Source organism: Lissotriton helveticus, chromosome 6 (genome assembly GCF_964261635.1).
Source record: "Lissotriton helveticus chromosome 6, aLisHel1.1, whole genome shotgun sequence".
Lineage (NCBI taxonomy): Eukaryota > Metazoa > Chordata > Amphibia > Caudata > Salamandridae > Lissotriton > Lissotriton helveticus.
The window spans coordinates 871,403,744-871,547,922 of record NC_136067.1 but is presented as its reverse complement, the minus strand read 5'-3'; positions in this window follow the sequence as shown (position 1 = coordinate 871,547,922).

Genomic DNA, 144,179 nt, shown 5'->3' with positions numbered 1-144,179 from the left:
CCTCAGCGCATTACGGACCTGTATGTAGCGGCGTGGTTTAGTGGGTGCTAGTTGATAGCCGCATTGTAGGTCAGCAGGGGGGATAACATCTCCCTGATTCCATAAGTCGCCCACCAGGGAGAGACCAATCAGGTCCCATTTATCAAAACCTGACAAACTTTCCACTGTACCCAGTGCTGCTGTGTTCTACCCATGTGGCTGTATGCCAGAGGTTTACCACTGTTGCAGTGGGGCCATGAAGCTAAAGGTGCCAAGGAGTACCATTAGAGAGCCCTAAGATGTCTCCCCGGTTTCATCACCAGTCCATCCATCTGGAAGTCTGGTTCGTCTGTGCTGCGAAAAGCCCATCCAATAATATTTCTGGATGTCTGGTAGTGCCACTCCCCAGTCATACCATCCCCTCATCAATTTGTGTTGCACTGTCTGCAAGGGGCCTCTGTCCCATAGTAATTCCGGACCTCGCTCTTGAGTTTCTTAAAATATGAATTATGGACAGGGTATGGTGAGTATTGCAGGACATAAGGATTATGGGATATGGACATCATTTTATACAGTGTCAGTCTACCCATGAGTGATAGTGGGAGCGACCTCCAGTGTTGGACATTGTCTTCAGCCTCTCTAAGGGAGGAGCCAGAATGAATCAGGGTCAGTGGTCACATAATGCCCAAAATTCCTCTGTAACTATTTCTGCTGCACAATCGCAGCACAGTGTCGGCAGTCGGCACTGTAGGTTATATATTTGGGATTTATTCCAGTTTATAGTATATACTGAATAGCAGCCACAGATTGTAAAGATTTGCATGATTCTGTCCAAGGTGTTCTTAGGATCCCTCACATAAAGTAGGACATCATTCACGTATACGGATATCTTACCTTCCTAGTGGTTGGTCTGTTGCATACTCTGGGCCAGTGAATCCTGTCTGATCCAAGCAGTCAAAAGTTCCAGCGATAGTGGGTCTGCAGATAAGGTTTGCACCCAGCAGAGGAAGCGTGGACCAAAGCCTATTTTAGCCAGCACCTCAAACATATACACCCAATAAATTGAGTCAAAAGCCAATCTGGCATGCAATGTGAACACCAGTGCATGCTCCTGCATGTTGGGAGCGTGACTGAGCGCCTCAGGTTGAGGGTGGTACTATGATACGGCATAGAACCCAACTTGTCCGGGTTGACCAAATTCACGATTTCTTTGGTGAGTCTGGAGTTCAGGACCATGGCCAGGATCTTAGAGGTTGACTTGGGGAGGTCGACTTGTAGGAGGCACAGCCATTTGGGTGTTTCCCGTCTTTTGGGATGACCACTATCACGGTGAATCTCTGATCGCTGGGCAATGAGTCCCTTTGGCATCTCCCCTTGAAAATGAGGAACAAATGAGCGGCCAAGTTTTGACCTGACAGTTTATACATCTCAATAGGTATCTCATTAGGGCCCACCTTCTTGCTTGAATAAATATCCCTTTTGGCCGTTGCAATTTCGTCTTCCGTTATCTCCTCCTCAAAGGGACTGCAATCAGAAGTGGGGAGATTCAGCATTTGGATGTCAGTTAGTAGCTCTCAGTCTACCTCTGCTGTGGTAAACACCGCAGGGGAGTATACCATGATGCAATAGGCAACAAGAACCTCTGCCAAAGGGCTAAGAATTACATATCCAATCAGATAAGTGGAAGTCTGAGTCCCGAAAGTCTGACGTTAGATGCCAATGCCAATGGCGATGCGTGGGTGAGTGAAGCTTCCTCCGGTCCCTCTGCAGACCCACTGCCCTGCTGGTGACCGCTTGTGCCCAGCTTGTGCCCCCCTCCTCCTAAAGCGATACAAAAGGGGATGATGGACGGAGCGTTTGAGCAAATCAAAAACTCGCCCCCAGCCAACTGATCTGGGTTTAATCCATCACCATTCTTTAGCTCACTCAGCCACCCCATTTCATACATGGCCATATGCAAATCAGTCTGACCCTGTGCCTCATGGGAACAGTCCAGCCCGAACTGCCAAGCCATGTCTTCCCTGGACCGGAAACAAGCATCCTGGGACCGTTTTCAGATACATAATTCTCATCAGCCAGGCTATCTTGAATCCAGTGGCCTAGTGAGCAAGGGACTCACGTCTGAGCATACCCTGCCAACTTAGGGCGAACAAAGCGATACAAAAGGCAGCAGCTGGTAGTCTGGCGAGCAAAAAAGCCCGGGAAAGGCCTGCGAGTCCCGCCTTGTTGCACCCCCTGTGGATCTGCAGCCCCACCCTGCCTCAAGACGCGGGAGAGTCGTCAGCCCTCTGGATTGTGTTTACCCCCGCAGAGGCAGCCCAGCATGGAGAGGACTGTGTGCTGCTTGTGGGTTGCTAGGCTGGGCTGAGCAGCCCAGCATTGAGAGGACTGTGTGATGCTTGTGGGTTGCTAGGCTGGGCTAAGCTCTGCCTTCCCTTGCCACTGGGATAGTTAGCCAGCAGCAGCACCTCCAGTGAGGCAGTCGAACGGTATGCGAGGACAAAGCTGGCCCAGCCCCAGCCCACTCTGCAGCAGTGTTGGTCCAACGGTTGTACTACAGGATTTTATGACTCTCTGCACATTCCATCGGAGGAGGCCCAGAAAGACAGGACTGTGGGGGCCCGAGGCCTGAGAACTGTGAGAGACTTTAGGCTCTATCGGTGAGGAGAGGAGTGAGGGAGAGGGATCCACAAGCGGAAAGACCCTCTCAGGGCCCCTGGTGAGAACCAGAGTCTGAAAGTCATTGCCGCAGTCTGAGGCCACATCCCTCATTAGAGTTCTGAGCACCTCCTAAGTGCAGAGTAAGTCCTCGGAGGTAGGAGACTCACGCTGCAGTTTCTGCCAACCAGCAATTTCAGTCACCTTCAGCCCTCCGCCATAATAAGTGGAAAGCTTCCCAAAACCCAGAACCCCAAGACCCCTCAGGGAGTCACACAAAAAAAAGAGATGCTCTCTGGAGGCCAGGGTACCGTCCCCAATGCAGGATGACCAAAATAAGCTCCCCACACTGTCAGAATCTGCCTTTGGGGAGAAACCCTCCTTGATTTCAGAGACATCCTGAAATCTCTGAAGCACACGGAACACAGCTCAGGCAACCTCCGCTCTAAAGTCACCTCACAAAGGTTCCAAAAGCAGGACTTTAAAAAAAAGAAATGCATGAGAGAGAGTGGTTCTGGAGACTTAAGGGGCACTATAAAAGGGTGTTAGTGAGGGAATTGTTGGAGAAGGAGGTAATTGGGGGCTTTCAACAAATATTGTTGCAGTAGACGCCGCAAGCGTTAAAGCTGACCCTGCTTGGAGGATGAACTCAGAGACCCTATACATATCAGTGATGGATGGAGATAGAATAAGAATTAAGAATTCAAACAAATAATCAAAGACCAAAAGCTGAGCCAAAGGTTACTTGATTTTTTAAACCCGTTAACCAAAAGCTGATTCCAGACAACCAGCTTTATATACATTAAAAAAATGAGCCCACTGAGCAAAACAGGGGCCAAAGTAACAGGCACTAGCAATACACATCATCGAAAGTGATTGGTAACAAATATTGCTAATGTTATGTACCTCAAGCAACAGCCAGGGGCCAGGTAACAATATGGTCTATAAAACTATTTGCTCAGGTCACACATTTACAAAAAAGGCTCACAACCAGTAGAGGGTTTAATTTTAGAATAATTCTATTGAATAGATTTTCCTTTAATCATATTCCACGTGGCAATTAAAAGAATTCTCTCCAATACCCTTCCACCACTTATACTTTGCCAACGAGTTTCAGTCTCTTAACGTTTTTTTACTTCTTCAGGGCTGAAATAAAATATACATATTTCGGCACAAATAATATATGTAGCCTTCTGTACAAAACTTCACACTCCATATCTGAAATTTAAGTGTCCCATATCAACAATAATATATTAACGTTCTTCTTATCAATGGAAAAATTCACTATACGCAGAATAAAATTATCAGGCTTTTCATTTTAATTTGTTTCTGTTCACACTAAGGGCCTGATTTATAGTTCGGTGGATGTGTTACTTAATCACAAGCATGATGGATAACCCGTCCGTCGTATTACAATTACATTATATCCAATGGCACTTGTAACAAGGCGAATGGGATATCCTCACGTTTGGGACAGAGTCACCCATTCGCCCAACTCTAAATCAGGCCCTAAGTCATCAGAGGAGAAACAGATATTACATTATGTCAACTCAGTTGACATTAATATAAACAAGGAGCAATTCACATGTATGTTTTGGCATGATATATAAACTGCACATCGATTACCTTCAAATTCTGAACCACATCATAAAACAAGCATAGATAAAATATACCTTTTGTATTTTCTTAACCATTGTAATGTGCATTCTTTCTGTCAAAAGGCATGGTTACTGTCTACCCAAAGTTTCTCATATTATGTATTTTCAGTTATTTCACTTGTTACCTAGCATAAATTAAACAGCCACGGTTAGATATTAAGGGGCCTTTTTATGAGCTGGTTTGTGTCACTCTTGCACCATGCAACATGGTGCAAGAGCGACACAAACCTTGTCAGATTTATGAAGCCACACAAGGCCATGCTGCATGGCCCTGGGTGGATCCATAAATCTGGAGTAAAGCAATTGCTTTGTTGCCCTGGGAAGGTGTTCCATGGGATTTGCGTGGGTGTTCCCATTCAACTCCCATGGTTTTTGATGCATTACCAGAACTGGTAAACCTGGGAATGCACCAAAAAGATATGCCTTCCCAAGAGAGGCGAAATGAGGAAAACTTTCTATTTGTGCTACATTCTGCAGCACACAGATAGAGGAACATGCCTCCTAGGATTGTTTGTGTGCAGGAAGGTGCCCCTTCCTGCACAAACCCATCCTGCATGCAACACAGGCACCCTTGCAGATGCCTGCGCTGGCGCTAGGCTGACAAAAGGGAGCCAGCGCAGAAGAAAAGGCAGGAATGCGCATATTGCCTTAAATACAGTGCATTCTTGCCCTTTCCCTGTCATGCAGTGCAGGCCAGCAAGCTGACTGCATCACCATTTCATAAATAGACCCATCATTGAGCAAATAATTGCCACAAACCAAGAATAAGTTTAGGATATTTGTGAGAAATAACCCTGGATTCCACATATACATATCCATTAAGGTGCCTCCTCGTAAAACACCTAAACGTCAACCAAAGACTATTCTTTTTTGCTGTAATTGACTAAAATAATTTATTGGCATGTATGTGGTGGATGTAAACTAACCACCGGGGGCCTCATTTATGAGGCCTTGCGTGAGTTTTGCGCTTCCGATGCGTCACTTTTTGTGACGCATCGGCGGCGTAAAACATGCCTCCTGATGCGCACTATTTACAAAGTGAGCGTCACTTTGTAAACCCCTGCGCTATATTATACCTGCGTCAGGTATAATGTATGCAGAGGGGGCGTTCACCCGCAAAAAGCCTCGTAATAGTGACGCAGTGAAATCTATGAGATTTCACTGCGTCACTTTTAGGACGCTGTTGCGTCAAAATCTTGCGCCTGCCTCACAGCAGGCGTAAGACTGACGCAAGCCCTTTCACATGGGGCTTTCCCCATGTGAAAGGAAGCATTGCTGGAGTTGCGTCACTTTTGTGACACACTCCAGCAATGCGTCACTTTTGCGCCTACAGATACGTATCTGTAACTCCTTGCGACATGATGCGTCATATTATAAATATGACGCATCAATCATGTCGCAGGGAGAGCGCAGTGAAAAGTGACGCATCGCTGTTTTCACGCAGCGATGCATCACTTTTCATAATGAGGCCCCTGGTCCTTAATGACATGTCTATTATAAATTCACTTTTGATATAGCAGTTGCGGTTCCTTCGTAATGTGGCCGTGAGTAGCCTAAATAAAATCTTTTATCTCTTATATTGCTACTTTTGTCATATCCAAGACGGCAACTTTTTGGACGTATTTAGTTACTGAGGTGGAAGAATATGTGTAGGGCAGCAGACATACATATGGAAATCAACAGCATGTATATATTTGTATGTACACTCCTGGGGATTTTTGTGAAGCACTTAAAATTCAAAATAACACTATAAATTATCAAAGTTTGGAGGGGTGAGCAAAGGTGGTCTATGTGAAAGAAATTCTGCAAATTAAATATAGGTGCTAAATGCAGTAAAGATCCACTTTTAAGGGATTCACAAAACTCCACACTTCAAGAACTCCCTAAGACCAGCACCCATTCATGCTCAGGAAAAAGAGCCCAAGGACCCAGGAACATAGGTTTATTCTTGTCCCACACAACTCTTACTACTAAATGAGATTGAGGGAAGATGTCTGAGTGAATTTCAAAACTAACCACACTGTAAGGGCAGCAGGACATTATCGAGCAAGGTGAGAGGGGTAATGGGAAGTGTTGCAGCATCATGCACCAGAATAAATGAGAAGAGTAATCCTTGCCTAAGTTAACATATGGAAAGCCTCTACATAGACACCACCAAATAATTAGAGGCACAGGAGAACACCATGCAAATGAGCAGAACCTATAAAAGTGATACAAAAAGATCCTGCAGAATCACAAGGTCCATGAATATAGCACCATATAAAACATATCTTTGAAGATTGATGTAGTTGAATATGTCATTAACTATGGACAGGAAAAATCTGCTCCAGAGCATGTGTTTGGGAAAAGCTGCAGTGCTGCCTCCTAATTTATGTTTTCTGTAAGTATGGACAATCTTTTATCCTTGAAGTACAAGTAGTTCGATGATACATTAGGAAAGTACATTAAGGTAAGACTCTTGTGCAGATCACAGTGAAAATTACATCAAAGTTTTCAGGATAATGAGAATTGACTGACCCGGCATTTAGTAGTATTGCAGATCCAATCAAAAAGCAGAAATAGACTAAATTAATTTTGTCTATTATGGCAATAGTGATTAGCCTTTTATTTTGAATTATTTCATAAAAAGGAGATCATTTTTCAAGGCTGAATTGGGAGACACATTATCAACCAAACAGATGACCACATTGACATTTTGACAAATACACAAAAATCAATTAGTACCACTTGTGCGTAAATTTCCACATAATTTGACAATACATTCAAAGCAAAACACAAAATCGTGAAGAATTAAGTACATGAACACATTCAAAATTTTTGTCAAAAAAGAGCTGGTTTGCTTTGCACTATTTACATATATATACAATTTTGCAGCTTTACGCTTTAAGTCATGCAAAATGTAAAAAAGTTCCTGATTTATGGCAAATAATGAATCCTCATATTGCACAAAGGTGAAGCAAAAAAATCTTCACAAAGCCGACGCGTTTCGAGTTCCGGCCTTATGATTTACCGAACTCTCATCAGGGCAGCATTAATCCTGTCTTTGACAGCTAGTTCTGACAAGAAAGAAAGAAAATAAAATAAAACGTTTTTTTAGAATAGCTTCTGAAGCCCCCTACACTCTCACATGGCTGCGACTGTTTTACAAAATCACATACCTGTTTTGTTAACAATGGGGAATTTTCTGTCATTAATTTCTTGCGGGCAGCTTTTCAGTCTGCAACAAAGTATCGTTCTCTATTTTAGAGTCAAGTCCGAAAACATTTTGTCGAGCTTCTTTTTAACAAGTCAACGTGTGCTGATAAAAAATGAATAAGTGGATAATGTCTTACATGAATTTCAATGGTTCGACACTGGCTGGGAGCATGTGCGGTCACCGGTGCAGAGTTCTGTAAAGGTAAAGACTATTTTAACTAACAGTTCCATTCTCGTGAAGGGGAACAAAAACCAAAAGGTGGGGCCATTACTCACTAGGTGATCGGCGATCGTGTGCCGTTTATTTTCATGTTCACAGGCTTCATTCTTTTCTCAGGAAACTGTGAAAGGGAAACGGGTTGAACTTAGACCCCTTGTAAAAAGTGCATCACGGAACAAATTTTCTGTGAGAAAGCAGAACTCACGTGAAGCGCTTACCTAATTCCGCTTTATGCGCACAGCATAAATGGGGGTCTGTTACTTGCAAGAGCAGTCTCTACTGAACGAGGCGGGCCTCACTGCGATTGAAGTTCCAGGTCGAAAGCAATCACATGACCTCCGCACACCTTCATCGAGGGAGGAGCCACATCACAATGGAATGCTGGGACTTGTGGTTCTTTGAATGCAAGTTCAATGAGTTCAAAGTACCAGTCTCCAAACATTGAAAATGCACTACTGCGCAAGGAAGCCTATTTAATTATGAAATTTGACAGCATCAGTAATGGGCTCAACTGCATGAGCGAAGTGAATAGAATCTAATAGGGAGTGCCATACATGTATCTTGAAATGCACACATTAATGAATTACTTGCATTCAAAGAACCACAAGTCCCAGCATTCCATTGTGATGTGGCTCCTCCCTCGATGAAGGTGTGCGGAGGTCATGTGATTGCTTTCGACCTGGAACTTCAATCGCAGTGAGGCCCGCCTCGTTCAGTAGAGACTGCTCTTGCAAGTAACAGACCCCCATTTATGCTGTGCGCATAAAGCAGAATTAGGTAAGCGCTTCACGTGAGTTCTGCTTTCTCACAGAAAATTTGTTCCGTGATGCACTTTTTACAAGGGGTCTAAGTTCAACCCGTTTCCCTTTCACAGTTTCCTGAGAAAAGAATGAAGCCTGTGAACATGAAAATAAATGGCACACGATCGCCGATCACCTAGTGAGTAATGGCCCCGCCTTTTGGTTTTTGTTCCCCTTCACGAGAATGGAACTGTTAGTTAAAATAGTCTTTACCTTTACAGAACTCTGCACCGGTGACCGCACATGCTCCCAGCCAGTGTCGAACCATTGAAATTCATGTAAGACATTATCCACTTATTCATTTTTTATCAGCACACGTTGACTTGTTAAAAAGAAGCTCGACAAAATGTTTTCGGACTTGACTCTAAAATAGAGAACGATACTTTGTTGCAGACTGAAAAGCTGCCCGCAAGAAATTAATGACAGAAAATTCCCCACTGTTAACAAAACAGGTATGTGATTTTGTAAAACAGTCGCAGCCATGTGAGAGTGTAGGGGGCTTCAGAAGCTATTCTAAAAAAACGTTTTATTTTATTTTCTTTCTTTCTTGTCAGAACTAGCTGTCAAAGACAGGATTAATGCTGCCCTGATGAGAGTTCGGTAAATCATAAGGCCGGAACTCGAAACGCGTCGGCTTTGTGAAGATTTTTTTGCTTCACCTTTGTGCAATATGAGGATTCATTATTTGCCATAAATCAGGAACTTTTTTACATTTTGCATGACTTAAAGCGTAAAGCTGCAAAATTGTATATATATGTAAATAGTGCAAAGCAAACCAGCTCTTGTTTGACAAAAATTTTGAATGTGTTCATGTACTTAATTCTTCACGATTTTGTGTTTTGTTTTGAATGTATTGTCAAATTATGTGGAAATTTACGCACAAGTGGTACTAATTGATTTTTGTATATTTGTCAAAATGTCAATGTGGTCATCTGTTTGGTTGATAATGTGTCTCCCAATTCAGCCTTGAAAAATGATCTCCTTTTTATGAAATAATTCAAAATAAAAGGCTAATCACTATTGCCATAATAGACAAAATTAATTTAGTCTATTTCTGCTTTTTGATTGGATCTGCAATCCTAAAATGAATGGAGGTATGGGTATATTGTTCGTTGTTCAAATTTAGTGGTCCTACCCCCCTCCTGCCCAAGTGGACCAAACCCCTAATTTTTTCCTGGCATTTAGTAGTAGGCACATTAGATAAGAGTTGATGCTTGGATGAGAAGGTGTACAGGTCTGAGTCCATTTTATGCTGATGAGTTTATGTCTTTTGCTGTCAGTGGAGTGAGAGCCTTTGGTGCAAAAGTAGAAGTGTAGGATGGTAGAGATAAAGTGTGATGAATGTAGCCTCATTGTTATATTTGTTGTGCGAGTTAAACAGGGAACAGTAGGTTGACTTTAGAGAAATGAAGACTTGATCAGCTATGGTGAGGACCACATAGTTACGTGGGATTAACTGCAGTGATGAGAAAGCACAGGACAGATGACTACAGAAGGAAGGAGTCAGATAGTAGGAAGGCAGGGGAATGGAATTATGAGTTGAGGTGGGAGAGCATACAGTATTTGAATACATGAGGCAAAACCAGTAAGTATAATTATTAGACAAACTAAAAGACGGCAAAAAGGAGTATGAGTTCTGCATAGGGTTAGAGAAAGTAGGAACACATGAGAGTAAGAGTAGGAGTAGGAGAAGGAGTAAAAATAGATCTTAGAGGAAAATAGGTAGGGATACAGCTAGTAGTGACTAGAAGAAAATGTTGGCAAGTAAAAGTATGATAAGGTAGTATAGCCGTAAGAGTAGAAGTTAAAATAAGTGAAAGAGAGAAAGAGTAACCTAAGGAAGAAGAGTGTGAGTTGGCAAAAATAAGAGGAGAATTGAGAGTCAGACTAAGTGAGCATAAACAAAATTAAGTATAAATGAAAGAAAGATTAAGTCGAGTGGTAGGAGTTCGAGTAAGAGTATCTTATCATAAGGATAACAGTTATTCGAATTGAAGTTTCCAGTAAGGAGGGTCAGATTACAGGTGAAAACCAATGTATAAGGTACTCCACAGTTTCAGCCCATCCTCATGGATTTGCTCAATACTGCATCTAGGAATATTGGGTTTTGGTTATAATGCAGGGCCCCTGGAATATAGGAGCCCGGATGTATCCAATGATGTGTCTGGGAGGGCAAAATATGAGGCAAACATAAAAGAAAATTTGCATTATACAGCACATTTTATGGTAATTTGATCTTGCTATTTTATAATTGAAACACCCATGGATAAAAAGAAATGTATTCCGGTGAACTACATAACACAATTAACTAAAAGGTATTCACATTAAGGAGATCCTTTTGAAAATGCTATTTACCATCAAATAAGATTTTCCTTTGCATGGAAGCACATGAACAGCATTTTAATAATTCAAAAGTAAAATAGTTCATGTAAACATAGTGTCACACTCTAAAAAAAAAACAAGCCTTCATGTGCACACTACTTCAAATACAAGTTGCACCTCTTTTATTCTTTTATTCTCCAATTAGTTTTAGAACTGATCTCGGGTATGCTCTGCATGCGACTATCAGCTTCTAGGAGCACCTGTCCAATTAAAAAATAGCTCAAAAGAACACTATTACACATTGCATATATGTAATCTAATGATCTCACGAGGAGGCAATGTAAGATTTAAAATACAAGAAATTAAAAATGAAATTAAAATATTTAGGAATGTTCGCCTAAATTTTGATGAAAAATGAAACAATAGATGTCAAAAATTACAACCCATTTTTAATTACTTTAAAATATGTTCAGATTGTGTCCTGCCAGTGACCAAAGCTCTCCCCAAGCCCATCAAAAGGGAACATTATTACTCTGTAAGTAAACGTTTCTCCTTCTTTGCACTGGTTTAATATATTAATACAGTAATCAACGACTGACAGGTGACCTGATAAAGTTAACGAAATGTATGATGCCTCATTGCACTACGTATATCATATTTGTGTTCAATAATTTATGATCCATTTGACCCAGAAATTATATATTTGTTGAAATCTACAAACCATGTTGCAGATGGTGGAATATGTAGCAGGTGGAACCAACCTATAAGTAGGCAGAAGATGCAGCAGCTTGGTAATTAAATAATTTCGGTTGACATGAATATGGGTATCTGCTCTATCCGTTGGTTGTACTGTTGCTGAACGCACGTCTTTTCCTAGCTCACTGTCCTCTCCCCTACTCCTCTCAGGTCCCTTGAACTTTGTTTAACAGACAATCCATACTTTAGGTTACAGATCATCCCTTTTTTAATGCAGTCAGTGGACAATTTCGGCACATATCCTGAATGCCTATTCCCAATCACCTTTTGAAAGGTGTAAGGTGCTTTGAACTTTGACCTGGCTGCCACCTTTAACAAATGTGGGGGGATATTAATAAGGACGGCGTTAAAATTATCGCTGGTTTAGCGGCAGAAAACGTCAGCTAAAGCTGCGATAATGGGCCCGATAATATGCCCTGGAGAATTTCAATAGAAGCCCATGTTCACACCAGAACATGGACTTCTATTGGAAGTCTCAAGGGCATATTATCAAGCCCATTATCGCCGCTTTAGCAGCAGTTTTCTACCACTAAACCACCGATAATTTTTAACGCCGTTCTTGATAATATGCCCCGTAGTGCTTTCAATTTATGCTTGATACATATACTTTTTCCAATTGAGGGCCAGCCTCAGTGTTTGAGTTGTGCCTTTTGAAGACTTCCAATGATCCTGTAAAGGAACATTTGTGGAAATGTAGCGGGCCCGTGACTTGTGATCAAGTTTGTTTTGCCCGAAGATCTCTTGTAAGGGCTGTTAGAATGTTGTGCAGTAGAGGTTATTGAAGGCTAATATCATTTGTTATTGTCCTTTTTGGATGGTAACTAATATAGAACCAAGTGGAATATTACTCTTAGGTTTCTACCAATTTTTCCGGCAGTGGTAATGGTTCTAGAGTTGGAGATAATGTGCGTGGAATTCTTCCAAGTCGACCTAGTAGCTGTAGTTACTATTTTCTGCCTTTGAGGAAGAGAAAAGTGCCGTCTTCCAGTAGTATAAGTTATTTAAACAATATTTTAAATGATTCCATTTCAGTCCTTTCAGTTACAGTAAGGTAATTGTTCCTGACAAACTATGCATGTGTACTATTACTTCCATTTTACTATTGTTCCAGAGGCTCCCTTGCATTTTTGCCTTTTCGTTCGATTTAAGGAACCCCTGTTCCTAAGGGAGCCAACCCCAAAATGCCGCCTATAGATCTCCCAAGGCACACACTTATAGTGCCCCATATTAAGGGAGACCTCAATTTAAAGACTCTTCTCTCCTTTGCTCAGGTTGTGACTAGTGGTAGAGTTTTATATTTTCAGGGTTGGAGTAACTGTGCCAATGATTAATACCTACTGGTTAGCCTGTGTAAACTTAGTCAGATGACCTTTAGCAAATGGTGTGCCATTGTATGTATTGTTTGTTTAATGAATGCGAATGACCACAACTATTATGTGCATTGTTTTCACAATACTAATCACAAACATTATGGCATGTGCAACTAGTATACTAATTGTAATCACCTTCAGTACAGTTAGTGTCTCTCCTCAACTGCCTTTCCCTCCTTGTTCTGTCTGAGGAAAATACATTAGGTTTCCTGACCGAAAAGGCTCCTCCTGCAGAGCGTACCTGCTTATTGCTTCAGAGGTACCAACCCCAGTGGGCATTCAAATCCTGCTTGACGCAGAAGTATACCCGAGAAGGGAAACTGTGCTCTAACCTTGTTGAATTTTATAGCTACCCTGGCACTGCTTTGAAAGTGCCAGAGGGTAACTACCAAGAGAGGTTGACTTCCACTTTACTTATACCAGATTTATTTCAGCACAAGCCTGCTTGGAAACTCCTTTGTGTTCTGTACTGCCAGTTTCTCAATGGCAATGATTAAGATGGATGCCCTACTGAAGATCTTCACGCTAGCTTTGCTACCGAACTTTCCTGTGTGGAAGCCCCGAGTCACCCTATGGAATCCAGAAAAGTGGGATGTCTAAGGGTCATGTAGAGGTGAGGCGAGTGGTGACTCTGTCTCTTAAGACACACCCTCCCAGTGCCAAGATTTTGTTTGCTGCTTTCCCTCTCCATTGTGGGACACTCAACTTTAACCTTTCCAAGGAATAGCTGCTCACGACATAGAGTGAGAGGGGGATTGTCCCATTTTTATCCTCAGTAGCACAGCTGCCTAAAGACGTGTTAATGAGCCACACTTGAAGTTCTCCTGATCCTGCCTCCTTGTCTCGCAGAAGTTTAGTACCTGGTTGGACTAAATGGTTAGCCTACATGCTAGTCATATCCTGATTGTTCAAAAGTGGTCACATCCTGATTAATCACACTGATCAGATTCTGTCCCCTTCGATACTTATATGTACCCTCCTGTAGCTGTTAACGAAGAGTTGCTGGTACACTCCAGTTATGAGTTTTCACTTTTCAAGTTATTGGACAACAATAACTTTAAAATAGTATGTAAGCAGATTTCAGTTTATCTTCTAAATCTAATCTAGTGACATTAAGATACCTGCCTCCATTACATTTGAATCTTGTGTTGCTCCCCTTTAAATTGCACCATTTAATTTCTGAGCAGTGATACATTTTCTGTTTTCCACAGTTAGAGTATATAAACAGTTTGTAAATAGTTACCACGTTTTGAGGGGAATCTTGATCCTTTGTATTCACTTTGGTTTAGGGACTGGACAAGGTTAATAATCAGTTTCTGGTCACAAACTCTATACATTGACTGTTACTAGGGTGCCCAGTGCATTTCATTGTGTTAGTCTTCTCTTATATATTTGTGTTTTTAGGGGTGTTTTATATAGCACAAACTTGACTCGAAGGTATCAGATGCTTTACATGAGCACCAGTTGCCTTTCCTCTGCAACCTACCCACACCATACCTCGCATTTACCTCTGTCACAGCACACTCATTGTGGATATAGGCTGTTGCCCAGATACAATGAATGTCGTAGACGTGCTGATGAGCCTACATGACTGTTTGCAGAAAATGGGAAAATCTATGGACCTGCTTAATACTCGTGCTCGATGATATATTACGCCTATATACTCTACTTAACCTACGCCGCCGGACCCCTGGGTTGTCGGCTGAATGGCTGTGTCATCTTACCCAATACTCCATGATTGCCAACTAACGCAGCCGGCCCCTGTGGGTTGTAGGCTACATGCTGTGTGAATGTAACACGGATTGTCTGGAACAATAAAGGTCTTATAAAAAAAAAAATGAGCACCAGTTGCCTTACAGACGGACACGTTAATTTCTTGTTAGACATGGGGAGATTTAGTGATTTGCCAGAATCACAGGATGTTGAGCATCCCTACCCAGACTCAAACACACTTTCCCAGCTTCGAGGTCGACCGCTCTAGCAGTTTGGTATTTTTAAGTACTATTTTACACTACCTTTATTTATATATTTGAAGTTATATTAAAGTGGTGGTCTTTTACACAAAATAGAAACTTTGGTTGGACTTTTATTGCAGCTGTAATGTTTATATTGTCCTGTATATTTATTAAACCCAACGTTATCTCTTTTGAGCACTGTGAGCACTAAGGTTAAATTCAATCTAGGGTACTGTTTTGGACTGAGAGTGTCTTACGTAGCAGGAGCAGCGCTATTTTATCACATTAGACTGTGGCAAATGGTTGTTTGCCATCAGACCTATAAAATAATTTGCTGTTGTCATCTGAAAATGTAGACGCTTTTGTTCATATATCTAGATTAAACAACAGGACATACCACAATAACATACACAAAGCAGCATTACCCATTTAAGATGTTACAAGGTATATCACAAAAAACTGTCAAAAGAACACAGCACAATTATCACAGTACAATACAACAAAATCACATTTCACTGAAGCGGAACAAACATAGAGTATAAAAAACAATAAAACACATCACCATTACAACAAAACACCACTCAATAAATATGTACAAACATTCTTATCATGCATTACCACCTCCATAATTCTGTTTCCAAGATAAAGTGCTAAAAGGTGTTTAGATCAAGCACTCCTTTAGGATATAGAACCTTCTCTGATTTTCATAAATGTATCATGGCTGGGGTAGGGTATGCATTAAGCTGTTCCAGGATATGAAATGATAACACAAAATCCCATAGGCAAAAAGAAGGGGACTTAGCCTTCATATTTAAAGAAACAACAAGTCTCACAAAAGCTTAGGATATTTATTTAAAAGATTGTGAGACCCTCCTTGTCAGATCCAACCCTTCCCCAACTTTTTCATGCTACTTTCTCCATCCCTACGATCCCTAACCTATTTAAACTATACTCAAACATTTGCATCCTTGGTGACTTCAACATATGGTTTTATAAACCAAATATTCCACACCCCAGAACTATCCTCACTGGCCTAGGCATATGCAAGCTACAACAGCTCATTCCTAATACCACAAACATCGCTGAACACTCACTAGATATAATTTTCGCCAACCCCGACCTAACCATGCTCAAACCAATTCCTCCAGTCACTTGGTCAGGCCACTACCTTGTTGCCTTCCAACACAAGACACCAAAACTCACTGAACTAAAATCATCTTGCCCTCAACTATATATCGACCTTGGAACTAGCTAAATTAGGAGGAATTAGTAAACTTGCTATTATCAAACAGAGATCTGGTCACAATTAATTAGGTTTAAACACTCTATAAATGGCTAAAAAAGCTTTTGATCTGCTAATTCCGCTGAACACATCTACACATAACAAAAGACAACATCCCCCTTAGATGAATGCAATGTTAAAACTGATTAAAAAAACAAATAGCTAAACTACAGCGAAACTGGATTAACACAAAGAACCCGCTAGATAAGATATGTTTACACAGACACATCAGAATATACACGTCTATAATCAAATAGGAAAAAAATATATACTATTCGAACCAAATTCACAATGTAAAATGAGCTAATAAAGAATTCTATAAAATAGTCATAGAATTCCATTAGCCAAAATGCACAGAAGCACGTGTTTTTTTCTCAAGATGTTTGTAACAAACTGGCAAATCATTACACACCTAAAGCAAACCTGTTGGATACTTATTTAAACAACAAAAAAACAAAATCCATACAAAGTCCACCAGGGAAATTCAAGTACAGACTCTACACTTCTTCAAGGAACTATCAACAATGAATTTCAGAATCCTTTCAAAGCAAGCAAGCCTGCAGGCTGCCCCTCTGGCCCATGTTGGGTGGGTACAAGGATAGCGCTCCAGTCTGGCGACGCCTCCCACCCTCCTCCACCAGTATATGAATAGTAACAGATCCCGTCCGCGCAGCGGGCGGGCACAGCGGGAGCGACGATGGCGCGCCGAAGGCGCGCCAAAGGAAAGCCCGTCTGCGCCCGTCCGCGCCAAGTTCGCGACAGGCGCAGGAGGGGCTGTTCAATCGCAATCTGCTTGTTCCTATCAGGTAAGCGAGCTTATGAACCTCGCTATGCCCATGGTTTGTCCTTGTAGATTTGACATGGCTAAAATCAGAGGACCTTTTTCGTGTAGATCCTGTCTGTGGTCCTCTCCCTGGGCTCCAGTTAGGATACAATCCCCCCATATAATAATACTGTGACTATGTCGCATTTTAAAGGGGGGCTAATAAATTCCCGCTCCATGGGCTGCCATAGTCAAGCTCTAAACGATCTTATTGTTGACTCAAACTTAGACTGTCTCTTCATAACTGAGACTTGGCTGACAGAGTCCAGCAACCCTGATATAGCAGCTGCCCTTCCACCTGGTTATACGATCTTCCGACAGGATAAAGTGAAAGGAAAAGGAGGAGGAGTAGCGGTAGTGCTTAAAAGCCATATAAAATGCCATACCTTTTCTCTAGCTCCCCTAAAAGGGGCTGAAGGTCTGGGCTTTTCTATCAAGCTAAATGATTCATCTTCCTTTTCAGGTGGCTTGATTTACCGCCCTCCAGGCAGTGCCCTGTCATTTTTAGACTCACTAAGTGACTCTTTAGGACAACTTTTAGTTTGTTATCCTCATTTCACATTTTTGGGTGATTTTAATTTACATTTGGAATCCACATCTGACACACAGGCACTGAATTTTCTCCAAACTTTGGAGATTTTCGACCTTCAACAAATAGTCACACAGCCCACTCATCAAGCCGGCCATACCTTGGACGGAATTTGCACTAATTTTCCCCTCTTAGAGACTCAGCCCCCAGTCCCGCAGATTTGGTCAGACCATTCCTTGGTCCCCTTTCATATTAAGCTCTCACAGCCCCAACCTCTAGTCAAACTGACTCATAATTTAGGGACCACGGAAGCCACTGACGGTATGAGGAAGCACCGAGGTGCTGGGGGTTTATTGGACCCTTATTTACCCTCCGCCCAGCCTTGGCTCATGGGGTATTGTTTCCCTAATACAAAAGCTTATTACATCAGAATTCCTGATATAGCTAGAACTCGTATATCTATAAAATATATTTATACACATTGATATTGAATCACACCCTCTTATTGTGGTAGAACATTAGTGAGTGACAGGGGGATCTGTACCCGGTCCTGACGAAGGGGCATGTCGCCCCGAAACATGTTGACCCACACAGGAGAGTAAGCCCAGTAACTTGCTTTATCTCTCTGCATCACCCTTTTTAACAATACCAGCCAGTGTCTATTAAATAGTTTTTTCTACCACTAGGCCAGGTATTTTTTAACCTCACTCTCACATCACTCCTGACCCCACTGACACTCACCTCATGTCACTCACATAGTACTCACAAATTAAAGGTGCTCCGGCGTAGTCGCTTGTCGCAGCACTGCCCCGTCCCGCAGCGGGGGCGGAAAGACCCCGATGATGAAGCATGACACCAAGGGCCCTTTTGGTGTGTGAGGGGTATTTTAACACACTGAATATATTCCACCAACACCGGAATATATACTGATTTCGTATCAGGTGGTCTCTATTGATTATTCGTACTTTCATATGAGGAGGATTAGCCCACCGCGGTGCAGAGTGGCACCACCTCTTCACTCCCTTTTTTGATATCCCTTACTCATAATTTAGGGAACCATGTCAACTGGACACGAGTAGAGGCTAATTTGAAGCTGAACCCTATCACTGCTGCACTTATTCCCAACATGACTGGTGATGCTGTTCAAGGCTCCAAATGTTTTCATATGTGGATGCGACAGGAGATTAAGGACAGAGTCCCACAGATTCGCCCTCAAGGCAAAGAGAAAATAGGGAAGATTAATGCCCCTTGGTTTACATCTGAACTAGCAAAAATTCATCTATTGTGCAGAAAAAAAGAACGTAACTGGCGAAAAACTTATGACCTGACAGAAAGAAGCCGGTGTATCCAGCAGAGGAAAATTTACCTAACGGCGAACAAAACAGCTAAGAAGAACTTTTATATTAAGGCTATTAATACAGCTAAACAAAAGCAAAAAAAGTTATTCTCCATTGTCAAGTCTTTCACCCATCCTAGGGCCATACAACCAGAAATTCCACCTTCTTTAGAACTCTGCAATTAGATTGCGGACTTCTTTGAAGAAAAAATTTCACTAATTCAAAAGGGCTTCCAAGCTCCTTGTCAAGTCTTGCCTGCCATTCCACTAGATTGTGGAAAGAACCTGAAGGGCTGTCTCAGAACTTTCACTTCGGTCACGCTTCTCCAGACCCGTGAGGCAATCATGTCATGTAAATCGGTTTCTCCTTCGGATTCATGTCCACCTAGAATCCTCCACCAAGCAATTGAGGTTGTTAATCCCATCATAAATGAGATTGTTAATGCCTCCCTGAGCACAGGTGTTGTGCCTAGTGAGTGGAAGCATGCAATCGTGAGACCTCTCATGAAAAAAGCAAATAAATCCCCTACAGATCTTGCTAACTTGCGCCCGATTTCACTCCTCCCCGTTCTGGGAAAGATCACTGAACAAATGGTCCATAAAGAATTAAAAAATTATGTAGGTATACACCACATCCTTCATCCTCAGCAATCGGGTTTCCGTTCACACCATTCTAGGGAATCTGCCCTTATTGAACTCACTGATTCAATAAAGCTACTACAAGATCAGGGGAAGAACGCCGTCCTGATCTTATTAGATCTTACGGCGGCGTTCGATACCATCTCCCACTCCCTATTGATTAACAGACTTAGGGATATAGGAATTACGGATGTTGCATTGGATTGGATAATCTCTTTCCTGGCTGACAGGTCTCAGACCATCTCTTTGGGCACTTTTTTCTCTAAAGAGAAGAAGGTACATTCGGGAGTCCCCCAGGGCTCAATATTGAGCCCTTTATTGTTCAATATATATATGGTCCCTCTTATCTCTTTAATTGAGTCATACGGCATATTAGTAACATCATATGCCGATGACACTCAGCTGATTGTCCCCTTGGAGAAAAATTCTACAGACGCTGAGTTGAATTTTAAGAAATGTTTAAGAGATGTCTTCTGCTGGATGGATGAAAACCATCTTCAATGTAACACCAGTAAGACGGAAATTTTGCCCTTGGGTAAAAACCCCCAATTCTGTCCCAGCAAATGGTGGCCTGAGGACATCCCTGCGCCACCGCAAGTAGTTACATCAGCAAGGAATCTAGGTGTTTTATTTGACGCCGAACTGTCCTTCGACCAACATGTCAGGAATGTTGCAGGAAGCTGCTTTAATATCATTAGGTCACTAAAAAAGTTTTTTGACTTTCTTCCCATAGACTCATGAAAGGCAGTGGCAGTGGCCTTAATTCTCGCACGTCTTGACTATTGCAACGGTCTGATGGCAGGCGTTAAAAAGACAAACACTCTCAGAAAACTCCAAGGCGTGCAGCACTCAGCGGCTAGACTTGTTCTCAAGTTACCTAGGAGATCATCTGCCTCGGCCGCACTTAAAACCCTTCATTGGTTACGACTCCCTAAAAGAATACTGTTTAAAATTTTAATTATAGCATTTCGTGCATTCAATGGCACTGGCCCGATCTATCTCATCAAACGGTTTCTCCATTACAGTCCCGCAAGGACCTTAAGATCCTCAGGTCTGAATCTAATCAAGCCTGTTAAAATTCAAACTTAAGACTAAAGGAGGCAAGTCTCTGTCTTTCTTATCTGGCAAAGCGTGGAATTCTATTCCCAACCATCTTAGAACCCTAACCCAGGAAAACCAATTTAGAAAACAACTCAAAACGTGGCTTTATTCTCTTTCTGACGATTATGTAATGTCCTTCATATAGTCTCTTTTCTGTTTCCGATTCTTTTTGCACACTGTTTGTTCAGCGCCAGGATGCTCCTTTCGGAGCGATTGTTTGCGCTTTAGAAATATACAAAAATATACAAAAATAAATATGTTCACCTCAAATCTTCAAAAACATTCTACTATCAACATCTGCAGCCATCCCAGTCAAGACAATTATCAAAAACTATTTAAAATCAGGGATTTTCCCAGAAGACTTAAAAAAGGCATACATAACCCTTTATTTAAAACAAAAAAGCTTACCCTGGACAATCAACACCCTGACAACTACAGACCAATACCAAACAGACCATGAGCAACTTTATGGAAAGAGCAGCTTTAACCCATATGTCACTATTCATTGTAAAGAAATCCATACCTTCTGACTTCCAAACCAGATTTCACCCAGGAAGAGGCACTGAATTGACCCTTATCTCTATCTGTGATGACCTTAACAGTACAACAACAGTAAAATTTTATTTGATCCAGACCTCAACTGAGATCAACAAATACAGAATTAAAATAATTTTAGATACTCATAAAAATGCTTAGCTGAAACACTTTTGCTTTTTAGATTCACTACAAGATGGTACAGTAGCAAAGTTCAACCACCTACTCAAACAACATTAGATAGGATTAGATAAAGTAAAATCTTCGGATCATCCTTATAATTTAAAACAGCTTCAAAAAGCTTTAAGAAAGTAAACAAATTATGGGAAACATATTCATTAAACGGTGAGTTACACATTGTAATTAAATCTTGATCAGAGAATGTGTTATACTATCATTGAATTGGGATTACACAATGTTGGAGGGCCGTAACTATGCTCACACTAGGACAGATTAATAAAACGGGGAGCAAATCTTGTTGGCCACCTTTGCAAAGTTCACATAAACCTTTAGGGTTATCAGTACCATCCCAACTAGCTCAAAAAGTGGCTAAAGGGAGTATACCCAAGCGTAAGAGTAAAATACAACGCCTTACGCCGTGCTTTCATTTAAAACGCAAATAAGGAGTGCTTGGTATAGACTTCAACTTCCAAGTAGTGCCTGATCGCTTTCATGAGAATGTCTAGTAGAGAGCGATTGAACCTTTGAGAATAAGTCTAAACTGCAGATGAAATAGTCTATAATTGAAGACTTAGTTAGGCCCAATCTGGTAAATGCCGCTGGAATATCACCGTCTTTTCTCCCATTTATTATTACGCCATTAATTGCTTTGATGGATGACAAAAGCATTTTCCCCCTTTTATCTGCTTTTAATTCGTCGGGGAGGACAGGAGTTGGAATTTGGCAGGCTTCTTCATGTGGAGATTTTCCCCTATTATAGATTAGTGAATTTGAGATCTTTCCATTGAAGTCCCCAGCCATTATCATCATAGGGTATCCGCTTACTTCTAGAATTGATTCAATTTCCTTGAATACTTTGGTCAGGATTTGATCTTTTGATGTTCTTGGTGAAAAATATATATTATAAAGTAGGTGTTCAGATGAAGTCTCCATTCTTTCTTTCTGCCACTTAATGCTGATGCATTGAACGTTTGGGAGTGATAGCTCAATTTCCTCCGGGTCCCAATCTATCTCTTCTCTCAATAGGATTGCCAGGTCTCCTTTTGCGTGACTTCTTCTGGAAGCCTCTGCTGCTTTAGCGAACACCAAGTAATCTTTTTGTGCAAAAGTTGTCATTGACCATGTTTCTGGAGTAACATGATTGACGGTGGATGTTCCAGAATAAAAAGCAATTTGCCAGTTGCCTTTTTCGCGATGTTCCATGACACAATAACATGCCTATCGCAAAAAAGACAGTTTCAAATCTTTGCCCAACTTATTCCTGTTTAGAGAACCTGCTATCCAAGCCCAGGGATTTTCATCCGGATACAGCTTTTGCCATGGGTCCGATCCGTCCTAAAATTGCTGAACTCCATCTTTTATAGAGATCTGCAAAGGAAAGTCTTGCGCATATTTCCTTTCTTTTTCTTCCATTCTCTGTTGTTTAAAGTTATTGATAGAGATGCCTTTTATTCCTTTGACTTCCCTTATCTGTTTACAAACGGAGCTGGCCTTTTTAACCATAGCGATATCGAAACCATTTTTATGAAGAGTACCATGTTCTTTGATTATGATAGCTTGGACGACATTTGACCAAAACTCAATGAGGGCCACCGAGCAGGTTGTTTTGTCTGGAAAAGAGACTCATTTTATTTCACCTAACGTTAACGAATGAAGCAGTCCAATCTTATGTAACAATTCAACTATTCTTCCTTGAGTTATTGGACATTTACCACTAGGGAATATATCTGTAAAATCTAGTACGTTTGAGAGTGAGATTTCGGGATCATCCTTAGAATCGTGAATGTTACCTTTACCCTCTGTTATTTGTTCTTTTGGTTTTGAGCGATTTGAAGAAAAATTCAAAGCTAGCAGATTTAAATCTTTACTGCCTTTAGTTTCCGTTTGAGGGATTTTTGGAGGGGTCCGCTGACAAGTATTATATGATCCATTACTCTTGGGGAGGTTGGTTTCTTCCTCGTCTTGTTCTGCTTGACTTACTTAGAGAAATGTTATTTTTCGCGAACCTCTTTTCGATATTTTCCGTTTTGCTCTTTTCTTTGACAGCTTCGGCTTATTCTTTTTCCCTGACTTATGTTTCTCCTTTTTATGGATCATTCTTACAGGTTCAAGAGGAATTGATTTGTTCCGAGGAGATGCTTCCCCTAATCCTCTCCTTTTAGTTGGTCGAGAAGGGGAGAGACCAGTTATTTTGTTTTTTTGCTAACAAGATTGGAAAGAAAGATATGGACTTTTGAATAGCATTCCCCTTATCTCTTCCTGGACCAGGTTCTCTGAATAATTTTCGAAGAGAGTAAATTTCATCACCATTGATGAATTTTGTTTTTCGTTTTTTTGGTATTTGGTACTTTTCCATCTGATTTTCCTTCTGCTTTTCCCCCTTTTCTTGTGGTGACGAAATACAGGGGACCAAGGCATTTACATGACTCTTCTCTTTTCTGCCTACATCATGCTCTGGGCTAAGAACTATAATTAAATCTAACTGCCAGTACTGCTACTGTTTTTAATATTTACAGATGAGAACTCGAATTAAACAAGTCTCTCTAAACTACTTTTTCAGTTTAGAATTGATCTATTTTATTTTCCAATTTTAACCATTATTTGAAAAACGCTCTTTACAAAATTTCAAAAGTCATCACAAACAATATACTTCTCCCCACGAAAGAACTTCTCATATATAGACATTGTTCATAGATAATTAACAACAACCTTTCTTCAGCACTCACCCTCTCAAGCTCACGTGTAGTGTTGCATTTAAACTTGTGTTAAACTCATTCTCACATTCATACACACATGCTTTCATCTTTCAAACAAAACCCACCCTTGGACAAAACTTTTTAAACCAAATATGTACAATACTCAGAGAATGGAAGTATAAACAAAAAACAATCAATTTCAAAATTTCAAAAGTTACAAAAATCACACAAGGCCATCCATAATTCAAAAGATAATGTAAATCTAGCACAGAAAATTTGACTTCTTTGGCCTAAAGTGTCAAGTCGACGCGTTTCGAATCCCTTTCTCTGAGGGATTCTCCTCAGGACGGAGTATCTGAAAGACATGACAAACAGATTCTCACTGTAAGACTATTAAGCCTTTTCTCTTCAATAACTGTAAAGGACTGCAGCTAATAGCTTCTTACCTTATCAAAAAATCCAAACACACTCACATATGATTTTTCACAACTCAGATCTGCAAACAGAAATTAAATGAAGTCTTCACTGTCTCTGTCTTAAATTAAAAGTGTTATGATTACACAATCTATCAATAGATTGTTACTTACTTGGAAAAATATATGTCCAGGCGCCAAACGCCTTGAAGTAAACCTTTTTCCGATTTTTTACTTGTACGGTGATATGCTGAAAACAAAAAGTTGGACTTTTGTCAATGCCACAATTTGTCTGTTGAAGCTCACTGTGAAACTGTGAAAATAAAAGGTCAATGACAACACTGAAATAAACAATTCGCTCTCAGCACATTTGTTTGCAACATTTATTGGGAACCCAACCAGAATGCAAAATATACGTGCACACGGAGACCTCAGCAAAGCTTACTGAGTGCCCAATTGGCATGACAGTGCAGAGACATTTTATAAGTAAAAGCCCTACCGGATCGTCATCATAGCATACGTAACCTAGATCAGACTATGTCCTGCTGGACCAATCAATGAAGGGCAACTGTGGCATGATACCCTTGTAAGGCTCGAAGTATGTCTATACCCTGGTTGCTGCCCACGTGCCATCTACAAGAGCAGATTTGGGCTTTCCCCCAAAGGTGAAATCTGTGCCTCTGGTATACGTGGACTTGGCACGTGCGTGACCGGCCAGGTCATGTCGACATGATTTACTGAAATGTGAGGTTTTGCAATAGCTAGCTGGAAGCTGGCGAGTTTGTTCTCGGAAAGCCTTGCGTTGCTTGCACGTTGCAGCTGACTGACACACAAAATGGAGCGTGCGACCATTTTGTGGATTTCTGCTGGTGTCATTTCTTTAGTAGCTCAAAGAAGACTATAGGCCTGGCAACATATGCATTTGGTAACATAAATAATATCTGCTTCATCATTCCCAAATCTTGATACCGAATCATATGCTATTCAGAACCCATCTGTGCTCATCATTTCCTGTCCCTCATCCTCATTCTTATGGGTGTGGTGTGGTGAATCACCTTTCCTGGATATGCAGCGGGCACAGGAGCTGGAAATTACTGTACAACAAGTTGGGCATATTTTTATCAGGAGGCACAGTGTCAAAAAGGCTGCTACCACTATTATAATCGCATTTAGTATCCAGGAACCCCAGTCTGTGAACCAGTTCATCAGGTCTTCCCATAAGCCTCCTGTGTGTATCCCGTGGGCCTCATCTCTAATATTTTTGATCTTTTTTATTGCTTTATTTATATTCCCACTGTTATCCGGAATGAATACACAGGATTGGCTCTGGGCCAGGGAAAATGCCGGGGAAGATGCCTCGTGAAGGACGGAACAGACTCCTCCTTCCTTGGCCAGAATGATACGAGAGCAATCCTGTCTGGATCATGACTGCCCTCATGGAGGTGAGTTCCTCTGTTATATTTCCTAAGGCATCAGTGGTAGAGTCCGCTAGATCCTCAATCATCCTGGATAACTGATGTATCCTTTCTGAGGTATAGATATTGCCTACTACTGGGATCATTGCCCCAAAACCTGTCAACATGTGGGCTACCCATGCTGCTGTTCTCTTGGCCCTAACTAGTGTCAACTCTTTCCTTTCCGCTGGCACTAATTTTGTGAAGTGGGTCATCTGCGGGATGATGGATGCTAGGTAGCAACTTCCATACCATCCTTGGGGCAGGTAGAAGTATGCCCATGGACCGCAGACAAAGAAAAGGCCCCTGTAACCTACCAGACCTGGTGACGGCTCGTCACGACTCCTAACTCGAGTTAGTCTGGTTGTGTGGTTACAGCTGCTTGTCCCTATGTAAATCTGGGAAACTGCCTTGGTGGGTAGTATGCCTTTTATCCTGTTTATCCTGTCCTCACAGTCAAACCATCCCTGCTCCCCTTTAGCCACTTCTTCGAAGGTGCATCCAAATGAAATGCATTCTTTCCAGTTGTCTTTGGACAGCAGTTCCGAAAAAGTGCATGTTCTGGTAGCTCCTTTTGGCAAAACTGGTATTCTTTTTGGTGTTATCAATTCATCCTTGAGGATGCAGGAGGGGGCTGAAACTTCCCCTACCCTGAACCTTGGTACTTTCAGGTTGCCTGTCTGCCCTTCCACTATGTCATCTCAGCCTGCTCGGCCCTTCCACTCCTCGTTCCTAGAAGTTTTGACAAATCCTTTTAGCATCTCTAGGTCTCCCTTAGTTGGCTGTATATTCATGCAAGGGATCCTCTTAGGTCTGAGAGGAGGGCCTGTTGTCTGTCTGCTATAGCTATAGCCATTGCTACCGCCTGGATTAGCAGCCAGTACTTCAGATGAAGTCACACCTATTGATACTGACACAGACATACTGTGTTGACTTAGTAACATGTCACGCAATAGAACACAGCCTACATATTTGGGTACCGGCAGCACGCACATGGTACTTCAAACTATGTGTGGCGTCTGTGGGCAGGTGTGTGCAAACATAGCAAGCTGATATATTCAAAATTGTCACATATAGTTTCAGCATTTCAATATATTGGTTTCCTTCATATGTATCCCACAATCTTTCTTGGTCCCCTTTATTCACATCCACCCCCATATCAGTAATGTTCGTTGTTATATTCTGTTCATAGTCTTTTGGGGATTTTGTTGGCTCAGTTCCATCATTACCATCCCCCACTCTTCCATTAAGATGTGGTATTTCAAGTTCAGCAGAATACATTATTATAATTGCTGTTACCATTATTGCTGGCACAGGTAACAATATTGCAAGGAACACTGCTTTCCAGTTACATGTGTGTCTTCCAGTGGACTGCATGACTCTGTACAAACCTGGCCCTTCCCTATGCTATGCAATCTTCTTGTGAATAGACCCTAAGTTTATTCTTGGTCCACTCGGGCTTGTGAATAGGCCCTAATTTTGTTCTTCTTCCTCTTGGCGCTCTGCTAACTGTCCCTTAGAGCCAAGTATTTAACCACTGTTTTTTCTCTTGTATTTAATGTCTCGAATAAGTCTAGGACCAGTGACCTCTGTTGCAAAAACGGCACAATGGAGAATGTTCAAGGTTTTGAATAATGCTAGAACCCGTACTTTCTATCGCACAAATGGCACCATTGAGAATGTCAAAACGTAGATCTGTTAACTCTTGCTCAGGGACTTGCTCTGGGCCCGTGGGAAAGGCTATCTCATTTAAAATTAATCTTATTAGCTCACTGAGCAATAATGGCCTTGGGATAAATAATGTTAAACTTGCACTTATGTCTCTTCCTGGGCAAAAAATGGTTAATTGTATCCTGGACCGTTGTCCGCAGGCTTGTATTGACACAGATCGAAGTCTGTCAGTCCTGAGCACTTGCATTTAGGCAGCAGTTCATTAATGATTAATGTGTATCTGCAGCTTTCTGTTTGCTGGAGCGAAGGTTATATTCTCGGCGAGGCCATGCTGTTGGTATCTTTGTCGGTGGGATCCGTTCTTTGTTCTCGGGGGTCACTTTTTTCGTGTGTGACGCGTGGATCCACGAAGTTAGACCATCACATTTCACTGCTGTAGCCGTTGTAAGAATGACCTGCATTGGCCCCCTCCATCTGGGCTGCAAGCAATTCCTCCGTGTGTGGGCTTTCACCCAAATCCAGTCCCCGGGTTGCAGATCGTGGGCTGGTGGAGTTGCGGCCTCTGGAAGGGACTTCAGCACCTGACAATGGAGGTAACGTAAAATGTCCGTTAACTTCTTACAGTAACACAATAATAAGTCGTCACTTACTGACAGTGGGGCTGTGGACATATGTCCTGGTATGTACATGGGTCTGCCAAATACAGTGTCATGTGGACTCAGCTTCGTTACTCTGTCTGGTGTACATCTCATTGCTAGTAATGCTAAGGGCAACGCATCTACCCAGGAGAGATCTGTTGACGCACAAATTTTAGCTATCTTGTTTTTCGACACCCCATTTTTCCTCTCAACAGCGCCTGCTGCTAGTGGATGGTAAGCACAATGTAACTTCTGTGTTATTGCGAGCCCCTTACATAGTCCCTTTATGAAATTGGAAATAAATGCAGGCCCATTGTCGGACGCAAGAAGGGAGGGTACCCCAAACCTTGGCAGTAGTTCCTTCAATAGGCACTTGGCCACACTCTCTGCATCATAATGTTTGGTGGGGTAGGCCTGTGTCCATTTGCTAAACATACAGACAACGACCAAAACATATCTGTATGTCTGGGTGGGTGGCATGTCTATAAAATCAAGCTGAAGGCTTTTAAATGGCCCGTGAGGAGGTGGGAAGTGTCCAGGTGCAGTTGGTGTACCTTTTCCGGTGTTGTATTGGGCACAGACAGAACACAGCTTGCAAAGCCTTTCTGCTGTCTGGCAAAATTTTGAGTTATACCAACACTGGGAAAATAATCTGATCATACCATCACGTCCCACATGTGAGGGGCCATGGAACAGTCTGCTCATTGAAGGGAGCATGGTGGAAGGCAAACATATCCTGCCGTTAGGCCCTACCCATAGCCCCTCCTTTGTTTGTGTGCAACCCTGTTGTGCCCACTCCTCTTATTCCTGGTTGGCTGTATTCATCTGAATATGTATTGGGTCAAAATGTAGTGAACCACTATCCTCTTTTGTGTCTGTCCTGTTGTCTACTAATTGTACCATTGTTATCTGGCAGCCTGTAAGCGCTATTCTCTTCGCTTCTTGGTCAATGAAAGCATTGCCTCTGGAAGTGGGGTCTTTTGATGAAGTGTGGGCAGAGCATTTTATGATAGCCACTTTGAAAGGTAGTAGCAGAGCTTGGAGAAGGTCACAAATCAATTGTGCATGCTGTATCTGCTGACCTGCTGATGTAAGGAACCCCCTCATTGCCCATAACTGGCCAAAGTCATGGACCACCCCAAAAGCATATTGGCTGTCCGTGTATATGTTCACTTTCTTTCCTTCAGCCCATGCACATGCTCTGGTAAGTGCCACGAGTTCAGCTGCCTGTGCACTTTTTGCTGCTGTCAGTCTCCCTCCTTCCAATAATTTAGTAGCTGTGCCCACCGCATAGGATGCTTGCAGTACTCCTGTGTCATCCCTTAAGCATGATCCATCTACAAACAAATCTCCTTGAGCATCTGGGAGTGGTGTATCTCTAAGGTCTGGGTGTATTTTAGTATGCCTATCTATGGCCAAGGCACAATCATGAAAGGAATCATCTGAATCAAAATCCTCCAGCTCATGTTCAGTTGGTAGCAAGCACGCAGGGTTCAGGGTGGTACACCTCTTGATGATAATATGTGGTGTCAAGAGTACCAACTCATATCTGGTGAGGCGTGCATTGGTGAGATGCTGTGTCTTGGTGGATGTGAGAAGTGTGTCCACTGCATGTGGAACGTGTAGGACTAGTGTGTGTCCTAACACTAAGTTATCTGACTGTTCCACTGCAAGTGCAGTGGCTGCCACTGCTTTCAGACACAGCGGGAGCCCTGAAACCACTGGGTCTAGCGTGGCAGAGTAATATGCCACGGGGCGGTAGAAAGCTCTATGTTTCTGAGCAAAGACCCCCATTGAACAACATCCCTTCTCGTGACAAAACATGTGAAAATCCTTGCTATAGTCCGGTATGCCTAGTGCTGGTGCCTCCCTCAATCCTCTTTTTAGCTCATTGAAGGCTGTCTCACATTCTTGTGACCAGGGTACAGTGTCAGGTATGTCTTTGTGTGTGAGAGCCTGTAAGGGTTTCGCAGTGAGAGAGAAATTCGGTATCCAGTGACGACAGTACCCTGCAACTCCTAAGAACGCCCTAACTTCCTTCTGAGTGTGGGGTCTGGGAAAATGTGTTATTGTCGATATTCTGTCTGGCAACAGTTTTCTTGTTCCTTCTGTTAACTCATGGCCTAAGTACTTCACAGAGGTGAGGCAAAACTCTAACTTTTGGGGAGACTTTGTATCCCTTTAGTGCTAAGTGGCACAGGACAGCGATGGTGTCCTTTACACAAGCCTCCTTTGAAGGCGAGGCCAATAGCAAATCGTCAATATACTGGATAAGTGTGGACCCCTCCTTAAGTACCAGGGAGTCTAAATCTGTTTTTAATGCATGTGTGAAGATGGAGGGTGACTCTGTATAGCCCTGCACGAGCCTTGTCCAACAAAATCTCTTCTGTCTAAAACTAAAGGAGAAGAAATGTTGGCTGTCAGGGTGCAAGGGGATGGTAAAGAAGGTGGAGCTAAGATCCATCACTGTGAAGGTGGTGGCTGTCACTAGTATGTTAGATAATATTGTTGCTGGGTTTGGGATCACTGGGAAAGATGGCAACACTAATTTGTTCAATTCTCTCAGGTCTTGCGTGAATCAATAGACAGGGGCCCCGTTCGGGCCCTTGGTTGCCTTCTTCACCGGGAGAATAGGGGTGTTACATTGACTGTATTGAATCTCCCTTAAAATTCCTTGCTTCAATAGGTCTTGTATGACTGGTGAGATGCCTTCCTCCCCCTCCTTAGATATTTTGTATTGTGGCACTCTTGGGAGAATTGCCCCTGGTTTTAGTTTTATCTGCACTGGTGGGTAGTTCAATACCCACCCTACATCATTGGCGCTTGTTGCCCAGACTTCAGGCGGCACACAATGGCGTAGTTCTGGTGGTATGGTGGGGTCGGTGCATGTCATGAAAGCTTGCAACATTAGGCCATTGGCCTTGCTCTCTAGAAAGACCCCTGTTGGTGAGCAGTGTATGGTGCATTGCAATTTGCATAAGAAATCTCTCCCCAGCAAATTCACGGGGCAAAATCTGCTAAGAATAAACTGGTGGTGCACTGTTATTGTGCCTACTACAAACTGTAGTGGCTCAGTAAGGTATTCTGTAATCGGTTGGCCAGTCATGCCTACTGCGGTTATCGTAGTCCTAGAAAGTGGAGCCTCGGGCGTTGTTAGTGCCTTCATCATTGATCTTTGAGCCCCTGTGTCAATTAGAAATGGAACAACCCTACCCAATATTTCTCCCTCTACATATGGTCCGGATTGATCTACTGCTATTGCTGGTGCTATTACGCAGTTTCCCACTTTCAGGCATCCCTAGAATGATGTTTGGGGTACAGGTGGTGGTGGAGGCCAGTCCTTAGTTACTGGTGTCCATCCTTCCCCTCCTGTCCATTGCTGCTGATGCTCATTTTCCTTTTGCGCATTGTCTCGGTACCCTGTGTGCCGAGTGTAGTTTGTGTGCTGGTGTCTGCCCTCCTGCCCGCTGTTCTGTTTGTACCTACTGTCCTCATTTCTTTTCTTTAATATTGGGCAATCTGCTTCCCAATGGTTGGGGTCCTTACAATAGAAACATGCTGTTCCTTGTGGTGGGTGGGAGGCTGATCTGCGGGGTATGGAAGGTGCCCTACTTGTCTGTTGTTTTCCTGCGCCTCCTGCCCCTCCGCTGATCCTCTCCCTCCCCCTGTTATTGCTGTAAAACCGTTCCTGTGCTACCATTAGCCTCACTTTTTCTTTCTTTAATTTTTCTGTCTCCATCGCCTGCGCACAGGACTGGAAATCTGAGCAGTATTTAGCAGCTGACAGCACTTTTTCTATCGGTTCCTGTTGCCAGCAGACAAAAGAAGTTTGCAAGTGTGTTCTGATAGGTGGTGCAAGGCCTTGTACAAATGTAGTTACCAGGGCCGGCATCGCATCCCCCATAGGGTTTTTCAATCCACTGTTCTGCCTATATACTTTCAGGAGGTGGTCAAAGTATGTATTTACACTTTCATCTTCCTCCTGTTTAGTACTCGTAATTTTGCTCCAATCAACCCTATCTTCAGGTACCTTCTCCTTCAAGTGTTCCACCACCTTCTTATATAACTCATCTATTTCTGGACCTGGCATCCCTCCCTTGCCCCTCTTTGGCTCCACATCTGGCCACCCAACCTTCCCTTTACATTCTTCCCAAAGGTCCTTTGGGATAATGATATTAAACAACGTATCAAGATCTCTCCATAGTAACCCCCCTAAGGCAGACATTCTCTGTAACTCTTCATACCACTTTCGGGGTTCGTATCTAAGTCTGGGGAAGTCTCAGAAAAACAATTGATGTCCTGCCTGGACCATGGGACATAAACATATGCTAAATCATTTGGCGCACTGCCATGTGGTGGCGGTATCTCCCGTAGGGGCATGATAAGTGATGGGACTTCTGTTGTGGTGGGGGAAACTGTTATGTTGGCTGTGGTGATGGAGTGGGCAAGAGAGTGGGCTACGTCAATTACTGCACATGTGTGTATTAGCTGCTTCCATTGTTGTAATTTTTCTATAGCATATTTAAGCTTGTCCTGCAACTTAGACTCCTCCCATGTTATTAAATCTGAGTCTGTGAATCCGAACTTCCCTATTTCCCAATCATATTGTGCTGGTAGTTGTGTACTGTTACCCGTGGTTGCCTGGGTCTTGGCTTATTTTGCATATGCTAAATGGGCCTGAGGTCCTGTGTTGATTAACTCTGCTTGTGCTAAAGACAGTGTTTTCTCTAAATACTTTCCACCCTGTGCTTGTATAAATGAGTCCACTGTTAGTGAGCCCTCCACGAGTCGTTGTAGTAGTGCTTTACAATTTAAAGAATCGCTCTTTAGCATCAATTTTGGTGAGTTTGGGCTGGAGGCAGAAGCTCCTCCCACCGTTCCCCCCAGGCTGCCTCGTCTTTTGCTCTCTGGGGTCGACTCTGTTTCTGCCAAACATTTCTCTAAGATCGAAATGTTGTGTTCTGTGTGGTGGACGTACGTAAATGCATCCCATATTAGTGAGTGCCACTGTGGCTGGCTGAATGAGTCATCCTGTGATTCATGCTCAAATAATTGCTGCCACGGTCTGTCTATTAGTTTAGGTGTTTTAACCTGTTTCTTAACAGATTCTTTGAGAATACTGTGTTTCTTATCGTTGTAGTCTGAAGCGGCTTTAACCGCTGTTTCTCTCATTAGTTTCAGAGTACCCAGGTCTTGGACAGCCTCCAACTCCGGTCTCGCAACCTTATATTTCAATGCTCTGCGTACAAAGGTTATGGCTGCCTCTCGTTCCCCGGGAGTTAGCTCAGCGTGTTCTGGCTCAGGTGCATGCAGCGGTGAATCACCACCCAGGCATCCCAAGAGAATATCTTCTAGGAGTTGGTCCACCCCTGCCCCACCTTCTACCTTCTCATTTTCTTTAACTTGGACGCATGGGAATGTGCCTACTACGTCTAGCTGATCTTTTCTCCATCTTCCCTCCAGTTTTGCCTGTAATACTTTCTTTTTAATTTCCATATGTTCACTGTGGACCTTTGATTTGACTGTGCTTGTTGAACGCATCTCACTTAACACACAGTCCCAACTATAGTAAGCCTCCCATTCCACGCTTCTAACCTTCTTTCCCTTTAAATTCAACATCTGGCGCAAATATGATAATTTTGCCATGTCATATGTGCCATTACATGGGAACTGTAGATCCGGGTTTTTAGATGTGAGATCGTGCCACTTGTGTGTGTACATAATTGAGCTTAAGCCTCTTTTTATACCCACAGTATATGCAGGTGAGTTCTTGGGTGGGGCTGGCTGAGCCGTATCTAAATTCTTTTACTGTTGTTGTTTCCCATGGTTCAGTTGTGTGTAGCAGCTAGTCCTAAACGCCTTACAAATAACTGTTCAAGTATACCAGACAGGTGGGTTGCAGGGTGGACTTCAGCACAGTAACATGTGATACAATTAGTTGACAGAAATGCTTCATATATATTTCAGCCACACAGTATTTTGCAAGGGAGCAACAAGAAAGCCATACATCAGTCACCCCAACAGGTCATGTTGTGCCAATTCACCAAAGCTATTTCACAAGGAAGAAAGAAGCCAGATCCTGGTTGTATGTTGAGCCTTGACGGCCTGTGAAATAAGTAAGATAGGAAAACAGACCCTGTCTGTGGCTGTGCCACAGGGTGCTGACATTCAACATAGAGCAATAGTGGTGAATTGCTTCGTGCAGTTCAGACAATCACATAAAACATCTAGGACAAATTCTGGGGATCCTACGCGGCAGCGCTGTAGACAAAACCCTTTGTGCTGAGAATGCGTGTGGGTCTGCTGTACTTAATCCCAAAGGAGTAAGGGGAATACCAGAAATTCTTTTTAGTTTTGGAATTCTAGAGAAGTGCACCTTAATCGATCTTTACAGCTAGTCCCTTTTTAGAGGCCAGAGAGTATGATGGACGGAGGTGCTTATTTGGCAACATTGGTGAATGGGTGTGTGAGGTAAAGGTCTTTTATCAGATCTCCGTCAAGTAGCGTTCTAATACCCAGAATAAATGACTAAGCTGGCAAAGGAAATCTAGAACCTGGCACCAAGTGACCTAACAGTATTTGGCCACTAAATAAGCTAAGCACATCACAAGGACACAATAAAAGAATGCAATGAACCCTAAAATGATTGAAAACAGAAACACTGGAGTACCAAGCGTCACACCCCCCTCTTCGTGCCGAGAAATATCCCGAGGCACTAACCTAGAACCACTCTGGTGCCTAGAAGGACGTCTCCAGGGGGAGGGCGGAGGCGGAACCCAGGCAGGGCGACGGGCGTTAGCCAAAGAGCCAGGAGCACCTGGAGCGTTCCTCATAAATGCCCAAATATTAGGCCAGCGGCGCGTGGGTGACAGTGCTGGACCCAAGTCAGAACTCATGAGAACAAACAAAACCACGATCAACAAATACACAATAGAAACAAAATCCAGTAGCCAACCTGGCCACTTGTATCGCAATACCTAACAGGCACAAACACTATGTGCCAATCTGGGGAGTGAAACTGCCACGCCCTAAAACGGCGTGCTACCTGCTTCCACCCAAAGGGGAGCCAAAACTGCCACAGCTCAACAACGAGGGGCCAACTGCTACAACCCAATACTGGAGGATGAAAATCCCCCCCAAATGCACTCACCGGGCTTCGTCCAGTCTGTCAGAGCATGCCGACGTCCGCTGCAACCAAGGGGAATGGTCTGGCGAGGGCATCCCGCACTCCCAGTGGTCGGTACCTCTCTGCGGCGGGGGTGTGTGTTGCAGAACCTCGCCCTCAATGGCAGGCCAAGGGCCTTCCGATACTGAAATCACCAAAGAGTTACTGCCGGCCAGGAATCCTGCAGAAACTCGCCGTCACCAGCCAGGGAACGCAAGAGACCAAGGCCAAGGCCAGACCCTACAGGACAAAAAAATGTTCTTGAGAAAGGGCAGCGGACCACAGGTAGCAATGACAGAGGTGAACACACGCCAGTGGCACGGAAATTAAGAAAAGTCAATAGCGCAGGAAGCGAGAGAAACGGCTAAACAGGAGTTACCTCCTGGGTAGCGTGATGACAAAAACAAAAATATATAATCAGAGCCAATAACAGCAGAATGAAGAAGGCAATCAGAAAAGGGATCACGAAAGACATGGAGTCTGGACAGGCAGCGTAAATGTCCCCAGGACACAGGCACACCGGTCCAGACATAGAAAGCCAAGAACAAGAAGGGCAGAAGAGGTAGAAGCAACCCAAGCATGCTGAGAGTGAAAAGCGGAGGGTCATACCAAAGAAAACAGAAAGGCAACAAACAGACCATCCACCGGATCCGACCCTTCCAGCAACCAGAGAGACCGGGGAGAGATAAATAAACAAACGTTATCACCTCAAAGCCCCGCCCTCAGAAGGGTGCCAAAGGGTCCGACCACCAGTGTCCGTCCCGTCAATGGAGCCAGTATGTTGTAATGGGCCCGCATTCTCCACCAAATGTTGAAGCTCACTGTGAAACTGTGAAAATAAAAGGTCAATGACAACACTGAAATAAACAATTCGGAACCCAACCAGAATGCAAAATATACGTGCACACGGAGACCTCAGCAAAGCTTACTGAGTGCCCAATTGGCATGACAGTGCAGAGACATTTTATAGGTAAAAGCCCTACAGGATGGTCATCATAGCATACGTAACCTAGACAAAGGGGGGGTGGGAGAGCCGCGAACATGTCCTTGCCGGATTACCCCATTGCCTCATGGTCATTGTAGTTCAGTATTCTTAGTTTTAGTTCGAAGTTCTCAAAATGTTCAAAAAGTTCATGGCCAGTGCCCGTGTATTCTCAAATCATATCCCTAGACACGTGTTTCTGGTTAAATACCTTCATCAGTAGGGAAAAATATTTGCAGAGGTTGCTTGACATGCCACCGTCGTCTTCTCAGGACTATTACAACTCCCGGTGTGCACGGGCGTCTCCCAGAGCTCGTCAGCTCATAGGCTCGCGGGAGCCATTTTATACAATACAAAAGGGGGTGGGAGAGCCGCGAACATGTCCTTGCCGGATTACCCCATTGCCTCATGGTCATTGTAGTTCAGTATTCTTAGTTTTAGTTCGAAGTTCTCAAAATGTTCAAAAAGTTCATGGCCAGTGCCCGTGTATTCTCAAATCATATCCCTAGACACGTGTTTCTGGTTAAATACCTTCATCAGTAGGGAAAAATATTTGCAGAGGTTGCTTGACATGCCACCGTCGTCTTCTCAGGACTATTACCACTCCCGGTGTGCACGGGCGTCTCCCGGAGCTCGTCAGCTCATAGGCTCGCGGGAGCCATTTTATACAATACAAAGGGGGGTGGGAGAGCCGCGAACATGTCCTTGCCGGATTACCCCATTGCCTCATGGTCATTGTAGTTCAGTATTCTTAGTTTTAGTTCGAAGTTCTCAAAATGTTCAAAAAGTTCATGGCCAGTGCCCGTGTATTCTCAAATCATATCCCTAGACACGTGTTTCTGGTTAAATACCTTAATCAGTAGGGAAAAATATTTGCACTCTGCAAATATTTTTCCCTACTGATGAAGGTATTTAACCAGAAACACGTGTCTAGGGATATGATTTGAGAATACACGGGCACTGGCCATGAACTTTTTGAACATTTTGAGAACTTCGAACTAAAACTAAGAATACTGAACTACAATGACCATGAGGCAATGGGGTAATCCGGCAAGGACATGTTCGCGGCTCTCCCACCCCCCTTTGTATTGTATAAAATGGCTCCCGCGAGCCTATGAGCTGACGAGCTCCGGGAGACGCCCGTGCACACCGGGAGTGATAATAGTCCTGAGAAGACGACGGTGGCATGTCAAGCAACCTCTGCAAATATTTTTCCCTACTGATGAAGGTATTTAACCAGAAACACGTGTCTAGGGATATGATTTGAGAATACATGAGCACTGGCCATGAACTTTTTGAACATTTTGAGAACTTCGAACTAAAACTAAGAATACTGAACTACAATGACCATGAGGCAATGGGGTAATCCGGCAAGGACATGTTCACGGCTCTCCCACCCCCCTTTGTATTGTATGAAATGGCTCCCGCGAGCCTATGAGCTGACGAGCTCTGGGAGACGCCCGTGCACACCGGGAGTGGTAATAGTCCTGAGAAGACGACGGTGGCATGTCAAGCAACCTCTGCAAATATTTTTCCCTACTGATGAAGGTATTTAACCAGAAACACGTGTCTAGGGATATGATTTGAGAATACACGGGCACTGGCCATGAACTTTTTGAACATTTTGAGAACTTCGAACTAAAACTAAGAATACTGAACTACAATGACCATGAGGCAATGGGGTAATCCGGCAAGGACATGTTCGCGGCTCTCCCACCCCCCTTTGTATTGTATAAAATGGCTCCCGCGAGACTATGAGCTGACGAGCTCTGGGAGACGCCCGTGCACACCGGGAGTGGTAATAGTCCTGAGAAGACGACGGTGGCATGTCAAGCAACCTCTGCAAATATTTTTCCCTACTGATGTAGGTATTTAACCAGAAACACGTGTCTAGGGATATAATTTGAGAATACACGGGCACTGGCCATGAACTTTTTGAACATTTTGAGAACTTCGAACTAAAACTAAGAATACTGAACTACAATGACAATGAGGCAATGGGGTAATCCGGCAAGGACATGTTCGCGGCTCTCCCACCCCCCTTTGTATTGTATAAAATGGCTCCCGCGAGCCTATGAGCTGACGAGCTCTGGGAGACGCCCGTGCACACCGGGAGTGGTAATAGTCCTGAGAAGACGACGGTGGCATGTCAAGCAACCTCTGCAAATATTTTTCCCTACTGATGAAGGTATTTAACCAGAAACACGTGTCTAGGGATATGATTTGAGAATACACGGGCACTGGCCATGAACTTTTTGAACATTTTGAGAACTTCGAACTAAAACTAAGAATACTGAACTACAATGACCATGAGGCAATGGGGTAATCCGGCAAGGACATGTTCGCGGCTCTCCCAACCCCCTTTGTATTGTATAAAATGGCTCCCGCGAGACTATGAGCTGACGAGCTCTGGGAGACGCCCGTGCACACCGGGAGTGGTAATAGTCCTGAGAAGACGACGGTGGCATGTCAAGCAACCTCTGCAAATATTTTTCCCTACTGATGAAGGTATTTAACCAGAAACACGTGTCTAAGGATATGATTTGAGAATACACGGGCACTGGCCATGAACTTTTTGAACATTTTGAGAACTTCGAACTAAAACTAAGAATACTGAACTACAATGACCATGAGGCAATGGGGTAATCCGGCAAGGACATGTTCGCGGCTCTCCCACTCCCCTTTGTATTGTATAAAATGGCTCCCGCGAGCCTATGAGCTGACGAGCTCTGGGAGACGCCCGTGCACACCGGGAGTGGTAATAGTCCCGAGAAGACGACGGTGGCATGTCAAGCAACCTCTGCAAATATTTTTCCCTACTGATGAAGGTATTTAACCAGAAACACGTGTCTAGGGATATGATTTGAGAATACACGGGCACTGGACATGAACTTTTTGAACATTTTGAGAACTTCGAAATAAAACTAAGAATACTGAACTACAATGACCATGAGGCAATGGGGTAATCCGGCAAGGACATGTTTGCGGCTCTCCCACCCCCCTTTGTATTGTATAAAATGGCTCCCGCAAGCCTATGAGCTGACGAACTCTGGGAGACGCCCGTGCACACCGGGAGTGGTAATAGTCCTGAGAAGACGACGGTGGCATGTCATGCAACCTCTGCAAATATTTTTCCCTACTGATGAAGGTATTTAACCAGAAACACGTGTCTAGGGATATGATTTGAGAATACAAGGGCACTGGCCATGAACTTTTTGAACATTTTGAGAACTTCGAACTAAAACTAAGAATACTGAACTACAATGACCATGAGGCAATGGGGTATTCCGGCAAGGACATGTTCGCGGCTCTCCCACCCCCCTTTGTATTGTATAAAATGGCTCCCGCGAGCCTAGGAGCTGAAGAGCTCTGGGAGACGCCCGTGCACACCGGGAGTGGTAATAGACCTGAGAAGACGACGGTGGCATGTCAAGCAACCTCTGCAAATATTTTTCCCTATTGATGAAGGTATTTAACCAGAAACACGTGTCTAGGGATATGATTTGAGAATACACGGGCACTGGCCATGAACTTTTTGAACATTTTGAGAACTTCGAACTAAAACTAAGAATACTGAACTACAATGACCATGAGGCAATGGGGTAATCCAGCAAGGACATGCTCGCGGCTCTCCCACCCCCCTTTGTATTGTATAAAATGGCTCCCTCGAGCCTATGAGCTGACGAGCTCTGGGAGAGGCCCGTGCACACCGGGAGTGGTAATAGTCCTGAGAAGACGACGGTGGCATGTCAAGCAACCTCTGCAAATATTTTTCCCTACTGATGAAGGTATTTAACCAGAAACACGTGTCTAGGGATATGATTTGAGAATACACGGGCACTGGCCATGAACTTTTTGAACATTTTGAGAACTTCGAACTAAAACTAAGAATACTGAACTACAATGACCATGAGGCAATGGGGTAATCCGGCAAGGACATGTTCGCGGCTCTCCCACCCCCTTTGTATTGTATAAAATGGCTCCCGCGAGCCTATGAGCTGACGAGCTCTGGGAGACGCCCGTGCACACCGGGAGTGGTAATAGTCCTGAGAAGACGACGGTAGCATGTCAAGCAACCTCTGCAAATATTTTACCCTACTGATGAAGGTATTTAACCAGAAACACGTGTCTAGGGATATGATTTGAGAATACACGGGTACAGGCCATGAACTTTTTGAACATTTTGAGAACTTCGAACTAAAACTAAGAATACTGAACTACAATGACCATGAGGCAATGGGGTAATCCGGCAAGGACATGTTCGCGGCTCTCCCACCCCCTTTGTATTGTATAAAATGGCTCCCGCGAGCCTATGAGCTGACGAGCTCTGGGAGACGCCCGTGCACACCGGGAGTGGTAATAGTCCTGAGAAGACGACGGTGGCATGTCAAGCAACCTCTGCAAATATTTTTCCCTACTGATGAAGGTATTTAACCAGAAACACGTGTCTAGGGATATGATTTGAGAATACACGGGCACTGGCCATGAACTTTTTGAACATTTTGAGAACTTCGAACTAAAACTAAGAATACTGAACTACAATGACCATGAGGCAATGGGGTAATCCGGCAAGGACATGTTCGCGGCTCTCCCATCCCCCTTTGTATACGTAACCTAGATCAGACTATGTCCTGCTGCACCAATCAATGAAGGGCAACTGTGGCATGATACCCTTGTAAGGCTCGAAGTATGTCTATACCCTGGTGTTGCTGCCCACGTGCCATCTACAAGAGCAGATTTGGGCTTTCCCCTAAAGGTGAAATCTGTGCCTCTGGTATACGTGGACTTGGCACGTGCGTGACCGGCCAGGTCATGTCGACATGATTTACTGAAATGTGAGGTTTTGCAATAGCTAGCTGGAAGCTGGCGTGTACGTTCTTGGAAAGCCTTGCGTTGCTTGCACGTTGCAGCTGACGGACACACAAAATGGAGCATGCGACCATTTTGTGGATTTCTGCTGGTGTCATTTCTTTAGTAGCTCAAAGAAGACTATAGACCTGGCAACATATGCATTTGGTATCATAAATAATATCTGCTTCATCAGTTGCAGTGGAGGAGAACGGTGATAGTTTGATCCTCATAGCTTCATGGGATGGTGCCATGCCTTCAATATTCAAGCCACACTTAGAAAAAAAAATTCAACCCATTTACAATATGAAATATTGCTTTGTTGTTCGAAGAATCAATTCTTGGAATCAATCCATTTATTCGTGTAAGGGTACGTAGTTTTTATTGTTTACTACAATTCCCAGAACCCTCCGCTGTCCATGACAGGAAATTAACACTACAGTCTCTCGATAAGACGCTGCATTCACCCGTGTCAACACAATGATCAAACAATCGAGAAACGAGGAGTTCCCCGCTGAACAAACTGAGGTAAGCACAATTCGGGCTAGATATCGAGGATTCTTTTCTTCTTCGTCCATCTGTTTCTGAAAAAATTAGTATAATGGTGGCCTTAAGAACCGAAACAGTCCTTTAACATCACGTTTCCTGAGAATCGACAAGCTGTTGACCGCCGCGTAGAATTCAATAAGAAATGTATCAATCATGAGTTGCTCGAAATGTATATCTCTCCGGCCAATTCCAGCGCAAGAGGTACAACTTCCACCTTTTATTAGAAGGAAACATGCAGTTCAACGGCATAGTTTCCGTGCGAACGGGCTGCCTATTTTAAACATGCCAGCTCGCAACTATTTATAAGCATTAAATCCAGCTACTGCAAAGTATGCTCAAGTCTGTCGTTTTTAATAAAGAGAGAACCATTTCGAAGTTTAACACATCTTTAAACATGCGTCTTTTACACTTTTTCAGAGATCCGTCATATAATACTGAGAGAAGTCCCTACAAAAGAATACACAGATGTAAACAGGTAGGAGGATCAAAGTATCACCGTTCTCCTCCACTGCAACTAACTAGACAAATTGTGGCATTGACAAAAATTCAACTTTTGAAGGTTTACATCAGGGCACTTGGCGCCTGAACATATATTTTTCCAAGTAAGCAACAATCTATTGATAGATTGTGTAACCATGACACTTTTAATTTAAGACAGAGACAGTGACGAGTTCATTACATTTCTGTTTGCAGATCTGAGTTGTGAAACCCTATGTGAGTCTGTTTGAATTTTTTGATAAGGTAAGAAGTTCTTAGCTGCAGTCCTTTACAGTTATTGGAGAGAAAGGCTTAATAGTCTTACAGTGAGAATCTATTTATCATGTCTTTCAGATACTCGGTCCTGAGGTGAATCCCCCAGAGAAGGGGATTCGAAACGCGTCGACCACGACACTTTAGACCAATCAAGTCAAATTTTCTGTGCTAGATTTACATTATCTTTTGAATTATGGATGGCCTTGTGTGATTTTTGTAACTTTTGAAATTTTGAAATTGATTGTTTTTTGTTGATACTTCCATTCTCGGAGTATTGTACATATTGGGTTTAAAAAGTTTTGTCCAAGGGTGGGTTTTGTTTGAAAGATGAAGGCATGTATGTATGAAGGTGAGAATGAGTTGAACACAAGTTTGAATGCAACACTACACGTGAGCTTGATAGGGTGAGTGCTGAAGAAAGGTTGTTGTTAATTGTCTATGAACAATTTCTATATATGAGAAGTTCTTTCGGGGGAGAAGTATATTGTTTGTGATGACTTTTGAAATTTTGTAAAGAGCGTTTTTCAAAAAATGGCTAAAATTGGAAAATAAAATAGATCAATTCCAAACTGAAAAAGTAGTTTAGAGAGACTTGTTTAATTCGAGGTCTCATCTGTAAATATTAAAAACAGTAGCAGTACTGGCAGTTAGATTTGTTTATTGTTGTACTGGTGTGGCCTTAATGCGTATGAGCCAAACACTTGTGGTAATTGCTGGGCTAAGAACTTGCATGTGTGACGTTTGAACAGGTAGATTTGATTGAACCAACAGTTTTTTCCTTTTATTGTCTACAAGATATTGAAGGATTCCAGTTTGAGTTTCTAAGATCTGATCCGAGTTTTACAAATTCTTTTCCAAAAGTGTTAATATCGAGTCCATAATTCTCTGTAGAGACAGAATGGTATTAGATACAGGATCTTGACTGGGTGCGAATTGCGGCATAATAAACGACAGGAACTTAGAAGATTGGGAGAAATTTTGATCTGGCTCTAACAAATTGCTCGGAGTGCTAGATAATGTACGGACTAATTGTTTTTGAGCATTTTTAGAGTCAAAATGAGTGGGTGAGATAAGATTAAGATCCGGTAGAGTAAAATCTGTTGGTGCGACTTGACCCGGGCCCTCCTTTATTTTTGTTTTGGAGAATATCCCTGGGAGGTCTTTCATAACCAAGAGATTCTCAAGCTCTTTATGCTCATGGGACGTTGTGAGATCGTACATTTTCAAAGGATCTGATGATTGAGCATTTTGGAGAGCTACATCCTTAGTTGGAAGGGCTTTGTAGACGAGGTCCTCACTTATAACGTCAGCTTTTCCTTTAACTGTAATTGCGAATCGCGTTGTCTGATCTTCTTGAGAATACTTGTTTACGATATCTGTAGTTATTGTAGTTGTCGATGTCGTTAAAGGCAAGAAGAAATTTGTTATTAAGGATTTCTCTATCGGAACCGAAGCTCCAGCTTGAGACATTGTACAGGTACTCTTGTAGTTAACTGATGCTCGCGCTGTACCTACTTTTTTCATATGTATAGTACGGGACCGTAGCCTTTTGTAGACCATACCGCCTTGCCGTTGAGGGGGGGACTGAAAAATTGATCAGCTGAGAAATGTTCCCCCTAGCTGCCTTCTAAGTGCTAGTACACCCAGCCTCCAATCGCTTTCTCCTGCTTTCAAGCCTTCATGTCTTCCTGCTCGCTTGCTGACAGTCTGGCTATCTGTCGCCCAAAGCCAATTTCAGGCTCTTTTTCAGATCACCATAACACCAACTTACCCCTCTACCACCTGGCTACTTGGTGCACTCTATGCGCTCTAGGCAGGTCTCCAGCCTTAAATAGACACAACACCCACTTTCCAGACACAACAGAATGGCTCACAGGATAGCTCACCTTTAGCTGAATTCGCCTGAGCTGTTAAATTGTTGACTTAAAATGCTAAAGTACCACCAAATTCTGCCAATCCTGCCGAATACTGCCAAGGACTGAATTGAAATTGAAAACCGTTTCACAGCAGTTCTACCTGTATGTCTCGTCGCGGTACCCGTCACTCGATACCGTAAAGTGAGCGACAGAGTGCAACAGAGAGTCAGCAGAAAATTCCAGATGAAGGATGAGAAAGTAGGCGCAGCTGTGGCTGCGGCCCCTGACAATCTGCTGAAAATCTGCTTCGATATTGAGGTTTCTCAGACTGCAGGGGTACAGGGGTACAGGGGAGGTACAGAAATGCGGGATATGCAGGGGTAATTAACAGCCGTCTACCAACCAGCCAGCGTCTGCTAGCCGTTAGCGTTTCTTCGCGTCCTCCGCTCCTGCTCCCGTTCCCGCTCCTGCTCTGCTCTGCTCAGCTGCTGCGTCAAAGGTCTGGGTGAAAACACGGACTGGGAGAAAAATCGGCCACTAAAAACATGACTTGTTTTCCATCAGCGTCCCATGGGCCATGAACCTCACACAGTTCATGAAAGGCCAGCCTGTGCCTCAGAAGCCGGCCGTGAAGAATGGCGCTTTATTTCCACACGCCGATGTTGGAGGCTAGGCCACTCGGGGCCAGTAAGGACATCGGATAACCTTAAGAACATGGAGACCAGAACAGAGTTGCAGCTCTTCTTCTCTTGGGACTTTCGGCAGTATTTGACACAGTGGATTATAGCGCACTAATCCAAAGACTTGAGGTAGCCTGAATAGAGGGTACAGCTCTAACCAGGATCACATCGTAACTACACAAAAGGAAAATTATTAAACATACCCCTCCTTTCTCTTCTAAAACATACCGTATTAAAGCAGTAGTACCTCAAGGCTCAATCATCTCACCTATGCTTTTCAGCATCTAGATGAAACCATTGCCAGATCTGATCAGTATGTTTGACTTCCCCTGCTCAAACTACACAGATGACACTCAGATACTTCTGAAATTGAAAACCCCAAAGGACAATGGAAAATCAAAAATCTTTGATTGCCTCAGCGCACCAATGAATGACATGAAGCCACCTCAAATTGAATGCCTACAAAACTGCAATACTCACCTGTGGTGACTGTAAAACCTATGTCCCTCTCTGCGCCTGGCCTGATGATCTGGGACCACCACCAAAAATATTCTAGGAGGTAAGAAACCGTGGAATCACCATGGATGCCAAGCTGTCAATAAAATCACAGTGGACAAGGTAGCTAAATCAAGCTTTCTCACATTGAAAACAAGCATTGTACCGCACTTAGGATCTCTGACAAGGTTCAAGCTACCATCTTGCTTGTCCTACCTAAACTGGATTACGATAATGGTCTGTGCTCCTGATCACCTATGTCAACTACTGAGAATTTAGAATGCTGTCCTTATACTACTTCTTCATGTAAAGTAGGGCTGGGCTTAGAGGGGATAGCGGGGCTACGCAGAGTGCCACGGAGACGGAACCAATCTCCGCACACTCCGGGTAGCTCCGCTTTTTCACGAGGAATGCGCATGCGCGGGCGTCCGCGCATGCACAGTTTTAATGAAGAAGTTGCGATAGCGGAAGAGGGCATCCCGGGGACGCCGCTGATAAGGTAAGGAGTTTTCTGGGTCTTTTAAATAGATTTTTTAAACATTTTACTAGCGTGTGTGGGAGGCCAACTCCACTCTGCCGCGAGTGTGCGGAGATTTGCCTGCTCCGCCTACTTTGCGGAACGCTGAAGAGGCAAAATTCCACACATTCCGTGGGCAGAACGGGTTGTCCGCCCCACCGCTAATGTAAAGCCTAAGCACACATCTCCACTGTCTTGAGTGCCTTACAATGGCTACCTGGTACCAGAAGATCCACCTTCAAGCTGCTTTGTATAGCACACAAAGCAGCAAACTGTGAATGGCCACTCTTCATCAGGACAAAAACCAACACATATGTATAACAAAGGAGCCTAAGCTCGAGAATTGCTCCCCTGTAGTGTGTTTATCTAGGTACCTATATTGATACTCCTATTTCTGACCCTTGTCCGGTTATTAATTCACTAATGTCCATACAACGGCACAGAAACCCGTTTTCAGATTAGGTCATAGCGCATGCTGTCACATTAAGCAAGCACTATCCCTCCAGCCCCCTAGAAAGCACACCGAGTTCTCAAAACAAATCAAACCTCCAACAGACCTGGGAAATCCCCCGCAGCTATTGTTTTGATTTCGCTCGAGAACTCCTGAAAAGAATGTAAGAACGACCAGTCCTTATGACATTCTTACTGACGTCTTATGTCCATCCTTACGTCAAACTCGGCACCTTTCAGGTATAAATATACCAACGCTGCCCTAAGCAAAGACACGGTGGTGACGAGCTTGGAGCAGCGCTACTTGCCGGAGAGCCCAGCTGATGCAGAAAAGCCCACGGACGCTGCCCCTCCCTTTTGACGCGCTGAGAGAGACGCTGCCTTTTCTCCTGCCGAGAAATCCAGCCTCCGGCGTTTCCAGCCACCCTCGCGGGTAACTGGGATATCGAGTCCTGAGACAGAGATACCAAACCTCCAGCTTTCTAAATCCCAGGTACTGAATTGACTAACGCATGGGAGAGTTTGAACGCATGAACATATTCAACGAAGTGGCTCCCTTTCATGAGAATGTCCGGGGATGGCGTCGATTTATCGACGACATCTTCCTCATCTGGGAGGGGGACCAATTATCCTTGGAGGAATTCATTGCGTGGCTAAATGCTGCTGACCCCAACCTACGGTTCACCAGCCACTATAGCGCTCAGCGGATTGAGTTTCTGGACCTATGGGTCGAACACCACGACAACATCTTAAAGGTATCCTTATATACCAAGCCAACAGCCAGAAACACTCTACTACAATATTCCAGTTTCCACCCTAGGAACCAACGAGACAGCATCCCATACAGTCAGTTTCTCCGCATCAGAAGAAATTGCACGGACATAAGTGATTATCTATCCCAGGCTGACATCCTGAAAGAAAAACTAATACACCGCGGCTACCCTAAGAAACTCATAAAGGAGTCCTTCAAAAAAGCCAGATACGCCAACCGAGATGTGATGTTCACACCTAAGGAACCGGACCAACTGGAACAACTTGTATATGTTACACGTCACACCAACTTGAACCACAAAATACGACAGATCGTTAACTCGAGTTGGCATTTACTCAATCTGGACAAGGACCATATTCCCTTCAATCGGCCTATATTCTCCTTTAGAAGGAATAAAAACCTGCAAAATCATCTTGTCAGGGGAAAGACATCGGAAAACCCCACTAGTATGCAAAAAGCTATCACCAACACTGAACCTATCTTTGGCAACCACAGATGCGGTACATGCCAAGCATGCCCGCATGCCATAATAGGAGAGTCAATCAGCACAACTGAGAGAACTATCTCGATAGCCCGAAACAAAAGAATGACTAACTGCAGGACAGCCAATGTGGTTTATATCATCCTCTGTCCATGCAATCTCCCCTATATTGGAGAAACCGGACGAGAATGCCGCCTGCGCATTGGGGAACATAAGTCTAATATTCGAAATAAGAAAACATCTGCCCCCCTAGTTCCCCACTGGCTAGAAAAAGACCATACGGAAAAAGATCTCCGATGGTCCATTCTAGAGAAAATTGTGGCGCAGCCAGGAGTTGATCCAGTTAATCTCCGTAAAAAAAGAGAGGTTTTCTGGATATTTATGTTCAACTCTGTAATCAGGGGCCACAATGAGGAATGTGCCTGGCAAAATGCTCTCCTATGAGGCATCTTTAGTCTATTGCTGATCCCTGTTTGCTGAACAAATCGTGAAGAAACTGATGTTGTTCCAAATCCTCCAGCAGCTATTACATTGTGATTCCCATCTAAATTGGTTCCCTTTTGCCCGGATTCACTTATATTAGGAGCACGTCTCTGGCTCAATTTCTTGAGCGGTCCCCTTAAAATAAAATGGAACGGCTGCCCCATTCCGTTTATTGACATCCCCTTTTATAATCTCCCCTATTCACAGATGGCCGCCGTATTTTCCTCCTACAATCACGAGCTCGCGCCTTTTGCCCACAGTTGCTTTCCCATTCCAAAATGGCCGCCTCCCCGACCTGCGGACTGCATTAGTCCGTCTGCACTGTCAATACCCGCTGACCCATCTGAGATTCATTTCCTAACTACTCACGCCTCATATAAATCAGGACTCGGCACCGGAGAACGTCTGTCATCACGGCACCGTGAGAAGACGCCGCGGCGCGGTCCGCACTCTATCTGTTGGAACCAGGTAATTAGCGCCCGCGCTTATTGTGATTCCTAGGCGTGGCCCTACCCACCCCCCTGATTTGACTCTCGCTAACCTGAGGATATTCCATATCTTACAGGAATACCCCCGACATTCGCCTGCCTCTGACTGCATTCGCCAGAACGGAGGACGCCGCACAGCGGTCTGTGTACCCCACCCTCGAATTAGGTAAACCTTTGTGCCAGCGCGCAGCCTTGATCACTGTATGACTCTCAATTAATCAGTATTTTGACTCTCGCTAACCAGAGGACCGTTTTCAATCTACAGGTCAGCGAGGGATAGGTACCAATTTTGACGTTGACTGATTATAATAGAACACGCAATTTGGTGGTCAGCGCCCAACGCTTTTAAATAAGGTAAACAGATTTTCAGCGCTTGGGTGACATCCTAATGTGGCGCACTGTTTGCCACATGTCCGGTCAGCGCTAACCGAAGGCTGCCTTATGTATTACAGGACCGGTCTGAACCCTTGTCCTCCCCTGTGATTCATTGTCAGAACTGAGGACGCTGCTGTGCGATCTGTGTTCAGCCTCCCCTAACAAGGTAATTAGATAATCCCTACGTGGTTGACTTTCTACCCTTTGTCTGATCAGTACTGATATGAGACCATTCCTTACTTTACAGGATTGCTTTTAGGATATCCGTCTGTCTCCTGCCTGTATTCACTTGCACAGAGAACGCCGCCTGGCGATTTGTGCCCCCTCATCTTTCAACCAGGTATTTAGAAACACTCGTGCTTTGAAATGACCCTCACGAGGATTACTTTAATATATAACTATAGGTTATGCGAACTTAACGATTTTGTATATTGTACAGGACCGTTGGGGGGGACCCATCGTCAGTCTGTATATAATCACTGGAATACAACCCTTTGGGATAAGAGGTTGTGCGCCCCACGCCTTCCAAGGTAGATCCTCCCTTGACTATATATCGGCCGAATTAGCCATCCTAGACGGTGATTAACCATTCAGCCCCTGCATCCCCTTTATTCCTTACCTGAACTGCATCCCTTTCTGCTCTATCTAGGATCACACCCTGTATGAAGGACGTTCCCTATACACAAACAATGATCGCCCTGAAGTAGAATCAGACCAACTTGGGACCCCAAGCCTATTTACTGTCCCTCTTCCAGTGTTAAAAGAGGTAAGACGGTAGCTAACCACTATGAAACTAAATGCACTCTACCCTGGTCAACTCCAGCTCTGCCCTTTCTTTAACGGTCTACCTATCCCTTCCCTGTCAGGGACCCTAAAACTTGGGCCTTTTCCCTACATAGATAGATACCCATATATGTGTGAATGGCTATATGAAAAATTGTTGTTTGAACGTGTGAGCACACACCCCCTTGAGGAACCGTTAAATACCACGAGTGACGCCTACCTATCAGAGTACTGATCCATACATAAAACTATTTGCCCGACAGAAAAAATGAGCGCCTAATTGTGTACAAATTGTGTATTTAAAAAACAGACTTACTATGATCTATTATGAGAAATGCTTATTAATGTGTTTTAACAATAACCACGTTGGACAATGTTATATGATCAATATACATGAATGTGTGTCTCTAAATTAAATCCCTTCTCATCCACAGTGTACCCGTTTCCTGTCTTGCCCCCTCCCATAGCCCTCCTCGCCCTGATGAAGGTGCAGCCTAAATAGGCAGAGCATCGAAACGCGCGTTGGCGTGACTTACTTGGATGGCACCATTGCAGTACAAGCTTCTCCATCTCATTTTTTGCACCCTGCCTCCATGTTACAGCTTCAGTCCTAGTGGTTATTAAAATATCTTTCCCCGGACTGTTATGCATTCACCCTATGGTCCCTGTATGAATGTGTATATATTGTGATGTTTGAGGTTATGAATGAGAATATATGTTTTGGATGCCTGTGGGAGTTAGTGGAATACAAAGAAATGTTTGAGATGTATAAACCCTTATGACATATTGTACAGTTTAAATTTATTTTGATCAACTACAAATAAAATATATTTATTTTTTCTAGAGAACTGTATGGATCTGTGTTATTCTATGTTTACTCTGATACGTAAACTTCTGTTACCATTCGTTTGAATATGAGGATTCCTTAGTGGGACCTTTAAATTGACCCTGGCAGGGTTTCCCCCTTTTCTATTCTACCGAACTGACTAACCCCTTACAGAGAATTATTGACTCAGATTCTTGGCAAAATAAACTTAACTTAAACTGCTACTTACTTACTCCCTCCCACGTATTAGGCTTAGGTCAGGTACACCGGGGTAGGCGTAGTAGAAGCACCAGTTGAGTACGATTAGTCAATGTATATATGTATGTATATCTTTTATCCATTTTAAAGTATCATATGGCTAAGAAACCATATCAATGCTTTTACAGTATTATTTTATAATCCTGCTTTCACTGTATGCACTTTACTTAACCTTAAGTATTGCTACTGTAGCCATTCATTTCTCTTGTATGAGAAAAAGAGACTGATCAATAAACAACACCTTTTATTGAACACGCCCATCTCTTCTATCTCTACAAATTGGTGGAACTAAGGGGCATATTATCAAGGGGGTTTATCTCCGCTTTTTTGGCTTTAAAAGCCAAGAAAGCGGAGATAAAATTATCTCCCTATTACCAAGCTGTCGCTAACAACAGTTAGCGACAGCTAATAGGAGATAGCGACCATCTTGGGCCCCGCTTTGCATGTCAGTGATATTTATCACTAATGACATGCAAAGTGAGCGTGCCAAGATGTTAGCGACTGGAAACAGTCGCTAACATCGCTATCTCCTATTACCAACTTTTGGAGATATTCGCGCTAAGCGCGAATATCTCCAAAAGCTAACACCTGCCTTGAGCAGTTCTTAGCCATGTTAACCAATGGGAGGTGGATAACATGGCTAAGAGCATTTGCTCGATAATGCATGAATATCGCTGACTTTTCAGCGATATTCATGCATTGCGGCCGTTTTTTATCGCATTTGCGATAAACCTTGCTAATAGCAAGGTTTATCTGCGATAAAAATCGCCGATGTGCGGCGATAATTTTTGTCTCTAAACAAGTTAGAGACAAAAATTATCTCTATTGGTTGGTAATATGCCCCTAAGTATGCACGTACTGACTGAGTAAAATGATTGTCTTTTGTTTTCACACGACTCTAGAGATATACTCTTGATTAGGGAGAGCAAAGTTGTCATGTTCAATGGTTGTCAGAAACTAAATCCCTTCTCGCCTATTCCAGAAAGTTTCTAGTGAACTCTGAGCTAGCTGGCACACATAACTTTAAGTCTAATATCGTCAGTAGAAGACCTAGTTAACCACAGTCCTACATCTATACTATTGAAGATATTATTCCAATGCGCAGAGCCTATTGGGATAATAGGAACTACACTACAACCCCCCTCAACATTCCGATATACATGTAAAATCATTGGGAGCATCTTTCTCTGCACCAGCCAAATTATGTATTTCATTACACAGACACATAAAATCCACTGTTAACCATCTTAGTTGCAGAAGATTACTCAAAAGCTGACTCTTCCCCACATGACAGCTATACTCACAAGATAAAAGTGCACCACTACAGTATACTCAGACATGACCAACAATGCCTATCATGATATGGAGATGAAGTTGTTGTTATACATGTATCATTGCACATTGAACTATTCTTGTTTTTATAAACATTTACATTCACATTAAAAGAAAAAAAAAGAATATTATACCTCAAAAGATACGTGCATGCCTGACAATGTCATACATGCTGTGTCTATGTACATATAAGTGCACATATAGAAGAGTTTATGCCTGCTATTAAAACCCTAGTAACATTTCATGAAAAAATGCACATTCATATCCATGAGCCAACTGTGCACATCCGACCATGTTAAATATTACGGCTTCTGTGCACATATGGGTATTTTACATAGAGCAGTTTTCTCCATCCAATAAACGTTACCAAGTGTCATCTGCATACTTGAATGTCTAAGTTAATTTAATTTTGTGATAAAATCAAAATCCTCGTTTCAACCTTTGTCTTTATCCCTCCTCTCTCTAACTCACCCCAAACCTTTGAATCTATTATGAACCCCCATAACATCCTTCTGAAACTCCCATGTCACCCAAATACCAGGCACACACCACCTCTACTTTCAAATTCACCCACATCATTCTATCCCAACTCTAAATTCCACTAAACACACAAGAAATAAAGAGCACAAGCCTAACACAATAATGTACACATAAAAAATCAGTACCCTTCTAGTAATCTCTTATCCTGGCACCGGAGTAGCTTGTCAGTGCCTCCCTCGGTGGTAGTAAAGGCTATATAAATACAATTTACAATTACAACAGTAGGCACCCAGCGTCTAACTGTAGCAAAGTAATACCTTGTATTATATTTTATGTCAATTAAAAGAGATTGTATTTCCTGGAGAAGTGCGGGTCTTAAAGTTACTGAACGAGAAGGACCACTAGCAGTAGCAGAATGTACTAGAGGTTTTATTTTATTCTTCTACTGTGCTGCTCATGCTTCAGTGCAAGGTAAAATCGGAATAACAAGAATATGGCCAGCTGCAAAGTTTAAAAACATGTGGCAGCATAATCCGCAGCTGTTTAAGTACTGCAATTGCTACATCTGTATATATACATTAAGGAGCTTTTTCTGATTACTTGTATTTGAGAAACATGCCCTCTATTAATAAAAAAAAAGGACAATGTTGTCCATCTTTTCGTCTGCCTGGGCAGAATATAATTAACATGTAGAGGGATGACTTATCACGTTCCATATGACAGAGAGTTAGGATCTTGCTGGTGCCAGGGATAGGCTCAAAACAAAACTTAGCTCTGAAAAGAAGAATTTATCTCATTCCCACAAAGCATCAAGCAAGCCAGCATAGTGAATGATGCTGACTGTAGCTTGCAGGTGGTGTATCTAAATATTGAGGTTTTTTTATATCGGCCTGCAATAATATAGAATCCAGAATATTGGCTGCCGTTACATCATCCATGTAAGTTTATAGAGGTGAGTGTAGATTTACTATTCTTAACTCCATATCTAAGTATCTTAAAGATGTATACATATTCAAAGTTTGTAGATGTTGAGTTAATTATAGCAAATCTATCCTTAACTGAATGAATTTATCTTGATGACCATTATATATTTTACCTTGTATGTTCATTACCAAACACTGGGTAGCATATTTATGAGCTGAGTTGCGTTACTATGGTACCGCACAATGTGGCGAAAGAGTAAGGCAAGTCCAAAATGAGATGTATGAAGCCACACAAGGCCACTTTGGGTGGCCCTGAGTGGCTTCATAAATCTGGAGTAACGGAACACAGATTGAATCATTGCATTGTTTTACTCTGTCCTGGAAAGGCGTTCCATGTGCTTCGCGTGGTTGTTCCCACATAACTCTCATGGGTGTTGACGAATTCCCATCTTTACCAAAAGTGGCAGACCTGGGAATGTGCCAAAAGGATATGCCTACTCAGGAGAGGTGTAACAAGGAGAAATATCTTTATACCTTCTCCTCGTAACTTCCTCTTTCCAAGTGTGCTGCATTCTTCAGCATACATGGGTAGAGAAATATACCTCTCAGGATGTGTTTGTGCAGAAGGTTGTGCCTTCCTACACAAAGACTACATACAACACAGGCACACATGCAACACAGGCACTCTTGTACCATGGTGCAAGGGTGCCTGCATAGGTGTTAACTTAAAAAACAATAGAGCCACCCAATAATCCCCTAGGGACTGGGTATCGTCAATAACAATAGCAAAGAGAGTCCCTAAAGGAATCGTTTATACAATAACTTCAATATTCAATCGTATCATATCCATGAACACTTAATTTATGATAGTCACAGGAGCTTTGAATGATAACAACGGTTTATCAAAAAAGATCAAGTTTTTTAATAATACATCGATTTTTGTTAATTGATTTCTGGCAACATAAACTACCAACTATTTCAAACAATGTTGAGTGGTAGCGAGAACACCTTTCGCATTATACATGGGTTTTACAAATGACCATGTTCAGAAGTTCATTGCACGTCTTCAATAGGTGTACAAAACCAAATTAAATGATTTGAGCAAAAACGGTGTTCATACGTCGACGTTTTGGTCCCTGGTGGCACAAATCCTTGGGACCATCTTCAGGACAAATAGTTGCACAATAAAATCTAATGTACAAAAACAACAATACAAAATGTCAGTGCTGACAAACCTGTGACACAAAGAAAAGACTGTACAGTGTGCTCACACTAGAAGGACAATAATAATCTATACAACATTAAACAAACCATAGATAAAATCATCTAAGTTCACATGATGGTCAACACAAGTACCAATTGATATATACTTACAAATTTCTATTGTCAACTGAATCACACTATGCAAGATAGACCAACCAATCAGCCATCTATGGAACAAGGTGCAAAAACCAACATGAGTGTCTAATGGGCATCTATCAAGTTACTATCTACCATCACTAACACAACCTGTGAGATATAACTGATAGGATAGTCACTCACGTGTACTGGATTTTTTAAAAACGTGACCTGAAAGAACAAATCAAATTCCATATCAAAATATGTACCACCTAAAACTAATTACAAGTCGACTATGCAACTAATAACTACCATCACCAACACCACGTGTATAACTGTCTGATGTTCACTCACGTGTGTTGGTCTCAGAAGTGACCTGTAAAATGAAAATCCGATTAGACAGGACGCCACCTCACAAGCGGCCAAGCGTGCACCTATACTAACAACATGAGTATCGGCACAAGTTTGTAAGTCTATTTATCATGTCATGGCAATATCTAATGTTTTAGGATCCGCCCGCTGTACAATGCAGCCGAGACAAAGCCCTACTACGTTATAAGGACTCCAAGGACCCTCCTTAGCGGGTTCACCCTTACCTGACATGCGGGAATGGAAAGACTAATCCCGGGACGCCTGACAGCAAGGTTCTGGCAACGGTCAGCGTTCGCGTGGGTTCCATAAAGAGGACGAGGGGTACTGACGTCAGACGCGCTGATCAGTGGTGATCGGCGTCTGACGTCAGTACCCCTCGTCCTCTTTATGGAACCCACGCGAACGCTGACTGTTGCCAGAACCTTGCTGTCAGGCGTCCCGGGATTAGTCTTTCCATTCCCGCATGTCAGGTAAGGGTGAACCCGCTAAGGAGGGTCCTTGGAGTCCTTATAACGTAGTAGGGCTTTGTCTCGGCTGCATTGTACAGCGGGCGGATCCTAAAACATTAGATATTGCCATGACATGATAAATAGACTTACAAACTTTTGCCGATACTTAAGTTGTTAGTATAGGTGCACGCTTGGCCGCTTGTGAGGTGGCGTCCTGTCTAATCGGATTTTCATTTTACAGGTCACTTCTGAGACCAACACACGTGAGTGAACATCAGACAGTTATACATGTGGTGTTGGTCATGGTAGTTATTAGTTGCATAGTCGACTTGTAATTAGTTTTAGGTGGTACATATTTTGATATGGAATTCGATTTGTTCTTTCAGGTCACTTTTTAAAAAAATCCAGTACACGTGAGTGACTATCCTATCAGTTATATCTCTCAGGTTGTGTTGGTGATGGTAGATAGTAACTTGATAGATGCCCATTAGACACTCATGTTGGTTTTTGCACCTTGTTCCATAGATGGCTGATTGGTTGGTCCATCTTGCATAGTGTGATTCAGTTGACAATAGAAATTTGTAAGTATATATCAATTGGTACTTGTGTTGACCATCATGTGAACTTAGATGATTTTATCTATGGTTTGTTTAATGTTGTATAGATTATTATTGTCCTTCTAGTGTGAGCACACTGTACAGTCTTTTCTTTGTGTCACAGGTTTGTCACCACTGACATTATGTATTGTTGTTTTTGTACATTAGATGTTATTGTGCAACTATTTGTCCTGAAGATGGTCCCAAGGATTTGTGCCACCAGGGACCGAAACGTCGACGTATGAACACCGTTTTTGCTCAAATCATTTAATTTGGTTTTGTACACCTATTGAAGACGTGCAATGAACTTCTGAACATGGTCATTTGTAAAACCCATGTATAATGCAAAAGGTGTTCTCGCTACCACTCAACATTGTTTGAAATAGTTGGTAGTTAATGTTGCCAGAAATCAATTAACAAAAATCAATGTATTATTAAAAAACTTGATATTTTTTTGATAAACCGTTGTTATCATTCAAAGCTCCTGTGACTATCATAAATTAAGTGTTCATGGATATGGCACGATTGAATATTGAAGTTATTGTATAAACGATTCCTTTAGGGACTCTCTTTGCTATTGCATAGGTGTTAGGCAGCAAAAAAAGTACCAGTGCAGGGACAAAGGCAGGAATGCACCCTATTCTTTTAAATGCAGCTCATTCCTGCCCTTTCCCTGTCATGCTGGGCAGTAAGGAATCTTTTATGCTATGAGAAAAAACACACACAAGTAATAAAGTTTGTCCAGGACACGGTGCAATTAGCAGCAGCTATGCCTGTTTAATAGCCTAAATAGGAAAATACCATTATAAATTCTGTAATTTTTCATTGTCACAAACTATTTTTAAAATGGGTTTCGGGGGGTGGGGGGGGCATAGTGAGATGTCCCAAAAAATAGCAGGAGAGGATCAAGGATGAGGAGTTGAAAGCAGGGAGAAGAAACATGGAGGGGGAAACAGTGTAAAGAGGGAAGAAGGGCTTGGAGGTAACCCCAAGAACAGGAATATAAAAACGTAAAACATTGACCAGTGCCTGGACGTGAGAAGGGAAAATGATTCAGGTAAAAGCCTGCAAAAAAACAAAAAAGCCAACAGAGAGAATTAATGCTGAAGATTAATGGCATTTACATCGTTAAAAAAGAAAATCAAAAGGCAAATGTGAAAATTAGAAACAATCTATTCATTGGTTTCTATTGATAGGCACATTTTCATCATCTTGACAATTTTGGTTAAACCGTTTAGGTGTAATGGTTCCTCAGAACTGGCATTCTGTGAACTTGTTTTTCTTTGGCCACAATGATGGAACCTTCTGGTCATCCCAGACTGTGTTAACTAAAGAGCACTCTGCTTCAGCTTGCCCTTTATTTCAAAATGGACAGTGCACCCTACTACAAATAATATTGCTGCTCCTTGGACAGATTCAAACTCACAGCTGCCACAAAGTAGCACATTAATGAAAGGGAAAGCGGTTCTTCGAAGCAGCAGCTCCGCCTTTCACTTTAGTATTAGGTCTGCAATTCAAAGAAGAGAGGCAGAGATATCTCTTCAGGAAGGTGCAGTGAATTGTCTGGGTGGGTCCTTTCAGGGCCCTTTTTTGGGTGGGGGCACAGTGACTGTGTACCACTTGTTTGTGGCATACAGGCAGTGCACCGCCTTACATCTTCTTGACTTCCTCACCCACATACAGAATATAGCACAGGGCAGAGGCAACATGTTTAGCTCATTTGCATGGGGCCACAACCCTTTGTGAATAAGGGAACACCCCGCTATGTTGCTATCTGTAATATTGAAGGTTAGTTATAATGTATTTTCAATGACACAGGTTTAGGGGAACTGTACCAATATCAGAGTCTGGGTAATACTATTTGGAAGACTGAAGAGAAGGCGGTTTTTGTACATTAAAACACTAAGAAAGTGAATTATTAATTGAGGTGGATGGTAATCCAACACAAGTAATAAAGTCACTAACCAGTTAGGTTCAGTCAAAGGTTTCAGTAATATAAACCTAAGCGCAACCTCAGGTAGCTACAGCAAGAGCAGACAAGTCTAGCTTAAAGAAAATGTTTAAAGCATTTGGAAGTATCAAAGGAGTTAAAAAGTCAATAACACAGCACAATAAAAATCCCATTAAAATTCATAACAATCGAGACAAATTTAAAAAGCAAAAAGACACCAAAACAGCAAAAATAAAATAGAGGGAACCAGAGAAATTAATTTTTGAAGATTTAGGGGTCTATTAGGATGGCGGGCGGATTGCCACCGCCCGTATGGCGGTGGCGATCTGCCTGCCATTTCTGTTCGCGCGCCTAACATTTCCCCCGCCATATTACGATGGTGGCGGGGACCCAGGTGTACGGAAAGACCATCCTCCAGTTTTCCGCCGGTAGGCAATCCGCTTGATTGCCTACGGGGCAGAAAAGACCTGCATTATGGTGGTGGTGCCTTCCAGGCACTGCCATCCTTATTATGATGATGGCGGTCTCATGCCTTTCCATGGCGGAGACTCTGCCATGGAAAGGCATGCGGAGAATGCAATGGACCCCCAGGGGTTTAGGGGGTGGGTGGCTGCACTTGGGGGGTACACATGGTACCCCCCAACATTTGCATGCACAAGGTGGCAGTCACCACGCGGTGCCTGTCACGCTATGCATGCAAATACACAACTTGCACTTTTTAACATTGTGGTGGGTGCTGAATACAGCACCGCCTGCAACAATGTTAAATATACAGGATGCGACTGCCATGGTGGCGGTGGCATCCTAATTAGTGGTGGGGGACAGCCGCACCACTGGCGGCCCGCCATTCTAATAGACCCCTTAGTTTGAAAAATTACCAAGAACAAGTAAAGCACTAATGAAACTCAATGGTTAAATTAGACTGGGATCAAAGTGTAGTTTCAGGCCAACTGTGATGGAATCCAGCTAGGATAAACCACATCAATTGGTCTTGGTAAAAGTCAAAAAGTTTGAAAAGGTTGCTAAGTCCCGCTTCAGAGAGGGAATTTCGAATAAAAAAATTCACATTTCTTCAAAGTCCTCATGCAGAATGGGGCTTTGTCACTTTTTGTGAAGAAAATTCCCCCCAGTGTGGTTCCTGTTGAAACTGTAGCTGCCGCAGTGGAACTGAAGACAGAATACCTGAACCAGATTGGTCACAGTGATGCCCTGGAGCTTTGAAGATTTCTATAAGTTCCTATGCAGAATGGGATGTTGTTGTTTTTTCGCAGGTTCAGATATTTCTGCACAGGAGAAGATGAAATGCAATCTCCTAGATCTTCCCTAACCAATGGGGTAACAGTTACCAAGGGTAATCCTACTGACTTTCGCATAAGTTCCTGTTTGCCCTAATGCAAACAATGCCATAGTGCACCTTATTCCCAGAATCCAAGATAGGGAAACCCTTCTCCCTTTAAGCCTGTGTGCCCACCCAGGAGTGTGGACTGAGTAATTAGCAGTTCCCTCGTCTGGGGTTACCCAAATCCTGTTCTATGGGTTGTTTTCCTCCCACTGAGTTTGCTGACAGTCTGATTGTGGGTCAAAGGTTGTGCCTTTCCAGGATCACCTGAAATGTATGTTTGAAACAACAGACCGATTCAAAGTTAATTAAGTTCCTGGACTAACCTCAACTGGTCTTCCTGCCAGGGGAAAAAAAACCTCCCCATTACTATATACGAAGTCTGCTCCTCATTAGAAATCTTACATAACTTTTTATGATGAGTTGCATAGTGTAGAGGCATGTATACATTGCAGCTAACCTGGTTCTGTGCCGTATTACTTTAGTCTGCTTTTTATACAGACCTCGTCTTACAGTCTTAACAGTTTTATTGAATACATATAGCATTATATGCTTATGCCTGTATATGGTACAGGGATTAAGCTAACACTTTAACAACGTCACACTAGATCCGCTCAGTGTCATTAACAGCTAAAACAGTCCTCACTATTAATGTGCACCCTAGCGCAAACACAATGGGTACAGTAAATATACTAAAATGTACAATGCTATGTATGGATTTTGTACCGAGATTAGTTATGCATACTGCAGACGCTTGTCATATCTGAGCAATACCAGGCTTGGAACTGTGAGGCAATTAGAAGATCTGGAGATGTTGATATTCCTCTTTGTCAGCTTTTCCTTGGTGATTGATGGCTAGAAAATGTGGTCAGGAAATGTAAGCGATTAAATACACCCTTTAATAAGGATTGGCTTTTAAGGATTGACTATTAGGAGACAACTACTGAGCTTCCATCACAGGAGCGGCATTTGCCTCTTTGGAATCCCTCAAAGTATTTTGAAATAAAAAAAATAAAAAAAATGCTTTCCTATACCTCCAGGCCCTCATCGTGATCATTATAGGAAACTGTGGGGATCAGGAACATGGCCTATATGATGGATTTAGCACTTTTTTCAACCTGACCTGTGCACGCGCGTTGATGTATTACAATAGCCACATCCTTGCTGTACCCTTGAATGCAACCGGAAATTCTTCAGCCCCAGAAACATCAATTCTCAAAAATGGATCGATCCATAGCCGCAGGTCTATCCCCCTATTGGTACCATCCTCTCACGACCATCTCTCAAACCCCAGCAAAACCAAACAGTTATTTTAATGCGTTTTGCTTTCGAAATAAGTGCTATCGGGGGATTTGTTATCACATCATGAACGTAAATCCTTTAAGCCAATTTACTGTGTGAAATGAAGCAGAATGCAATTTGCAAATCAAAGAGTTCGCATTTATTTATCAATACCCACAATATTGCCATGCAATGAATCATGAAAAAAAATGCACAGCGGTTTATTTTCTGTGAAGTAAAATGTTCTCTACACTGGAAAGCGCACTTTTTAAAATGAAAGACAAGCAAAGTCAATGTAGCAATTTAATGCACTGCCCCCGTAGCAGATCGAGAGCTACTTCGATAGCAATTAAAAATATATACAAGGCAGCAATATTGTCTGAAAAAGCTATTTCAAATCTGCAAACTGATGCTCTTGCACCTCAGATTCCAGTCGTTGCCAATCGTTAACAAATCCGAATTGAGTGTACAACAGCAAGCTATTTCAAAATTCAAAGGAATAAAATCAGTGGAAACCCCAGCGGAGGTAACCCATTGAAAGTTGCTTGCTCATAAAAGCACGACCAAACGGCGTTAAACAAATTGTTTATATTTGCAAGCCTTACTAAAGTATTTTAGCAATATTTTAGTACCATCTTTTGGTGGGGAAGCCAGTCAGTCCTTCAGTAATTCACACTATCAAAAAGTAGTTCCCCTGGGAGTTCTTGCTATTGCTACCATCATTATCAAACGTGATTGTAAATTTACCCATCTTCCACATTCATTTTCATGGTGAAGTTAATGTTTCAATAAATGTGGCATTTCAATAATAAACAATATATGTCTGTGAGAAAATGCTCCTTTTTGAGCTGGCACCCCTGATTTTTGCTTAACCCCTTCCATGAGGCCGCGATTCCCCCCGTGTGCGGCAGCCGCACGAACAGGGCGGGGCCGTGACGAACCACAGCCGTCATCAGCACAGGAGCACCGTGGAGCATGACGGCTGGGGTGAGGTTCCGTGACAATTGTAAGTGATGTTTTCGACTCGCACGAATATGGTCGAGTCTGGTATCTAAGAACCGCAAATGACGAGTTTAGTAAGTATACACAGTTTCGCTGTGCTAACTTAAACCGTTCGTTTGATATGTGGGTTTTTCATCTGTACCCACGGGTTCCATCTTAGATACGGCATCCATTTTGTCTCTTGCCCTCAAGTAGCCAGCGAACGGACACTGTCCGCTTCGTTACCTTGGGACTCTCAAGATATTTGTGGAAGACACATGTTCTTTGTAAATATCTTTTACGATGAGGGGGATGATACTGTAAGGCAGATGGCCCCGCTTTTGCCGTGCCGGTTTATTGTCTCAGCCGTGCATCTCATTAGGCACGTCCCTTTGATGCCTGTATCTCGTGTTTCCCGATACCTCCCCTTTTACACCCTTTTCGATCTCCCCACTGTCTCCATCTTCCTCTGCACCTGTCTTTGTCCCTATTTCGATCTGTTTTACTGCCGATCGGAATTCACTAATGTTGGGAAGACGGGTTTTTACAGTTGGGAACCGCCAAAAGTTTCCGCACTTATGTTCCGGACCTTATGTGTACCAAAGTGACCAAAGCGACCCCTCTGGGGGATAATTATGGGAACCAGGTTGTAAACTTTTGTGTACCATGTTGTCCTATGAGTAAATTCTGTATAAAAGGAGCGCTCCACAGAACCAATTTGAAGCAGTCTCCCCAAGTTGCACGTGTTGTACTTGTTGTGACTTCTGTGTTCCCTGCAGTAAATAAACCTTGAATCTTTGACGCCGAAGGAAGTGTCCCGTGTCTCTGTAGTTTGTGCGCCGAAACAGGTATCCCATGAAGGTTATAGGTGTTGTTCCCTGGCACCGCTGGTACTGTTAAAAAGTCCAGTCCTTCAGTTGGCGCCCAACGTGGGGCGACTTCAGCGGTACCGGTCCAAAGCCTGATGATCGTGAGGAACTTCGTGTGAAATCTCCGAGGGAAGGTGCACCCCGCTTCATCGATCCTGTTGTCGAGATAAGTGGCCCGAAGTTTTTCCCTGCGAAGATTCCCGCCTCCTGACGGCTGCGACGGACCGATGCCCTGACTGTCGACCTGTCTTCGACGCCCGGCGTAGACCTTATGTACAAGCGAGACGACAGACGGGCCTTCCTGGTGACGCCATTGAAGTTTTGAGTTAAGTATTTGTGGGTCGCTCCCAGTCCTTAGTGGTTGTTCTAGCTTTTGAAAGCTTTGTGGTTAGCCTTTAAGGCTTTGTGGTAATAGCTCACTGAGCTTTGTAATAGCCTCCTCAGGCTTTGTGGTTAGCTCTCCGAGCTTTGTAATAGCCTTAAGGCTTTGTTGTATTGCATGGTTCCATTGCATTTGTGGTTCTTAGTATTGGTTTTTAGTATTATTTGACAGTTGCAATTGCCAAAAACCGAGGGTTTTGACTTACACGAGGTTTTATTGCTTCGGTAATCCTTGAAGTTTGATACTAGGTTAGTGTGCACGATGCCTAGCCATAGTGATTTGTTTCGTATTTTCAAATGTTGCGCAATGGATTCCCGGTTGGAGGACTCATGTCCGATACCTCCAGTTGGAACTCCGATACATGATCTTTATAGTCGACATGGTGTGGGTCCTATAATCTATAATGATTACTGGGTCCGTTATACAAAGAAAGACGGTGACCTTAGATGGCCACCACATGGAACTTTTGAACTTTCGATTTTAGATAATCTTGAGGCTAAATTATTCTCAAAGAAAGCTAGGCCAGCTATGTTTGATTCTTTTCGGATATGGCGTAAAGAGGCCAAGCAGAAAGAAATCAAACAACTTAAAAAGGATCAAAAGCAAGAGTTCGTTCCTGTAATGCAACCTATAAAAGAATGTAGACAAGACAAAGAAGAAAAAGACATGGAAATCGCTACTAGATTGCATCACATGAAAATAGATAAATGTTACCCAGTTTTACCGAATAAATCAGAAAAGAAAGAAGAAGATTTGAAGGAGGATTCCTTGCTGTCATACTTGATGAAATCACCACCTCCTTATGTACAGGGTGCTACTGCTCCTGTAGTTGCTCCTGTAGTTGCTCCCGTTGTACCTCTTGTTGCTCCAGCGGCTGCGGGTCAGCCCGCTGTTAACCATACGTTTGTTTCACCACCTGTCCTCGTTCCTACTGCTCCTGTACCTGTACCTTCGCAGACTGTTGTTTCTGCCACTCCAACTATCTTGTCCGTTCCTACTATGCCTTCCTTCACCTCCAGTGTTGTTGCCCCTGTTTTTCTTTCTCCTTCTGTTCGTAAGCGTGTTCCTAACTCTGTTGCTACCCTTTATTCACCTCTTTCTGGTCCGTTATTTTCGTCTAATTTATCTGAAACTCCTCAGAGACGGAGTCAGATCCCTAGTGGTATGGAGAAAGAGACGTTAGTAACAATGGCACATAGGTGGATAAGACATCCTGCTAATTACACTCCACGTGTAGTCTTTGATACGTTTTCTCAGTTTAATGAGCCTACGCAGAGATTCGTATTTGAGGAGATGTGTAACTTTTTGAGAGAAGAATGGTATAATGATGATGTAGATAATGTACCGTCCGACATAATTGAACTTCAGAGTCACTTTTCAAACGGTATGATTATAGGAGACGATGTACGACGTGCCGTGGAACGCTTATTAGCATTCAGACCCACAGCACATTCTCGGGTATCATTAGATGATACCACTGAAAACTGGAAAGCGGTTCCTGGTCAGTATCCTATGAGAGAAGTCCCGCCACTGTGGGTGCCTGGAGATCCGCAGGGTAACCCTGTGGTGCTACCGCATTTTCGAAGAGTGTGGATACATCTTCCATGGAAACGATCGGAAGTTTTGCAAGTGAAGCAATCCTTACCCGATCCGCGTAAAAATCCGGCTGGTTATTATAAGGAGTTATCACAACTGATAGAAGCTTCTATTATGAACCTTGCCGACATCGACATGTTGTTTGGCAACGTTGTACCGCAACCAGTTTGGGCTAAAATTCGTCAAGCCAATCACGCAGCTGAATTAGGGGGTGATTGGGCTGCACTGCTAGCAGCTGATGCATTACAAGTCGGAGGGGCCAAGCCTGAACAGTTGATCTTGGATTTGCCTCAGAAAATCATTACGCTCATGAAAACTCTCATGCCAGCGATGAAGGTGAACTGGGATAAGTTATCAGCTTGTAAGCAGAAGAAAGACGAGAGTGTCTCGGATTTCTTTACAAGGTTTGAGGAAGCGTTTGTCGACCACAGCGGCCAGGACATGGGCGCTGAGGGAGACCAGCGGTTATTTGTTGACAAATTCGTGTCGAATTTGTTGCCTGAACTAAGCAACAAACTAAAGAATTCAGAAAGTGCATGGGCAGTTTCAACCCCTGCGCAAATACTAGCAACGGCTCAGTATTATGAGAATAGGGAAAAGGAAGAAAGTGATCGTGTAGAAAAGAAAACGAAGGAGCTCAAAACGAAGGTTTTGTTGCAGCAAGCATACCCTCCACGATCAAACCAAAATGATGCACAACAGCAGTATCGACCACGAGCACAGCTCGATAGAACACAGCCGCGCTCTGACAACTTTGATTCCAGATCTTCACTTGGGTATAATCAGTGCGCATATTGTAGGAAAGAGGGACACCTAAAATATGATTGTCTTGCCTTACGGGACCGTCTGAATGGTGTGTCGACACGTGGAAACCGTGGTGGTGGCCCTCAACAGGCACCTCGTGGTAGAGGTCGTGGTTCATCCCACAATCAGAGTGATCGTTATCAAAATCAATCGGATGTAAATAATTACTTTGATCAGCGAAATGCGGGGTCAGTTCGATCTGCACAGTATAATGTTGATGATTACTATGTAGAGTATGAAACTGTTGTAAATGACCATTACTAGGACAGCCAACGACAAAGAGAGGGAGTAGTGTCAGTTCCGGTCGATCAGAGTGGGCCTTACGTTGCAGTGGCTACATTGGGTGTAGTTGAGCCTTTTCTGTTAGACACTGGTGCGACAAAAAGTTCCATCATGCATTCAAAACTCCCTGGCGCACCTTTGTCTGGCTTAACGAACGTTTCCGTTGGATTCTCTGGCGCCCCTGTTAGAAACCCAGTCTCTAACCCTTTGCCTCTTATGATTGGACCCCGTGAGCTAACCGCTCCACTGATTCTATCTACAGGTTGTGGTGAAAATCTTTTGGGTCTGGATTTGTTGAAACGATTATATGCAACATTGTATTGTTCCCCCGAAGGAGTGAAGCTTACATTGGGACGGAGAGTGATCTCTCCCATGTATTTGTCAGTCGATAAATTCCCACCGGAGTTGAGTTCCCTCCCTGCGTCCTTATGGGCCACAGGTCCCAATGACGTGGGCCTGTTAGACATTCCACCCTATGTGATTCAATTGAAACCAAATGCGCGATTACCACGTTTACCTCAATATCGTATTTCTCTCGAGGGCGAACGAGCGCTGTTAGCAATTGTTTATGATCTCATTGGAAAGGGTGTTGTTGAAGAAACTCGTGGAAATGTATGTAATAGCCCTGTATTGCCAATTCTGAAACAAACTGACCCGACTAAACCTCCTGTGTACCGTTTCGTTATAGATTTGAGAGAGGTAAACAAAATAGTGGTTCCACAATTCCCCGTGGTCCCTGACATTACGGCTTTATTAACAATGATCCCGGCATCTGCCTCCTGGTTCACAGTGATCGATTTAAAGAATGCTTTCTTTAGCATCCCAATTGCAGAGGAAAGCAGAGACCTATTCGGATTTTCATTAGGTGGTCGCAGTTTTAGGCTAAAACGCGCTCCACAGGGCTACTGTGAGAGTCCGTCAATCTACAGCCAAGCACTTAAAGGTCAACTTGATGACTTTGTATTACCAACGGGTGCAGCTTTGATTCAATACGTTGACGATCTTTTAGTGGCAGCTGATACAGAAACTATTTGCAAAACGGCTACAGTATCATTGTTACACTATCTACATGACTTGCACCACAAGGTATCGCCTTCAAAGCTACAGTATTGTTGTCAAGAAGTTACCTATCTAGGTCACTTATTGTCAAAAGAAGGGAGAAGGTTGACCCCAGAGAGAATTGCAGCGATTTCCCGAATGACTGTGCCAAAAACCCAGAGAGATGTTCGCGCCTTTTTGGGTATTACGTCCTACTGCAGACAATGGATTCCAAATTTTTCATTGTTGGCGAAACCATTGATAGCCCTTACGTGCAAAGATGTTTCATCCCCAGTACCTTGGTCTGAAGAATGTCAGAAAAGTTTTTCTGAATTGCGTGATGCGTTGTGTTCGGCTCCTGTGTTGAGCACTCCTGACTACAGTAAGCCGTTTACACTATACGTTCACGAGAGGGATGGTTGCGCGTTGAGTGTTTTGACACAACCTTTTGGTGGTAAGCAACGCCCATGTGCCTACTTTTCTTCGACTTTAGACCCAGTAGCAAGAGCTTTGCCAAGTTGCTTAAGGGCAACAGCGGCAGCTGCGGCGTCCATTCGACAGTCCGCAGGTCTAGTCATGGATAATATGCTCACGGTAATGGTTCCGCATGCAGTCGACACTCTATTGAACCGAACGAAAACTCAACATCTGACAAGTGCAAGATTGTCTGGATATGAGTTGACGTTGCTGGCCAGTCACATACGGATAAAACGATGTAATGTGTTGAATCCAGCAACATTGCTGCCGATCGACACAGAATCAAGTGGTGAAGCAGTACATGACTGCTATCTCAGAACTGAAGAGGAAACCAAGGGTCGCATTGACCTAAAAGATACTCCATTGACAGATCCCGATGGTACTTTGTATGTGGATGGTTCTTGTTTCAAGTTGCCGAACGGTGATGTGACAACTGCGTATGCTGTAGTTACATTGAGAACGATTGTGGAAAACGCAAGGTTAAGTCAGAATTCGGCTCAGGCTGCTGAGTTAATTGCTTTGACGAGAGCGTGTGTGTTGTCTAAAGATAAACGGGTGAATGTGTTTACAGATAGCCAATATGCGTTTGGTGTGGCACATAGTTTTGGACGACTGTGGAGAGAGAGAGGATTCCTTACGTCACATGGTACGAAGATTCAGCATGGCCAGCTTGTAAATGATCTTTTGGATGCACCTACGTTGCCTAAGCAAGTGGCGATTGTTAAATGTAGTGCGCATCGTAAGGTGACGGATGATGTTGGTCGTGGTAATGCGTTTGCGGATGAGACTGCTAAGGAGACTGCCCGGAACCTTAGCACTCGAATGTATGTGACGAGTTCGGTTAGGTGGCCTGCAGAATCAAGTATGTGTGAAAACACTATCGAGAGTGTGAAAGCAATTCAGAATGGGGCCACCGAGACTGAAAAGACGAAGTGGAAAGAAAGTAAGGGAAAGTTGGATGCGAATGGTTGTTGGATTGACTTATCGGAACAGAAAAGATGGATGTTGCCTGATGCATATGTGCTGGCTGTTGTGACTATGGCACATGGGTTAGCACATATTAGCGCGAAAGGTATCTGTAAATTGCTGTTTCCTGTGTGGAAGAATGATGGTATTACGAAATGTGCTGAACGCTTGGTTAAGAATTGTATGGTATGTATGTTGTACAATCCTGGTAAGGGAACCCCAACTCCTCCTGGTAGTTTTGCTCCCCCTTCATGTCCCTTTGAGGTGATCCAATTGGACTTCATCCATATGGAGCGGTGCAATAACTTGAAATACGTTTTAGTTGTTGTTTGCGCATTCTCCCGATGGATTGAGGCCTATCCTCTCAAAGACAATACTGCTTTGTCCACTGCGAAAATTCTACTGAAGGAATACTTTCCTCGGTATGGAATGCCTAGAATTGTGTGGTCAGACAACGGAAGTGAGTTTGTGGGGAGTGTGATGAAGAGTGTGTGCAAGGGCCTTGGAATTAATCAGAAATTCCATAGTGCCAATCATCCTCAGTCAGCTGGTTTGGTTGAAGGGTACAATGGCACCCTTAAACTAAAACTAGCAAAGATTCAGGCTACGACAGGTCTTTCATGGCCTGACGCTTTACCCTTAGCATTACTGTCAACAAGGGCAACTGTACACTCCCGAGTAGGGCTCAGTCCCTATGAAATAGTGTTCGGTCGCCCTGCCAATGTTTGGGGGGTCCCTAGACCGGGTGCCTTTTGTGATCTTGAGTATCCAATGTTGATCGATTATCTTCATGACTTGACTGCTAAACTGAGGTTAATTCACCAACAGGTTCACGAAGCATTGCCGATGCAGACGGAGGGTCCAGGCCACCAGCTCCAGCCCGGAGATTGGGTGGTAACGCGAAATTTTTCGCGCAAGAACAATTTGGATCCCAGGTTCACTGGACCCTATCAGGTCCTCCTTGCCACGAGAACTGCAGTTCGTCTTGAGGGGCGAAAGAATTGGGTGCATGCCACCCATACCAAGAAAGTCCCCATCCCGTTGCCAGCAGACTCGTGGGTGAGGAAAGGCATTGCATCAACTGAAACCGAAGGATTGTCAGCGTTTGTACCTTTCAGCGACGCACAACCTGTCGGAGAATCCTCAGTGCAGCAAAAAGGCATTGTTGAACACTTGTCATCAGAAGACTCAAGACCAGAACATTCAGCTGATCAACAGGGCGTTGTCCCTTCGACGGATCTTTTGTTTAACGAACAGACACGTCCTGGGAAAACCCGATATTTTTTGCGATCCAGCACTAAAGACTAATAAAAAACCCCGTTCTGTCCCTTGACAAGTGCATTATCCCGTTTTCCATGATCAGTTTGAACACTCATACTATTGTAATTATTTTATTTTGTACATATTCATTGAGCTTCGTTCCTTACACTTTTTGTTTCCACAGCTGAGAGACATTGTTTTCGCATATATATATATATTTGTGAAATGAAGGCCGTAGGGCCGCGCGCGTACTTCCTTCTGGTTAGTAGGTCTTGACGCTAGGTTAAAGACCGTCGGTTCCTGGGAATTCCTAGGAATTGACTATTGCTACACAGAACGAAGTGCGTCAAGAAACGTTGCGGACGGTCATAGGGAATGGCATTTTCAAAGCTGATGGACTTGGAAAGAGCTCAAGCACAAAGATTCAAGATGCAGCAACTCAGTCGTACCAAATGTTTTGTGTTCCAAATATTCGTACTGTTTGTGACTGTTTCTGCGTTATTGGCGGGTGGAGTATATTACACGATGTCTTACTTCTTGCCTTCTATCATACCTACTCCTACCCCTGACCTTAAACTCATCTCCACTGATTCTCCCCATTCTTTTCACATCTTACCTGAACACGAGCAGGCTAGACGTGCAGAATTCCGCAACAATTCCTTTATTCAGCTCCTTCATCAGCATCAGTTAGTGGTTAACACTACTAATTGTTGGGTGTGTGGGTTGATGCCGCATACTACGGATAAGGGAATTCCATATCTGGTGTTACCGTATAGCTCCCAAGGGTCTGCTCGAGCATTTCAAACAATGTTTCAAAGCGCACTGGGTTTCCACCCCATTCGAGAACCACGTTCCCCCTACTCTGGTCCTACCTCGTACCAAAAACCTTTGTCTATAGCAATAGAGGATTTAGATAGCGATATCTATGATCCCTCGCTTATCCCTGAAGAAGAGCTACAAGCCTATAGAGTCCTAAGTAGAGGCGAATATAGTGTGTTTACTGGTGAAAAACAGCTTAAAAGCTCGCCTCCGATATGGGTCGTACCCCACATTGGTAATTTTTGTTTAATAGGTCGCGGCCGTAGATCGAAAGCCCGACTTGGAGAGAGTGCTTGCACTGAAAATTATATTTTGCCAATGGTCTCGTCCCCTGTGTTTTTGGCTGCCAAGGGTACATACTTTATTTGTCATGATCGTGCGTATGCATGGTTGCCCTCTGACTTCATGGGCTCATGTTTTATCGCAAACTTGTTGCCTCCGACGTTTACTGTAGATGCAGATTATCACAAAACTAGAGTTGTGAGAGGCGTAATTAGCGAAGAGGATACTGCCGGTCAAGAGGCAGGAGACTTTTTCAAGGGTTTCCTCCCATTTTTGGGGACCTATGGTTAATAGTAGGAACCTGAGACAGTTGACTCGAGTGGTAGAATCGACAGCTAATATTACTGCCAGTGCCCTTGGTAATATCACCACAGAACTTCAGGTGGATAGACTTATGACGTTACAAAACCGTATGGTTTTAGACGTGATCTTAGCAGATCGAGGTGGGGTATGTAAGGTGATCCATTCGAGCTGCTGTATTTTCATTCCTGATAACGCTCCGACTGTCTATCAAGCCATCTCGAAGTTGCATAAGATCTCCGAATCCATACACGTGGATGTAGGGGATTGGACGCTACTTGGATGGTTTTGGGGCCTGATGTCGACTTGGGGTTGGAAGATTCTGATGATCATTGGAGTCGTTGTAGCGTTCCTGTTCACGTGTTGCCTTTGCGTGCAGTGCGGTCCTGCCTTATGTGGCCTCTGTGCTACAACGTGTATGAGACAGCCACCTGTTACCAAAGGGTCTCGGTTGGACAGAGCTATGCTACAGCAACATCTCGAGGGTCTGATGAATATCGAATATGATTCCGACTAGTGCTTGCCTACATGAGGGCAAAAGGAGCGTCTGAGGTTCCGTGACAATTGTAAGTGATGTTTTCGACTCGCACGAATATGGTCGAGTCTGGTATCTAAGAACCGCAAATGACGAGTTTAGTAAGTATACACAGTTTCGCTGTGCTAACTTAAACCGTTCGTTTGATATGTGGGTTTTCATCTGTACCCACGGGTTCCATCTTAGATACGGCATCCATTTTGTCTCTTGCCCTCAAGTAGCCAGCGAACGGACACTGTCCGCTTCGTTACCTTGGGACTCTCAAGATATTTGTGGAAGACACATGTTCTTTGTAAATATCTTTTACGATGAGGGGGATGATACTGTAAGGCAGATGGCCCCGCTTTTGCCGTGCCGGTTTATTGTCTCAGCCGTGCATCTCATTAGGCACGTCCCTTTGATGCCTGTATCTCGTGTTTCCCGATACCTCCCCTTTTACACCCTTTTCGATCTCCCCACTGTCTCCATCTTCCTCTGCACCTGTCTTTGTCCCTATTTCGATCTGTTTTACTGCCGATCGGAATTCACTAATGTTGGGAAGACGGGTTTTTACAGTTGGGAACCGCCAAAAGTTTCCGCACTTATGTTCCGGACCTTATGTGTACCAAAGTGACCAAAGCGACCCCTCTGGGGGATAATTATGGGAACCAGGTTGTAAACTTTTGTGTACCATGTTGTCCTATGAGTAAATTCTGTATAAAAGGAGCGCTCCACAGAACCAATTTGAAGCAGTCTCCCCAAGTTGCACGTGTTGTACTTGTTGTGACTTCTGTGTTCCCTGCAGTAAATAAACCTTGAATCTTTGACGCCGAAGGAAGTGTCCCGTGTCTCTGTAGTTTGTGCGCCGAAACAGGTATCCCATGAAGGTTATAGGTGTTGTTCCCTGGCACCGCTGGTACTGTTAAAAAGTCCAGTCCTTCAGTGGTTCGTCACCAGCATGGAAGGGGTTAATTGTATTGCTGGTTTTTAGACTCAGCACTGCTGTACAGTGTCTAGTGTATGTGCCCTGACCCCCAAAACATGTCAAAATTGATAGTCCCTGATTGGCATATTTAACTTTCCTATAAGGCCATAGTATATGGTGCAGAAATATACTCATGACATGGAAAGTTAAATATAACCTGTGAAATGCAGCACTTAATGTGCCATTCACTAGTGTGACAGAGAAAACATGAACTCATGTCTACCAGTGGAGCCTGACTGCTGCAGTTTAAACCTGCAGGCCAACCTTTCAAAATAATCCTTTTGACTGTGGGAAAACGTCCCTTTAAAATATTTATAATTCACCTCTAAGTAGAACTTGTAGCCACAAAGCAAAGTGAATGTTTTTAATAGATATTTAATTTTGCCATATCCCTGTAGTAAAAAGCCCTCAAAAGCTATTTTCACTGTGGAAGACCCTGTCTTTCCTATGAGAAAACTAGAGTAGAGATTAAAATATTAATTCCATAGCTCAGGTTTGGCACCAGCATTGAATAAAAACTAAAATACTCTCTTTTAATAGTTATTACAAGCCCAATTCAATTGTGAAGTTGTGGTTTAAATAAACATTTTAGAAAAGTAACTTTTAGAAAGTTACCTTTTCCCTGCCTGAAGTTGATGGAGGCTAATATACATAAGTTCTCCAGCAGCTGTCAATCAAGTGCTTGACTCTAATGAGGTGCGAAAACTCCTCAGGGAGCAAAGACAATGACCTGGGAATAATAGTAATGGAAGTACTTGGGTGAGCCTTGGGAGACCCATGCAGCACAGTGCGAGAATTGACAGTGTCCACACAGCTACATTGAGGTGGTTATCACATACAAATATACAGCATGACAGAGATGTAATTTTGCCCGCTGCTTTCCTCCCATTGCAAGTCTGTCATCTACAGGCGCAAGTCAATAACATTACAAAGGAAGGAAAGATCCACGTATTTTTTTTTTTTTACAAAAGTCTGACATATGTAGTGTACTTTGTGTTTGGTGAATACCGAGGCATATCAGTGGCATTGTAGTTGAGTGCTTTGCTACATATTGGGGAGTCCCACCTGGGTACACTGCTGTTTAAGTTCTTAAAAACTTTTCATTCATGAATGTAGGAAAGTAGAATCTCCTTCAATAGTTATCCCCACATTTTGCTTTATGTAATGCTGTTGCTGACTAGTCTTACTGGGACCCTGCTAATTAGGACACCAGTCTCTCTCCTTTCTCCCCTAAATTGCATAGTAAGTACTTAGGTACATCCCATATTGGATACTGGGGTACCCTTGTTAGTCCCTAGTATATGGTACTAAGGTACCCAGGGCATAGGAACCACAGGGATCCCCCATAGGCTGAAGCATGTATTATGCCACCTTTGGGAAACCCTTCAAAATATCACTACAGGCCTGCCACTGCAGCCTGTGGAAGCTGGTGCGAGCACCGCTTACGAAAGATACAGGTTTCCCTATATCTAGGGTCACTGCACTTAAACCCTATGTCACCCCTACCACAGGCCTTTTCACATTTGGTGCCCTCCATGCATAGTCCAGTTCAAACCAGATCAGGGAGCTGTAGGCTCCCGCTCTGGCATGAAACTGGTCAAAGGACAGAAGAGTATCCTCCCCCTTGTCCAGCCACTCCTTAGGGAGGGACCCCTGAATTGTCCCAATCCTTTCTTTAGGGTACTTAAGGGCTTACCTGAGGGTGGGTCCCTAGATTCATCGTGGGACATGATTCAATTCAGACACCACTTCAACTTCGACCATCTGGGCACTCTGGACTTCACTGGACTGGAAGACTCCTGCTCCTGATCTCTTCTCCTTGCTTGTCTGCTGCAACGTCCATGCCTGTGCTCCATACAGGAAACCTTCCAAGGCCTGCGGGCATCCAAGACACCTGAAGGAATCTCCCTTGAAGTGAGGGAGTCACCACCCTGCATCTGCAGGTACCGCAACTAAGCTGATCCTGGGCTCCCACAGACTCCGAAAGGCTAAGCAAAACATGTGGTGGTTCTCGACATCCCTTGAGGCCTGTCCTATCCTCTCACCAAGTTTGAGGCCAGTATCCCTCATCAGAGCCTCAGGAACCGAACCCCTGTGCATCTCATTGAATTACTGTTGCTAAGGCTTGTTGGCTTCCTTCCATCAAGATCTTTGGGCTCCAAGTAGCCCCAGCCTCAAGCATCTCAAGTGACCAGAATCTTTGACTACACCGCATTGCTTGTACCATTGGCCTGCTTCTTTAGTAAACTGCTCAACATCCTTTTACGACTCCAGTGCCTGTGGGTCCTGTTGAGGGTCACATTTGAATTCTTTGAGCGTCCCTGATTACTCAAGGCCTGCGCTAACTTCCCTGCGTGTGGTGAGTCTCCTGGACCTCCCTGGTCCCCACATTGCACCTTTTTCAACTTGCTCATTGGTTGCAGTTGCCAAGGCTTGTTGGTACTCCCGCCGGGTACCGATCCCTCAACTCTCAACATCCGATGTGGGACAGCTCATGTAAGGCTCCTGGCCTTCCACAGCATTGCCTGATCCACACAACTGCTGTTTCAAAGTCACTGTCAGCACTCCTGCAGCACCCCACATTGGTGGGCATTCATCTTCCATGCCTCCTGGTCACTGCTGAGTGGCATAATGTCTGTCCCCTCTGCTTGCAGGTTCTTCACATCTTGAATCCAACTTTGGGTTCCATCGGACACTTTCACCTTTCCCTGCAGCGGCATCTTCCTGAAGACCTCCATTGGGTTCGACAGCGTTTCCGACGCCACTTCACACCTATGCTGCTCCCGATCTCTTTGCCCTGCTCATTTGCTGCAATGTCCATGCCTGTGCTCTATACAGGAACCCTTTCAAGGGCTGTGGGCATCCAAGACACCTGAAGGAATCTCCCTTGAAGTGAAGGAGTCACTTCCCTGCATCTACAGTGCCCGTAACTAGGCTGACCAGTCTGCTGATCCTGGGCTCCCACAGACTCCGAATGGCTCAGCAATACAGGTGGTGGTTCTCCACATCCCTCGAGGCCTGCCCTGTCCTCTCAGCAAGTTTGAGGCCAGTATCCCTCGTCAGAGCCGCAGGAACCGAACCCCTGCGCAATGTGTCGAATTGCCCTTGCAAAGGCTTGTTGGCTTCCTTCCATCAAGATCTTCAGGCTGTCAGGAGCCCCAACCTCAAGCATCTCAAGTGACCTGAATCTTTGACCACACCACATTGTTTGCACCATGGGCCTGCTTCTTTGGTGAGCTGCTCAAGATCCTCTTGCGACTCCAGTTCCTCCGGACTGTGGGTCATGTGGAGGGTCACATTTGAATTCTTTGGACTCCCCTGATTGCTCCGGGGGATTGCCCTGACTCTTCTGCTTGTGGTGCATCTCCTGGACCTTGCTGGTCCAGACATTGCACCTTCTTCAACTTCCTCATTCAATTCAATCATTCAACTTCAAGCTTCAACATCCTACGCATGCTCAAAAAAATCTTCCGATGGATCCCCGCCGAAACAAGAAAAACGGTCACCCACGCACTGGTCACAAGCCGACTGGATTACGGAAACACCCTCTACGCCGGAAACACAGCCAAACTACAGAAAAAACTCCAACGCATCCAAAACGCCTCAGCTAGACTCATACTAGACCTCCCCCGCCAAACTCACATCTCCGGTCACCTGAAAGACCTCCACTGGCTCCCCGTCAACATGAGAATAACGTTCCGTCTCCTCACCCACGCACACAAAGCCCTCTACGACCTAGGACCTGAATGCCTCAACACGCGTCTGTCCTTTTACAACCCCACCCGCCAACTACGATCGTCCAATCAAGCCCTCGCCGCAATTCCGCGCATCCATAGATCCACCATGGGGGGAAGATCCTTCTCCTACTTAGCGGCCAAAACCTGGAACTCTCTCCCCACCCATCTCCGCCTTACACAGAACCACCTCTCCTTCAGAAAGCAACTAAAAACTTGGCTTTTCGATAAATAAACCCCCCCCCCCCTCCCTCAAGCGCCTTGAGACCCCCTGGGTGAGTAGTGCGCTATACAAATGTTAAACTTGAACTTGAACTTGAACTCATTGGTTGCAGTTGCCAAGGCTTGTTGGTGCTCCCACCGGACACAGATCCATCAGCTCTCGACATCCAACATGGGACAGCTCGTGTACAGCTCCTGGTCTTCCACAGCATCACCTGGTCCACACAGCTGCAGTTTCAAGGTCACTGACAGCACTCCTGCAGCACACAGACATCGGTGGACATTCGTCTTCTGTGACTTCTGGTCCCTCCCGAGTGGCATAGACTCTGTCCCCTCTGCTTACAGGTTCTTCACATCTTGAATCCACCTTTGGGTTCCATCGGACTCTATCACCTTCCCCAGCAGCGGCATCTTCCTGAAGTCCTCCATTGGGTTCGATGGCGGTTTCCGACGCCACTTCACACCTATACACCTGGCTTCCATAGTGCAGGTAACCTGGTTCCTAGGGTATTCACGGGTAGGGTGGCTCTCCAACCTCTTGTCCTCCTCAGGGTTTCTTCTGGGTCCACTGAAAAGGGTCCTTTTTCTTTAAAATTGCATACACGACTTACACGTTGAATTGTACGGAGAACGAGTTGTGTTCCTACACTTCACATGACCTCCGTGGGGCTCCTAGATACTCACCTTGGGTGGTTCCTTGGGTCCCCAGCACTTCTACATCCTGTCTGTATTGTCTTGACTTGAGTCGTGGTTCGCATACCACTATTTTAGTATATGGTTTGGTCCCCCCGGTGACCACTGTGTGTTCTGCGCTACTTACCTATTTCCATTGCGACGTATTGTGTGTATTGTGTATATCTCTGGCTAGGAGATATCAGCAAGTATTAGTGAGTGTCTTATAATAAATACATTTTTTCTAAATACACTGTGTGGTTCTTTCCACTTAATCAATACCTATAGGATTATGTTCTGGTAAAACAAGCTGCTTTACACTCATTCTGGACTAAGCCTGAAGGCTGCTCTCAACAGCTACCACGTGTATGTGTGTGGGGGGGTAAATACATATTTACCCACACACACACAGACTCACACACACATACACCTATACATGTGTGCATGCTCATACACCCAGATATGTACATATGATGCATGAAAACATGCTGCGTTGGGATGGAGCACACTGAAATGAAAAAAAAGCATTGTAGCATTAGGAGCGGAAGTCTTATGCCCCCATGGAGTTATTATTCTCAATTTTAGGACTGAGAGAGGTGTGCCCTCAACACTTTATAGGGTATTCTTGGCAGGATAAATACAGCACAGTCAATGCATTTTAGTACATTCTACAACAACAGCCAATACATCACAAGACTGCATGTTGGAAGTCATTACTTTATGAGGTAAGTAAACATCAACAAAAAGAAATGGTTTTGCCAATGATGTACAGCATCAGCAAAAAATGAATAGCGCAATAATTTATGCATATATGCATCATCACTAGTGGATGCAAATGTGCCTTGGTACTCTCACGAGTGACAAGCAATGCTCTACAAATCTTCCTTACATTACAGTTACAGTGTCCAAGTCTATTAATGTATGCACATGCATGTGTCACCAAACATGCACGCATATATGGTCTGATGCAGATGTCGTTTTGTATATTTTTTTTATTTACTGTTCCAAGATACCAAACACCAATCTTAGAGGGCTAAATAAAAAAAATGGAAACATGCGCAAAAGTGCATTTTGTAAAAGTATTTACCAAGCAGGAAATTACAGCGGACGGAACCTCAAATAAAACTTTTTATAAAAAAAGATCACAATGGGAAGGTGTAGGGAAGTAATAGAGAAGAGGGTGGGATTAGAAATCAATGCTGGGAGTGGGCAAAGCAATGGGGAGCGGGAACGCCGGAGATCCATGTAGGTCTTTAAGGTGGTAGGAAATGAAAGAAGTAAAATAACAAGAGTTGGGTATGCCGAGGTGGAAGCAACGGGGAAGCTGGGTGGGAGAGGAAGGGAATAATACAGAGCATTTGGGAGGCAAGTTTTTGTGGTCTGGAAAGTAGCACACGAGGTTGAGATCATGAAAACACATGCAGTCTTGTAAAGTTTCATTAAGAAAAAAAGTAGTTCCTTGAATGGGAGCAGTGGAAGGATATAAGAGACCCAATCAAAAGGATAGTTTAAAAGCAATGCTGCAGAGGAGGGACAAACAAAAAGATATATGACGTGCAGATATGGTGGCCATAAATAGAGTATTCAACTCGGATGGCATTAGTCCTCTTTCTGTGTCTACACAGAATCCTCCATTGGGAATGTTATGTTGCATTTCAATGGAACTGTCATAATGGCGCCCTGAAATGCTTCTGCTTGCCACAAAAAAAAATCTGAAAATTGGATCCCGTTAAGTACCCACTTTTCACCTCGGAGGTATTTTGAATCCACCCTCACAAGCAGGACGCCTATCCATTTATATATCTAACATAAATATATATATATATATATATATATATATATATATATATATATATATATATATATATATATATATATATATATATTCACTGAAAAAACCATAGGTTATAGACTATATATAGTTAGGAATTAGCATTTACAAAACCTTATTTTACTCACACAAAACCATTGAAATTCGCATATATAGTTAGTTGTACTAACTATATATCGCGCACCCGCAATCCACTGCTGATCATGTCACATATTACATCATTCATGACATGGTCAGTGACATCACTGATGACATCACTGATGACATCTCAAATGACATATGGCGTTCTCGCGTAATGCGTCTTATGACGCGCCGCGTTAGCGCACCCGAAAGTGCTCCGGAGCGCGATCCGGGGCGCGGCCCGCAGCGCGTAACGTAAGCGTAGCAGGTCATGTGACTTGTTAATAAAACTTTTCATGGGTTCATTTCACTTTTGGTTTCCTAATGATGTAAGGCTAGGTCATGTGACCTAAAAATAACACTTTTTAGAACATTTTTTTTTTTCCCAAATGATGAAAGCCCCCACCTTTTTTCTCACTCTGACTTTCAACTTTGTGAGAGGAAGACCTATTTTGACTAATAAGCAATGGCTTCATTAGTAGCTGCAGCTGGTGCACCCCCACCACCACCACCACCTCCTAGGAAGAGAGGACCACCTCCTCAGGTAATCCTCAATCAAGAGGAGGAAGAAGAGGAAGAGGAGCAAGGGACGAGGCAGTTTTTGCCTGAAGAACCAAGGAGGTCCCATGTAAAAGAAGATTACATCTGGCAATTTTACTCATTTCCCCGGGGGCCAAAAAAAAGTTAATGCCCGCTACGTTACCTGTCTCATCTGTAAAAAAAATCTGTCCAGAGGGACTGATAAGAAGTACAGCTATGGCAATTACACCATGCATCGGCATATGGAGGGTTGGCACCCTATAAATTATAGTGCTGCGCAGGTACGTCACCTGCAGGAAAACCCCCCTCCTGTGGCCAGTACATCATCTGGAGAGGCAGTGACGGGACCAGAGGCGAGGGAGACGGTCCCCAACATCCAGTTGAAGTTGAGGGAAGTGAAGCAAGTGTGCATTTATTGCGGCAAATTACTTTGCTACAGGGAGAGTAGCATAAATTTGATCAACGTAGCAATTGAAAATCATAAATGTACAAAACGCCCCAGAAAATAAATTATCTTTTTTTTTTGTTGTTCCTGTTGAGCCCGTTATAATCAATGATTTTCGTTCCCCCCCCCAAAAAAACAAAAAAAATATAAAACCGTTCAAAAAATACAAAAAAAGTAAAAAAATGTTCAGAAAAATAATAAAAAAAATATAAAACAACAAAAACAATTAAAAAAAAGTTATTTTCAGAACTACCTCCCCTTTATAAAAAATTGCTAGAATGTTTAGCACTCTGGCAACCTCTATTTCTTTTGATTCGCTTCCCGGTTCGCGCGCCGGTACGCGAACCGGAAGCGAAACAAAAAAGATTTTTTTTAAAAAAAAAGGAAGAGTGAGTATAAGGGAAGGAAACAGAGAGTAATGTTAAAAGAAAGACAGCTAGAGGGAGTAACACAGAGATACTGTTTAATACATCTATTTACCAAAGAAAAGAGGTAAGAGGGTATAATTGAGAAACACAAAATAGATAAGGAAGTGAAAGAAAAAAAAGAGAGTAGAAGAATAATAAACAAGAGTTTCTTGGAGAATATGAGTGAATGTTCAAATTAAGAAGAAAAACAGTAAAGGATGTGGAATGAGAGGTAGGGATAGAACTGGACTAAAAGAACAACCCTGAGGGAAAGTGTTAAGAAAACAGTGAGCGAAAGTAAATAGGAATAAAACAAGATGTATGACAGTGACTAAGGTTAAAACATGTGGAATAACAGAGAGAAAAAACAGAAAGCAGAAAAGAAGAAGTGAGAGAAAAGGAATAATTGAAACAGCAAAGAAATGTAAATAACATAGTGTGCTTGAACTACAGGGAGAAAGCATAATGAACAAGTAGTGAAAGAGTGATTAGTCAGAGACAGTAAGAGTAATAGAGACGGAGTGAGTGAACAGGAGTGAGGAACTATGAGAACAGAGGGACTGAGAAAAGGAGTGGAAGGAGTAGAGTAAGTAAGTAATAGAGAAAGGAATGAGGGAAGTAGCAAAGGCAGGAAACTGAGGGTTAAAGAAATGAAGCAGTGGAACTAATAGAAGTTAAATGTGATTGAAATGTAACGAAAAGAGTACAAAACACTTACCTTATAATTGTCGTTAACTTAGTCACTTGTTATGTTATACTTTCAATCTGTGAAAGAAAGAACAAAAATTTGAAAAATATTAAAACATGTATTTAAAAATTAGAAAAGACAAGGGAAAAGATTGAAAATCATCCAATTTTACAAAGAAATAAAGTTAGAGATAAACATGCAGAAAAAAAAGAGAAAGAAACGGTGATAGACAGTCAGAGACAAAAAGAAATTGCAATAGAGTAAATTACTAAGAGAAAAAAAGGAAGATACTTTCAGTGACAGAAAAGAAGGATAAAAGAGAAAACTAAATTGAAGTTGTGTAAGCTACTAAAAGAAAGTGAGTAAGGTAAACTATATAAGGAAAGGGTGAATAAGGAAAAGAGAGTGAGGGAGAGAGGAGACAGAGGAAGTGAAGGAAAGAGTGTCAGATACAGACTGAGTGAGGCAACAAAGAAAGATAAATGAGTGAGGGTGAGTTATACTAACTGATTGCACCAAAAAAGGAGAACCCAAAAATATTTAATTTAGAAAACAAAGGGAGGAAAGATGGAAAAGACAAGCGAAGCAGAAGGTCTAAAAGCTGAAAAATGGTGCAAGGGAGAAAAGAAAAAAGCAGAGTTGGATTAGGGAAACAAAGGTTGAAAGATAAGTGGAGTTAGACAGCAAGGGTGAAAGAGAATAAAACAAAAGGCAATGTGAGTATGTAAGGAGGATTGATAGAAGGTAGTAAAAGATGAGTGAGCATGAGATAAGACGAGTACAAATTAAAATTCACTATACAAAGTACAGAATTAATTATACATGTTAAATGGTTTATTTTTGCTGTTCTCAGAATATATCAAATTTCACTAAAAACAGTGAGTTGAAGGTATTCATCATATAACAGCGGGAAAAAAAAACACAATCAAAATGATTGTGTTTAAAAAACCCATATAACATAACCAATCAGAAATCAGAACTCCTTAAAAGTAACTTACTTTCCATGACGTCGAAGGATGTCCTATGAACAGCTTATACTCTGTTGTGCTGTTAGTATTTTCAGCCCGCCACTTTCTGAAAGAAAAGCTCTATCGTTTTGACAAATATGTTATATACAATAAATGACTTCTCGCTCTCTACCGCACTTCTCCTCAAGGCCAAATCGTGTAAGAGCCATTTATAACTCTTGGAATTCTTCTAAGCAAATTCCGTCATTTTCTTTTCCGCAACTTTCAGAAAGAAAACATTCAAGATCACTTTCACAATCCTGGACTAGTAATATCTCACCCTTCTTGCTCACTCATGTTCCACATTTACTATGACACTGATACTGCTTACTATGAGGCACACTTACACTACCTCTATGACTACTACAATTATTTAATTCTCTACATCACTTTTAATCACAAAGCAATTTAAAACAGTACATAAAATTATATCAACTCTTAGAATCATTATAGGCCAGTTACCTACCCAAAATTCTCTCTTCTGAAAACAGAAAGTAAGAATATTTTTAAGTCAAAAGGCAACATTGTTTCATAGTCAAATGTGAATCATTTCCGAAACATCAGCTTTTTTTACATTTTAAATAAGCTGTGTAATAAGCGGATGTTATCAAAGGACCATTATGTCATATAATAGCTGCAGTTACAAATGTTCTACCTAAAATCAACGACTGTGTAGCCACAACATTTGTAATTAAAGTTGAAAACTTACTTTCATCAGGTTTATATAGTTGGAATTTTAAAATGACATTATAACCAAAAGTTTGTACAAATAATGTGCACAGCATTGCAGACTTACATTACCTCTACTCCATGTTTTGATTGGCTGCCTGAATTAGCTCATTAAAAGAAACAGTTTTTCTGAACTCATTCAAAGTGCAGTTATTTTTCCATGACGTCAAGTGTTATGGTAAGAACACCGTTTGCTTTGGGAAATACTCTGTTGTCCTTTAACTAATCCGTGCCCACCACTTTCTGTAAGAAAACCTTATTTTTTTTCAGGAACTACTTAAAACTCAAAAATAACTTTTTACTCTGTACTACACTTATCCTCAAGGCCAAATAGTGTAGGAGCCATTAGAACCTCTTGAAATTCCTCAGAGCAAATCCCGAGATTCTTTCCCTAAAATTTTGGTTGTAAAACACCAGGTAAGAATTTTTAAGGTCAAAAGGCAATTTTTTTTTTAAAGTTAAAACAGAATCATTGCAGAATGACCAGCTGTTTCTAGACTTCAAATAAGCTGTGTAATGTCCTGATGTTGTTGAAGGACCGTCATGATATATAATTGCTGTAGTTACAAAAGTCCTTCCTGATATTGACAACTGCGAAGCCACAACATTTTTAATTAAAGTTGTCAATTTTGTTCCATCAGGCCTACCTCGTTGGAACATTAAAATGACATACTGGCCATATGTTCGTATAAATAATGTGGACAGCATTGCAGACTTACATTGGCTACACTCCATGTTGTGATCGGCTGCTTTTACTAGCTTATTAAAGGACACTGATTTACTGTCTGGCAAAGTTAAATATATAAATCTTTCTGAGTCTACACTAGTACTACTTGATACCCTACAGTTCTCACAGTCATGCTGCCATTGATAAGAAAGGCCAAACAGATGATCTACATCTACACCTTCATCTTGCAATACATCAAGCATATACATTAAAAACTCCTGACAATCTTGCTGAATATTTTGAGAGAATTGCGTTTGACCTGAACATTTGTCTAACAGATTTCGAATTTCAGACACACTTTCTATTTTTGTTCTATCAGTGCTACATTTCTCTAACACAGAGTTCAGTAAACAGCAAAAACTTTGATCCGAATTGATCACAATCTGTTCTTTTAAAGTTTCTAGAGAAAAGACAACATTAACCACTACATTAGCATAGCAGTTGACACCAGAACTATTTTCAAATTGAAAACCAACAACATCTTCAACAGAATCCATTTTCTTTCTGCTTATAATTTCGGGTTCATCAACTTTTCGTCTTTTTGCTACAACCTCCCTACTATTGGTCACATTTCTTCGTTTCCGGCCTACCACACGTTTCACAAGCAATGGAAATTGAGGCAAATGTGGCGCATACTCTCTTCTTAACCTATTGTATTCCTTAACACAATATAGATCCGCACAAATGTTTGTGACATCACACTCAATCAAGTATAATCCCGATAAAGTTCTGACTCGTGACAATGCCACATATGCCATTCCCTCCTTGAACACAGAACTGCCAATATTCACCAATGCACTGTCTACACTTAAACCTTGCGATTTATGGATTGTCACCGCATATGCCAAGCAAACAGGAAACTGCTTACGGCGAACATATAAGTCTTTTACAAGCAATAATCTAGCAGAGCAACGACCAATTAACTGTACTTCCTCAATGCCATCAAATTTAATTTTTAAAAATTCAATTCCATCTCTATTTCTGTATTTCTCAAAATCAACAACATTACCCATTGATCCATTTACCAGACCTCTTTCAACATGTAAATTCCTTCTCACATTCAGAGTCTTTTCAAAACCAGCAGTTTTAGATATAGTCTTCTCTAATGAATCCAATTTTTGATTTCAAATTCTCAGACGAAATAATTGTTGCTCCCATATGCTCTATTCTATCAATAGCTTCCAGTTTCACAATCTCTTGGTTTTCTAAATTCAACATTTTGTTGTTGAAGATGGCACATTCTGCAAGAGTTGGCATCAAACATATTCCAGATTTCTTCTCAGTAATTTTCCGAAAAATATTCTCTGGCACAACGTCTTCTTCTGGATACAAATTTGACAGTAATCGCGCATGTAAAGCTTCTTTCCCATGCTCTGTCACTTTTCCGATTCTAACATCTTGTAGAATATTCTTATAATCTTCATCCTTCGCTTGACGCATATTTTAACGCAGTTCAGCATAATTGAAGTTTAACCATATATTAACGTTGCCAATGCTCCCTAGGCACTTCCTGGTATCTTCATGTGTAAGTAGTTTAAACACTGGTTGTCCTTTCACTGGTGTCAGCTGCAGAAGATCACCGAAAACAATGATGTGTTTGCCACCAAATAACACATCATACTCTGTTTTAAGAACTTCTTGCATTCTCAAATGCACAAAGGCAAGCATGACATTGGAAACCATGCTTACTTCGTCAATGATAAGAAGTTTCATTTTCCTCAAGACTCTTGAAACTTCACAACAAGCATCTCCAGATAACTTGTAGTATTGTTATTTGTTATCATGCTCCACTGGCAGCATCAGTAGACGATGCAAAGTAATACCTTTAATGTTATGTGCTGCCAGTCCAGTTGGAGCGGTGACAACACAAGACAGCGATGACTCAGTCCTTTTCTGCAAATAACATGAAATTGCTTTAATAAGGAAACTTTTTCCAGTTCCTGCTTCTCCACTCACGTACAGTCGGACAGGCTTCAACGACATACATGAGCACTCTTTCTTCTCATGACTTAATCCATGATCAATTTGGTTGGTAACTTTGTCATATATTTTTCTCTGCTCAACGTTGAGTTGTCTTTCCAAATCTTCTAAGTTAACCACATCCTCCTGAGCATGTGCCATGGCTCTTTCCACTTCAATCATGGCAGTGGCAGCTTCATTTTCGATAACTGGTCCTCCTAGTGGATCCTGACTCAATGAAACAGAACTCTGACTGTCCTGAGAACTGTCTCTAGCAATCTCGGCTGCAATTGTTGCTTCCTGCTCGATTTCTGCATTCAACATTTCTAGATATTTTGGAAAAACAGGACATTCTATGGTGTCCTTGGCTGCATTGAAAGAGTCTTCGTAACAGAGGAAATCTCCAAGCAGTTCCTCTTCTGCACGCCAAGGCTTGAAAAGTTGCAAAAGAGCTAAATAGAAAAACTCTTTTCTTTCAGGAGATTCGCCACTCAATTTTCGATGATTTACCAATTGGCATTTTCTTTGCTTGACCAGACATCCTTCACTTCCAATTACAGCATACACTCATATCTTCTTTGATGTTCCTCTTGAATATGTAATTTTGTAGAACCTCATACAGACAAACATTCTCGAGGTGACTGCTTCTATTTGGATAATATGTATCCAACATGTTGGTCTTCAAAATATCTGTACTGTTTGGCTCCTTTTCCGCCAAATACTCAATTTCCCGTACAGGTTTCAGAACACGATTACGTGTTGCAGCAAGACCAAGACTCGCCCAAATGATACTCCTAGATTTGGCATAGAGACTTGCTGAAGATAACCGGTCAGAACATTCGTAAGCTCCAATTTCTCGATGCGACAACATCTTCAAACTGAAACTGTACAACTTCTTACTGAGGCTCTTTTCATGGGAAATGTCCTCCCACATATCCTTCAATTCTGTCTTTTCTTTTTTTGTGATGTAAGATGTCACATACCGAGCCACAGCCATACAGTTATCAGCCACAAACTGTATATCCATGTTAGCATTCCACATGGACAAAATCACTGGGTTGTAGTCGTTGATGTACTTGGACTCTTCGTTTCTTTTCAAATTGTATGTATTTTTGGGTGATTTCCTCGTCACATTATGTCGCAGCGAAGACATCAAACTGTTCACTCTTCCTTTAGAAATCACCGGTCGTGGAAAGCTGAAACGACATTTTTTGTAGAACTTGTCCTTGTATCTGAATTTACGACTACAGTACTTTCCACAACGATGGCTTTGAAAGCGTAAAACTTGTTCTCTTAGGCTTTTGTCTTCCTTTGTGTTTGGAACAGCACATGTAGAATACTGTTCTATGAAACTCATCACTAAGTCATCCGGATCTGTTCCAAATTTGGGTGCATCTTTGATCCATAGCAGCATATGTATATGAGGAGCACCTCTTGCTTGATACTCCTTTCTCCAGAAGAAATCCAACACCTCTCCAAGAGGTGGATTTTTCTTGTTCATGATGAAAGACATCATAGCTTCAAATCTATGATTGAAGTACCTGCATACATTCACTGGATCCAAAGAGCACAGTTCTCCGGGTGTCTTGAATTCGATATTTTCAATGTTTCCATTTGCCTCTCGTAGAAATTCAAGTAAGTCTTCCCAGCCATACTCGGCACAGCTGAGAGTGAGGAACCATGTGAGAGTTCCTAAGTTCCTCAGCATACATTTTAAATCTCCATGTTGACGGTACCAGTACTCATTAGTACCACGCTGACATGCCATGAGATTAATCAGGTGAGAATCCAAAATACTGTCTTGCACATTGACTTTATCCATAAAGTCCCTTGCTGAGATATTTTGCATCTGTATACCACTTTTCAAGATGTGGTTCACTGCATATGACAGTCCAGACAGATCGCTTTCAAACAGTAGATGAAACAAATAGGGAATGCATTGACGATACCTAGGATCTTCTGCATACAATCGTAAAGTCCGGTATTCAGAAGCAGGAATTTGATCAGGTCGCTCATCATATCTTCCTCCTTGACCTGTTGGAAATAGTTGTGGGAAACACCGAGCTTCCAAACTTTCCTCCCAAACACTAATGGGACTCCCTTTGGCTTGTTTCATTTGAAACAACTCAATAGCATTCCCCATGACTTCCTTGGAATGCAAAGGATGAACACTATAATGTTCATATATTTCTTCATTTTTAGAGGCTTCTACTTTCTCAATTTGTCCAGCACACAAATCGCTGTCCTCTTCTTCACTTACTTCCTCTTCTGCAACATATACATTCTTGTAGTACTTATTGTTTTTCATCAAATACAATGTTGCCTTTTTGACTTTCCTAACATCCACTAAATCTTGCCAGATTTTCTTTCTCTTTGTTGAAACCCCATTAACTAAGATACCCAGAGGTTCCTCTTCCACTTTCTTTACTCCAATTGTATTAATGTTTTTCTTCAAATCTAGAGGCAAATAAACAACTCTTCCCTTTAATCCTCTCTGTAAATCTGATGGAGGCAATTTCCCTGTCTTTTGCTCCATTCGTACAATAGCCTGAAAGGGATGGACACTTTGAATCAAAATAGATTCATAAGTATTTAAATCCTTCAATTCAGAAGGAATGTCAACCAATTCCAGATTATTATGAACCGCTCTAGCAGGCATCTGGTTTTGATTTAATTTGTTACAACAATAAGTACACACACGTTGATCCGATCCCAAATCAAAACAATTTTCTACCATCAAGTATGTTTCGAAATCCTTCCATTGACTATTATTTTCCCTTTCACTTTTTGCATATAAATCCACTAACTTAGTCTGATTCTTATAATAAGTGCGTCGACAACACTAACAAGTGAAATTAGGCCTCTCACTTGATTTCACCTGAAACGTGGCAATTTCCTTCTGAAAATTATCTGTACTGGAAACCTGTACACTCTCTTCCACATTACCTTCTTCTTCTGGGTCAATTTCAACATTCTTCTCTTTACTTGCAAAGTAACAAAACTCAATTTCTTCACAAATATTCTTCACATCTACTTCAGAACCATGCAAAAGAGCAGTGCATAATTGTTTAAGCATAATTGCTGGACTCTTAGCATAATACAACATTCTAACTAATTTCCTCACTTTATTATGATGCACTGCTAGCATCCTGAAATGATGAAAAACACTCTGGCATACTCTCCTGGAAAGACAAGCCAGTGAATGACCATGCAAACCTGTCACTTCTCTCACTCTGCAAGGATCTAATTCTTGCAACAACTTCATTTTCTGTTTTAAAGTTTTCTTATTAAATGTCCGTACAAAATCACAAAGCAAATTGATGGAATCCTGTCGCGCACTGCAAATACTACTACACTTCCAGGTGTACACTGGTCCCTTAGGACGTCTTCCTAAAACCTCATTACCTAACACCTCTTCTGCCTCTCTTGACACAAGTTTTTCTTTTTCAACCGGACAACCATCTTTCACCTCATATGCTCGACCACTGGTGTCAACTGCATGCACCAAATCATTATCCTGGAAATAAGTCTCCTCATTAAAAAATGCCTCACAACCTGAACTATGCATCCATTCTCCTGAAAAAACTTCACAAAAATTACTACGATTAACTGTTCTCTTCCATCTACTATTTGTTTTGAAATCATAAATTACCTTGTTTTGTTTCCTAATTCTATTGATTATCAAAATAAATAACTTTTGCTTAATTTCGAATGCCTGATCAATATTTTTTTTAATGTTTCTCTTTCTCTTATAAAAAGCCACTTTCTGTTGATGTTTCTTAATATTTTTTAACAAATTGTCAATTATCCTGTTGCGGAACATTCGTCTACGAATGTCCCTAAACTGATTTTTCCTTCTACTACCATGCACAGAGTTATCTCCTGCTCTAGCAGTAACATTTTTGAGTGGCCTTTCCTTTCCGTTTAAATTGGCTCTCTTTTTCTGGACTAAAACATGTTCTGTAGTGATACTTTTTTTTCTGGAAATGTTTCTTAGGAAAGATTTCGTTCTCTTACCCGGAGCTTTTTTGGTGACTTGACAAGTTTTTATTGTAGAGGACTGCTGCAAGCATGTAGTAAGCTGCTGTGTTTGACGTTTTGTAGCCTTTCTCCTTCTTTGCTTCGAAGGCATTGTGTAATTTTGAAATGATCTGCAGTTGAATCTGTGGTAAAATATAATAAAAAATGTTATTAACCACTATTACCAAACAGTAAATCAATAACAGTCGTCACAAAATTAACACACTACTTGTCAATTCTACATACAATAATTTTTAGTGCATTGGCAAATTTAAAACTCACAAATAGTAGCAAAGAAGTGGAATGCTTCTACATTTGACCTGTGCTCTTTTATATGTGAATCTGAACTAATTTTATTAGCATATTTCACTATTTTATTAAAGACACTTCACACAAGCTGTTTTTGAAGTTGTATTTAATTTTAAGTGAAACGGTTAACATGGTTACATTTCATTTCCAGTAACTTTTAAAAATAAGTCTTTATAGTTCCATAATTGCAAACACAACAGTGATGGACAGAATGTGGATCAATGTCACACATTCACCCCAGTCCAAAGATCTGGGCCCAAATCCATCGTTTTTCCACTCCACACCACCCTGGGTTAGACAATGGTGATATGAAAATCAGCGCTGACCCTGTGTCCCATGGGAACAGTCCAGTCCGAACTACAAAAGCCATGTCCTTCCCAGAACGGAAACAAGCATCCGAGGACCGGCCCGGTTTCGAGGTAACACCTCTCATCAGCCCGGCTAGCTTGATTCCAGTGGTGTGGAGTGCCTGGGACTCACGTCTGAGCATCCCCAGTACACTTAGAGCGGTAATTGCAAACACAACAGTGATGGACAGAATGTGGATCAATGTCACACATTCACCCCAGTCCAAAGATCTGGGCCCAAATCCATCGTTTTTCCACTCCACACCACCCTGGGTTAGACAATGGCGATATGCAAATCAGCGCTGACCCTGTGTCCCATGGGAACAGTCCAGTCCGAACTACAAAAGCCATGTCCTTCCCAGAACGGAAACAAGCATCCGAGGACCGGCCCGGTTTCGAGGTAACACCTCTCATCAGCCCGGCTAGCTTGATTCCAGTGGTGTGGAGTGCCTGGGACTCACGTCTGAGCATCCCCAGTACACTTAGAGCGGTAATTGCAAACACAACAGTGATGGACAGAATGTGGATCAATGTCACACATTCACCCCAGTCCAACGATCTGGGCCCAAATCCATCGTTTTTCCACTCCACACCACCCTGGGTTAGACAATGGCGATATGCAAATCAGCGCTGACCCTGTGTCCCATGGGAACAGTCCAGTCCGAACTACAAAAGCCATGTCCTTCCCAGAACGGAAACAAGCATCCGAGGACCGGCCCGGTTTCGAGGTAACACCTCTCATCAGCCCGGCTAGCTTGATTCCAGTGGTGTGGAGTGCCTGGGACTCACGTCTGAGCATCCCCAGTACACTTAGAGCGGTAATTGCAAACACAACAGTGATGGACAGAATGTGGATCAATGTCACACATTCACCCCAGTCCAAAGATCTGGGCCCAAATCCATCGTTTTTCCACTCCACACCACCCTGGGTTAGACAATGGCGATATGCAAATCAGCGCTGACCCTGTGTCCCATGGGAACAGTCCAGTCCGAACTACAAAAGCCATGTCCTTCCCAGAACGGAAACAAGCATCCGAGGACCGGCCCGGTTTCGAGGTAACACCTCTCATCAGCCCGGCTAGCTTGATTCCAGTGGTGTGGAGTGCCTGGGACTCACGTCTGAGCCTCCCCAGTACACTTAGAGCGGTAATTGCAAACACAACAGTGATGGACAGAATGTGGATCAATGTCACACATTCACCCCAGTCCAAAGATCTGGGCCCAAATCCATCGTTTTTCCACTCCACACCACCCTGGGTTAGACAATGGCGATATGCAAATCAGCGCTGACCCTGTGTCCCATGGGAACAGTCCAGTCCGAACTACAAAAGCCATGTCCTTCCCAGAACGGAAACAAGCATCCGAGGACCGGCCCGGTTTCGAGTTAACACCTCTCATCAGCCCGGCTAGCTTGATTCCAGTGGTGTGGAGTGCCTGGGACTCACGTCTGAGCATCCCCAGTACACTTAGAGCGGTAATTGCAAACACAACAGTGATGGACAGAATGTGGATCAATGTCACACATTCACCCCAGTCCAAAGATCTGGGCCCAAATCCATCGTTTTTCCACTCCACACCACCATGGGTTAGACAATGGCGATATGCAAATCAGCGCTGACCCTGTGTCCCATGGGAACAGTCCAGTCCGAACTACAAAAGCCATGCCATGTAGTTCGGACTGGACTGTTCCCATGGGGCACAGGGTCAGCGCTGATTTGCATATCGCCATTGTCTAACCCAGGGTGGTGTGGAGTGGAAAAACGATGGATTTGGGCCCAGATCTTTGGACTGGGGTGAATGTGTGACATTGATCCACATTCTGTCCATCATTGTTGTGTTTGCAGTTACCGCTCTAAGTGTACTGGGGATGCTCAGACGTGAGTCCCAGGCACTCCACACCACTGGAATCAAGCTAGCCGGGCTGAAGAGAGGTGTTACCTCGAAACCGGGCCGGTCCTCGGATGCTTGTTTCCGTTCTGGGAAGGACATGGCTTTTGTAGTTCGGACTGGACTGTTCCAATGGGGCACAGGGTCAGCGCTGATTTGCATATCGCCATTGTCTAACCCAGGGTGGTGTGGAGTGGAAAAACGATGGATTTGGGCCCAGATCTTTGGACTGGGGTGAATGTGTGACATTGATCCACATTCTGTCCATCATTGTTGTGTTTGCAGTTACCGCTCTAAGTGTACTGGGGATGCTCAGACGTGAGTCCCAGGCACTCCACACCACTGGAATCAAGCTAGCCGGGCTGAAGAGAGGTGTTACCTCGAAACCGGGCCGGTCCTCGGATGCTTGTTTCCGTTCTGGGAAGGACATGGCTTTTGTAGTTCGGACTGGACTGTTCCCATGGGGCACAGGGTCAGCGCTGATTTGCATATCGCCATTGTCTAACCCAGGGTGGTGTGGAGTGGAAAAACGATGGATTTGGGCCCAGATCTTTGGACTGGGGTGAATGTGTGACATTGATCCACATTCTGTCCATCATTGTTGTGTTTGCAGTTACCGCTCTAAGTGTACTGGGGATGCTCAGACGTGAGTCCCAGGCACTCCACACCACTGGAATCAAGCTAGCCGGGCTGAAGAGAGGTGTTACCTCGAAACCGGGCCGGTCCTCGGATGCTTGTTTCCGTTCTGGGAAGGACATGGCTTTTGTAGTTCGGACTGGACTGTTCCCATGGGGCACAGGGTCAGCGCTGATTTGCATATCGCCATTGTCTAACCCAGGGTGGTGTGGAGTGGAAAAACGATGGATTTGGGCCCAGATCTTTGGACTGGGGTGAATGTGTGACATTGATCCACATTCTGTCCATCATTGTTGTGTTTGCAGTTACCGCTCTAAGTGTACTGGGGATGCTCAGACGTGAGTCCCAGGCACTCCACACCACTGGAATCAAGCTAGCCGGGCTGAAGAGAGGTGTTACCTCGAAACCGGGCCGGTCCTCGGATGCTTGTTTCCGTTCTGGGAAGGACATGGCTTTTGTAGTTCGGACTGGACTGTTCCCATGGGGCACAGGGTCAGCGCTGATTTGCATATCGCCATTGTCTAACCCAGGGTGGTGTGGAGTGGAAAAACGATGGATTTGGGCCCAGATCTTTGGACTGGGGTGAATGTGTGACATTGATCCACATTCTGTCCATCATTGTTGTGTTTGCGTTTATAGTTCCATAGGCTCGAGCAGGTCAGCTTCCCACCCTATGTCATACAATTCTGACAAATCGGCATCCTCATCATATTCTTCATCATCCACAGGATTTAAATCATACAAGGGATCTACTTCCACTGATGTTTCAATGACAAGTTCAATGATAAGATCGAGATCAACAGATTGCTCATTATCACTCATGCTTGATGTTGTCGTTATCTTTAAAGAAAGAGAACAACAATGAGATGTTGCAGAGTAAGAGACAAATCTCAGAGACTATAATGGTAAAATTGTTTAACAAGAGTAACATTTTGCAGATATTATTTAACCATGTCCAGCGATGCTGAGGAGGTGAGGCCTATGTCCAAGTTTTCAGTGAACAGGACTCATCTCTTCTTAACCTTGGATAAGCCTCACCAACTCTGTGTCCCCTGCTCATACTTAAACGTAAAGGGGCAGATTTATGTTAACTGGCGCATCCCCAGGGATGCACCAGTTAACGTGCGCCGCTGCTCTGCCACCCATGATGTGCCGCATTTACAATGTGGAGCACCATTAAGCAAAAACAGCACAGATGCGTCACGCATCTGTGCCGCAAAAGCGGCGCATTGCAGGAATCACGTCGTAAGCGCGACATGTCTACTGCAATGCACAGGGGCAAGCCACACATTGCATGGTGCATCACTCCTTATGCCTGTTTCAAACAGGCATAAGGATTTGATTCAGCAATGCCATAAAGCTGACTCAGTGAAATCTTCTAAATTTCACTGTGTTAGTTTTACAGGGCTTTCATGCAAATGAATGCCCACCCTGCAACAAAACGCCCACATGAAACCTGTCGCAGGTTTCATGTGGCACAGGACTTTACACCGTGACACATCTGCCTAGATGCATCAAGTTGTAAATATGTCGCAACATAGCGCATCTTTTGCGCCGCCGCTGCGTCACAAAAGTGACGCAACAGCGGCGCAAAAGAGACATACAGCCATCATAAATCTGCCCCTAACATTTTAAATGATTGGTTCAGGATGCCGATAAGGTGTGGCCTATCCAGGGGTTTGTTTGAGGTGAGGCCTACTCAGGGTTACAGATGAAATTTAGGCTTGTTGAAGAGTACAGAGGAGATAATACATGTGCAGGCCTACCAATGAAGTGAGTCATGTCCACTGCACTCTTGAACAAAGGCCAGACCTCCTCTGTCTCCCTAGACAGGCCTAAACCTGATCTGCACAATGTGATTCGTAATGTTAGGAAACACAGGTGATATAATTGAAAAACGTGCAAATATATATGCTCAATTCACAATCACATCACCTGTGTTTCCTCAGCTTAGGTATCTCATTGTGCAGATGTAGTCTAGCATATCCAAGAGTACTCACAAGATGAGGACTGTATGCAACAGAGCAATGTACATTACTCACCTCCCTTGACATTTACAGAAGCCTCAGTTTCTCCATGCCTCCTACACAGTTCTAAATGTATATCATTATCATCATAGTGACTATGAAACTCTTGCAGAACATATTGTGAAACCTTAATGACTTCAAGAAACGTGTTTTTAAACCGGCAAACAAAGAAAATTATTCTCACATATTCATGGTGGAAAGTAAAATATTTATTTAAAGAAGCAGACACCAATATGACCTTCTCATAAATGTGAAAAGCATTTCTTTTTAAAAAAAAACGATTTTCTGGTCATAATTTGAAAACACAACACAGCTCCTATGTAGAAGCACACCCTGTCAGTACTTAAATTTGCCAAGCACACATGGGGGCGTATTTACAGGGACCTTGCACCACGGGGAAATGACTTAAATTAAAATGGGGAAAATAACATCAAAGTGACTCAAAGGCCTTGTAAATATGCCCCAAGCAGCCTATGAAACTCTAGCAGTACATATCAAGAAACCTAATTGACTTCAAGAAACGTTTTTAAACACATCAAGTAAACCAATTATTCACCCACATTCATGGGGAAGTGACTTAAAATGCCCTAACACACATGAAAGCGTATTTGTAAGGCCCTTGCACCATTTTTGCGTCACTTTTAACATGGCTATCTAACTCAAAGAAACAAAATCTAAATTTGCCAAGCACACATGGGGGTGTATTTACAAGGACCTTGCACCACGGGGAAATGACTTAAATTAAAATGGGGAAAATAACGTCAAAGTGACTCAAAGGCCTTGTAAATATGCCCCAAGCAGCCTATGAAACTCTAGCAGTACATATCAAGAAACCTAATTTACTTCAAGAAACGTTTTTAAACACATCAAGTAAACCAATTATTCACCCACATTCATGGGGAAGTGACTTAAAATGCCCTAACACACATGAAAGCGTATTTTTAAGGGCCTTGCACCATTTTTGCGTCACTTTTAACATGGCCATGTAACTCAAAGAAACAAAATCTAAATTTGCCAAGCACACATGGGGGCGTATTTACAAGGACCTTGCACCACGGGGAAATGACTTAAATTAAAATGGGGAAAATAACATCAAAGTGACTCAAAGGCCTTGTAAATATGCCCCAAGCAGCCTATGAAACTCTAGCAGTACATATCAAGAAACCTAATTGACTTCAAGAAACGTTTTTAAACACATCAAGTAAACCAATTATTCACCCACATTCATGGGGAAGTGACTTAAAATGCCCTAACACACATGAAAGCGTATTTTTAAGGCCCTTGCACCATTTTTGCGTCACTTTTAACATGGCTATGTAACTCAAAGAAACAAAATCTAAATTTGCCAAGCACACATGGGGGCGTATTTACAAGGACCTTGCACCACGGGGAAATGACTTAAATTAAAATGGGGAAAATAACATCAAAGTGACTCAAAGGCCTTGTAAATATGCCCCAAGCAGCCTATGAAACTCTAGCAGTACATATCAAGAAACCTAATTGACTTCAAGAAATGTTTTTAAACACATCAAGTAAACCAATTATTTACCCACATTCATGGGGAAGTGACTAAAAATGCCCTAACACACATGAAAGCGTATCTTTAACGCCCTTGCACCACTTTTGCGTCACTTTTAACATGGCTATGAAACTCAAAGAAACTAAATCTATTTGTAAAACACTTGACACAAGGCAACATTTTAAATACACAACTTTCTTCATAATTTTCTCCCTAAAGCATACTATTCTCTATCTAAATTAAATGAATCTTTTCTCACCTTAGCAAATACTTTTTGAGTTTCAAAACAGTCTCAGACACACCAATTTTTCTTTAGCAGAGCAAAGGGTATGCACTCCAGAGGCTGCAACCAACAAAGGCACAGAAATGCTGTAATTCATCACACATATCTCTCATGTCACCCAATCAAAACTCTTCCCTCACTTTTTTTCAAATCAACACCCTTCCCCCTCTGCCCTTTCTGCCTTTTTTCCATAGCAACCACCTCCTGAAAGACCTGTCATGTTTACAAGTTCACACAACAATGTTTCAATTGAACTCTGAACTCTCAGTACACCTGTGTATCCAGTGCAATCTTTCATAAAATGATTTTTTCTTGACCATTCAAATTACATCTTTCAAAGAACTCATCCATGCACCCTAACTTTCTGTTTTCAGCAATCAAAATCCACCAATCACTGCTACTGAATCATTAGCACAGAAACTCCACAGTTTTTTTCATTACAAACTCCTACTGTTTCAACTGCCATTTGATTCCCACACTTCATCTGACTGCAGCAGAACCTCCTCTCACCATGTTTTCTGTCTGGATTGTTGGACATAGTTACATCCACTGGGCTCAAAGGTATGCTGATAACAGAAATTTACACAACCTCAATTTACAAAATGTGGAAATCAACTGGATTGGTCACAGAGGATTAAGATGTCACCAATTGATACCATTGGTGAAAACCTTTTTGCATTTGCCAAACCCTGACCTGTTAATTGTGCACTGTGGAGGAAATGACTTGGGCACTTTGACTGGGGTAGGTCTGGAAATGCTTTTAAAGGACACCTTTGAGCAATTGATGGCACTTTTTCCTCAAACTGCCTTGGTATATTCAAATATATGCCAAAGACAGAAATGGAGGTGGTCCAACCAATTTTGTCCACAAATTGAGAAATCGAGGAAGCATGTAAATAAGTCTGTTTCAGCTTACATGAGAGACCATGGAATGGGCTCCATCTACAACAATAACTTGCGTTACTACATGCAAGATATCTACAGAGGAGATGGAGTTCACTTCTCAGATGAGGGGAACAGAGTTTTCATCCTGAATTTAAGACTATGCATTGGTACCTACTTATAAGTACCTAAATCTACCACATACCCTAAAGCTCTTCTCAGAGCTACCCTAACTATGATCACTCTAAACAAATTTTAAATGTAACTTTTTTTTTTACTAATTTTCACGATTTGCACTTTCCGGAACGCTACCCGGTTCACGCACCGGACTCTAACTGCGTGATAATTTTTTACAAAAATGTGGTTTTTTTTCCGCACATATGGGCCTCCTCAGCCACCCTCAGAAAACCTAGGGGGTCAGGATACGTCTCCCGTGCCCCCTTATACTTATTTCCCACATTGTTTTTCCTCCATCTTGTGATTAAATTTCACCGAAACACAAGATGGCGGACTCCCGTTACGCTACCGGTTCGCTACCCGGTTCGCGTACCGGGTAGGGCCTCTACCGCGAAAAAACAAATTTTAATTTTTTTATTTTTTGCCCAGCGGGACCCTTTAATAACCCCCTCATCAATCCTAGGGGGTCAGGAGGGGTCTACCTTGCCCCCTTTCTTAATTTCCCCCTTCGTATTTCTTCACCTCTTGTCTCTCGATCCTACCGAGAGACAAGATGGCGGCCGCTCCGGACTGTTTAGAATGTTGACAGACAACGGAGAGCCAATCAGCTTCGCTTCGCGAAGTTCCGTTACGCGTCTGGTACGCGAACCGGGGCGCTAACCGGAGCGCTGTTAGAGATATATATATTTTTTTGAACGTTAATTTATAAAAATCCACTGGAGCACATATATTGAGACCTAGCAAAGGCACATCGGCCAAACAATATCTACAATTTTGCCAAGTTTCGTCTAAATCCATTCAGTCGTTCGAGCTAAAAGTGAGTCCAACCGCCCTATGGAAAATTGCATGGGAAAAACGCGTTTTGGGACCCCCCTTTTTTCTCGGCCCCCCCTTGACGAAACCCCCCCACATATTCAGGGGCTGCTCAGAAACAAAATGTTCCATTTTCCTGAAAATTTCAGCCAATTCCATCCTCAAACGCCAAAGTTATTCGACATAGAATTTTAAAAAATCCCATAGAGAAAAAATCCTAACTATATATACCTACTGGCGATAGCCAGTAGGTATATATAGTTAGGATTGGCTACCATAGGAAATCCGCAACATTCTATTGGGAATAACTTTGGCGCCGGTTGAGGAATTTGTGTGTACTTTTCCATAAGTTTGGACAACTCCGCTGTGCTCTTCCCTGAAAGTTTCGGGGGGATTCGTGAAGTGGGGGCTGAGAAAAAAGGGGGGTCCCAAAACGTGTTTTCCCCATGTTAATTTCCATAGGACGTTCTGACAAGTCTACAGCCCGAACCGCTGAACGGAATTACACCAAACTTGGCAAAACTGTAGGGACTGGTAGGCAGAAGTGCCTTTGCTATATTTGGTGAAAATTGCTCCAGTGGTTTTTATGAAAATTAACTTCAAAAACACATATATATCTGGGCGGAGCCTAACCACACATCTGATCTGATTGGCTGTCAGCACTTCATCCAAGAAGTGTTGGCAGCCATCTTGGGACCAATATACATGATAGCACCTCATTAAAAAGCATTGTAGTTAATAGAGGGTTTTAGGACTTTAGTTACATTATAAATCATTTGTTGATGGTACCATGCTCATTTTAGGAATTGTGGTATGTTCTAAGGTGATTTTACCATGTGAAAAAGCCTTCTGCTGGGATATCATGAATCATGTTTGAAAGAAAACTATTATCTCATGCTTTTCCCACAGTGGTTTGGAAGGGGATCTATAAGCTAAACTGAAAGCACATTTTCTGTAAATTCACATTATCTTTCTCAGTCATGTGAGAATGAAGTCTGACATTCTCAGTAAAACATGTACATCCAACAAGGACAGAGACTGTCAGTTGATTCCTTTGTGTTCTACTGCAGCCTCCTAGAGTGTTCTAAAGAACAACTAGAGCGCTAACAGTCCTACTTATTACAAAGGTAAGGCACACCTGAAGCCATCTTGATTGAAATAAAGTGGTAACTCTTAAAGCATTTAATTTAAAAAGGAGCAAAATGAGGGGGTATATTTTGCCATAGAAAGTATGATTAGTGCTGCAGAAAGAAAAATTAGGGCACATTTTGAGTGACTTCTCAAATCCTCTTCTATTTCGTTTAAAAATTCTGACATGCAGTCTCCCAAGATGGCCACCAGAGACAAAAGAGCCCAAATGTAGCCCAAATATCACCCAGATGTAGCCCAAGTATAGCCCAATGACAGAATGTCCCAGAGTGTTCTAAAGAACAACTAGAGCGCTAACAGTCCTACTTATTACAAAGGTATGGCACACCTGAAGCCATCTTGATTGGAATAAAGTGGTAACTCTTAAAACCTTTAATTTAAAAAGGAGCAAAATGAGGGGGTATATTTTGCCATAGAAAGTATGATTGGTGCTGCAGAAAGAAAAATTAGGGCACATTTTGAGTGACTTCTCAAATCATCTTCAATTTCATTAAAAAATTCTGACATGCAGTCTCCCAAGATGGCCACCAGAGACAAAAGAGCCCAAATGTAGCCAAAATATCACCAGATGTAGCCCAAGTATAGCCCAATGACAGAATGTCCCAGAGTGTTCTAAAGAACAACTAGAGCGCTAACAGTCTTACTTATGACAAAAGTATGGCACACCAGAAGCCATCTTGATTGGAATGAAGTGGTAAGTCTGAAAACATTTATTTAAAAAGGAACAACATGAGGGGGTTCATTTTGCCATAGAAAGTATGATTAGTGCTTCAGAAAGAAAAATTAGGGCACATTTTGAGTGACTTCTCAAATCCTCTTCAATTTCATTAAAAAAACTCTGACATGCAGACTGAAACATGCACTTTGAATACCAGCAGCAGACTTCCCTGCTGAGCAGTAGCTTAACTACAGTGATCTAATGAGCAACTAGAGTGCTAACATTCAGAATTTATGGCAAATGTGTGACACACCTGAATGCCTTCTTGATGGAACCAAAGTAAACAAGCATTGAAAATGCAATAGATCTCGCCCTCGTTTAAGTTAAAGCCATTCTGTTTGTAATGAGGTGGCTTTTTAGCTTTGCTTTTATTAGTGTTTTTTAAACTTTCATGTAAATAACATGCCTATGTATGCATATATGTATGCATGCATTTATATTTGTATATATATAGATATACAGATTATATATGTTTATATATGTATGTGTATATTTATTTATTTATTTATTAGTGTTTTGTAGAGCGCATGGTTACGTAACAAGTGTGTCCACGCGCTAAAAGATTGCTGAAGGTATTTTTGGACTTACATGCTCCTGTAAGATCTTAGTCCTTGGGGAAGAGGATTGTCTTTAGCTCTCGTCTAAAGTGTGACTCAGATTGTTCTGTGCGTATTTTATCTGGCAGCTGATTCCATGTCTTAGCCGCCTTAATTCTGAAAGATTTACCACCCATCCTGGCTGTTTTAAACTTCGGGATTTGTACTTGCCCTGTGCCGCGAGATCTCAATTGGCGGGTGGATTCATACCATTTCAGAAGACCATGCAGGTATTTAGGGCCTTTGCTATGCAGGATGCGGTGTCCTATACACAGGGCTTTGAAGGTCACCCGCTCCCTGATCGGGAGCCAGTGAAGGGTTTTTAGAGCTTTCCTTGAGGGCGCTCTTCTGGGAAGTTGGAGGATCAGGCGGGCCGCTGCATTCTGTGTCCGTTGGAGTCTAGAGAGACTCTTTTTGCTGGCCCCTAAGAGCAGAACGTTCCCATAGTCCAGCCTCGAGGTAATCAGGCTGTGGACTATTGTCTGATGCACTGAAATGGGCATGAGGTCCAGCGTTTTTCTAAGGACACGCAGTATCCCAAAGCAGGTGCCTGCCACTTGTTTGGTTTGGTGGTCATACGTAAGGTTTTTGTCTAACCAGACCCCTAGATTTTTTACTATATTGCAAGGGGTGGGTAGCTCACCCAGTTCTTCCGGCCACCATGCTGAGGTCCATACTGATGGTGATTTACCTATGATCAGTACCTCTGTCTTATTTCCATTCAGGCGTAAGCAGTTGTCTGCCATCCATAGGGCCACCTTCTGCATACAGATCCTGAAATTATTGGTGCTCTGTTTCTCTGGTTGCGTTAAGGTCACAATCAGTTGCGTATCGTCCGCATACGATACTATCTCAACCCCGTACGTATCCGTGATTCTTCCAACCGGGGCCACATACAAATTAAAAAGGGTGGGGCTGAGACTTGAGCCCTGTGGCACTCCCTGATTTAATTTTCTTTCGTTGGACCTGAACTGTCCCTGTGCAACCTGGAATGTTCGGTCGGTTAGGAATGATTGGAGCCAGTCCCTAGCTTTTCCTCTCACTCCTCCCTTTTCAAGACACTGTAGTAGAGTGTGGTGGGCTACAGTGTCGAAAGCGGCACTGAGATCGAGGAGAATCAGTGCCGCCGTCTGCCCTTCATCAGCATATCTTCGTAAAGCTTCAGTGCAAGATAATAGGGCCATCTCAGTCGAGTGAAAAGCTCGAAATCCCGACTGTGAGGAATGGAACAGTCCCTGAGTTTCAGCAAATGCTGACAGTAGATTGTTCACTGCTTTCTCAGCTATTTTTGCAAAGTAGGGGAGGAGGGAGATAGGGCGGAGGTTGTCCAGTTTTTCTATGCTAATGTTCGTTTTTTTCCTCAGGGGGAGGACCGTCGCTTTTTTCCAGGGGGTGGGGACTTGTCCTGTGCTAAAGGAAAGAGCCAGGAGATGACTGATGTAGGGCTCCAGGGTGGTGATACAGCCCTGGAGTCTTTTGGGGGTTGCTGGATCATTTGGTGATCCGGATTTAATACTATTAGCTATGTGACATATGTCTTCCTTAGACGGAACCAGAAATGCTGAGAGGCAGTTGGTCTCCTGTATCTGTATGATGTTATTAGCCTGTCCCCCGCCTGCTCTGGCCGAGTCTGGGAAGCCCGCGTAGATGTGATCTACTTTGTTAGCAAAAAACTCAGCTATTAAGTTAAGTATACATATATATATATATATATAAAAATACATATATATAAATGCATTTGCATATATATGCATATATGTATGTGTATATGTGTGCGTGTAGAGAGAGGTAGAGAGGTAGAGGTTTAGAGGTAGAGAGGTAGAGGTAGAGAGGTAGAGGTAGAGAGGTAGAGACTAGTAGAGAGAGAAGTAGAGAGAGGTAGAGAGGTAGAGAGTAGAGAGTGAGTAATAGAGAGTAGAGAGTGAGTAGTAGAGAGTAGTAGAGAGCAGTAGAGAGAGTAGCAGAGAGTGAGTAGTAGAGAGTAGTAGAGTGAATAGTAGAGTGAGTAGTTGAGAGTAGTAGAGTGAGTAGTAGAGAGTAGTAGAGAGTAAGTAGTAGAGTGAGTAGTAGAGAGCAGTAGAGAGTGAGTAGTAGAGAGTAGTAAAGAGTGAGTAGTAGAGAGTAGTAGAGAGTGAGTAGTAGAGAGTGAGTAGTAGACAGTAGTAGCGAGTGAGTAGCAGAGAGAGAGAATAGTAGAGAGTAGTAGAGAGTGAGTAGTAGAGTGAGTAGTAGAGACTAGTAGAGAGAGAGTAGTAGAGAGTGAGTAGTAGAGTGAGTAGTAGAGAGTGAGTAGTAGAGAGTAGCAGAGAGAGAGTAGTAGAGAGTGAGTAGTAGAGAGTAGTAGAGAGTGAGAAGTAGAGAGTGAGTAGTAGAGTGAGTAGTAAAGAGTGAGTAGTAGAGAGAGAGTAGTAGAGAGTGAGTAGTAGAGAGTAGAGAGTAGTAGAGAGTGAGTAGTAGAGAGAAGTAGATAGTGAGTAGTAGGGAGTGAGTAGTAGAGAGAGAGTAGTAGAGAGTAGTAGAGTAGTAGAGAATGAGTAGTAGAGAGTGAGTATTAGAGAGTAGTGGAGTAGGAGAGAGTAAGTAGTAGAGAGTAGTGGAGAATATTCCAAAGTTTGGCACAGCACAATAAGTCCAATCAAATCATATCACTTAGAGTCCTTATTGAAGCGCTGAATCTTGGTGTATATTCAAATGCTTTTATTTTCCTTAAGTTTATGTACCGCAGCCAGCCGACACGTTTCGTTCTGTACAACAGAACTACTTCAGGGCGTTCTTATTTCCTTCAAGTTACGTCGGTATCCTGTTGTCATATAACTAGATATTTCTTCCAAATGTTAGACGAGACGTAAGTACATTCTTATTCAAAGTGACTAGGTATCAATTTTACCCACACAATTCGGGCAGACTTGAGTAATTTATAGCATCCTCAAACTCAGTCTTTCAAAACTTCCAAAGAATAGGACATGATAATCCAAATCCAAATGTTTCTCAAGAAAAGTCATTTTCAATCGTTCGGAATATTGGCGTTTGGGCAGATGTGACCCAGGGACCCCCAGTATGCAAGGGGAATTAGTCCCCCCTCTGCAAACGCGCCAGTGGCCTGCGTTGCAGAGAGGTGTAAAAAGGGGCATAGCCTCATTACACCTCTGTGCAATGTAGCCCCCTGGCGCATACTGGAGGTTCCAGGTGGGCTAGTTGGCCCCCAGGGACCCCTAGTATGCAAGGGGAATTAGTACCCCCTCTTCAAACATGCACGGGGGCTGCGTTGCAGAGAGGTGTAAAAAAGGGTGTGGCCTCATTACACCTCTCTGCAATGCAGCCACCTGGCGCATACTGGAGGCTCCTGGTGGGCTAGTTGGCCCCCAGGGACCCCCAGTATGCAAGGGGAATTAGTTCCCCCTCTGCAAACGTGGCAGGGGCTGCGTTGCAGAGAGGTGTAACAAGGGGCATAGCCTCATTACACCTCTGCAATGCAGCCCCCTGGCACATACTGGAGGTTCCAGGTGGGCTAGTTGGCCCCCAGGGGCCCCCAGTATGCAAGGGGAATTAGTTCCCCGTCTTCAAACATGCACAGGGGCTGCGTTGCAGAGAGGTGTAAAAAGGGGCGTGGCTTCATTACACCTCTCTGCAATGCAGTCCCCTGGCGCGTACTGGAGATTCCTGGTGGGCTTTCAGGTCTTATATAGTTAGGAATTAGCATTTAAAAAACCTTTAAAATTCACTCAAAAAACTATACGTTTTAGGGGTGTTATAGTTAGCTGGACATTTCACTCATACAAAACCATTGAAATTGCTCCTATATAGTTAGTTGTACTAACTATATTTCGCCCATCCGCAATCCACTGCTGATGATGTCACATATTACATCATTCATGACATGGTCAGTGACATCACTGATGATATCTCAAATGACATTACTGATGACATCACGGATGACATCATCCACGTGACAATCACATACACCTTTTCATACACTAGTAAAATCTTTCATCACTCTTTGTAAAATACAGAGTATCATATTTGAATCCATTGTTACAGCAATACAAGTATCTAAAAACCCACTCAGTGATTCATAGATGTATACACACATCTAATCACTTACCTGTAGATTCACTCATGCATGCTGTCAATGAACAATAGAACACTATCAAAAATACTTATACACCTAAATCGACATTACACACCAGCACACATCCTATTCACATATGAAGTCATCCTACTCACTTATGCAAACAATGGATCATACTTACATATTTACTTAGCTACACACTTATACAAACACAACTTCATCTATTCATTTAGATAGTAAGTCATACTTAGTGAATTATAAAATCATTATTACAAGTATAAAGTTATCCATACAGTCACTCACACAATCATTGAGTCTTATGTATACTTATTTATATACAACAACTGACACATACACTGCCTTTTATTTTTCTAGTTTATTGGACATGTACCATTGAGAAATATATTTGCTCATCACCACACCCATAAAGATATTCACTCACCCAAACAACTGTTAGAACATGTAGTTTTAACTTCATATATCTAGTGAATAAACTATTCACACATCTTTGGGCAGTCACACACCCCCCACCGAACCACACACACATTCACTCTCCCATACAAATACTCAGTTAACTAATCAATAACTAATATAGACTTTCACATAGCTAGTAACCAACTGGAGAACCAGTTTACACAACAACTGACAAAGTGATACAGATATTGAAACAGTTTAGCCACTATCCACTATATTTAGTGAGACACTATAAATTGGTCAAGTAAACAGTCAATTACACTGATACTAAATCCTCCATCCAAATATTTATTTTTATATATCCACTCATTCTTCAATGCAAATTGCTATATATATATAATGCATATTTAAATAACGAAGCAAACCACATTCACTGGATGATGTCATCAGTGATGTCATTAGTGATGTCATTTGAGATGTCATCAGTGATGTCACTGACCATGTCATGAATGATGTAATATATATATATACACAAACACCACTTCCGAATCCCCCTAAAGAATTAAACACCGACACGGGGGTAGCATTGGCAATTTCGTCTCTTGTTTAATCCAAGTACGCTGTTACGCATTTCGGCACACCTCCTTTATTACAAAGCAATAGTCATAAACACAATACATTTAAAAAGCAGAGTAGCGTGGTCACATGACTCGCGATTTTCAATAGGCAGCAAAGACAGCCTTTGAGTGGTAAAGTTAAAGTAGGTTCAAACGAAAATGTCTACTAGCTTTTAAACAACTCAATATTGTTTGCCAATCTTGCTACAATTTATAATTTAAATTATAAGAATACTTCATGATTAAAACAACAATAAAAATGTCATTGTCATTAATGATCAGCTTGTAACTTTCTTAAAGTTATGATACACATAGCCTAACACAGTTTTTCGTGGCATGTTAATAAAGGGCACATGCCCGTGCTTTTATTTTTCTCTATTCTCACAATATATCATAGACACAATCTGCCCATGTAAACTGATGCTTAATACTCAGCATTGTCGAGTTATTCCACATAATGATACATTTCATTAAGGATTACGAAATGGACCATCCTACATCATGGGTTCCTTACATATACTTCATTAAAATAGCATGAAACAATGTGCACCAATTTTGATCCAGTAAAAATAGTACTTTGAGCAAAATACTACTAGCTGAGTCATAACTGTGATTGATTTAAAAACAGTTCAAAGAAGAAAAAACATATACTTAGTCATGAGTATAAAGTATTCAATAAAGTGCAAGTGCCATTCATCAAGTGTCTCTGGACCTCCGTTTGCTTCACATAACCTGAATTCAGATGTTTTCAATTTTGATTAGAGATGTATCTAAGAATTAATCAAAGTACAAATGCTTCATTATTGTACTCCCAATTTGTAATCTACATACTTGTGCAATCTTATGCAATGAAGTGCAAGTGCATTACAATACATAGATATGTGCACATTTGTGCAATGAAGTGCAAGTGCATTACAGTACTAGGAAATAGGCTTTTTATGGTCCAGCAGTGAACAGAAAAGTGCAAGTGCATCAACCTAATATCTCCATTTAGAATACATACATAATCTCTTTAGCATTTCATGTCATATCATCATACATAGAGAACCACCTTGATGAATTACTAAAACCTTACTGCTATATCTATAAAACGTCATATTCAACCTACGTCCATTATTTTTATACATTTCACATGGATAACATCTGTCTGTGCTACTTATAATGTTTCTTACTCTGCTAAAACAAAATTAAAATGAAAAACCTCTGCAATGGATACCTCTACTAAGTTAATTGAACAATCAGATCTTCGTCAGAATTCAAGCCAAAGGGATTCCTTGGAGTTAAACAGCAAAATGTATTTGGAATCCTATTGGCGAAGTTTGCCCTCTCAATCACCACCTCTTCTGAGTTTAAGAATGTGGTCTATTGCAAAGTATGACAGGTCATTTATGTTGCCTTTGTGTACCTCATTCATATGTCGTGCAACCACACAAGTCTTGTCATTGTTTGTTACAGCCCTAAGGTACTGCAGAATGCGGAAATGCACCATGTGAATGGTAGTACCAACGTACATATTTGGGCATGTGCATTGTAAGATATAAACAACGTACTCACTTCTGCAATTCAATGAACATCTAATCTTCCATGGGCTGTTCATGAGTGGTGAAATTACCTGCTTTTCTCTCCGACCAATCTTACATGCTTTACAATTAAAGCGTTTGTGGAAGCCGGGACTTACTTCCAACCAACCTTGCACTTTGCGCACTTTGCTCACTTCCGGGCTATTGTTGAACAAATCATTCCTCATTGGCTTTGCCTTGTTGAAGGTGATCATGGGTCTACATGACACTAAGCCATTCAGTATTGGGTCTCTTTTTACCAGATACCAATGCCTACACAGACCATCTCTCACTTTAGACTGGTAGGCATTGAATCCGGTAATCGCTCTTATTTGATCTTCTGTGGTTTTTCTCAGGAGCTTATCTCTTTCAATCTTATTGACTTTTTCACGTGCCTTATTCAATACTTCAGACTTGTAACCTCTTTGAACAAATCTTTTTGTTAATATGTCCTGCACTTCTGCCAAAGCCAATGCCAATGCCTCACTGCAGTTGCACTTCATCCTCAGATGCTTCGCATAAGGAATGCTCATTTTGAGTCTCTGAGGACGAAAACTGTCTGCATGCAGGATGGTATTTCCCGCTGTCAGTTTTCTGAAAGTGTGGGTATGGATCACCCCCTATTGAACATGTACTTCTAGATCTAAAAATGACACACTGGACTTGCTAATATGATCTGTAAATCTCAAATTCATGTCGTTTTCATTAATGTCCTGCATAAATTGCTCAGCTGAATCCCACGAGCCATCACACAACACAAACAGATCTTCAATAAATCGGATCTAAGTTACAGCGTGACTCTTCCATACATATATATATATATATATATTCACTGAAAAAACCATAGGTTTCAGGAGTTATATAGTTAGGAATTAGCTTTTACAAAACCTTTGAAATTCACTCAAAAAACTATAAGTTTTAGTGGTGTTATAGTTAGCTGGACATTTTACTCATACAAAACCATTGAAATTGCTCCTATATAGTTAGTTGTACTAAGTATATATCGCGCACCCGCAATCCACTGCTGATGATGTCACATATTAGATCATTCATGACATGGTCAGTGACATCACTGATGACATCTCAAATGACATCACTGATGACATCATCCAGTGAATGTGGTTTGCTTCGTTATTTAAATATGCATTATATATATATCAATTTGCATTGAAGAATGAGTGGATATATATAAATAAATATTTGGATGGAGGATTTAGTAGCAGTGTAATTGACTGTTTAGTTGACCAATTTATAATGTCTCACTAAATATAGTGGATAGTGACTAAACTGTGTGAATATCTGTATCACTTTGTCAGTTGTTGTGTAAACTGATTCTACAGTTGGTTACTAGCTATGTGAAAGTCTATATTAGTTATTGATTAGTTAACTGAGTATTTGTATGGGAGTGTGAAAGTGTGTGTTGTTCGGTGGAGGGTGTGTGACTGTCCAAAGATGTGTGAATAGTTTATTCAGTAGATATATGAAGTTAAAACTACATGTTCTAACAGTTTGGGTGAGGGAATCTCTTTATGGGTGTGGTGATGAGCAAATATATTTCTCAAAGGTACAGGTCCAACAAACTAGAAAAATAAAAGGCAGTGTATGTGTCAGTTGTTGTATATAAATAAGTATACATAAGACACAATGATTGTGTGAGTGACTGTATGGATAACTGTATACTTGTAATAATGATTTTATAATTCACTAAGTATGACTTACTATCTAAATGAATAGAAGAAGTGGTGTTTGTATAAGTGTTTTGCTAAGTAAATATGTAAATATGATCCATTGTTTGCATAAGTGAGTAGGATGACTTCATATGTGAATAGGATGCGTGCTGTTGTTTAATGTCGATATAGATGTATAAGTATTTTTGGTAGTGTTCTATTGTTCATTGACAGCATGTATGAGTGAATCAATAGGTAAGGGATTAGATGTGTGTATACATGTATGAATCACTGAGTGGATTTTTAGATACTTGTATTGCTGTGACAATGGATTTAAATATGATATTCTGTATTTTACAAAGAGTGATGAAAAATTGTAATAGTGTATGAAAAGGTGTATGTGATTGTCACGTGGATGATGTCATCAGTGATGTCATCAGTGATGTCATTTGAGATGTCATCAGTGATGTCACTGACCATGTCATGAATGATCTAATATGTGACATCATCAGCAGTGGATTGCGGGTGCGCGATATATACTTAGTACAACTAACTATATAGGAGCAATTTCAATGGTTTTGTATGAGTAAAATGTCCAGCTAACTATAACACCACTAAAACTTATAGTTTTTTGAGTGAATTTCAAAGGTTTTGTAAAAGCTAATTCCTAACTATATAACTCCTGAAACCTATGGTTTTTTCAGTGAATTTCAAAGGTTTTTTTAAATGCTAATTCCTAACTATATAAGGTTTGAAACCTATGTTTTTTTCAGTGAATTTCAAAGGTTTTTTTAAATGCTAATTCCTAACTATATAAGGCCTGAAACCTATGGTTTTTTCAGTGAATTTCAAAGGTTTTTTAAATGCTAATTCCTAACTATATAAGGCCTGAAATGTATGTTTTTTTCAGTGAATTTCAAAGGTTTTTTAAATGCTAATTCCTAACTATATAAGGCCTGAAACCTATGTTTTTTTCAGTGAATTTGCAATGTTTTTTAAATGCTAATTCCTAACTATATAAGGCCTGAAACCTATGGTTTTTTCATTGAATTTGCAAGGTTTTTTAAATGCTAATTCCTAACTATATAAGGCCTGAAACCTATGGTTTTTTCAGATAATTTGCAAGGTTTTTTTAAATGCTAATTCCTAACTATATAAGGCCTGAAACCCATGGTTTTTTCAGTAAATTTCAAAGGTTTTTTAAATGCTAATTCCTAACTATATAAGGCCTGAAACCTATGTTTTTTTCAGTGAATTTCAAAGTTTTTTTAATGCTAATTCCTAACTTTATAAGACCTGAAAGCCCACCAGGAATCTCCAGTATATACCAGGGGACTGCATTGCAGAGAGGTGTAATTAAGCCACGGCCCTTTTTACACCTCTCTGCAACGCAGCCCCCGTGCATGTTTTAAGAGGGGGAACTCATTCCCCTGCATACTGTGGGCCCCTGGTGGGGGCCAACTAGCCCACCTGGAACCTCCAGTATGCGCCAGGGGGCTGCATTGCAGAGGTGTAATGAGGCTATGCCCCTTGTTACACCTCTCTGCAACGCAGCCGCCTGGCGCGTTTGCAGAGGGGGAACTAATTCCCCTTGCATAATGGGGGTCCCTGGGGGCCAACTAGCCCACCAGGAGCCTCCAGTATGCGCCAGATGGCTGCATTGCATAGAGGTGTAATGAGGCCACACCTTTTTTTACACCTCTCTGCAACACAGCCCCCGTGCATATTTGAAGAGGGGGAACTAATTCCCCTTGCATACTGGGTGTCCCTGGCAGCCATCTTGTGCCTTGTTAGAACCAAGGCACAAGAAAGCAGTGAAACAAAGGTGTGAAACTCGCGAAGGGGCCAGAGTAGAAACACCCTGACCCCCTAGGCCTGCTCAGGGGGTCCCACAAGGACCCCCAAGGCAAACATTTTTTTTTTTTTTTTTTTTAAAGTCGCGGGGTACAAAAAAACAATAAAAAAAATATAAAACAATAAGAATTAAAAAACAGTTCTTTTCAGAACTACCTCCAATTTATATAAAAATGCTATATTTTTAAAAAACTCTGTCTTTCTTTTTTCTCCAGGGTACGCGTACCTGTACGTGTACCGATACGTGTACCGGGGCGCGCACCCCCTCAAAAAAAATAAAAAAAAATAATGAGTGTGTGTGTGTGGTGTGTGTGTGTTGGGGGGGTGGGTGTGGGGTGTGTGTGAGGGGGGTATGTGTATGTGTGAGGTGTGTGTCAGAGGTGTGTGTGTGGCGGGAAGGGGTGATGTGTGTGTGGGGGATGTGTGGGGTGTGTCTGTGAGGTGTGTGTGTGTGTGTGGGGGGAGTGAGGTGTGTGTGGGTGGGGGTGTTTGGGAGTAGGTGGGGGTGTGGGTATGTAAGGTGTGTGTGTGGGTGTGGGTGTGTGGGGTGTTTGGGTGTGGGTGGAGGTGTGGGTGTATGAGGTATGTGTGGGGGGTGTATGTGGGGGTGTGGGTGTGGGATGTGTGTGTGGGGGTATGTGTGTGGGGCACCCCCTCAAAAAAAGAAAAAAACAATATTAAGTGTGTGTGTGTGTGTGGTGTGTGTGCGTGGGGGGGATGAGGGGGGTGTGTGTGGGGGGGTATGTGTGTGGGGTGTGTGTGTGTAGGATGTGTGGGTGTGTGTGTGGGGTGTGTGTGTGGGTGTGTGTAGGGGTGTGTGTGGGTGTGTGTGTGTGAGGGGTGTGTGTGTGTGTGTGTGAGAGGTGAGAGGTGTGTGTGTGGTGTGTGTGTGTGTGTGTGTGTGGGGTGTGTGTCAGAGGTGTGTGTGTGTGTGGGGGGAGGGGTGAGGTGTGTGTGGGGGATGTGTGGGGTGTGTCTGTGAGGTATGTGTGTGTGGGGGGGAGTGAGGTGTGTGTGGGTAGGGGTGTGTGGGGTGTGTGGGTATAGGTGGGGGTGTGGGTGTGTAAGGTGTGTGTGTGGGTGTGGGTGTGTGGGGTGTTTGGGTGTGGGTGGAGGTGTGGGTGTGTGAGGTATGTGTGTGGGGTGTGTGTGGGAGGGGTGGGTGTGGGGTGTGTGTATGTGGGGGTATGTGTGTGGGGTGTGTGTGTGTATGAGTAAAATGTTCAGCTAACTATAACTGGTGTCAAACCTATGGTTTTCTCAGTTAATTTAATAGGTTTTTTAAATGCTAATTCCTAACTATAACTTGTGTGAAACCTATGGTTTTTTCAGAGAATTTCATAGGTTTTTTAAATGCTAATTCCTAACTATAACTGGTGTGAAACCTATGGTTTTTTCAGTGAATTTCAAATGTTTTTTAAATGCTAATTCCTAACTATATAAGGCCTGAAACCTTTGTTTTTTTCATTGAACTCGCAAGGTTTTTTAAATGCTAATTCTATTAGCGGATAACATTTATATATGTTAATATCCGTATGGGACCACCTGAACAGCCCTCGGGGGGTCAGAGTGTTTCTACAAGGCCCACAAATCTTTTTTTTTTCTTGTAAAAAAATGAGGTACGCGCACCCTGCGCATACTGGTACGCGTACCGGTAAGCGTACCCCGCGATTTTCAGTTTTGTTTTTTTTTGGGCCTTGGGGGTCCTTGTGGGACCCCCTGAGCAGGCCTAGGGGGTCAGGATGCTTCTACCCTGCCCCCTTTTTGAGTTCTACACGTTTGTTTTTCTGCTTTTCTGTGCCTCAGTCTACCGAGGCACAAGATGGCTGCCAACAGTTTCTGTTTTGGAGTGTTGACAGACATTGGCAGCCAATCAGAATGCAGCTCGCGCACTAGAGGTACGCGTACCGTACGCGCACGTACGCGTACCGTAAGCGTACCGGTAAGCTCACGGGTAAGCTGCCATAGATATATACATTTTTTTGAACCTAAATTACTCAAAATCCACTGAAGCACATATCTTGAGACATAGCAAAGGCACATCGGGCTACCAGTCCCTACAATTTTGCCAAGTTTGGTGAAAATCCATTCAGCCGTTCGAGCTAAAAGTGTGACCGACCGCCCTATGGAAATTAAAATGGGGAAAACACGTTTTGGGACCCCCTTTTATCTCGGCCCCCACTTGACGAAACTCCCCCCAAACTTTCAGGGAAGGACCGGAGCGCCGCGAGGCAGAATTGAGGAAAATTTCAGGCAGATTCCTCAACCGGCGCCAAAGTTATTCCCAATAGAATGTTGCAATTTCCCTATGGAAATCAATCCTAACTATATATACCTATTGGCGACTGCCAGTAGGTACTATATATATATATATATATATATATAGCGATGGCCTGATTTCTAATGATGAATTCAAATTTATGCACAATGAAAATCCTACTGTACCAGTATTGTATTTAATACCAAAAGTGCTTAAAGGTGTGTCTCCTATTCCTGGCAGGCCTATCATTTCCGCTATAGGGAGTGTAGCGGAACAGGTGGGCCAATATGTAGATTTCTTTCTGCAAAGTCATGTAAAAACCCTGCCTAGTTACATCAAAGATACAGGTGATTTCCTGGGTAAAATAAGGAACATCCAATGGTCTGACGGTATGTATTTAATCTCATTAGACATAGAGTCTTTATATACCAGCATAGACCACCAGGCAGGTTTGAATGCGGTTAAATTTTTCTTGGATCAAAGACCGTGCGAATACTATCAGCACAACAAAGCACTAATCAATTTGATTAGCTGGTGTCTCCATAACAATTTCTTTCTTTTCGGGAAGGAATTGTTTAAGCAACTAAGGGGCGTGGCTATGGGAGCCTGCTTCTCCCCCAGCTACGCATGTTTACATGTTGGCTGGTGGGAGGAGCAGGTCCTCAAGAGGGACTACTCTTCCATCTTCAAAGAAAACATCAAACACTACTATAGGTACATCGATGATATTTTCATCGTGTGGCAGGGTAGCAGAGTAGAAGCACTGGAATTCATTTATAACATCAATCAAAATAATTTGAATCTCCATTTTACCCACCACATAGATAATTCCAGCTTGGAATTTCTAGATGTTAAGCTATATGTAGATAAAGGGAAGGTAGAAAGTACCCTGTTTAGAAAATCTACTGCGGGTAATGTCACGCTCCATGCCTCAAGTGCGCATCCCAGGCATTTGATCGCAAGCATTCCCTATGGAGAGCTATTGCGTTTGAAAAGGATATGTAGCACAGAGAGTGAATTCAGTTCCTGTGCTGCAGAATCCATGCGCCGCATGAAGGCAAGAGGCTACTCTGATGAGATTTTGACAGCAGCCATGTCCAAAACTTTACTAAGATCAAGGGCAAGTTTATTACCAGCCCCCATGGAGGAAGAACTAGCCCCAGATGTTTTACATGATTCACCGGCTACATCGAGGTCTTTTGAAACTGATCAATGTCCGAGACTAATCACAGCATATAGTGAGAACGAACGTAAGATTAGATCCATCTTAAATAAGAACTGGGCAATAGTCCTCACTGACCCCGTTCTCAGAAAGAACTTGCCATCCAACCCCACTATTACCTTTAGTAGGGCGAGAAACATGGGAGCAGTATTAGATCTTGCGAGTCCAGAAGTAAGAAGTAAACCAAATTGGTTGAAACCCAAAGATGGATTCTACAAATGCTCCACATGTCGTGCATGTAAATTTGGAATTAACAAAACAGAGTACTATACTCCGTTCAGTCCCATACCACATAAAATAGTTGGGAACTTCAATTGTAAAACTGAATACGCAGTTTACGTTCTCTCCTGTACCTGTGGGCTTAACTACATTGGTAGTACAAAGCTGCAGGTTCACGAGAGAATCCTTCAACATCTACGTGCTATCTTGCATAGTGATCCCAACTATCCAGTGGCACGCCACTTTAAACAAGCACATGCAAACAACCTATCTTGTTTAAAGTATTATGTGGTATCTTCCGTCCCCAAACTACGTAGAGGGGGGAATAGAGAGGCTTTGCTAAGAAAGCTAGAAACCAAATTTATCTTGAACTTCGATAGCAAATGCCCAAATGGGCTGAACAACACTGAAGACATGTATACGTGCCTATAGATAGTGTATATACTCTGTTAACCTCTCTCAATTACATGGACAATTGTTTATATTCTAGAATTTGTCGCTGGGATTGATGTAAACAACTCTATGAATGTTATTTTCATGTACATATTGTCATTTTGAGTCACAGGTGGGAATATTGGTTAGTTTCCGATATATGTTGTTTGAGTACTACCAATTCCTAATCTCACTTTTTTTCACACTTGGGCTGAGCTAATTTGATGAGATGCAAGACACTGTTTATATGAGATAAGTAATCTCTTTGAATTTAGCTATAGATTACAAGAACATCTTCTCAGCATGTCATGCCTCAGCCGAGGTCGGGTTGTTAAGATATATTTTTTTCTTACAATCATTTTATCTAAGCACGTAACAACACACATTCTGCACATGGTATTTTTGCACTTGTTGTCAGTGAAAATTACACTCAATAATAATGAACAAAATATTGCTGCTATGCTCTGTTATTGTTATGCACATTCCCTTTCCTATGTCAGAATCACAAATTAGCGAGTAATTAATTGCATTGATGCAGTTATGTTGCAATTTCACTATTGCACCTTATATGTACATATGGATTCACCCAGAAATTTTTCATTTATCAAATTGGTCTGTTTTTTTGAAATCAGAATGTGGTTCCAATTAAATGTTTTTCATGACGCTAGTTTTAAAACTAACCAATCTTCCGTTCTATTAAACTATATAGTCGGAATTATAATTGTAGGTCATGATAATTTGTCCTGTTGATACAATGAAATGGTGACATAAACAATATTTCATCGACTATTGCGGTGGTATCACGCAGTCTGTTTGCTATGTCTATTATTAACTTGCTAAGCATGTGACCTGAATGGGAAGGGCATTTTATTTAAAAATGGCTTCAATCGTTCACAGCCTTTATGTGATCAAGGGCGCCTGAGCCCGAAACGCGTCATCTGTCGTATGCTGTTGAGGAGGTTGAAATAAAAACATCTTGCCTGCAAAGAAGTGGTTCGCTTCTCTTTCTTCGCCGCCGAGGTTTTGGTGGAAGTGGACGGAGTGGAATATTTGCGATATATATATATATATATATATATATATATATATATATATATATATAGTACCTACTGGCGGTCGCCAGTAGGTAGTTATAGTTAAAACCTAGTTTCCATAGGAAATCCGCAACATTCTATTTGGAATAACTTTGGCGCCGGTGGACGAATCTTCGTGAATTTCTCGAAGAAAATGGCCTGCTCCGCACCGCTCCTTCTCTGTTCCCTGAAAGTTTGGGGGTGATTCGTGAAGTGGGGGCTGAGAAAAAAGGAGGGTCCCAAAACGTGTTTTCCCCATGCAATTTTCCATAGGACCTTTAGCCGGGGCTACAGCCCAAACGGCTGAACGGAATTACACCAAACCTGGGAAAAAGTTGAGTTCTGTTCGCAGATGGGCCTTTTTGTTAAATGGTGTAAATCCGTTCAGTAGTTCCTGAGAAAATCATAAGTAAAATCCTAAGTATATATTGGAGGTGTTACGATAAGCTTACTGTAAGCTTACTGTAACCTGTACCTTCCCGAGCACGAGCTGCATGCTGATTGGATGTCAACTGTCTGTCAACACTCCAAACCAGGAAGTGTTGGCAGCCATCTTGTGCCTCAGTAGAACCGAGGCACACGAAAGCTGAAAACAAGCGTGCAAAACACGCCAAGGGTGCAGGGTAGTCACACCCTGATCCCCTAGGCCTGCTCAGGGGGTCCCACAAGAACCCCCAAGGCCCAAAAAAACAGTTTTTTTTTAATCGCAGGGTTCGCGTACGTACGCGTACGTCGTGAAAAAAATAAACAAACCCAGTGTTATTTTTTTTAAATTAGCCCCCGGGGGACCAAATCCCGGGGGCATATTTAAAAAAGTGTGGGGGGGCAAAATCCCCCCTCACACTGTCCCGGGGCCCGCCACACCCCCCGGGGCAAAGACAGTAATGATGAGGGGCCTCTAAGGCCCCCCGAGCCCCAGGGGACCGCCACCCCCCAGGGCTTTGTTCAAAAGTATGCGGGGGGCTCAAGCCCCCCCCACACGCCCCAGGGACCGCCACCTCCCCAGGGCACTAATATTCAAATAGGGGGTCTGTGATGGACCCCCAGCCCTGGGGACCACCACCCCGCGGGGCTTTGTTGATGTTGGGAGGGGGGCCGCATGGCCCCCCTCCTGGAGCCCTTGATGGCCCTGGGGACTGCCACCCCCCAGGGCCGACTCCTGCAATGTCCCGGGCTGCCAACCCCCGGGACACTGCTGTTTGCTGTGGTAGGCGTTACAAGGGAGGGGGTTGAACCCATGCAGTCGCGGGGACCTGGGCGCTATGTGTTATACAGAAAGAAGGGTCCCCGCAAGGAGACCGTGTTGTGTACTACACACACTGATACAGTTTAGAAACAAATTAGCCTCAAAAAAGGAATTACAATCAGAAGTACTCATGAAAGGTATTGTCCTTTATTTTGCAATACCCAATTTCACTTATGAAAAGGCAAACATATGTACATTTAACAATGTGCCCCATAAGGGTAGGAAAGGGAAGGGATGTGCTCAGGGCGGTGTAAGATCACAGAAGGATAAACACAGTCAAAAGGGAATGAATAATAACAGTCTTAACTCAAATTTGGAACAAATCAGAAGCAAAGCCTAAAACAGTTATGGCTTCAATTATAAACTGTTAAGCTAAGAACCTTCCGCGGCCACATACATAGTTTAGAATAATCAGGGGCATGTGCCGGAGGTCCTAAATGAGGGAAGAGCCGTCGACATTTCGACCCCTAGCCGTAGGTTGCGTTAGATCCTTTGAACGGGGTCTTCATCAGGACACGTACAGGAAAGGAAAGCAGGGGTAAAGTGGGGCAATTCAATCTGAAAATTAAAACCAAAGGTCAGGCTAATTTAATTGTGCGACCTATTACTTGTCGTTTTTTTTAAAACAGTATTATAATGCAAAAACTGCCATTACCATGGAGTCCGGACCCAAAGGGGGCTTCCAGACATGGGAAATGAGTGAAATCAAGCCTTAAGGTCATGGTTAGACTTCAAGAAATTCATTATTAACAACAGAGGAAAAGAACCAGTATTGAATTAAGGATTATTCTGTCAAAAAATCGGATGATAACACGCAGTCAGAAAGATATGGATTACCAGTTGTCATTATCCAAACCAGACAGAGTCTCAAGTAGATACACAAACTCTGATCCAAAAGGAAAAGTAAGATACCCTTTTGCCCACAAGACAACGATATAATGTGTGGAACATCTCATCACTTACGTTGAACACACTTGGCAAGGCCCAGCAGGTCTTAGCCACAGGCAAAATTAATTCGATCTGGCTTAACGGCGTCACTTTGACTGTCAAAATAAATTATAAAGTTGTATTAAAACCCAGCTGGTAAACAGTTAATTGATGCCTCTGAACTCATTACGAGGCATGTTGTTATTTAGAAAAACTTTTGCCAATGTTCTACCAGGGGGGCACCCAATACTTTACAACGCAGTCTACTACAATGAGAAGAAATGCGAGATTTAATTTTTTGTTGGGTTTGCCCAACATATACATGATTACATGGGCATTGTATCATATAGATCACACTGGTCGAGTTGCAGTTAGTATAATGCTTGAGGTCGTTGTCTTGTGGGCAAAAGGGTATCTTACTTTTCCTTTTGGATCAGAGTTTGTGTATCTACTTGAGACTCTGTCTGGTTTGGATAATGACAACTGGTAATCCATATCTTTCTGACTGCGTGTTATCATCCGATTCTTTGACAGAATAATCCTTAAATTCAATACTGGTTCTTTTCCTCTGTTGTTAATAATGAATGTCTTGAAGTCTAACCATGACCTTACGGCTTGGTTTCACTCATTTCCCATGTCTGGAAGCCCCCTTTGGGTCCGGACTCCATGGTAATGGCAGTTTTTGCATTATAATACTGTTTTTAAAAAAACGACAAGTAATAGGTCGCACAATTAAATTAGCCTGACCTTTGGTTTTAATTTTCAGATTGAATTGCCCCACTTTACCCCTGCTTTCCTTTCCTGTACGTGTCCTGATGAAGACCCCGTTCAAAGGATCTAACGCAACCTACGGCTAGGGGTCGAAACGTCGACGGCTCTTCCCTCATTTAGGACCTCCGGCACATGCCCCTGATTCTTGGTTCTTAGCTTAACAGTTTCTAATTAAAGCCATAACTGTTTTAGGGTTTGCTGTGGTAGGGCTGGAGCCTCGCGGCTCCCGCCCTACCACAGCAAACTGCTTTGATTTTTGAAAGAGAGAGCAGAAAACCTGCTCTCTCTTTCAAAAATCAAAGCTTATTGCTTTTCTGTACGGGGAGCAGCATGTTAGCTGCTCCCCATACAGAAAAGCAATGCCGGTTCCCGCAGGATGTGGAAGTCGGCAGGGACCGTGGGGGGCTTGGGGATCCCTCCATGGCCCCCAACGAGGAGGGCGGGGGCTAGAAGTGGCCCGGGAGGGGGGCCACGCGGCCCCCTCCCTCAAAATAAAAAAAGATTTGCTGGCAGGCTCTGGGGGATAGGGTCCCCGGGGCTGGACATGGCCACGGGAGGGGGGCCACAAATAAAAAAAAGTAAGGCCCGGGGGATGGGGTCCCCGGGGCCTAAAGGGGACATAGGAGGGGGGCTGCAGCCCCCTCCAGTATAAACAAAATTATAAAAAATGAAGTTGGCCATGCCCCGGGGGATGGGGTCCCCGGGGCTGGAATTGGCCACAGGAGGGGGCCACGTGGCCCCCTTCCGGTCAAAATACAAAAAAAAAGATTTGGGGGCATGCCATGGGGGATGGGGTCCCCAGGGCCAAAAAAAAGAAAAAGAAAGGGGTGCTACACAGCCCCCTTCTTAAAATAAAAAATAAAAAATAAAAAAATAAAAACAGGATCGGGAGGAGGCCACGCCCCCTCCCTGCACCTCTCTGCAGATGCGCCCTCTGGTGCATTTGCAGAGGGGGAAGTAAAGCCTCTTGCATACTGGGGGTTCCTGGGGGCCAACTTGCCCACCAGGAGCCTCCAGTATGGGCCAGGGGGCTCCCTTGCAGAGACGTGTAAAGAGGCCACGCCCCTTTTTATACCTCTCTGCAATGGAGCCCCCTGGCACATACTGGACATTGCTGGTGGGCTAGTTGGCCCCCAGGGACCCCCAGTGTGCGAGGGGAATTACTTCCCCCTCTGAAAAAGCACCAGGGGGCTGCGTTGCAGAGAGGTGTAAAAAGGGGCATGGCCTCTTTACACCTCTCTGCAACGCAGCCCCCTGGCGTACACTGGAGGTTCCTGGTGGGCTAGTTGGCCCCCAGGGACCCTCAGTATGCAAGGAGAATTAGTTCCCCCTCTGAAAAAGAGCCAGGGGGCTGCGTTGCAGAGAGGTGTAAAAAGGGGCGTGGCCTCATTACACCTCTCTGCAACGCAGCCCCTTGGCGCATACTGGAGGTTCCTGGTGGGCTAGTTGGCCCCCAGGGAGCCCCAGTATGCAAGGGGAATTAGTTCCCCCTCTGCAAACGCGCCAGGGGGCTGTGTTGCAGAGAGGTGTAAAAAGGGGCATGGCCTCATTACACCTCTCTGCAATGCAGCCCCCTGGTGCACACCGGAGGTTCCTGGTGGGCTAGTTGCCCCCCAGGGACTCCCAGTATGCAAGGGGAATTAGTTCCCCCTCTGAAAAAGCACCAGGGGGCTGCGTTGCAGAGAGGTGTAATGAGGCCATGCCCTTTTTTACACCTCTCTGTAACACAGCCCCCTGGCGCATACTGGAGGTTTCTAGTGGGCTAGTTGGGCCCTAGGGACCCCCAGTATGCAAGAGGACTTATTTCCCCAACCCACAACGCACCAGGAGCTGCCTTTGCAGAGTGGTGGAGAAAGGGGGCATGGCTTGTGTCCACCTGTCAGCAATCCAACTATCTGGGATATACTGGAGGTATCAGGTAGGCTAGTTGACCCCTAAGGACCCCCAGCAGCGAAATGGACTTTAATCCAAATCCAAGAGCGTGCCAGGAAGTGCGTTTGCAGAGTGGTGGGGAAAGGGGGAGTGGCCTACTATGAGAACTTAGCAATCCTGCTGTGTCGGACTTACTGGAAGTAACAGGAGGGGTAGTTGGGCCCCAAGGTTGACCTGTGTGTATAGACCTATGAATCGGTGAGTGGGTATGTACTAACTGGTATTGGTGTGCCTATGATTTTGAGAATGGTACTCTTTATTTTAGAGTGGGTGTATGAAAGGTTATATTAGGGTGTAAGGAGGTGCATCAGTTATTAAGTGGATGATGTCATCAGTGATGTAATCAGTAATGTCATTTGAGATGCCATCAGTGCTATCATCAGTGCTGTCACTGACCATGTCATGAGTGATGTCATATGTGACGTCATCAGCAGTGCATTGCGGGGGCACGAGGTATAGTTAGCTTAACTAACTATAAAGGCAAAATTTCTCTGGTTTTGTTTGAGTGAAATGTCCAACTAACTATATCGTCCCTCAAACCTGTGGTTTTATCAGTGAATATCAAAGGTTTTTTTAAATGCTAGTTTCAAGCTATAACGTCCCTGAAACCTGTGTTCTTTTGTAAAAATAAATAAATATATATATATATATTTTTTTCCAATACCAGTTCCACCATATATATACATATATATGCATATCTGTAGAGCTTGATATTCCTCCTTGTCTGCTTTTCTTTGGTGAATAATGGCTGAAAAATGTGGTCAAGAAATGTTAGCAAGTAAATACATCCCTTAATAAGGACTGACTTTTAAGGATTGACTATTAAGAGACAACTACCGTTCTTCCATCACAGGAGCATCATATATGTACAACACCAGTTCCACCATTACCTACTGGCAGTCGCCAGTAGGTAGTTAGAGTTACAACCTAGTTTTCATAGGAACATTTTTTTTTGATTTGCTTATAACTTTGGCGTCGTTTGACGAATCCTCAAGAAATTCTCCAACAAAAAGTCTATCCAGGTCAGGTCCTATCCTGAAAGTTTGGGGGTGATTCGCCAAGTGGGGGCTGAGAAAAAAGAGGGGTCCCAAAACGCTTTTTCCCCAAGTTAATTTCCATATGAAATTTTGCAACGAGCTACAGGCCGAGCTGCTGAATGGAATTACCCCAAATTTAGCAGAAAGGTAGAGCTTTGTTCGGAAAGCAACTTTTTTTTAAATGATGTAAATCCATTCAGTAGTTTTTGAGAAATTCAAAAAATAGGAGTCAATAAATCAAGTTCTCATTGAAAACTTTGTGCAAGGCTGCAGCCGAAACTACTGAACGGAATTACCACAAATTTGGCAAAAAAGGTTGTGCTTGTATCAGAAAGCGACCTTTTTTTCAATGGTGTAAATCCGTTCAGTAGTTGAGAAGAAATTAGAAAAATAAAAGTTTCGATATCTGGGCAGAGCCTAAGTCCTGAGCACGAGCTTCACTGTCATTGGCTGCCAACACTCCACACCAGGAAGTGTTGACAGCCATCTTGTGACTCGGTAGAAGCGAGTCACCAGAAAACAGAGAAACAAAGGTATAAAACAAGAGAAGGGGGTAGGGTAGAAATACCCTGACCCCTAGGCATGTTTAGTGGGTCTGGGACCCCCAGGGCTAAAGAAAACATTTTTATAAAAAGAAATGTGGCCCAATTCACGCTGGGGTTGCGGGTTACCATGTTTTATTTGTAATGAGACCACGGGGTGGGCTAGGTCCCGGGGGCATTTCCTAAAAAGAATTGCGAGGGCTCACTGGGGCTGCGGGGGCCCACTGGGTTCCCCGCAGTACCAGGGCTTCACTCATGTTGGGAGGGGGTTGCGTGGCCCCCCTCCTGGAGCCCTCCATGTGCTTATAACTTTGACGTCATTAGATTAATCTTTACTGAATTTTCCAAAAAGTTTCTCTTTGTTGATCAGCTCCTGTCTTCAAAGTTTAGGGGTGATTGGTCAAGGGGGGGGCTGAGAAAAAAGGGGGTTTGAAAACGTGTTTTCTCAATGCATTTTCTATAGGAAACTTTAGACAAGGCTACAGGTCAAACTGCTGAATGGAATTAGGCCACAGAGAGGGAGAAAGATCTTGGTCGAGAAAGCGCGCTTGTGTTGAAATGGTGTAAAGCCGTTCAGTAGTTTTTGAGATATTAAAGAAAAAAAAATATATATAACTGGACGGTGCCTAAGTCCCGAGCACGAGCTTGCGTCTGATTGGGTGTTAACACTTCAAACCAGGAAGTGTCATCTGATTGGCTGCTAACACTTCAAACTAGGAAGTATTAGCAGCCATCTTGTGCCTCACATCGAATGAAAATAAAAAGAACGGTCCGGGCCATTTAATATAACGGAGCTCTGTCTGTGCGAGATAACCCTTTCACGCTCCCTCTGCCTAATATCAACCCCTTTGCAGATATGCCTTTAGAAGTCAGTCCGTCGGCTCGCAGCTCTCTACCTTTGCGAGCTAGTACGCTGCTGTGCCTCTACGTCTGCGAGCTACTACGCTGCTATTTCTTTGGGAGCGGATGTCCCGTAGTTCTCTCTCAGTGAGTCGAGTCCACGGGCCGCAGTTGTCCCTCTGCGAGCCTGGGTGCGAACTGTTTGTAAGTCACACTATATGAGCATTGAAAAGCCATTTTGTGATTCAGTCCATAGCAGGCATCTGTCCGAGGCATCTCTGAAAACCTACTGGAGCTCTGTCTGTGCGAGATACCCCTTTCACGCTGCATCTCCCCACATCCACAGGTAACGCACCCTCTTCCCACTTCCCCAGCATACCCCAACAACCTTCTTGGGCCCTCAAGTCTCCCTCTGCAAACCACTTGTCGTCTCACAGCTCTTCGGGTGCGAGTTCTCGGACCCCCAGTTGTATCTGTGAAGCCAAGACTGGAAATATACCGCAGGTCTCTCTCTGCGAGAAACCTCTTCCCGCTCCCTTTCCCCACATCACTGTTCATCTACGAGCCAGCCCGCCGGCTGAGAGAGAGGAAAGAGAGAGAAAGAAAGAGTGAGAGAGAGAGGAAGACAGAGTGAGAGAGAGAAAGAGTGAGATACAAGGAAGAGGGAAAGAGAGAAACAGTGGGAGAGAGGAAGAGAGAAAGAGAAAGAGTAAGAGAGAAAAGAAAGAGTGAGAGAGAGGAAGACAGAGACAGAGTGAGAGCCAAGACAGAGAAAGAGAGAAATAGTGAGAGAGAGAATGAGAGAAAAAGTAAGATACAAGGAAAAGTGAAAGAGAGAAAGTGTGAGAGAGAGGAAGAGAGAGAAAGAAAGAGTGAGAGAGGAAGAGAGGGAGAGAAAGAGTGAGAGAGAAGAAGAGAGAGAGAAAGAGTGAGCGAGAGGAAGAGAGAGAAAGAATGAGAGAGAGAGAAGAAGAGACAGGGAAAGAGAGAAAGTGTGTGAGAGAAGACAGAGAAAGAGAGAACGAGTGAGAGAGAGAAAGAGTAAGATACAAGGAAAAGAGAAAGAGAGAAAATGTGAGAGGGAAGAAGAGAGAGAGAGAAAGAGTGAGAGAGAGGAAGAGGGGAGAGAAAGAGTGAGAGAGAAGAAGAGAGAGAGAGAAAGAGTGAGAGAGAGGAACAGAGAGAAAGAATGAGAGAGAGAGGAAGAGACAGAGAGAGAGAGAAAGTGTAATGCATCCTCTTCCCACATCACCAGCATACCCCAAAAACCTTCTTGGGCCCGCAAGTCTCCCTCTGCGAACCACTTGTCGTCTCACAGCTCTTCGGGTGCGAGTTCTCGGACCCCCAGTTGTATCTGTGAAGCCAAGACTGGAAATATACCACAGGTTTCTCTCTGCGAGATACCCTCTTTACACTCCCTTTCCCCACATCACTGATCTGCAGCTATCCCTTTGGAAGCCGATGGCCTGCACCTTTCCCTATACCATTCGGCCCGCAGGTGTTCCCCTGTGACCTGGCCTGCAGCTCTCCCTCTGCGAACTGACGGGCCGCGGTCCTCCCTCTATGAGCCAGCTAGTCGGCTTGCAGCTCTTCATCTACGAGCCAGCCCGCGGGCTCGTAAGTCCCTGATAACAGATGCAATTGAGGCAACGATCAGGCAGATCAGACACTCAACACTGCTCCGACATCCCCCAGAAGGAGCTCTTTGTCTGCCAACCCCCCCTCACCCCTATCCCCCACAAACAAATGTGACAGTCACGTTAGGGAACCTGGAACATTAAAAATTGGGTACTGTTGTCCAATTATTAATAAGAAGATGCTTGTGAGGTTGTAAAAATAAGAATCTTAGTCATGTATGGATTTACATATAAAACATTTTACTAAAACAAAACAGCACATAAAATGATGTACAGCCGTGGCATGTCATCTCTGGACCATTTGTGAAGCACAGCCTGCAAGACAAAAAGAAAGATAAGATGGTGCGTCATGCGTCCGGCAAAGGAGAAAAAGAAAGAGAGAAAGAGTGAGATACAAGGAAGAGGGAAAGAGAGAAACAGTGTGAGAGAGAGGAAGAGAGAAAAGAAAGAGTGAGAGAGAGGAAGACAGAGAGAGAGTGAGAGAGAAGACAGAGAAAGAGAGAAATAGTGAGAGAGAGAAAGAGAGACAGAGTAAGATACAAGGAAAAGAGAAAGAGAGAAAGTGTGAGAGAGAGGAAGAGAGAAAGAGTGGGAGAGACGAAGGGAGGGAGAGAAAGAGTGAGAGAGAGGAAGAGAGAGAGAGAAAGAGTGAGAGAGAGGAAGAGAGAGAAAGAATGAGAGAGAGAGAGGAAGAGACAGAGAAAGAGAGAAAGTGTGAGAGAGAGAAAGGAAGAGATGGAATGGGAGTTTTGACATTGGAGAAAATCTTCGGAGTTCACCTTTGTACCACCGGTGTGTCTCCAACCACGTGCCGGGACATAGTGCATCCTCAAGTTTATTAATCTGAAAGATAGTATAGAATTAGTAATTGCAGAGTACATACAACTGCACATGCATAATTCTCTGTTTCACCAATGCGCACTTAGGCTCATGCACCCCATCCACTCCCACTGCTTGGAGGTGCCCAGGGTGCTGCACACTATCCACTCCCACTGTCCAGAGGTGACTGCCCGCTGCTGCTGAAAGAAGTCTCTCTACTCACCTTCCACCACCTGCGTGTGTGTAAGAGGGTACACCACATACCAAAGCAACTTTCTCAGGCGTTGTCATGATGGCCACGCATCATCGCACGTTCTACACCCGTTCAGCTCTGGTGGTGTTGGGGAGGGTGGGGGGGACGTTGATTCTTGAATCACAGCCTGTTAGATAAAAAGCAAGATAAGATTGTGCATCATGCTTTCATCAAAGGATAGAAGAAGAGAGAGAGAAAGAAAGAAAGAGAGAAACAGTGAGAGTGAGAGGAAGAGAGAGAGAGAAAGAACAAGAATGAAAGAGTGAGAGGAAGATAGAGAAAGAGAGAAAGAGGGAGAGAGAGAAAGAGTGACCCATGACCCTACGAGGTAGGTCGCTCCCCCTCCGCACAGCACCGCCTCTGTCTCCCTGCCACAGCTGCCACCGCCGCTGCTGAGGACGTTCAAGGCCCTCCACCACCCACAGGCTTTCACCTGTGCCTCATCCCTGGTGGCCAGTGGTAGGCCGTAGGTAGGTTTGTTCATCCTCCGCTTTATTGCTTTATTGTTTTGCCTGTATTTTCATTGTTGTGTCTGTGACTGCTGTTGTCTGTCTTCCCCCGCTGCCTGTACATGTCCATGCCCCTTTTTCTTCCCTTTGTTCCCCTCGCTGTCCCCGTGCTCTCCAGCCTGGTTTTCCTTGCGTTCTGCTCAGCTGCCCCTGTATTTCTGTATTCTGTATTTTGCCTTCTGTGCCACTCGTTTTCCCTCGTTTTTGTGCCCCTTTTGCCTTCTGTTCCACTCGTTTTTTGTGCCCATCTGCCTTCTGTGTCACTCGTTTTTCCCTCGTTTCTGTGCCTCTTTTGCCTTCTGTTGCAATCATTTTTGTGCCCTTCTGCCGTCTATTAAACTCGTTTTTTGTTCCCTTCTGCACTCTGTGCCACTCGTTTTTCCCTCATTTTTTGTGCCCTTCTGCCTTTTGTTCCATTTGGTTTTTGTGCCCTTCTGCCCTCTGTTCCACTCATTTTTTGTGGCCTTCTGCCCTCTGTTCCACTCGTTTTTTTGTGCCCTTCTGCCCTCTGTGCCACTAATTTTTCCCTAATTTTTTGTGCCTTGCTGCCTTCTGTTCCACTCATATTTTGTGCCCTTCTGCCCTGTTCCACACGTTTTCCCTCCTTTTTTGTGTCCTTCTGTTCCACTCTTTTTTGTGCCCTTCTTCCCTCTGTGCCACTCGTTTTTCCCTTATTTTTTGTGCCCTTCTGCCATCTGTACCACTCATTTTTTGTGCCCTTCTGCCCTCTGTTCCACTTGTTTTCTTGTGCCCTTCTGCCCTCTGTGCCACTAGTTTTTCCCTAATTTCTGTGCCCCTTTTTCCTTCTCCCTCCCACCTTCCCATATATGCCGGCTGCTGCGCGGCCATGGAGCAGGCACGCCGCTGGTGTGCCAAAGGCGCGCCTAAGGCAAGCCCGTCTGTGCCCATCCGCATCTGGACCGCGCCCAGCCCCAGAACCCCTGGCCCCCGCACCCACCACGACGACTGCCGCCACTACAACGCCAGCACTCTGCACGCTCTCAACTCCGGACGGAGCCACACCTGCTTCAAAGCCGCCCAGAAACACACACACAGCCCCTTCACCTGCCGGAACTGCAGATTCACCAGCCTTCAGACCCGACGAACTACCTGCCAAGAAAGACCCCAGCCACCTCCAATGCACTCTACTAAAACCCCCTCCGCACCCAAGCATGCCATCGAGCTCTGGGACCTGCTCGACACAACATTCCCGGACATCACCTTCCTGACAGAGACCTGATGTAACGACTCCTCTGCATCCGACATCGCCATAGTCATTCCAGATGGCTACAAGATCACCCGCAGAGACCGCACCAATGGAGTCGGAGGAGGAATCGCCATCGTCCACAAGAACAGCATCAAGGTCTCGACTAGCACCGACGATGCGCTCAGCACTGCTAAACACATGCATTTCCAGATCCACACAGACCCTAACTCCACCCTCAGAGGAACCATCATCTACCGACCCCCGGACCCCGCCCCCAGTTCAGCGACTCCATCGCCGACTTGATCAGCACGCACGCCCTGACCTCCAACAACTATATCCTCCTCAGAGACCTGAACTTTCTCCTTGAGAACAACAACGACAACAACTCCACAACCCTGATCGATAACCTCGCCAACCTTGGGCTGAAGCAACTCATCACTATGCCCACCCACTTTGCTAGCCACACGCTCGACCCCGTCTTCTCCTCAAGCCTGCACGTCTCCATTAGCCACACCACTGAACTAATCTGGACCGACCACCTCCTGCATCCACTTTGCCTTCCAGAAACCCACCAAACACCACCACACCCAACAGATCCCCGGCCGCTGCTGGAGCAAAATCACCGAAGACCAACTACACAAAAACCTCACTCTCAGCCCACCCACTGAACCCTCCCACACCGATGACGCTACCCACAGCCTCAGACGCTGGATCGAGGACTGCGCCAACACCCTTGCCCTGCTGAAGAAACCCCCCCCACAGAGACACCAGCAAGAGGGCCAGCTGGTTCACCCCAGAACTCCTAGACTCCAAGCAAACCTGCCGGAAACTAGAGAAGAAATGGCACAGTGAACGAACTCCAGACATCCACGCAGGACACGAGGATGCCAACCGCAACCACCATCACCTCATCCGGGCGGCCAAGAGGACCTCCTTCAAAGACCGCCTCGACAACAACGCACACAATAGCAAGGAGCTCTTCAACATCGTGAAACAACTCTTCAACCCCAGCTCCAACACAAATGACATCCCGCTGTCGCAAGCCCTGTGCGACTCCCTCGCCACCTTCTTCCAATGCAAGATAGCAGACATCCACGACTGCTTCAACACCCAGACAGCCCCAAGAGACAGCAACACAACAGACCCTCCGTACACCATCGACCACGACCCCTGCTAGCCTGGGCCAGCGTGAGCATCGATGACACCATCAAGACCATGCGCACAATCCCCTCCGGCTCTCCATCAGACCCATTCCCGCACCACGTCTTCAACAGAGCAAGCAGCTCCATCGCACCCCACCTGCGAAACGTCATCAATCTATCCCTCGAGACTGCGGCCTTCCCAGAGATCTGGGAACACGCCGAGATCAACGCCCTACTCAAAACGCCTAAGGCAGACCCAAGTGACCTCAAGAACTTCCGGCCCATCTCTCTGCTCCCAAGGTCAGCGAGCAAACCGTCAACAGACAGCTAACCCAATACCTCGAAGAAAACAGAATCCTGGACCCTTGCCAGTCAGGGTTCTGCAGCAACCACAGCACCGAGACTGCCCTCATCGCCGCAAACGACGACATCAGGACCCTGCTGGACAACGGTGAGACCGCAGCACTCATCCTCCTAGACCTCTCTGCCGCCTTCAACACCATCTGCCACCGAACACTATGTGCACGCCTCAACACCACAGGGATCCTAGACAAGGCTCTGGATTGGACCACCTCCTTACTCTCCGGCAGAACCCAGAGCGTTCGCCTCCCCCATTCCGTTCCAAAGCTTCCGAGATCATCTGCGGCATACCCCAGGGATTCTCCCTCAGCCCGACGCTGTTCAACATTTACATGGCCCCGCTCGCACACATAGCCCGACAGCACGACCTCAACATAATCTTCTATGCTGACGACACTCAGCTGATCCTCTCCCTCACCAAGGACCTCATCACCGCCAAAGCCAACCTCCACGAAGGAATGAAGGCCGTCGCCGATTGGATGAAGACAAGCCGTCTGAAGGTGAACTCGGACAAGATGGAGGTCCTCATCCTCGGCTCCAACCCATTAGCCTGGGACAACTCCTGGTGCCCGACGGCACTGGGGGCAGCCCCGACACCCACCGACCACGCATACGACCTGGGAATCATCCTCGACTCAACGCTCTCAATGACCAAGCAAGTCAACGCCGTCTCCTCCTCCTGCTTCAACACCCTCCGCATGCTCCGCAAGATCTACAGATGGATCCCGACAGATACAAGAAAAACAGTCACCCAGGCCCTCGTCAGCAGCAGACTCGACTAGGGATGCCCTCTACGTTGGAGCCCCGACCAAGCTCATCAAACGACTTCATTGCATCAAAAACGCCTCGGCACGACTGATCCTCAACGTACCAGGCCACGGCCACATCACCCCCCACCTGAGAAACCTGCACTGGCTCCCCATCAACAAGAGGATATCCTTCAAGCTCCTAACCCACACAAACAAGGCCCAGCCTACCTCAACAGACGGCTCTCCTTCTACATCCCCAACCACCAGCCACGCTCCGCCGACCTCTCACTCGCCACCGTCCCGCGCATCCAAAGAACAACCACCGGTGGGAGATCCTTCTCCCACCTCGCTGCCAAGACATGGAACACCCTCCCACTGAGCCTACGACAGAACAAAGAACTGCTGACCTTCAGGAGGATACTCAAGACCTTACTGTTCGATCAGTAGCGCCCTCCCAGCGCCTTCAGACCCTCGCGGGTATGTGGTGCGCTTTACAAATGAAATGATTGATTGATTGAAAGAGTGTGAGAGAGGAAGAGAGAAACAGAGGAAGAGTATCAGAGAAAGAGAGAGAGAAAGAGTGAGAGAGAGAGAGGAAGAGAAAGAGAAAGAGATAAACAGTGTGAGAAAGAGGAAGAGAGAGAGAAAAAAGAAAGAAAGAGTGATCAGAAGACAGAGAGAAAGAGAGAAACAGTGAGAGTGAGAAGAAGAGAGAGGGAAAAAGAACAAAAGTCATAGGAAGAGAGAGAGAAAGAGGGAGAAGGGCAAAGAGAGAGAGAATCAGTGAGAGAGAGGAAGAGAGAGAAAGAGGGAAAGAGTGTGGGAAAGAGGAACAGAGAACCAGAGGACGAGTGAGGGAGAGAGAAAAAGAGAGAGAGAGGAAGGGAGAGAAAAAGAGAGAAACAGTGTAAGAGGAAGAGAGAGAAAAAGAGTGTGAGGGACAGAAAGGAAGAGATGAGGAGGGACACTAAGCGCCCACACTGTGAACAAAACACTCACAGCTCACCTTTACGCCACTGCTCTGTCTCCAACCATGTGCCGGGACCTAGTGGAACTCTCAAGCTCCCACATTTGAAGCATAGTACAGAATTAGTAATGGCAGAGTATATACGACTGCATACGCCTAAATCGCTGTGCAACCTTTGTGCATCCAGGCTGCTGTACCCCATCCACTCCCGCCGCCCAGAGGTATGTGCCCGCCGCTGCACACCCAGGCCTCACTGCTCACAGGCAGGGCATCCTTAACATCATGCAGCCCCGCTCTGCAAGCCAACAAGTCTTACATTTGGTGCTGCGTCTTGATTTTGCCATGGCAGAGGACATACTAGTGCACTTATCGTCATCGCAGGTTGCACACCTGCTGTCCTTGCGGTGCCACTAACTCAGTGATTATTGGGTCTGTTGCATGGCTCAGGCCTACACTGCGGTCCAGCAGGGCATACAAAATATGAGGTGTCCGGATCACCGGGACGGGCCATCACCGTGGCGGTCTGACTGTGCCAGCCGCAGTGCATGCAGTGCAAGCAACTCTAAAATGGCATAGAGCATGTGCGCCCGCTCTTTTTTATTAGTAAGGTGACGTGTCCTGTGACGCCTGTCCTGGATGGGGGTGGTGTTCGTGTATACCAGCGATGAGGGAGTGTCAGTGGCATACTAACAACTAGCCGTGTGACCAGCAGATCACTACAATGAAATTCTGAGCCATGTAGCATTGTTGTCCTTCCCTGTAAGCATAAGCGGAGTGGGCTGGCCTGGCGTATGCCAGTCCTGCATGAGGCTGTGAAGAACACTCCGGAGCTAAGGGCGTGGCTCCGTCGTGAGGTGTATGAGGAATCAACTGATGCGGACAGTGTTGCCAGATTGGGCTAGATCACATACAATTGAGCTATATTTTTCCCAGTTGTGCGTTTAAATTTTGGTTTGTGCTAGCTGCCAGATTATAAATATATATACAGTGCTCCAGTAAAGTAGTGTGTTAAAGCAGTTTATTAGACAAATATTTACTTGCCAGCCTGCTGCAACATCAATTCCAATGCATTCACCACCTGCTTGACGCTGTCCCTGCCCCTCCTTCCTTAAAGTAGCAATATTGGGCTACTTTGGGCTACTTTTTGGTTGGCTTTGGGCTAGAGAATGATTAAAAAATCTGGCAACACTGGATGCGGGTGTCCGTGTTGTAGTGCTGCCCTCACCCGGGTCACAAAAGCCAAAGTGTTAGGATTTTGCCCTAAGTTACGATTTTGTCTTAAATTAGGATTTTGTCTTAAGTTAAACTTAAAACAAACTTAAGTTAAACTTAAGTTTAACTTAAGACAAAATCCTAACTTAAGACAAAATCCTAATTTAAGACGAAATTCTAATTTAGAACAAAATCCTAATTTAGGACAAAATCCTAATTTAAGACAAAATCCTAACTTAATACAAAATCCTAATTTAGGACAAAATCCTAACGTAAGACAAAATCCTAATTTAGGACAAAATCCTAATTTAAGACAAAATCCTAATTTAAAACAAAATCCTAATTTAGGACAAAATACTAACTTAAGACAAAATCCTAACTTAAGACTACTAAATGCCTTCTGCGAATACCAAAAGTAGTAAGTTTAGGATTTTGTCGTAAGTTAGTTCTGTGAATCAGGCCCCCAGTCAATGACCAAGACAAAGTTAGATAACCAAAGTTTTCCCCCACTGTCAAAGGTAAGATGGTTGCATACACTGTCCAGAGCACAATGTAATGTTTGAGGGACCAGGGACAGCGTGTTGCTACATAATGAACACACCGACACAGATAGATAGTGGAACTGGGTACGGGCATGTGTGCTCGACTCCTTTTTAGTACCAGGGCCACATGTCCAGTGATGTCTGTGCTAGATGCGTGTGGGGTGAGTGTAAGCCAACCCTCCGAGAATGGTTGGTGCTGGCATCAAGTACAACATTAATCATTTGATCAGACGTAGAGATTCACTCATAAAGGGTCAATGATTTGTGCTGCACTAAGGTAGGGGCACCACATTTGAAATAATACAAAAAAGATTCTATCGTAATGGGTTCATAACTTGTGGTACACTGAGGTAGGGGTAGCAGATGTGAAATTATACACAAAATATTGTATCATAAAGGGTCCATGAGTTGTGCTGCACTGAGATAGGGGCATCAGAAGCATTTAGCGTCTGCGCAGCCAGCGATGATGCGTGGTGCGGCGCGAGCCGCACTGGGATCAATGTCTGTTACCGAGTGTACTGTGTTATCTGCAATCGCAACTCAATGTGAATTGTGAGCCCTGCTATACTCAGTGTAGATGAAAGGCAGTAGGCAGCACAGACATCGTGAAATGTTTTTAGTCACTTCCTCTTGACAAAATTCAAGGGCATAGAGTACAATTCTCTCTGCAATAAATAAATCAAAAGTAAATTCAAATTGTGAGCTCTGCTGACCACAGTGTAGGCTGGAGGCAGCAGTCAGGAAGGGCCCACAGCCATGTGGCATTGACTTGAGCTGCACAGAGTTAGTGGTAGGTGTGGTGCACAGCGTATGTGCAGCCAGCGATAATGCAATGTCTATTGCTTATTGGATTGTGCCATCTGCAACCGTGACTTGATCTGAATTGTTACCTCTGCTTACTGTAGTGTAGGCCGGAGGTAGTGGTCAGGAATGTCCCACAGCCATGTGACGTTGACTTGAGCTGCACAGATTGGGAACATTGGGTTTCCTTAACCGATTATAGTCTCTTGCACAATTTGCATCAGTACTAATCTTGAATTGTGAGCCCTGCTGACCGTAGTGTAGACAGGAGGCAGTGGTCAGGAGGGGCCCACAGCCACGTGGCATTGACTTTAGCTGTATAGACCTAGTGGTAGGTGTGGCGCTCAGCGTGTGTTCAGCCAGCGATGATGCAATGTCAATTGCCTACTGGACTGCGTCATCTGCAATCGAGACTTGATCTGAATTGTGAGCCCCGCTGTCCACAGTGTAGACTGCCATTCAGTATTCGTTTGGACTTTGAAGATGAATTTGGTCATTGTAGTAAAGATATAACTGATATAAAACAAGTTCTTGAAGCAAAGATACTAAAAGCGATTTAGGGACGTTATATGTAGTTGCCTACTGCCCTCTGTAATTAATGAATGAAGAGTCAATCTTAATTGTGAGCCCTGATGACCGCAGTGTAGGCGGGAGGCAGCAGTCAGGAAGGGCCCACAGCCACGTGGCGTTGACTTGACCTGCATAGAGTTAATGGTAGGTGTGGCGCTCAGCGTATGCACAGCTAGCGATGATGCAATGTCTCTTGCGTACTAGACTGCGTCACCTGCAATCGCGACTCGATCTGAATTGTGAGCGCTGCTGACTGCAGTGTAGGGCCGAAAGCAGTGATCAGGAAGGGCCCATAGCCACGTGGCTTTAACTTGAGCTGTATAGACCTAGTTGTAGGCGTGGCGCTCAGCGTGTGCGCAGCCAGCGATGATGCAATGTCTCTTGCGTACTAGACTGCGTCACCTGCAATCGGGACTCGATCTGAATTGCGAATCCTGCTTTCCGCAGTGTAGACTGCCATTGAGTGTTCGTTTGGACTTGCAAGATGAATTTGGTCATTGTAGTAAAGATATATCTGATGTAAAACAAGTTCTTGAAGCAAGGATACTAAAAGGATATAGTGTAGATTTGAGGGACGTTATACGTAGTTGCCTACTGCACTCTGTAAATAATTAATGGAGAGTACATTTTAATTGTGAGCCCTAATGACCACAGTGTCGGCAGGAGGCAACAGTCAGCAAGGGCCCACATCCACGTGGCGTTGAGTTTAGCTGAACAGGTATTGGCAATTCAGCGTGTGTGCAGCCAGCAATGATAAGTAGTGCACTGAGTTAGTGGCACCTGAAGCAACGAGCGTCTGCGCGCCCAGCGATGATGCGTGGTCCGGGAGGGCCACACTGTTAGCAATGTCTTTTGTCTAATGAATTCTGCCTTAATAAGGCCACATTGTGTTGACGTGTGGTGCACTGAGTTAGTGGTACCTTTGGCGCTCAGCGTGTGTGCACACCCTGCGATGATGCATGGTCCGGGGGGCCGCACTGGTAGTAATGTGACTTGCGTACTGAACTGCGTCTTCTGCAATCGCCACTCCATCTGAATTGTGAGGCCTGCTGTCTGCAGTGTAGATCGACAGCAGTAGTCTGTACAGACATAAGTCTGTGGTGCTGTGCCGCTGGGTTCGCAGGGGGCCTGTGTCGAGGAGGCCTGCGGTCATGGTGGCTGCCACGTGGCAGGGTGAGGGCCACCGCTCTGGCAGAAGCGTTGGCCTTCACACAAGAGAACCGCACCCAGAGCCCCGGCCTATTTATTCATACTCCTACATTGGAGTGGCATTTGTTGGATCAGCCCACTACGCTTCCACTTCCGGGGTGGGGGGACAAAACAGCTACATGACCAATTACTTCCCCACTGACTGTGGTAACATGGTTGCGCCTATTTTCCCCAACACTACAAGCACCAGCAGTATACGTACACATGGAGAGATCTGTGCTTTGCATAGTGAGGTCTGTCCAGCACATCACCGCTACACTTGGAGTTCTGTGAATTATTATAGATGGGTGATTTGCGTCCTTCACACATGCTTGGCTGTCACATCTGCCAACACTCATGTATTATGTGCCTGAGGGAACATGCCGTTTCTATAAGGTCCAATGTCCAGTTCTGCGCTGCCTCAGTGGTAGTAGGGAGGGGGTGGGCCGGGGGGACTTCCTGAGGCTGGTGGCAGTGGGTGTTGTGGTCTTCTTGGGTGTCAGAGCTGCATGATCAGTAACTTTATGACGTGTTGTTCTTCAAATGTGATTCTGGCTGGGCTCCCTTTCACACTGTAGGTAGTCGTCCTGGTTTATACCAGTAAAAGGCAAATGTTAGATTTCTACTGCTAACGAACCTTATTGCCTGTTTTTCGATCACACCCCAGATTTGGCTGCTCTATGAAAATATCGGGAAGTTGTGTTTTTGTGTTATTTTTTGCACGGGAACACCTTCTCTGCATATTATTACCGTTAGTTGTTGCTCTCATTTGTGGCGATTTTTTATTTTTGCTGAAGCTATTTCTGGAAAACTGGGGATATCGGCTGTTTTCACTAGGTTGAGAATAGAATGATAATTTAAAATCACTGTAAAAATCATAGGTTTAAAGAAGATTATAATTAGAAATTAGCATTTAAAAAACCTTTGAAATTCACTGAAAAAAACATAGGTTCCAGGGACGTTACAGTTACAAATTAGCATTTAAAAAACATTTGAAATTCAATGAAAAAACCATAGGTTTCAGGGACGTTATAGTTAGTTGGAAATGTTACTCATACAAAAACATAGAAATGCCACCGTTATAGTTAGTTGTGCTAATTATAAGTCGCGCCCCTGCAATGCACTGCTGATGACGTCACATATTACATCATTCATGACATGGTCAGTGACATCACTGATGATATCACTGATGATATCCCAAAGAATGGGGTTCCTGGGGCCATAATTGGCCGCAGGTGGGGGGCCACATAGCCCCCTTCTAAAATTTTAAATGAAGGTTGGCCAGGCCCCGGGGGATGGGGCCCCTGGGGCCCCCGGTGCCAGAAGGGACCGATGAAAGTGGGGCATGCGGCCCCCTCTCGTAATTAAACAAAAAACGAGGCCAAGCAACAGGAGATGGGGTTCTCGGGCCAATAGTGGCCTTGGAAGGAGGACCACGCGGCCCCCCTTCTGTAATAATAATATAAAAAATTTAAAAAGAGGTCATGCCCTGGGGATGGGGTCCTCAGTTCCCAAATCAGCATCGGGAGGGGGGCTGCGCTGCCCCCTTCTAATTTTTTTAAAAAGGGTCAGGACCTGGGCGAGGGGGTCCCCAGGGCCCTCAGTCAGTCAGTCAACTTCACATTATTCGGTTAATTAAAACCATATAAGTATACTATAAAAATACTTTACAAAAAAATTTACAAAAAATATTAAATAAGCATAATCATCGTGATTTATCAAAAATGACATAATTAAACTATTAATATACAGAATAAAAAGGGAAACATTTCATACAAGTCCTGACACCAGATGCACATTATTGGCAGCACTTTCTTTCTTCTTAATCCTGACAGCCGCGGTTAAAAACCAGCTATATTAAAAATTTCCCATATATCATTCAACATTTGCAAATAAATGATAGCCAGTTTTGCATGAGTAAAACCTTTGTCTTTTAAAATCGGTATTATAAAACAATTACGGATATGCAAAAAATATTCACAAATTAAAACAAAATGCAGAGAATCCTGAGTAGAGAAATTGTCACAGGTACATACATCTAAGTCCTCCAGCTTTTTCCATCCCTTTGGCTCGGCAAAAAGCAAATGTAGTTGGCTTAACCTAAATCGAACCAATAGGAATAGGTCCAATAGGAAGCGATGGTGCTGGTTAGACAGAACATTTAGGTATGGCTCAATCGTTAATGATGTACATATCAGCTGATGAGCCCGAACAGATGGTTTGCTTAACTCATTCTGCTCTCTATCACTTTTGAAAAACCCGAACATACATATTTTTCACCCACAATTTGTCTGCTTTTAACAATTTCTCCGGGGAACCAAAGAGCTCAGGTCTGCTTAAATAAGCTGCAGTCCTTTTGACATAATTTAACCATGGGATGCTACTTGCCAAGTCAAGAGTTAAACAATCACGAATGATGACACGGATCATCTCCAGCTCTGGATTTGTCCAAATACTTATCCATTTGAGCAGGGCCCTCAATATAAGAAAAAAAAAGAAAAGCTGCATCTCCCCGGAGGCCCCGCCCCCTCACTGTACCACTCTTAAAATGCACCTCCTGGCACATTCTAAGTTGGGGGATTAAGTACCCTTGAATCCTGAGGGTCCCTGGAGGCTAACTAGCCCACCAGGTACCGCCAGTAAGCCACACACAGTGGGATTACTGAGAGGTGGTCCGAGGCCACCCCCTTTTTTACACCAGTCTGCAAACGCGGCTCTTGGCGCATTGCTGGTGGGGCAAAGAGGTCCTCTTGTGTCCTGAGGACCTCAGGACTAAAGTGGACTTCATTCCCCTTGCAGCAGTGCACCAGGGGGTGCGTTTGCAGAGTGGTGTAAAAAGGGGGCATGGCCTCAGACCACTCTCAGCCATCCAGCTGTGTGGGGCCTACTGGAAGTACCTAGTGGGCTAGTTGGCCCCCAAGGACCCTCATGAGGCAAGGGGACTTAATCCCCCAACCCAGAACACGCCAGGAGGCTTGTTTGCAGAGTGGTGGAGAAAGGGGGCATGGCTTGCGTCCAGCTGTCAGCTATCCCACTGCTTGGAGCATACTGAAGGTATCAGGTAGGCTAGTTGCCCCCTAAGGAACCCCAGCAGTGAAGTGGCTCCCATCTAAGAGCACCCCAGGGAGCATGTTTGATGAGTGGTGGGAAAAGGGTGTGTGGCATGCAATGAGAACCTTAGCAATGCTGTTGTGTGGGACTTACTGGAGGGAATAGGAGGGGTAGTCGGCCCCCAAGGTTGTCATTGGGTGCCAACTACACCTCCTGTCTTTGGAAGCCATGCCCCTTTCTCCACCACTCTACAAATGCACCTCCTGACACACTACAGGTTGGGGGATGAAGTCCACTTTGCTCCTGGCGGACTTTGGGGGCCAAGAAGCATTCCTGGTACCTTCTGTAAGTCCTATGCAGCAGAATTCCTGAGCATTGGTTGGAGGCCCCACTCCTTCCTCCACCACTCCAAATGCAACTACTAGTTAAAGAAGCATTTGCAATGTAACATGCAACATTTGCATGAGTTAGAGCTATAGGTGTTGTAAATGTAAAAGTGTTTTATTTATGTTTCTTGGAGTGGAGTGGAGTGGCGTGAATGTAGTTGTGTGTAGTGGAATTATGTGGTATGATGTGCAGTGAAATTATGTGGATAGAAAGTATGTGGTATTTAGTGTATAGGAATCATGTAGAGTGAGATTATGTGTTACAGAGAGTAATTACGTGGTATGGTAGTCTGTGTTATGGAGTGGTATCCTCAGGTTTAGTCTTCCTCATTTCCATAGAAGCTAAACTATAACCTCAATGAGACAAAAAAAAGAAGGAACCATTGAGGAGCACTTCTGGACCTAATCAGAGGTATGAGCAGGGCCACTGGAATTATACGACAGTTTGGCTGCACTGACTTTTGCACAATTATCAATTTTCCCCATTTGCCACATAAGCCATCATCTGCTGCATAATCTGTAGATTTGAACAATGAAAAAGTTGTTTCTACCTCAAACGGCTCAAATGTTACCAAAAATGCAGCGACACGTGTTACAGCGTGGTGGAAGGCCCTTTGCAAATCTATAACAGTCACCTGTTACTTACTACTAAATGTGGGTATTAAACTGGTACTAATGGTATGCAAACCACTCCTGCTTCTTTCTGGGCCTCTCTTGCCTCTTTCTGCATTTCTGTTGCTTCTTCCTGTACCTTTCTTCCTTTTTCTGCACTTATTTTGCATTTTTCTGCTCATCTCTTCCACTTTCTGCACCTCTCTTGCCTCTTTATGCACCTCTGTTGCCTCATTCTGCACCCCACTTGCTTCTTTCTGTATACCTCTTGCCTCTTTCGACACCCTTCTTCCCTCTTTTTACACCTCTTTTGCCTCTTTCTAAATCATTGTTCCCTCTTTCTGTAGCTCTCCTGCCTATTCCTGCACCTCTCTTGCCTCTTTTTGCACTTCACTTGCCTCTTTCTGTACCTCTGTTGCTTCTTTCTGCACTTCTCTTGCTTCTTTCTCCACCTGTGTTGCTTCTTTCTGCACCCCTCTTGCTTCTTTCTGCATCCTTCTTCCCTATTTGTGCAACTCTCTTGCCTCTTTCTATACCCCTCTCTCCTCTTTCTGTACCCCTCTTGCCTCTTTGTGTTCCTCTGTTCGTTATTTCTGTACTTCCCTTGCCTTTTTCTGCACCCCTCTAGCCTCTTTCTGCTCTTGCTTCTTTATGCACCTCTATTGCAAATTTCTGCACCGTCTTGTCTCTTTCTCCATCCCTCTTCCTACTTTATGCACCTCTCTTGCCTCTGTCTGCTCCCCTGTTGCTTCTTTCTGCACTTCTTTTACCTCTTTTGCCTCTTTCTCTACCTCTCTTGCTTCTTTCTACACCCCTGTTCTCGTCTTCTCACTTTATGCACCTCTTTTGCTTCTTTCTGCACTTCTCTTGCTTACTTCTGTACCTGTTTTGCTTCTATTTGCACCCTTCTTCCCTTTTTTGCATCCATGTTGCCTCTTTCTGCAGTTCTCTTGCCATTTTCTGCACCTCTTTTGCCTCTTTCTGTACCTCACTTGCCTCTTTCTGCACTTCTCTTGCTTCTTTATATACATCTGATGCTTCTTTCAGAAATGTTCTTACCTCGTCCCTTTTTGCATCCATCTTGCCTATTTCTGCAGTTCTCTTGCCATTTTCTCCACCTCTTTTACCTCTTTCTGTACCTCACTTGCTTCTTTCTGTACCCCTCTTGCCAATTTCTGCACCCATCTTCCTTCTTTCTGTATCTATCTTGCTTCTTTCTGTACACCCGTTTCCTTTTTATGCACATTTACTGCCTGTTTCTGTACCACTCGTGCCTCTTTCTATGTCACTGTTGCTCCTTTCTGCCCTTCTATTCCTACTTTCTGCACCCTCTTACCTCTTTTTGCACCTCTGTTGGTTCTTTCTTCACTGCTCTTGCTTCTTTCTGCACTTCTTTTGTAAATTTCTTAATCCCTTTTGCCTCTTTATGCACCCCTCTTCCCTATTTCTGCACCTCTCTTGCCTCTTTCTGCACCTCTCTTGTCTCTTTCTGCACCTCTCCTGCCTGTTTCTGCACCTCTCTTGCCTCTTTCTACACTTCTCTTGCCTCTTTTTGTACCTCTGTTGCTTCTTTCGGGACTTCTCTTGCCTCTTTCTGCACATCTGTTCCTTCTTTCTGTACTTCTCTTGCCTCTTTCTGCACCCTTCTTGCCTCTTTCTACACTTCTGTTGGTTCTTTTGCACTGCTCCTGCTTCTTGTTGCACCTCTGTTTCAAATCTCTGCATACTTCTTGCCTCTTTCTGTACCCCTCTTCCTTCTTTCTGTACCTCCCTTTCCTCTGTCTGCACACCTGTTCCCTCTTTCTGCACACCGTTTGCCTGTTTCTGCAACTCTTTTGCTTCTTTCTGCAGTTCTCTTGTCTCCTTCTGCACCTCACTTGCCTCTTTCTGCACTTCCCTTGCTTCTTTCTGCACCCTTCTTTCCTTTTTCTACACATCTCTGGCCTCTTTCTGCATCCTTCTTCCCTTTTCCTGCACTTCTCTTTGTTCTTTCTGCACTGCTCTTGCATTCTTCCTGTACCCCTCTTGCCTTGTTCTGTACCTCTTTTGCTTCTTTCTGCCCTCTGTTGCGTCTTTCTGCACCCCTCTTGCTTCTTTCTCCACCTCTGTTGGTTCTTTCTACACCGCTCTTGCTATTTTGTGCACCTCTTTTTACACACACGGCTACTTTTAAACTGACCTCAGGCTTAGCAGTGCACTCATGCAAGTGCAGAAAAGGGCTGCTGGCCTCTAAACAGCCATGCACTATCACATGCTAGGGACTTAGAGGTAGTTTGAATCCCCCTGCCCTATTATGTACTAGGGCCTTACAGGGAAAGTCATGCCAATCACAGGGGTACCCTAACCAGTAGTAGTGTAACTAAGTAGGTGTTTTCACTGTATTCTAATTGTCTTTCAGCATACTGGCTCAGGCCTGGTTAGGCAGAGCCCAGGGTCAGTCAGAGTCAATTCAATTCAATTCAATGTATCTTTATTCGGTATTTAAAAAATACCATAAAAGTGCATAAAATAGTAAGAAATAATTAAGATACGATTCATTGACCCATGATTATACAGAATAAAAACAATAAGTTCAACACCGCCCTCTCGAGTTCCTGAGCCTTACAGAGATCCTGATAAAATTCATTATACAGAACAGGGTATAGGGATCAACTGCCCTTTGCAAAAACAGTAGTGCAACTTTAGCATGTTTGAGCATTGCTTGTTTTAAAATACCCACTAAGACCTTACGCCTGGGTAAGGTATAAAATGAACATAACAATACAAAATGAAGGGTATCCTGTGGAGACCTATTGTCGCAGCCGCAGGTACCCTTCTGCTCAACCGATGGCGTAAAACCTGAAGGATCGGCCAATATGTGGTGTAAGAGATTGAGCCTAAGACGGGTCATATAAAAACTGTCCTGCGCATTATGAGTCAGAGCAAGATACGGTTCCATTCCTACCCCTGTTTTCAGGAGTCTGCAAGCACCCACTGTGGGTTTTCGTTCTTCGGTGGCAGCCCTGCGTGCGGCAGCCCATTCCCCAAATATTATTTTAACTCTCGATTTGTCGTGGGTGGTAATTTCCTCAGGGTTGGTAAAAAGGTTCATGCAGCAGATACCCTCAAATGTGCCCTTTACATATTTGAAAACACAACAATGATGGACAGAATGTGGATCAATGTCACACATTCACACCAGTCCAAAGATCTGGGCCCAAATCCATCGTTTTTCCACTCCACACCACCCTGGGTTAGACAATGGCGATATGCAAATCAGCGCTGACCCTGTGCCCCATGGGAACAGTCCAGTCCGACCTACAAAAGCCATGTCCCTCCCAGAACGGAAACAAGCATCCGAGGACCGGCCCGGTTTCGAGGTAACACCTCTCTTCAGCCCGGCTAGCTTGATTCCAGTGGTGTGGAGTGCCTGGGACTCACGTCTGAGCATCCCCAGTACACTTAGAGCGGTAACTGCAAACACAACAATGATGGACAGAATGTGGATCAATGTCACACATTCACACCAGTCCAAAGATCTGGGCCCAAATCCATCGTTTTTCCACTCCACACCACCCTGGGTTAGACAATGGCGATATGCAAATCAGCGCTGACCCTGTGCCCCATGGGAACAGTCCAGTCCGAACTACAAAAGCCATGTCCTTCCCAGAACGGAAACAAGCATCCGAGGACCGGCCCGGTTTCGAGGTAACACCTCTCTTCAGCCCGGCTAGCTTGATTCCAGTGGTGTGGAGTGCCTGGGACTCACGTCTGAGCATCCCCAGTACACTTAGAGCGGTAACTGCAAACACAACAATGATGGACAGAATGTGGATCAATGTCACACATTCACACCAGTCCAAAGATCTGGGCCCAAATCCATCGTTTTTCCACTCCACACCACCCTGGGTTAGACAATGGCGATATGCAAATCAGCGCTGACCCTGTGCCCCATGGGAACAGTCCAGTCCGAACTACAAAAGCCATGTCCTTCCCAGAACGGAAACAAGCATCTGAGGACCGGCCCGGTTTCGAGGTAACACCTCTCTTCAGCCCGGCTAGCTTGATTCCAGTGGTGTGGAGTGCCTGGGACTCACGTCTGAGCATCCCCAGTACACTTAGAGCGGTAACTGCAAACACAACAATGATGGACAGAATGTGGATCAATGTCACACATTCACACCAGTCCAAAGATCTGGGCCCAAATCCATCGTTTTTCCACTCCACACCACCCTGGGTTAGACAATGGCGATATGCAAATCAGCGCTGACCGTGTGCCCCATGGGAACAGTCCAGTCCGAACTACAAAAGCCATGTCCTTCCCAGAACGGAAACAAGCATCCGAGGACCGGCCCGGTTTCGAGGTAACACCTCTCTTCAGCCCGGCTAGCTTGATTCCAGTGGTGTGGAGTGCCTGGGACTCACGTCTGAGCATCCCCAGTACACTTAGAGCGGTAACTGCAAACACAACAATGATGGACAGA